Source organism: Pan paniscus, chromosome 19 (assembly GCF_029289425.2).
Source record: "Pan paniscus chromosome 19, NHGRI_mPanPan1-v2.0_pri, whole genome shotgun sequence".
In the NCBI taxonomy this organism is placed as follows: Eukaryota; Metazoa; Chordata; class Mammalia; order Primates; family Hominidae; genus Pan; species Pan paniscus.
The window spans coordinates 4,511,263-4,655,441 of NC_073268.2; positions in this window are offsets into that span (position 1 = coordinate 4,511,263).

Below are 144,179 nucleotides of genomic sequence, written 5' to 3' on the forward strand. Positions count from 1 at the left end.
CTGCCATCTGTAAAAACATGGAAATATCTACACAGTCATCTGAATAAACATGGAAATATCTTCACCACCATCTGTATAAACATGGAAATACCTACAATACCATCTGTATACAGATGGAAATATCTACACAGACATCTGTATAAATATGGAAATATCTACACCGCCATCTGTATAAACATGCAAATATCTACACTGCCATCTGTAGAAAGATGGAAATATCTACACCGCTATCTCTATAAATATGGAAATATCTACACCGCCATCTCTATAAACATGAAAATATCTACACTGCCATCTCCATAAAGATGGAAGTATCTACTCTGCCATGTGTATAAACACGGAAATATCTACACCACTATCTGTGTAAACATGGAAATATCTACACCGCTATCTGTTTAAACATGGAAATATCTACACCGCCATCTGCATGTCCATGGAAATATCTACGCCACCATCTGTATAAACATGGAAATATCTACACGGCCATCTGTGTATAGATGGAAATATCAACACCGCCATCTGTAGAAACATGGAAATATCTACACCGCTATCTCTATAAACATGGAAATATCTGCACTGCCACCTGTAAAACCATGGAAATACCTATACAGTCATCTGTATAAACATGGAAATATCTACAATGCCATCTGTATACACATGGAAATATCTACACAGACATCTGTATAAACATGTAAATATCTACACTGCTATCTCTATAAACATGGAAATATCTACACCGCCATCTCTGTAAACATGAAAGTATCTACACTGCCATCTCCATAAACATGGAACTAACTACTCTGCCATCTGTATAAACATGGAAACATCTACACCGCCATCTGTGTGAATAAGGAAATATCTACAATGCCATCTGTATAAAGATATAAATATCTGCACCGCGATCTGTATAAACATGGAAATATCTACACCGCGATCTTTATAAACATGGAAATATCAACACCGCTATCTGTATAAACATGGAAATATCTACACAGCTATCACTATAAACATGGAAAACCTACACCGCCATCTGTATAAACATGCAAATACCTACAAAGTCATCTGTATAAACATGGAAATATCTACACAGCCATCTGTATAAACATGGAAATATCTACGCAGCCATCTGTATATACATGGAAATATCTACACCGCTATCTGTATAAACATGGAAATAACTACACCGCTATTAGTACAAGCAAGGGAATATCTACACCGTGATCTGTATAAACATGGAAATATCTTCACCGCTATCTCTATAAACATGGAAATATCTACACCCCTATCTGTATAAGCAAGGAAATATCCACACCGCTGTCTCTATAAACATGGAAAAATCAACACCGCTATCTCTATGAACATGTAAATATCTACACCGCCATCTCTATAAACATGGAAATATCTACACCACGATCAGAATAAACATGGAAATATCTACACCGCTATCTGTATAAACATGGAATTATCTCCACTGCTATCTCTATAGACATGGAAATATCTACACCGCCATCTGTATAAACATGGAAATACAAAGTTATCTGTATAAACATGGAAATACCTACACCGCCATCTGTATAAACATGGAAATATCTACACAGCCATGTGTATATACATGGAAATAACTACACCGCTATCTATATAAACATGGAAATAACTACACCGCAATCTGTATAAACATGGAAATATCTACACCGCCATCTACATATCCATGGAAATATCTGCGCCGCCGTCTGTATAAACATGGAAATATCTACACGGTCATCTGTGTATAAATGGAAATATCAACACCGCCATCTGTACAAACATGGAAATATCTGCACTGCTATTTGTATAAACATGGAAATATCTACACCGCGGTCTGTATAAACATGGAAATATCTACACCACTATCTGTATAAACATGGAAATATCTACACCGCTATCTGTATAAACATGGAAATGTCTACACCGCTATCTCTATTAACATGGAAATATCTACAAAGACATCTGTATAAACATGGAAATACCTACACAGTCATGTGTAGGAACATTTACATATCTACACTGTCTTCTGTATAAACATAGAAATATCTACACAGCCCTCTGTGTAAATATGGAAATATCTGCATAGGCATCTGTGTAAACATGGAAATATCTGCACCGCTATCTGCATAAACATGGAAATACCTACACCGCTGTCTCTATAATCATGGAAATATGTACACCGCTATGTGTATAAACATGGAAATATCTCGACTCCTCTCTGTATAAACATGGAAATATCTCCGCCGTTAGCTGTATAAACTTGGAAATATCTACAGCGCCATCTCTATAAACATTGAAATATCCACACTGCCATCTGTAAAAACATGGAAATATCTACACAGTCATCTGAATAAACATGGAAATATCTTCACCACCATCTGTATAAGCATGGAAATACCTACAATACCATCTGTATACAGATGGAAATATCTACACAGACATCTGTATAAATATGGAAATATCTACACCGCCATCTGTATAAACATGGAAATATCTACACTGCCATCTGTAGAAAGATGGAAATATCTACACCGCTATCTCTATAAATATGGAAATATCTACACCGCCATCTCTATAAACATGAAAATATCTACACTGCCATCTCCATAAAGATGGAAGTATCTACTCTGCCATGTGTATAAACACGGAAATATCTACACCACTATCTGTGTAAACATGGAAATATCTACACCGCTATCTGTTTAAACATGGAAATATCTACACCGCCATCTGCATGTCCATGGAAATATCTCCGCCGCCATCTGTATAAACATGGAAATATCTACACGGCCATCTGTGTATAGATGGAAATATCAACACCGCCATCTGTAGAAACATGGAAATATCTACACCGCTATCTCTATAAACATGGAAATATCTGCACTGCCACCTGTAAAACCATGGAAATACCTATACAGTCATCTGTATAAACATGGAAATATCTACAATGCCATCTGTATACACATGGAAATATCTACACAGACATCTGTATAAACATGTAAATATCTACACTGCTATCTCTATAAACAAGGAAATATCTACACCGCCATCTCTGTAAACATGAAAGTATCTACACTGCCATCTCCATAAACATGGAACTAACTACTCTGCCATCTGTATAAACATGGAAACATCTACACCGCCATCTGTGTGAATAAGGAAATATCTACAATGCCATCTGTATAAAGATATAAATATCTGCACCGCGATCTGTATAAACATGGAAATATCTACACCGCGATCTTTATAAACATGGAAATATCAACACCGCTATCTGTATAAACATGGAAATATCTACACAGCTATCACTATAAACATGGAAAACCTACACCGCCATCTGTATAAACATGCAAATACCTACAAAGTCATCTGTATAAACATGGAAATATCTACACAGCCATCTGTATAAACATGGAAATATCTACACAGCCATCTGTATATACATGGAAATATCTACACCGCTATCTGTATAAACATGGAAATAACTACACCGCTATTAGTACAAGCAAGGAAATATCTACACCGTGATCTGTATAAACATGGAAATATCTTCACCGCTATCTCTATAAACATGGAAATATCTACACCCCTATCTGTATAAGCAAGGAAATATCCACACCGCTGTCCCTATAAACATGGAAAAATCAACACCGCTATCTCTATGAACATGTAAATATCTACACCGCCATCTCTATAAACATGGAAATATCTACACCACGATCAGAATAAACTTGGAAATATCTACACCGCTATCTGTATAAACATGGAATTATCTCCACTGCTATCTCTATAGACATGGAAATATCTACACCGCCATCTGTATAAACATGGAAATACAAAGTTATCTGTATAAACATGGAAATACCTACACCGCCATCTGTATAAACATGGAAATATCTACACAGCCATGTGTATATACATGGAAATAACTACACCGCTATCTATATAAACATGGAAATAACTGCACCGCAATCTGTATAAACATGGAAATATCTACACCGCCATCTACATATCCATGGAAATATCTGCGCCGCCGTCTGTATAAACATGGAAATATCTACACGGTCATCTGTGTATAAATGGAAATATCAACACCGCCATCTGTACAAACATGGAAATATCTGCACCGCTATTTGAATAAACATGGAAATATCTACACCGTGGTCTGTGTAAACATGGAAATATCTACACCGCTATCTGTATAAACATGGAAATGTCTACACCGCTATCTCTATTAACATGGAAATATCTACAAAGACATCTGTATAAACAAGGAAATACCTACACAGTCATGTGTAGGAACATTTACATATCTACACTGTCTTCTGTATGAACATAGAAATATCTACACAGCCCTCTGTGTAAATATGGAAATATCTGCATAGGCATCTGTGTAAACATGGAAATATCTGCACCGCTATCTGCATAAACATGGAAATACCTACACCGCTGTCTCTATAATCATGGAAATATGTACACCGCTATGTGTATAAACATGGAAATATCTCGACTCCTCTCTGTATAAACATGGAAATATCTCCACCGTTAGCTGTATAAACTTGGAAATATCTACAGCGCCATCTCTATAAACATTGAAATATCCACACTGCCATCTGTAAAAACATGGAAATATCTACACAGTCATCTGAATAAACATGGAAATATCTTCACCACCATCTGTATAAACATGGAAATACCTACAATACCATCTGTATACAGATGGAAATATCTACACAGACATCTGTATAAATATGGAAATATCTACACCGCCATCTGTATAAACATGGAAATATCTACACTGCCATCTGTAGAAAGATGGAAATATCTACACCGCTATCTCTATAAATATGGAAATATCTACACCGCCATCTCTATAAACATGAAAATATCTACACTGCCATCTCCATAAAGATGGAAGTATCTACTCTGCCATGTGTATAAACACGGAAATATCTACACCACTATCTGTGTAAACATGGAAATATCTACACCGCTATCTGTTTAAACATGGATATATCTACACCGCCATCTGCATGTCCATGGAAATATCTACGCCACCATCTGTATAAACATGGAAATATCTACACGGCCATCTGTGTATAGATGGAAATATCAACACCGCCATCTGTAGAAACATGGAAATATCTACACCGCTATCTCTATAAACATGGAAATATCTGCACTGCCACCTGTAAAACCATGGAAATACCTATACAGTCATCTGTATAAACATGGAAATATCTACAATGCCATCTGTATACACATGGAAATATCTACACAGACATCTGTATAAACATGTAAATATCTACACTGCTATCTCTATAAACATGGAAATATCTACACCGCCATCTCTGTAAACATGAAAGTATCTACACTGCCATCTCCATAAACATGGAACTAACTACTCTGCCATCTGTATAAACATGGAAACATCTACACCGCCATCTGTGTGAATAAGGAAATATCTACAATGCCATCTGTATAAAGATATAAATATCTGCACCGCGATCTGTATAAACATGGAAATATCTACACTGCGATCTTTATAAACATGGAAATATCAACACCGCTATCTGTATAAACATGGAAATATCTACACAGCTATCACTATAAACATGGAAAACCTACACCGCCATCTGTATAAACATGCAAATACCTACAAAGTCATCTGTATAAACATGGAAATATCTACACAGCCATCTGTATAAACATGGAAATATCTACGCAGCCATCTGTATATACATGGAAATATCTACACCGCTATCTGTATAAACATGGAAATAACTACACCGCTATTAGTACAAGCAAGGGAATATCTACACCGTGATCTGTATAAACATGGAAATATCTTCACCGCTATCTCTATAAACATGGAAATATCTACACCCCTATCTGTATAAGCAAGGAAATATCCACACCGCTCTCTCTATAAACATGGAAAAATCAACACCGCTATCTCTATGAACATGTAAATATCTACACCGCCATCTCTATAAACATGGAAATAACTACACCACGATCAGAATAAACATGGAAATATCTACACCGCTATCTGTATAAACATGGAATTATCTCCACTGCTATCTCTATAGACATGGAAATATCTACACCGCCATCTGTATAAACATGGAAATACAAAGTTATCTGTATAAACATGGAAATACCTACACCACCATCTGTATAAACATGGAAATATCTACACAGCCATGTGTATATACATGGAAATAACTACACCGCTATCTATATAAACATGGAAATAACTACACCGCAATCTGTATAAACATGGAAATATCTACACCGCCATCTACATATCCATGGAAATATCTGCGCCGCCGTCTGTATAAACATGGAAATATCTACACGGTCATCTGTGTATAAATGGAAATATCAACACCGCCATCTGTACAAACATGGAAATATCTGCACCGCTATTTGTATAAACATGGAAATATCTACACCGCGGTCTGTATAAACATGGAAATATCTACACCACTATCTGTATAAACATGGAAATATCTACACCGCTATCTGTATAAACATGGAAATGTCTACACCGCTATCTCTATTAACATGGAAATATCTACAAAGACATCTGTATAAACATGGAAATACCTACACAGTCATGTGTAGGAACATTTACATATCTACACTGTCTTCTGTATAAACATAGAAATATCTACACAGCCCTCTGTGTAAATATGGAAATATCTGCATAGGCATCTGTGTAAACATGGAAATATCTGCACCGCTATCTGCATAAACATGGAAATACCTACACCGCTGTCTCTATAATCATGGAAATATGTACACCGCTATGTGTATAAACATGGAAATATCTCGACTCCTCTCTGTATAAACATGGAAATATCTCCGCCGTTAGCTGTATAAACTTGGAAATATCTACAGCGCCATCTCTATAAACATTGAAATATCCACACTGCCATCTGTAAAAACATGGAAATATCTACACAGTCATCTGAATAAACATGGAAATATCTTCACCACCATCTGTATAAACATGGAAATACCTACAATACCATCTGTATACAGATGGAAATATCTACACAGACATCTGTATAAATATGGAAATATCTACACCGCCATCTGTATAAACATGGAAATATCTACACTGCCATCTGTAGAAAGATGGAAATATCTACACCGCTATCTCTATAAATATGGAAATATCTACACCGCCATCTCTATAAACATGAAAATATCTACACTGCCATCTCCATAAAGATGGAAGTATCTACTCTGCCATGTGTATAAACACGGAAATATCTACACCACTATCTGTGTAAACATGGAAATATCTACACCGCTATCTGTTTCAACATGGAAATATCTACACCGCCATCTGCATGTCCATGGAAATATCTACGCCGCCATCTGTATAAACATGGAAATATCTACACGGCCATCTGTGTATAGATGGAAATATCAACACCGCCATCTGTAGAAACATGGAAATATCTACACCGCTATCTCTATAAACATGGAAATATCTGCACTGCCACCTGTAAAACCATGGAAATACCTATACAGTCATCTGTATAAACATGGAAATATCTACAATGCCATCTGTATACACATGGAAATATCTACACAGACATCTGTATAAACATGTAAATATCTACACTGCTATCTCTATAAACATGGAAATATCTACACCGCCATCTCTGTAAACATGAAAGTATCTACACTGCCATCTCCATAAACATGGAACTAACTACTCTGCCATCTGTATAAACATGGAAACATCTACACCGCCATCTGTGTGAATAAGGAAATATCTACAATGCCATCTGTATAAAGATATAAATATCTGCACCGCGATCTGTATAAACACGGAAATATCTACACCGCGATCTTTATAAACATGGAAATATCAACACCGCTATCTGTATAAACATGGAAATATCTACACAGCTATCACTATAAACATGGAAAACCTACACCGCCATCTGTATAAACATGCAAATACCTACAAAGTCATCTGTATAAACATGGAAATATCTACACAGCCATCTGTATAAACATGGAAATATCTACACAGCCATCTGTATATACATGGAAATATCTACACCGCTATCTGTATAAACATGGAAATAACTACACCGCTATTAGTACAAGCAAGGAAATATCTACACCGTGATCTGTATAAACATGGAAATATCTTCACCGCTATCTCTATAAACATGGAAATATCTACACCCCTATCTGTATAAGCAAGGAAATATCCACACCGCTGTCTCTATAAACATGGAAAAATCAACACCGCTATCTCTATGAACATGTAAATATCTACACCGCCATCTCTATAAACATGGAAATATCTACACCACGATCAGAATAAACATGGAAATATCTACACCGCTATCTGTATAAACATGGAATTATCTCCACTGCTATCTCTATAGACATGGAAATATCTACACCGCCATCTGTATAAACATGGAAATACAAAGTTATCTGTATAAACATGGAAATACCTACACCGCCATCTGTATAAACATGGAAATATCTACACAGCCATGTGTATATACATGGAAATAACTACACCGCTATCTATATAAACATGGAAATAACTACACCGCAATCTGTATAAACATGGAAATATCTACACCGCCATCTACATATCCATGGAAATATCTGCGCCGCCGTCTGTATAAACATGGAAATATCTACACGGTCATCTGTGTATAAATGGAAATATCAACACCGCCATCTGTACAAACATGGAAATATCTGCACCGCTATTTGTATAAACATGGAAATATCTACACCGCGGTCTGTATAAACATGGAAATATCTACACCACTATCTGTATAAACATGGAAATATCTACACCGCTATCTGTATAAACATGGAAATGTCTACACCGCTATCTCTATTAACATGGAAATATCTACAAAGACATCTGTATAAACATGGAAATACCTACACAGTCATGTGTAGGAACATTTACATATCTACACTGTCTTCTGTATAAACATAGAAATATCTACACAGCCCTCTGTGTAAATATGGAAATATCTGCATAGGCATCTGTGTAAACATGGAAATATCTGCACCGCTATCTGCATAAACATGGAAATACCTACACCGCTGTCTCTATAATCATGGAAATATGTACACCGCTATGTGTATAAACATGGAAATATCTCGACTCCTCTCTGTATAAACATGGAAATATCTCCGCCGTTAGCTGTATAAACTTGGAAATATCTACAGCGCCATCTCTATAAACATTGAAATATCCACACTGCCATCTGTAAAAACATGGAAATATCTACACAGTCATCTGAATAAACATGGAAATATCTTCACCACCATCTGTATAAACATGGAAATACCTACAATACCATCTGTATACAGATGGAAATATCTACACAGACATCTGTATAAATATGGAAATATCTACACCGCCATCTGTATAAACATGGAAATATCTACACTGCCATCTGTAGAAAGATGGAAATATCTACACCGCTATCTCTATAAATATGGAAATATCTACACCGCCATCTCTATAAACATGAAAATATCTACACTGCCATCTCCATAAAGATGGAAGTATCTACTCTGCCATGTGTATAAACACGGAAATATCTACACCACTATCTGTGTAAACATGGAAATATCTACACCGCTATCTGTTTAAACATGGAAATATCTACACCGCCATCTGCATGTCCATGGAAATATCTACGCCGCCATCTGTATAAACATGGAAATATCTACACGGCCATCTGTGTATAGATGGAAATATCAACACCGCCATCTGTAGAAACATGGAAATATCTACACCGCTATCTCTATAAACATGGAAATATCTGCACTGCCACCTGTAAAAACATGGAAATACCTATACAGTCATCTGTATAAACATGGAAATATCTACAATGCCATCTGTATACACATGGAAATATCTACACAGACATCTGTATAAACATGTAAATATCTACACTGCTATCTCTATAAACAAGGAAATATCTACACCGCCATCTCTGTAAACATGAAAGTATCTACACTGCCATCTCCATAAACATGGAACTAACTACTCTGCCATCTGTATAAACATGGAAACATCTACACCGCCATCTGTGTGAATAAGGAAATATCTACAATGCCATCTGTATAAAGATATAAATATCTGCACCGCGATCTGTATAAACATGGAAATATCTACACCGCGATCTTTATAAACATGGAAATATCAACACCGCTATCTGTATAAACATGGAAATATCTACACAGCTATCACTATAAACATGGAAAACCTACACCGCCATCTGTATAAACATGCAAATACCTACAAAGTCATCTGTATAAACATGGAAATATCTACACAGCCATCTGTATAAACATGGAAATATCTACACAGCCATCTGTATATACATGGAAATATCTACACCGCTATCTGTATAAACATGGAAATAACTACACCGCTATTAGTACAAGCAAGGAAATATCTACACCGTGATCTGTATAAACATGGAAATATCTTCACCGCTATCTCTATAAACATGGAAATATCTACACCCCTATCTGTATAAGCAAGGAAATATCCACACCGCTGTCTCTATAAACATGGAAAAATCAACACCGCTATCTCTATGAACATGTAAATATCTACACCGCCATCTCTATAAACATGGAAATATCTACACCACGATCAGAATAAACTTGGAAATATCTACACCGCTATCTGTATAAACATGGAATTATCTCCACTGCTATCTCTATAGACATGGAAATATCTACACCGCCATCTGTATAAACATGGAAATACAAAGTTATCTGTATAAACATGGAAATACCTACACCGCCATCTGTATAAACATGGAAATATCTACACAGCCATGTGTATATACATGGAAATAACTACACCGCTATCTATATAAACATGGAAATAACTACACCGCAATCTGTATAAACATGGAAATATCTACACCGCCATCTACATATCCATGGAAATATCTGCGCCGCCGTCTGTATAAACATGGAAATATCTACACGGTCATCTGTGTATAAATGGAAATATCAACACCGCCATCTGTACAAACATGGAAATATCTGCACCGCTATTTGAATAAACATGGAAATATCTACACCGCGGTCTGTGTAAACATGGAAATATCTACACCACTATCTGTATAAACATGGAAATATCTACACCGCTATCTGTATAAACATGGAAATGTCTACACCGCTATCTCTATTAACATGGAAATATCTACAAAGACATCTGTATAAACATGGAAATACCTACACAGTCATGTGTAGGAACATTTACATATCTACACTGTCTTCTGTATAAACATAGAAATATCTACACAGCCCTCTGTGTAAATATGGAAATATCTGCATAGGCATCTGTGTAAACATGGAAATATCTGCACCGCTATCTGCATAAACATGGAAATACCTACACCGCTGTCTCTATAATCATGGAAATATGTACACCGCTATGTGTATAAACATGGAAATATCTCGACTCCTCTCTGTATAAACATGGAAATATCTCCACCGTTATCTGTATAAACTTGGAAATATCTACAGCGCCATCTCTATAAACATTGAAATATCCACACTGCCATCTGTAAAAACATGGAAATATCTACACAGTCATCTGAATAAACATGGAAATATCTTCACCACCATCTGTATAAACATGGAAATACCTACAATACCATCTGTATACAGATGGAAATATCTACACAGACATCTGTATAAATATGGAAATATCTACACCGCCATCTGTATAAACATGGAAATATCTACACTGCCATCTGTAGAAAGATGGAAATATCTACACCGCTATCTCTATAAATATGGAAATATCTACACCGCCATCTCTATAAACATGAAAATATCTACACTGCCATCTCCATAAAGATGGAAGTATCTACTCTGCCATGTGTATAAACACGGAAATATCTACACCACTATCTGTGTAAACATGGAAATATCTACACCGCTATCTGTTTAAACATGGAAATATCTACACCGCCATCTGCATGTCCATGGAAATATCTACGCCACCATCTGTATAAACATGGAAATATCTACACGGCCATCTGTGTATAGATGGAAATATCAACACCGCCATCTGTAGAAACATGGAAATATCTACACCGCTATCTCTATAAACATGGAAATATCTGCACTGCCACCTGTAAAACCATGGAAATACCTATACAGTCATCTGTATAAACATGGAAATATCTACAATGCCATCTGTATACACATGGAAATATCTACACAGACATCTGTATAAACATGTAAATATCTACACTGCTATCTCTATAAACATGGAAATATCTACACCGCCATCTCTGTAAACATGAAAGTATCTACACTGCCATCTCCATAAACATGGAACTAACTACTCTGCCATCTGTATAAACATGGAAACATCTACACCGCCATCTGTGTGAATAAGGAAATATCTACAATGCCATCTGTATAAAGATATAAATATCTGCACCGCGATCTGTATAAACATGGAAATATCTACACCGCGATCTTTATAAACATGGAAATATCAACACCGCTATCTGTATAAACATGGAAATATCTACACAGCTATCACTATAAACATGGAAAACCTACACCGCCATCTGTATAAACATGCAAATACCTACAAAGTCATCTGTATAAACATGGAAATATCTACACAGCCATCTGTATAAACATGGAAATATCTACGCAGCCATCTGTATATACATGGAAATATCTACACCGCTATCTGTATAAACATGGAAATAACTACACCGCTATTAGTACAAGCAAGGGAATATCTACACCGTGATCTGTATAAACATGGAAATATCTTCACCGCTATCTCTATAAACATGGAAATATCTACACCCCTATCTGTATAAGCAAGGAAATATCCACACCGCTGTCTCTATAAACATGGAAAAATCAACACCGCTATCTCTATGAACATGTAAATATCTACACCGCCATCTCTATAAACATGGAAATATCTACACCACGATCAGAATAAACATGGAAATATCTACACCGCTATCTGTATAAACATGGAATTATCTCCACTGCTATCTCTATAGACATGGAAATATCTACACCGCCATCTGTATAAACATGGAAATACAAAGTTATCTGTATAAACATGGAAATACCTACACCGCCATCTGTATAAACATGGAAATATCTACACAGCCATGTGTATATACATGGAAATAACTACACCGCTATCTATATAAACATGGAAATAACTACACCGCAATCTGTATAAACATGGAAATATCTACACCGCCATCTACATATCCATGGAAATATCTGCGCCGCCGTCTGTATAAACATGGAAATATCTACACGGTCATCTGTGTATAAATGGAAATATCAACACCGCCATCTGTACAAACATGGAAATATCTGCACCGCTATTTGTATAAACATGGAAATATCTACACCGCGGTCTGTATAAACATGGAAATATCTACACCACTATCTGTATAAACATGGAAATATCTACACCGCTATCTGTATAAACATGGAAATGTCTACACCGCTATCTCTATTAACATGGAAATATCTACAAAGACATCTGTATAAACATGGAAATACCTACACAGTCATGTGTAGGAACATTTACATATCTACACTGTCTTCTGTATAAACATAGAAATATCTACACAGCCCTCTGTGTAAATATGGAAATATCTGCATAGGCATCTGTGTAAACATGGAAATATCTGCACCGCTATCTGCATAAACATGGAAATACCTACACCGCTGTCTCTATAATCATGGAAATATGTACACCGCTATGTGTATAAACATGGAAATATCTCGACTCCTCTCTGTATAAACATGGAAATATCTCCGCCGTTAGCTGTATAAACTTGGAAATATCTACAGCGCCATCTCTATAAACATTGAAATATCCACACTGCCATCTGTAAAAACATGGAAATATCTACACAGTCATCTGAATAAACATGGAAATATCTTCACCACCATCTGTATAAACATGGAAATACCTACAATACCATCTGTATACAGATGGAAATATCTACACAGACATCTGTATAAATATGGAAATATCTACACCGCCATCTGTATAAACATGGAAATATCTACACTGCCATCTGTAGAAAGATGGAAATATCTACACCGCTATCTCTATAAATATGGAAATATCTACACCGCCATCTCTATAAACATGAAAATATCTACACTGCCATCTCCATAAAGATGGAAGTATCTACTCTGCCATGTGTATAAACACGGAAATATCTACACCACTATCTGTGTAAACATGGAAATATCTACACCGCTATCTGTTTCAACATGGAAATATCTACACCGCCATCTGCATGTCCATGGAAATATCTACGCCGCCATCTGTATAAACATGGAAATATCTACACGGCCATCTGTGTATAGATGGAAATATCAACACCGCCATCTGTAGAAACATGGAAATATCTACACCGCTATCTCTATAAACATGGAAATATCTGCACTGCCACCTGTAAAACCATGGAAATACCTATACAGTCATCTGTATAAACATGGAAATATCTACAATGCCATCTGTATACACATGGAAATATCTACACAGACATCTGTATAAACATGTAAATATCTACACTGCTATCTCTATAAACATGGAAATATCTACACCGCCATCTCTGTAAACATGAAAGTATCTACACTGCCATCTCCATAAACATGGAACTAACTACTCTGCCATCTGTATAAACATGGAAACATCTACACCGCCATCTGTGTGAATAAGGAAATATCTACAATGCCATCTGTATAAAGATATAAATATCTGCACCGCGATCTGTATAAACACGGAAATATCTACACCGCGATCTTTATAAACATGGAAATATCAACACCGCTATCTGTATAAACATGGAAATATCTACACAGCTATCACTATAAACATGGAAAACCTACACCGCCATCTGTATAAACATGCAAATACCTACAAAGTCATCTGTATAAACATGGAAATATCTACACAGCCATCTGTATAAACATGGAAATATCTACACAGCCATCTGTATATACATGGAAATATCTACACCGCTATCTGTATAAACATGGAAATAACTACACCGCTATTAGTACAAGCAAGGAAATATCTACACCGTGATCTGTATAAACATGGAAATATCTTCACCGCTATCTCTATAAACATGGAAATATCTACACCCCTATCTGTATAAGCAAGGAAATATCCACACCGCTGTCTCTATAAACATGGAAAAATCAACACCGCTATCTCTATGAACATGTAAATATCTACACCGCCATCTCTATAAACATGGAAATATCTACACCACGATCAGAATAAACATGGAAATATCTACACCGCTATCTGTATAAACATGGAATTATCTCCACTGCTATCTCTATAGACATGGAAATATCTACACCGCCATCTGTATAAACATGGAAATACAAAGTTATCTGTATAAACATGGAAATACCTACACCGCCATCTGTATAAACATGGAAATATCTACACAGCCATGTGTATATACATGGAAATAACTACACCGCTATCTATATAAACATGGAAATAACTACACCGCAATCTGTATAAACATGGAAATATCTACACCGCCATCTACATATCCATGGAAATATCTGCGCCGCCGTCTGTATAAACATGGAAATATCTACACGGTCATCTGTGTATAAATGGAAATATCAACACCGCCATCTGTACAAACATGGAAATATCTGCACCGCTATTTGTATAAACATGGAAATATCTACACCGCGGTCTGTATAAACATGGAAATATCTACACCACTACCTGTATAAACATGGAAATATCTACACCGCTATCTGTATAAACATGGAAATGTCTACACCGCTATCTCTATTAACATGGAAATATCTACAAAGACATCTGTATAAACATGGAAATACCTACACAGTCATGTGTAGGAACATTTACATATCTACACTGTCTTCTGTATAAACATAGAAATATCTACACAGCCCTCTGTGTAAATATGGAAATATCTGCATAGGCATCTGTGTAAACATGGAAATATCTGCACCGCTATCTGCATAAACATGGAAATACCTACACCGCTGTCTCTATAATCATGGAAATATGTACACCGCTATGTGTATAAACATGGAAATATCTCGACTCCTCTCTGTATAAACATGGAAATATCTCCGCCGTTATCTGTATAAACTTGGAAATATCTACAGCGCCATCTCTATAAACATTGAAATATCCACACTGCCATCTGTAAAAACATGGAAATATCTACACAGTCATCTGAATAAACATGGAAATATCTTCACCACCATCTGTATAAACATGGAAATACCTACAATACCATCTGTATACAGATGGAAATATCTACACAGACATCTGTATAAATATGGAAATATCTACACCGCCATCTGTATAAACATGGAAATATCTACACTGCCATCTGTAGAAAGATGGAAATATCTACACCGCTATCTCTATAAATATGGAAATATCTACACCGCCATCTCTATAAACATGAAAATATCTACACTGCCATCTCCATAAAGATGGAAGTATCTACTCTGCCATGTGTATAAACACGGAAATATCTACACCACTATCTGTGTAAACATGGAAATATCTACACCGCTATCTGTTTAAACATGGAAATATCTACACCGCCATCTGCATGTCCATGGAAATATCTACGCCGCCATCTGTATAAACATGGAAATATCTACACGGCCATCTGTGTATAGATGGAAATATCAACACCGCCATCTGTAGAAACATGGAAATATCTACACCGCTATCTCTATAAACATGGAAATATCTGCACTGCCACCTGTAAAAACATGGAAATACCTATACAGTCATCTGTATAAACATGGAAATATCTACAATGCCATCTGTATACACATGGAAATATCTACACAGACATCTGTATAAACATGTAAATATCTACACTGCTATCTCTATAAACAAGGAAATATCTACACCGCCATCTCTGTAAACATGAAAGTATCTACACTGCCATCTCCATAAACATGGAACTAACTACTCTGCCATCTGTATAAACATGGAAACATCTACACCGCCATCTGTGTGAATAAGGAAATATCTACAATGCCATCTGTATAAAGATATAAATATCTGCACCGCGATCTGTATAAACATGGAAATATCTACACCGCGATCTTTATAAACATGGAAATATCAACACCGCTATCTGTATAAACATGGAAATATCTACACAGCTATCACTATAAACATGGAAAACCTACACCGCCATCTGTATAAACATGCAAATACCTACAAAGTCATCTGTATAAACATGGAAATATCTACACAGCCATCTGTATAAACATGGAAATATCTACACAGCCATCTGTATATACATGGAAATATCTACACCGCTATCTGTATAAACATGGAAATAACTACACCGCTATTAGTACAAGCAAGGAAATATCTACACCGTGATCTGTATAAACATGGAAATATCTTCACCGCTATCTCTATAAACATGGAAATATCTACACCACTATCTGTATAAGCAAGGAAATATCCACACCGCTGTCTCTATAAACATGGAAAAATCAACACCGCTATCTCTATGAACATGTAAATATCTACACCGCCATCTCTATAAACATGGAAATATCTACACCACGATCAGAATAAACTTGGAAATATCTACACCGCTATCTGTATAAACATGGAATTATCTCCACTGCTATCTCTATAGACATGGAAATATCTACACCGCCATCTGTATAAACATGGAAATACAAAGTTATCTGTATAAACATGGAAATACCTACACCGCCATCTGTATAAACATGGAAATATCTACACAGCCATGTGTATATACATGGAAATAACTACACCGCTATCTATATAAACATGGAAATAACTACACCGCAATCTGTATAAACATGGAAATATCTACACCGCCATCTACATATCCATGGAAATATCTGCGCCGCCGTCTGTATAAACATGGAAATATCTACACGGTCATCTGTGTATAAATGGAAATATCAACACCGCCATCTGTACAAACATGGAAATATCTGCACCGCTATTTGAATAAACATGGAAATATCTACACCGCGGTCTGTGTAAACATGGAAATATCTACACCACTATCTGTATAAACATGGAAATATCTACACCGCTATCTGTATAAACATGGAAATGTCTACACCGCTATCTCTATTAACATGGAAATATCTACAAAGACATCTGTATAAACATGGAAATACCTACACAGTCATGTGTAGGAACATTTACATATCTACACTGTCTTCTGTATAAACATAGAAATATCTACACAGCCCTCTGTGTAAATATGGAAATATCTGCATAGGCATCTGTGTAAACATGGAAATATCTGCACCGCTATCTGCATAAACATGGAAATACCTACACCGCTGTCTCTATAATCATGGAAATATGTACACCGCTATGTGTATAAACATGGAAATATCTCGACTCCTCTCTGTATAAACATGGAAATATCTCCACCGTTATCTGTATAAACTTGGAAATATCTACAGCGCCATCTCTATAAACATTGAAATATCCACACTGCCATCTGTAAAAACATGGAAATATCTACACAGTCATCTGAATAAACATGGAAATATCTTCACCACCATCTGTATAAACATGGAAATACCTACAATACCATCTGTATACAGATGGAAATATCTACACAGACATCTGTATAAATATGGAAATATCTACACCGCCATCTGTATAAACATGGAAATATCTACACTGCCATCTGTAGAAAGATGGAAATATCTACACCGCTATCTCTATAAATATGGAAATATCTACACCGCCATCTCTATAAACATGAAAATATCTACACTGCCATCTCCATAAAGATGGAAGTATCTACTCTGCCATGTGTATAAACACGGAAATATCTACACCACTATCTGTGTAAACATGGAAATATCTACACCGCTATCTGTTTCAACATGGAAATATCTACACCGCCATCTGCATGTCCATGGAAATATCTACGCCACCATCTGTATAAACATGGAAATATCTACACGGCCATCTGTGTATAGATGGAAATATCAACACCGCCATCTGTAGAAACATGGAAATATCTACACCGCTATCTCTATAAACATGGAAATATCTGCACTGCCACCTGTAAAACCATGGAAATACCTATACAGTCATCTGTATAAACATGGAAATATCTACAATGCCATCTGTATACACATGGAAATATCTACACAGACATCTGTATAAACATGTAAATATCTACACTGCTATCTCTATAAACATGGAAATATCTACACAGCCATCTCTGTAAACATGAAAGTATCTACACTGCCATCTCCATAAACATGGAACTAACTACTCTGCCATCTGTATAAACATGGAAACATCTACACCGCCATCTGTGTGAATAAGGAAATATCTACAATGCCATCTGTATAAAGATATAAATATCTGCACCGCGATCTGTATAAACATGGAAATATCTACACCGCGATCTTTATAAACATGGAAATATCAACACCGCTATCTGTATAAACATGGAAATATCTACACAGCTATCACTATAAACATGGAAAACCTACACCGCCATCTGTATAAACATGCAAATACCTACAAAGTCATCTGTATAAACATGGAAATATCTACACAGCCATCTGTATAAACATGGAAATATCTACGCAGCCATCTGTATATACATGGAAATATCTACACCGCTATCTGTATAAACATGGAAATAACTACACCGCTATTAGTACAAGCAAGGGAATATCTACACCGTGATCTGTATAAACATGGAAATATCTTCACCGCTATCTCTATAAACATGGAAATATCTACACCCCTATCTGTATAAGCAAGGAAATATCCACACCGCTGTCTCTATAAACATGGAAAAATCAACACCGCTATCTCTATGAACATGTAAATATCTACACCGCCATCTCTATAAACATGGAAATATCTACACCACGATCAGAATAAACATGGAAATATCTACACCGCTATCTGTATAAACATGGAATTATCTCCACTGCTATCTCTATAGACATGGAAATATCTACACCGCCATCTGTATAAACATGGAAATACAAAGTTATCTGTATAAACATGGAAATACCTACACCGCCATCTGTATAAACATGGAAATATCTACACAGCCATGTGTATATACATGGAAATAACTACACCGCTATCTATATAAACATGGAAATAACTGCACCGCAATCTGTATAAACATGGAAATATCTACACCGCCATCTACATATCCATGGAAATATCTGCGCCGCCGTCTGTATAAACATGGAAATATCTACACGGTCATCTGTGTATAAATGGAAATATCAACACCGCCATCTGTACAAACATGGAAATATCTGCACCGCTATTTGTATAAACATGGAAATATCTACACCGCGGTCTGTATAAACATGGAAATATCTACACCACTATCTGTATAAACATGGAAATATCTACACCGCTATCTGTATAAACATGGAAATGTCTACACCGCTATCTCTATTAACATGGAAATATCTACAAAGACATCTGTATAAACATGGAAATACCTACACAGTCATGTGTAGGAACATTTACATATCTACACTGTCTTCTGTATAAACATAGAAATATCTACACAGCCCTCTGTGTAAATATGGAAATATCTGCATAGGCATCTGTGTAAACATGGAAATATCTGCACCGCTATCTGCATAAACATGGAAATACCTACACCGCTGTCTCTATAATCATGGAAATATGTACACCGCTATGTGTATAAACATGGAAATATCTCGACTCCTCTCTGTATAAACATGGAAATATCTCCGCCGTTAGCTGTATAAACTTGGAAATATCTACAGCGCCATCTCTATAAACATTGAAATATCCACACTGCCATCTGTAAAAACATGGAAATATCTACACAGTCATCTGAATAAACATGGAAATATCTTCACCACCATCTGTATAAACATGGAAATACCTACAATACCATCTGTATACAGATGGAAATATCTACACAGACATCTGTATAAATATGGAAATATCTACACCGCCATCTGTATAAACATGGAAATATCTACACTGCCATCTGTAGAAAGATGGAAATATCTACACCGCTATCTCTATAAATATGGAAATATCTACACCGCCATCTCTATAAACATGAAAATATCTACACTGCCATCTCCATAAAGATGGAAGTATCTACTCTGCCATGTGTATAAACACGGAAATATCTACACCACTATCTGTGTAAACATGGAAATATCTACACCGCTATCTGTTTCAACATGGAAATATCTACACCGCCATCTGCATGTCCATGGAAATATCTACGCCGCCATCTGTATAAACATGGAAATATCTACACGGCCATCTGTGTATAGATGGAAATATCAACACCGCCATCTGTAGAAACATGGAAATATCTACACCGCTATCTCTATAAACATGGAAATATCTGCACTGCCACCTGTAAAACCATGGAAATACCTATACAGTCATCTGTATAAACATGGAAATATCTACAATGCCATCTGTATACACATGGAAATATCTACACAGACATCTGTATAAACATGTAAATATCTACACTGCTATCTCTATAAACATGGAAATATCTACACCGCCATCTCTGTAAACATGAAAGTATCTACACTGCCATCTCCATAAACATGGAACTAACTACTCTGCCATCTGTATAAACATGGAAACATCTACACCGCCATCTGTGTGAATAAGGAAATATCTACAATGCCATCTGTATAAAGATATAAATATCTGCACCGCGATCTGTATAAACACGGAAATATCTACACCGCGATCTTTATAAACATGGAAATATCAACACCGCTATCTGTATAAACATGGAAATATCTACACAGCTATCACTATAAACATGGAAAACCTACACCGCCATCTGTATAAACATGCAAATACCTACAAAGTCATCTGTATAAACATGGAAATATCTACACAGCCATCTGTATAAACATGGAAATATCTACACAGCCATCTGTATATACATGGAAATATCTACACCGCTATCTGTATAAACATGGAAATAACTACACCGCTATTAGTACAAGCAAGGAAATATCTACACCGTGATCTGTATAAACATGGAAATATCTTCACCGCTATCTCTATAAACATGGAAATATCTACACCCCTATCTGTATAAGCAAGGAAATATCCACACCGCTGTCTCTATAAACATGGAAAAATCAACACCGCTATCTCTATGAACATGTAAATATCTACACCGCCATCTCTATAAACATGGAAATATCTACACCACGATCAGAATAAACATGGAAATATCTACACCGCTATCTGTATAAACATGGAATTATCTCCACTGCTATCTCTATAGACATGGAAATATCTACACCGCCATCTGTATAAACATGGAAATACAAAGTTATCTGTATAAACATGGAAATACCTACACCGCCATCTGTATAAACATGGAAATATCTACACAGCCATGTGTATATACATGGAAATAACTACACCGCTATCTATATAAACATGGAAATAACTACACCGCAATCTGTATAAACATGGAAATATCTACACCGCCATCTACATATCCATGGAAATATCTGCGCCGCCGTCTGTATAAACATGGAAATATCTACACGGTCATCTGTGTATAAATGGAAATATCAACACCGCCATCTGTACAAACATGGAAATATCTGCACCGCTATTTGTATAAACATGGAAATATCTACACCGCGGTCTGTATAAACATGGAAATATCTACACCACTACCTGTATAAACATGGAAATATCTACACCGCTATCTGTATAAACATGGAAATGTCTACACCGCTATCTCTATTAACATGGAAATATCTACAAAGACATCTGTATAAACATGGAAATACCTACACAGTCATGTGTAGGAACATTTACATATCTACACTGTCTTCTGTATAAACATAGAAATATCTACACAGCCCTCTGTGTAAATATGGAAATATCTGCATAGGCATCTGTGTAAACATGGAAATATCTGCACCGCTATCTGCATAAACATGGAAATACCTACGCCGCTGTCTCTATAATCATGGAAATATGTACACCGCTATGTGTATAAACATGGAAATATCTCGACTCCTCTCTGTATAAACATGGAAATATCTCCGCCGTTATCTGTATAAACTTGGAAATATCTACAGCGCCATCTCTATAAACATTGAAATATCCACACTGCCATCTGTAAAAACATGGAAATATCTACACAGTCATCTGAATAAACATGGAAATATCTTCACCACCATCTGTATAAACATGGAAATACCTACAATACCATCTGTATACAGATGGAAATATCTACACAGACATCTGTATAAATATGGAAATATCTACACCGCCATCTGTATAAACATGGAAATATCTACACTGCCATCTGTAGAAAGATGGAAATATCTACACCGCTATCTCTATAAATATGGAAATATCTACACCGCCATCTCTATAAACATGAAAATATCTACACTGCCATCTCCATAAAGATGGAAGTATCTACTCTGCCATGTGTATAAACACGGAAATATCTACACCACTATCTGTGTAAACATGGAAATATCTACACCGCTATCTGTTTAAACATGGAAATATCTACACCGCCATCTGCATGTCCATGGAAATATCTATGCCGCCATCTGTATAAACATGGAAATATCTACACGGCCATCTGTGTATAGATGGAAATATCAACACCGCCATCTGTAGAAACATGGAAATATCTTCACCGCTATCTCTATAAACATGGAAATATCTGCACTGCCACCTGTAAAAACATGGAAATACCTATACAGTCATCTGTATAAACATGGAAATATCTACAATGCCATCTGTATACACATGGAAATATCTACACAGACATCTGTATAAACATGTAAATATCTACACTGCTATCTCTATAAACATGGAAATATCTACACCGCCATCTCTGTAAACATGAAAGTATCTACACTGCCATCTCCATAAACATGGAACTAACTACTCTGCCATCTCTATAAACATGGAAACATCTACACCGCCATCTGTGTGAATAAGGAAATATCTACAATGCCATCTGTATAAAGATATAAATATCTGCACCGCGATCTGTATAAACATGGAAATATCTACACCGCGATCTTTATAAACATGGAAATATCAACACCGCTATCTGTATAAACATGGAAATATCTACACAGCTATCACTATAAACATGGAAAACCTACACCGCCATCTGTATAAACATGCAAATACCTACAAAGTCATCTGTATAAACATGGAAATATCTACACAGCCATCTGTATAAACATGGAAATATCTACACAGCCATCTGTATATACATGGAAATATCTACACCGCTATCTGTATAAACATGGAAATAACTACACCGCTATTAGTACAAGCAAGGAAATATCTACACCGTGATCTGTATAAACATGGAAATATCTTCACCGCTATCTCTATAAACATGGAAATATCTACACCCCTATCTGTATAAGCAAGGAAATATCCACACCGCTGTCTCTATAAACATGGAAAAATCAACACCGCTATCTCTATGAACATGTAAATATCTACACTGCCATCTCTATAAACATGGAAATATCTACACCACGATCAGAATAAACATGGAAATATCTACACCGCTATCTGTATAAACATGGAATTATCTCCACTGCTATCTCTATAGACATGGAAATATCTACACCGCCATCTGTATAAACATGGAAATACAGAGTTATCTGTATAAACATGGAAATACCTACACCGCCATCTGTATAAACATGGAAATATCTACACAGCCATGTGTATATACATGGAAATAACTACACCGCTATCTATATAAACATGGAAATAACTACACCGCAATCTGTATAAACATGGAAATATCTACACCGCCATCTACATATCCATGGAAATATCTGCGCCGCCGTCTGTATAAACATGGAAATATCTACACGGTCATCTGTGTATAAATGGAAATATCAACACCGCCATCTGTACAAACATGGAAATATCTGCACCGCTATTTGTATAAACATGGAAATATCTACACCGCGGTCTGTATAAACATGGAAATATCTACACCACTATCTGTATAAACATGGAAATATCTACACCGCTATCTGTATAAACATGGAAATGTCTACACCGCTATCTCTATTAACATGGAAATATCTACAAAGACATCTGTATAAACATGGAAATACCTACACAGTCATGTGTAGGAACATTTACATATCTACACTGTCTTCTGTATAAACATAGAAATATCTACACAGCCCTCTGTGTAAATATGGAAATATCTGCATAGGCATCTGTGTAAACATGGAAATATCTGCACCGCTATCTGCATAAACATGGAAATACCTACACTGCTGTCTCTATAATCATGGAAATATGTACACCGCTATGTGTATAAACATGGAAATATCTCGACTCCTCTCTGTATAAACATGGAAATATCTCCACCGTTATCTGTATAAACTTGGAAATATCTACAGCGCCATCTCTATAAACATTGAAATATCCACACTGCCATCTGTAAAAACATGGAAATATCTACACAGTCATCTGAATAAACATGGAAATATCTTCACCACCATCTGTATAAACATGGAAATACCTACAATACCATCTGTATACAGATGGAAATATCTACACAGACATCTGTATAAATATGGAAATATCTACACCGCCATCTGTATAAACATGGAAATATCTACACTGCCATCTGTAGAAAGATGGAAATATCTACACCGCTATCTCTATAAATATGGAAATATCTACACCGCCATCTCTATAAACATGAAAATATCTACACTGCCATCTCCATAAAGATGGAAGTATCTACTCTGCCATGTGTATAAACACGGAAATATCTACACCACTATCTGTGTAAACATGGAAATATCTACACCGCTATCTGTTTCAACATGGAAATATCTACACCGCCATCTGCATGTCCATGGAAATATCTACGCCGCCATCTGTATAAACATGGAAATATCTACACGGCCATCTGTGTATAGATGGAAATATCAACACCGCCATCTGTAGAAACATGGAAATATCTACACCGCTATCTCTATAAACATGGAAATATCTGCACTGCCACCTGTAAAACCATGGAAATACCTATACAGTCATCTGTATAAACATGGAAATATCTACAATGCCATCTGTATACACATGGAAATATCTACACAGACATCTGTATAAACATGTAAATATCTACACTGCTATCTCTATAAACATGGAAATATCTACACCGCCATCTCTGTAAACATGAAAGTATCTACACTGCCATCTCCATAAACATGGAACTAACTACTCTGCCATCTGTATAAACATGGAAACATCTACACCGCCATCTGTGTGAATAAGGAAATATCTACAATGCCATCTGTATAAAGATATAAATATCTGCACCGCGATCTGTATAAACATGGAAATATCTACACCGCGATCTTTATAAACATGGAAATATCAACACCGCTATCTGTATAAACATGGAAATATCTACACAGCTATCACTATAAACATGGAAAACCTACACCGCCATCTGTATAAACATGCAAATACCTACAAAGTCATCTGTATAAACATGGAAATATCTACACAGCCATCTGTATAAACATGGAAATATCTACACAGCCATCTGTATATACATGGAAATATCTACACCGCTATCTGTATAAACATGGAAATAACTACACCGCTATTAGTACAAGCAAGGAAATATCTACACCGTGATCTGTATAAACATGGAAATATCTTCACCGCTATCTCTATAAACATGGAAATATCTACACCCCTATCTGTATAAGCAAGGAAATATCCACACCGCTGTCTCTATAAACATGGAAAAATCAACACCGCTATCTCTATGAACATGTAAATATCTACACTGCCATCTCTATAAACATGGAAATATCTACACCACGATCAGAATAAACATGGAAATATCTACACCGCTATCTGTATAAACATGGAATTATCTCCACTGCTATCTCTATAGACATGGAAATATCTACACCGCCATCTGTATAAACATGGAAATACAAAGTTATCTGTATAAACATGGAAATACCTACACCGCCATCTGTATAAACATGGAAATATCTACACAGCCATGTGTATATACATGGAAATAACTACACCGCTATCTATATAAACATGGAAATAACTACACCGCAATCTGTATAAACATGGAAATATCTACACCGCCATCTACATATCCATGGAAATATCTGCGCCGCCGTCTGTATAAACATGGAAATATCTACACGGTCATCTGTGTATAAATGGAAATATCAACACCGCCATCTGTACAAACATGGAAATATCTGCACCGCTATTTGTATAAACATGGAAATATCTACACCGCGGTCTGTATAAACATGGAAATATCTACACCACTATCTGTATAAACATGGAAATATCTACACCGCTATCTGTATAAACATGGAAATGTCTACACCGCTATCTCTATTAACATGGAAATATCTACAAAGACATCTGTATAAACATGGAAATACCTACACAGTCATGTGTAGGAACATTTACATATCTACACTGTCTTCTGTATAAACATAGAAATATCTACACAGCCCTCTGTGTAAATATGGAAATATCTGCATAGGCATCTGTGTAAACATGGAAATATCTGCACCGCTATCTGCATAAACATGGAAATACCTACACTGCTGTCTCTATAATCATGGAAATATGTACACCGCTATGTGTATAAACATGGAAATATCTCGACTCCTCTCTGTATAAACATGGAAATATCTCCACCGTTATCTGTATAAACTTGGAAATATCTACAGCGCCATCTCTATAAACATTGAAATATCCACACTGCCATCTGTAAAAACATGGAAATATCTACACAGTCATCTGAATAAACATGGAAATATCTTCACCACCATCTGTATAAACATGGAAATACCTACAATACCATCTGTATACAGATGGAAATATCTACACAGACATCTGTATAAATATGGAAATATCTACACCGCCATCTGTATAAACATGGAAATATCTACACTGCCATCTGTAGAAAGATGGAAATATCTACACCGCTATCTCTATAAATATGGAAATATCTACACCGCCATCTCTATAAACATGAAAATATCTACACTGCCATCTCCATAAAGATGGAAGTATCTACTCTGCCATGTGTATAAACACGGAAATATCTACACCACTATCTGTGTAAACATGGAAATATCTACACCGCTATCTGTTTCAACATGGAAATATCTACACCGCCATCTGCATGTCCATGGAAATATCTACGCCGCCATCTGTATAAACATGGAAATATCTACACGGCCATCTGTGTATAGATGGAAATATCAACACCGCCATCTGTAGAAACATGGAAATATCTACACCGCTATCTCTATAAACATGGAAATATCTGCACTGCCACCTGTAAAACCATGGAAATACCTATACAGTCATCTGTATAAACATGGAAATATCTACAATGCCATCTGTATACACATGGAAATATCTACACAGACATCTGTATAAACATGTAAATATCTACACTGCTATCTCTATAAACATGGAAATATCTACACCGCCATCTCTGTAAACATGAAAGTATCTACACTGCCATCTCCATAAACATGGAACTAACTACTCTGCCATCTGTATAAACATGGAAACATCTACACCGCCATCTGTGTGAATAAGGAAATATCTACAATGCCATCTGTATAAAGATATAAATATCTGCACCGCGATCTGTATAAACACGGAAATATCTACACCGCGATCTTTATAAACATGGAAATATCAACACCGCTATCTGTATAAACATGGAAATATCTACACAGCTATCACTATAAACATGGAAAACCTACACCGCCATCTGTATAAACATGCAAATACCTACAAAGTCATCTGTATAAACATGGAAATATCTACACAGCCATCTGTATAAACATGGAAATATCTACACAGCCATCTGTATGTACATGGAAATATCTACACCGCTATCTGTATAAACATGGAAATAAATACACCGCTATTAGTACAAGCAAGGAAATATCTACACCGTGATCTGTATAAACATGGAAATATCTTCACCGCTATCTCTATAAACATGGAAATATCTACACCCCTATCTGTATAAGCAAGGAAATATCCACACCGCTGTCTCTATAAACATGGAAAAATCAACACCGCTATCTCTATGAACATGTAAATATCTACACCGCCATCTCTATAAACATGGAAATATCTACAACACGAACAGAATAAACATGGAAATATCTACACCGCTATCTGTATAAACATGGAATTATCTCCACTGCTATCTCTATAGACATGGAAATATCTACACCGCCATCTGTATAAACATGGAAATACAAAGTTATCTGTATAAACATGGAAATATCTACACCGCCATCTGTATAAACATGGAAATATCTACACAGCCATGTGTATATACATGGAAATAACTACACCGCTATCTATATAAACATGGAAATAACTACACCGCAATCTGTATAAACATGGAAATATCTACACCGCCATCTACATATCCATGGAAATATCTGCGCCGCCGTCTGTATAAACATGGAAATATCTACACGGTCATCTGTGTATAAATGGAAATATCAACACCGCCATCTGTACAAACATGGAAATATCTGCACCGCTATTTGTATAAACATGGAAATATCTACACCGCGGTCTGTATAAACATGGAAATATCTACACCACTATCTGTATAAACATGGAAATATCTACACCGCTATCTGTATAAACATGGAAATGTCTACACCGCTATCTCTATTAACATGGAAATATCTACAAAGACATCTGTATAAACATGGAAATACCTACACAGTCATGTGTAGGAACATTTACATATCTACACTGTCTTCTGTATAAACATAGAAATATCTACACAGCCCTCTGTGTAAATATGGAAATATCTGCATAGGCATCTGTGTAAACATGGAAATATCTGCACCGCTATCTGCATAAACATGGAAATACCTACACCGCTGTCTCTATAATCATGGAAATATGTACACCGCTATGTGTATAAACATGGAAATATCTCGACTCCTCTCTGTATAAACATGGAAATATCTCCACCGTTATCTGTATAAACTTGGAAATATCTACAGCGCCATCTCTATAAACATTGAAATATCCACACTGCCATCTGTAAAAACATGGAAATATCTACACAGTCATCTGAATAAACATGGAAATATCTTCACCACCATCTGTATAAACATGGAAATACCTACAATACCATCTGTATACAGATGGAAATATCTACACAGACATCTGTATAAATATGGAAATATCTACACCGCCATCTGTATAAACATGGAAATATCTACACTGCCATCTGTAGAAAGATGGAAATATCTACACCGCTATCTCTATAAATATGGAAATATCTACACCGCCATCTCTATAAACATGAAAATATCTACACTGCCATCTCCATAAAGATGGAAGTATCTACTCTGCCATGTGTATAAACACGGAAATATCTACACCACTATCTGTGTAAACATGGAAATATCTACACCGCTATCTGTTTAAACTTGGAAATATCTACACCGCCATCTGCATGTCCATGGAAATATCTACGCCGCCATCTGTATAAACATGGAAATATCTACACGGCCATCTGTGTATAGATGGAAATATCAACACCGCCATCTGTAGAAACATGGAAATATCTACACCGCTATCTCTATAAACATGGAAATATCTGCACTGCCACCTGTAAAACCATGGAAATACCTATACAGTCATCTGTATAAACATGGAAATATCTACAATGCCATCTGTATACACATGGAAATATCTACACAGACATCTGTATAAACATGTAAATATCTACACTGCTATCTCTATAAACATGGAAATATCTACACCGCCATCTCTGTAAACATGAAAGTATCTACACTGCCATCTCCATAAACATGGAACTAACTACTCTGCCATCTGTATAAACATGGAAACATCTACACCGCCATCTGTGTGAATAAGGAAATATCTACAATGCCATCTGTATAAAGATATAAATATCTGCACCGCGATCTGTATAAACACGGAAATATCTACACCGCGATCTTTATAAACATGGAAATATCAACACCGCTATCTGTATAAACATGGAAATATCTACACAGCTATCACTATAAACATGGAAAACCTACACCGCCATCTGTATAAACATGCAAATACCTACAAAGTCATCTGTATAAACATGGAAATATCTACACAGCCATCTGTATAAACATGGAAATATCTACACAGCCATCTGTATGTACATGGAAATATCTACACCGCTATCTGTATAAACATGGAAATAAATACACCGCTATTAGTACAAGCAAGGAAATATCTACACCGTGATCTGTATAAACATGGAAATATCTTCACCGCTATCTCTATAAACATGGAAATATCTACACCCCTATCTGTATAAGCAAGGAAATATCCACACCGCTGTCTCTATAAACATGGAAAAATCAACACCGCTATCTCTATGAACATGTAAATATCTACACCGCCATCTCTATAAACATGGAAATATCTACAACACGAACAGAATAAACATGGAAATATCTACACCGCTATCTGTATAAACATGGAATTATCTCCACTGCTATCTCTATAGACATGGAAATATCTACACCGCCATCTGTATAAACATGGAAATACAAAGTTATCTGTATAAACATGGAAATATCTACACCGCCATCTGTATAAACATGGAAATATCTACACAGCCATGTGTATATACATGGAAATAACTACACCGCTATCTATATAAACATGGAAATAACTACACCGCAATCTGTATAAACATGGAAATATCTACACCGCCATCTACATATCCATGGAAATATCTGCGCCGCCGTCTGTATAAACATGGAAATATCTACACGGTCATCTGTGTATAAATGGAAATATCAACACCGCCATCTGTACAAACATGGAAATATCTGCACCGCTATTTGTATAAACATGGAAATATCTACACCGCGGTCTGTATAAACATGGAAATATCTACACCACTATCTGTATAAACATGGAAATATCTACACCGCTATCTGTATAAACATGGAAATGTCTACACCGCTATCTCTATTAACATGGAAATATCTACAAAGACATCTGTATAAACATGGAAATACCTACACAGTCATGTGTAGGAACATTTACATATCTACACTGTCTTCTGTATAAACATAGAAATATCTACACAGCCCTCTGTGTAAATATGGAAATATCTGCATAGGCATCTGTGTAAACATGGAAATATCTGCACCGCTATCTGCATAAACATGGAAATACCTACACCGCTGTCTCTATAATCATGGAAATATGTACACCGCTATGTGTATAAACATGGAAATATCTCGACTCCTCTCTGTATAAACATGGAAATATCTCCACCGTTATCTGTATAAACTTGGAAATATCTACAGCGCCATCTCTATAAACATTGAAATATCCACACTGCCATCTGTAAAAACATGGAAATATCTACACAGTCATCTGAATAAACATGGAAATATCTTCACCACCATCTGTATAAACATGGAAATACCTACAATACCATCTGTATACAGATGGAAATATCTACACAGACATCTGTATAAATATGGAAATATCTACACCGCCATCTGTATAAACATGGAAATATCTACACTGCCATCTGTAGAAAGATGGAAATATCTACACCGCTATCTCTATAAATATGGAAATATCTACACCGCCATCTCTATAAACATGAAAATATCTACACTGCCATCTCCATAAAGATGGAAGTATCTACTCTGCCATGTGTATAAACACGGAAATATCTACACCACTATCTGTGTAAACATGGAAATATCTACACCGCTATCTGTTTCAACATGGAAATATCTACACCGCCATCTGCATGTCCATGGAAATATCTACGCCGCCATCTGTATAAACATGGAAATATCTACACGGCCATCTGTGTATAGATGGAAATATCAACACCGCCATCTGTAGAAACATGGAAATATCTACACCGCTATCTCTATAAACATGGAAATATCTGCACTGCCACCTGTAAAACCATGGAAATACCTATACAGTCATCTGTATAAACATGGAAATATCTACAATGCCATCTGTATACACATGGAAATATCTACACAGACATCTGTATAAACATGTAAATATCTACACTGCTATCTCTATAAACATGGAAATATCTACACCGCCATCTCTGTAAACATGAAAGTATCTACACTGCCATCTCCATAAACATGGAACTAACTACTCTGCCATCTGTATAAACATGGAAACATCTACACCGCCATCTGTGTGAATAAGGAAATATCTACAATGCCATCTGTATAAAGATATAAATATCTGCACCGCGATCTGTATAAACACGGAAATATCTACACCGCGATCTTTATAAACATGGAAATATCAACACCGCTATCTGTATAAACATGGAAATATCTACACAGCTATCACTATAAACATGGAAAACCTACACCGCCATCTGTATAAACATGCAAATACCTACAAAGTCATCTGTATAAACATGGAAATATCTACACAGCCATCTGTATAAACATGGAAATATCTACACAGCCTTCTGTATGTACATGGAAATATCTACACCGCTATCTGTATAAACATGGAAATAAATACACCGCTATTAGTACAAGCAAGGAAATATCTACACCGTGATCTGTATAAACATGGAAATATCTTCACCGCTATCTCTATAAACATGGAAATATCTACACCCCTATCTGTATAAGCAAGGAAATATCCACACCGCTGTCTCTATAAACATGGAAAAATCAACACCGCTATCTCTATGAACATGTAAATATCTACACCGCCATCTCTATAAACATGGAAATATCTACAACACGAACAGAATAAACATGGAAATATCTACACCGCTATCTGTATAAACATGGAATTATCTCCACTGCTATCTCTATAGACATGGAAATATCTACACCGCCATCTGTATAAACATGGAAATACAAAGTTATCTGTATAAACATGGAAATATCTACACCGCCATCTGTATAAACATGGAAATATCTACACAGCCATGTGTATATACATGGAAATAACTACACCGCTATCTATATAAACATGGAAATAACTACACCGCAATCTGTATAAACATGGAAATATCTACACCGCCATCTACATATCCATGGAAATATCTGCGCCGCCGTCTGTATAAACATGGAAATATCTACACGGTCATCTGTGTATAAATGGAAATATCAACACCGCCATCTGTACAAACATGGAAATATCTGCACCGCTATTTGTATAAACATGGAAATATCTACACCGCGGTCTGTATAAACATGGAAATATCTACACCACTATCTGTATAAACATGGAAATATCTACACCGCTATCTGTATAAACATGGAAATGTCTACACCGCTATCTCTATTAACATGGAAATATCTACAAAGACATCTGTATAAACATGGAAATACCTACACAGTCATGTGTAGGAACATTTACATATCTACACTGTCTTCTGTATAAACATAGAAATATCTACACAGCCCTCTGTGTAAATATGGAAATATCTGCATAGGCATCTGTGTAAACATGGAAATATCTGCACCGCTATCTGCATAAACATGGAAATACCTACACCGCTGTCTCTATAATCATGGAAATATGTACACCGCTATGTGTATAAACATGGAAATATCTCGACTCCTCTCTGTATAAACATGGAAATATCTCCACCGTTATCTGTATAAACTTGGAAATATCTACAGCGCCATCTCTATAAACATTGAAATATCCACACTGCCATCTGTAAAAACATGGAAATATCTACACAGTCATCTGAATAAACATGGAAATATCTTCACCACCATCTGTATAAACATGGAAATACCTACAATACCATCTGTATACAGATGGAAATATCTACACAGACATCTGTATAAATATGGAAATATCTACACCGCCATCTGTATAAACATGGAAATATCTACACTGCCATCTGTAGAAAGATGGAAATATCTACACCGCTATCTCTATAAATATGGAAATATCTACACCGCCATCTCTATAAACATGAAAATATCTACACTGCCATCTCCATAAAGATGGAAGTATCTACTCTGCCATGTGTATAAACACGGAAATATCTACACCACTATCTGTGTAAACATGGAAATATCTACACCGCTATCTGTTTAAACATGGAAATATCTACACCGCCATCTGCATGTCCATGGAAATATCTACGCCGCCATCTGTATAAACATGGAAATATCTACACGGCCATCTGTGTATAGATGGAAATATCAACACCGCCATCTGTAGAAACATGGAAATATCTACACCGCTATCTCTATAAACATGGAAATATCTGCACTGCCACCTGTAAAAACATGGAAATACCTATACAGTCATCTGTATAAACATGGAAATATCTACAATGCCATCTGTATACACATGGAAATATCTACACAGACATCTGTATAAACATGTAAATATCTACACTGCTATCTCTATAAACATGGAAATATCTACACCGCCATCTCTGTAAACATGAAAGTATCTACACTGCCATCTCCATAAACATGGAACTAACTACTCTGCCATCTGTATAAACATGGAAACATCTACACCGCCATCTGTGTGAATAAGGAAATATCTACAATGCCATCTGTATAAAGATATAAATATCTGCACCGCGATCTGTATAAACACGGAAATATCTACACCGCGATCTTTATAAACATGGAAATATCAACACCGCTATCTGTATAAACATGGAAATATCTACACAGCTATCACTATAAACATGGAAAACCTACACCGCCATCTGTATAAACATGCAAATACCTACAAAGTCATCTGTATAAACATGGAAATATCTACACAGCCATCTGTATAAACATGGAAATATCTACACAGCCATCTGTATATACATGGAAATATCTACACCGCTATCTGTATAAACATGGAAATAACTACACCGCTATTAGTACAAGCAAGGAAATATCTACACCGTGATCTGTATAAACATGGAAATATCTTCACCGCTATCTCTATAAACATGGAAATATCTACACCCCTATCTGTATAAGCAAGGAAATATCCACACCGCTGTCTCTATAAACATGGAAAAATCAACACCGCTATCTCTATGAACATGTAAATATCTACACCGCCATCTCTATAAACATGGAAATATCTACACCACGATCAGAATAAACATGGAAATATCTACACCGCTATCTGTATAAACATGGAATTATCTCCACTGCTATCTCTATAGACATGGAAATATCTACACCGCCATCTGTATAAACATGGAAATACAAAGTTATCTGTATAAACATGGAAATACCTACACCGCCATCTGTATAAACATGGAAATATCTACACAGCCATGTGTATATACATGGAAATAACTACACCGCTATCTATATAAACATGGAAATAACTACACCGCAATCTGTATAAACATGGAAATATCTACACCGCCATCGCTATAAACATGGAAATATCTACACCACGATCAGAATAAACATGGAAATATCTACACCGCTATCTGTATAAACCTGGAATTATCTCCACTGCTATCTCTATAGACATGGAAATATCTACACCGCCATCTGTATAAACATGGAAATACAAAGTTATCTGTATAAACATGGAAATATCTACACCACCATCTGTATAAACATGGAAATATCTACACAACCATGTGTATATACGTGGAAATAACTACACCGCTATCTATATAAACATGGAAATAACTACACCGCAATCTGTATAAACATGGAAATATCTACACCGCCATCTACATATCCATGGAAATATCTGCGCCGCCGTCTGTATATACATGGAAATATCTACACGGTCATCTGTGTATAAATGGAAATATCAACACCGCCATCTGTACAAACATGGAAATATCTGCACCGCTATTTGTATAAACATGGAAATATCTACACCGCGGTCTGTATAAACATGGAAATATCTACACCACTATCTGTATAAACATGGAAATATCTACACCGCTATCTGTATAAACATGGAAATGTCTTCACCGCTATCTCTATTAACATGGAAATATCTACAAAGACATCTGTATAAACATGGAAATACCTACACAGTCATGTGTAGGAACATTTAAATATCTACACTGTCTTCTGTATAAACATAGAAATATCTACACAGCCCTCTGTGTAAATATGGAAATATCTGCATAGGCATCTGTGTAAACATGGAAATATCTGCACCGCTATCTGCATAAACATGGAAATACCTACACCGCTGTCTCTATAATCATGGAAATATGTACACCGCTATGTGTATAAACATGGAAATATCTCGACTCCTCTCTGTATAAACATGGAAATATCTCCACCGTTATCTGTATAAACTTGGAAATATCTACAGCGCCATCTCTATAAACATTGAAATATCCACACTGCCATCTGTAAAAACATGGAAATATCTACACAGTCATCTGAATAAACATGGAAATATCTTCACCACCATCTGTATAAACATGGAAATACCTACAATACCATCTGTATACAGATGGAAATATCTACACAGACATCTGTATAAATATGGAAATATCTACACCGCCATCTGTATAAACATGGAAATATCTACACTGCCATCTGTAGAAAGATGGAAATATCTACACCGCTATCTCTATAAATATGGAAATATCTACACCGCCATCTCTATAAACATGAAAATATCTACACTGCCATCTCCATAAAGATGGAAGTATCTACTCTGCCATGTGTATAAACACGGAAATATCTACACCACTATCTGTGTAAACATGGAAATATCTACACCGCTATCTGTTTCAACATGGAAATATCTACACCGCCATCTGCATGTCCATGGAAATATCTACGCCGCCATCTGTATAAACATGGAAATATCTACACGGCCATCTGTGTATAGATGGAAATATCAACACCGCCATCTGTAGAAACATGGAAATATCTACACCGCTATCTCTATAAACATGGAAATATCTGCACTGCCACCTGTAAAACCATGGAAATACCTATACAGTCATCTGTATAAACATGGAAATATCTACAATGCCATCTGTATACACATGGAAATATCTACACAGACATCTGTATAAACATGTAAATATCTACACTGCTATCTCTATAAACATGGAAATATCTACACCGCCATCTCTGTAAACATGAAAGTATCTACACTGCCATCTCCATAAACATGGAACTAACTACTCTGCCATCTGTATAAACATGGAAACATCTACACCGCCATCTGTGTGAATAAGGAAATAATATCTACAATGCCATCTGTATAAAGATATAAATATCTGCACCGCGATCTGTATAAACATGGAAATATCTACACCGCGATCTTTATAAACATGGAAATATCAACACCGCTATCTGTATAAACATGGAAATATCTACACAGCTATCACTATAAACATGGAAAACCTACACCGCCATCTGTATAAACATGCAAATACCTACAAAGTCATCTGTATAAACATGGAAATATCTACACAGCCATCTGTATAAACATGGAAATATCTACACAGCCATCTGTATATACATGGAAATATCTACACCACTATCTGTATAAACATGGAAATAACTACACCGCTATTAGTACAAGCAAGGAAATATCTACACCGTGATCTGTATAAACATGGAAATATCTTCACCGCTATCTCTATAAACATGGAAATATCTACAGCCCTATCTGTATAAGCAAGGAAATATCCACACCGCTGTCTCTATAAACATGGAAAAATCAACACCGCTATCTCTATGAACATGTAAATATCTACACCGCCATCTCTATAAACATGGAAATATCTACACCACGATCAGAAAAAACATGGAAATATCTACACCGCTATCTGTATAAACATGGAATTATCTCCACTGCTATCTCTATAGACATGGAAATATCTACACCGCCATCTGTATAAACATGGAAATACAAAGTTATCTGTATAAACATGGAAATACCTACACCGCCATCTGTATAAACATGGAAATATCTACACAGCCATGTGTATATACATGGAAATAACTACACCGCTATCTATATAAACATGGAAATAACTACACCGCAATCTGTATAAACATGTAAATATCTACACCGCCATCGCTATAAACATGGAAATATCTACACCACGATCAGAATAAACATGGAAATATCTGCACCGCTATCTGTATAAACCTGGAATTATCTCCACTGCTATCTCTATAGACATGGAAATATCTACACCGCCATCTGTATAAACATGGAAATACAAAGTTATCTGTATAAACATGGAAATATCTACACCACCATCTGTATAAACATGGAAATATCTACACAGCCATGTGTATATACGTGGAAATAACTACACCGCAATCTATATAAACATGGAAATAACTACACCGCAATCTGTATAAACATGGAAATATCTACACCGCCATCTACATATCCATGGAAATATCTGCGCCGCCGTCTGTATAAACATGGAAATATCTACACGGTCATCTGTGTATAAATGGAAATATCAACACCGCCATCTGTACAAACATGGAAATATCTGCACCGCTATTTGTATAAACATGGAAATATCTACACCGCGGTCTGTATAAACATGGAAATATCTACACCACTATCTGTATAAACATGGAAATATCTACACCGCTATCTGTATAAACATGGAAATGTCTACACCGCTATCTCTATTAACATGGAAATATCTACAAAGACATCTGTATAAACATGGAAATACCTACACAGTCATGTGTAGGAACATTTACATATCTACACTGTCTTCTGTATAAACATAGAAATATCTACACAGCCCTCTGTGTAAATATGGAAATATCTGCATAGGCATCTGTGTAAACATGGAAATATCTGCACCGCTATCTGCATAAACATGGAAATACCTACACCGCTGTCTCTATAATCATGGAAATATGTACACCGCTATGTGTATAAACATGGAAATATCTCGACTCCTCTCTGTATAAACATGGAAATATCTCCACCGTTAGCTGTATAAACTTGGAAATATCTACAGCGCCATCTCTATAAACATTGAAATATCCACACTGCCATCTGTAAAAACATGGAAATATCTACACAGTCATCTGAATAAACATGGAAATATCTTCACCACCATCTGTATAAACATGGAAATACCTACAATACCATCTGTATACAGATGGAAATATCTACACAGACATCTGTATAAATATGGAAATATCTACACGGCCATCTGTATAAACATGGAAATATCTACACTGCCATCTGTAGAAAGATGGAAATATCTACAACGCTATCTCTATAAATATGGAAATATCTACACCGCCATCTCTATAAACATGAAAATATCTACACTGCCATCTCCATAAAGATGGAAGTATCTACTCTGCCATGTGTATAAACACGGAAATATCTACACCACTATCTGTGTAAACATGGAAATATCTACACCGCTATCTGTTTAAACATGGAAATATCTACACCGCCATCTGCATGTCCATGGAAATATCTACGCCGCCATCTGTATAAACATGGAAATATCTACACGGCCATCTGTGTATAGATGGAAATATCAACACCGCCATCTGTAGAAACATGGAAATATCTACACCGCTATCTCTATAAACATGGAAATATCTGCACTGCCACCTGTAAAAACATGGAAATACCTATACAGTCATCTGTATAAACATGGAAATATCTACAATGCCATCTGTATACACATGGAAATATCTACACAGACATCTGTATAAACATGTAAATATCTACACTGCTATCTCTATAAACATGGAAATATCTACACCGCCATCTCTGTAAACATGAAAGTATCTACACTGCCATCTCCATAAACATGGAACTAACTACTCTGCCATCTGTATAAACATGGAAACATCTACACCGCCATCTGTGTGAATAAGGAAATATCTACAATGCCATCTGTATAAAGATATAAATATCTGCACCGCGATCTGTATAAACATGGAAATATCTACACCGCGATCTTTATAAACATGGAAATATCAACACCGCTATCTGTATAAACATGGAAATATCTACACAGCTATCACTATAAACATGGAAAACCTACACCGCCATCTGTATAAACATGCAAATACCTACAAAGTCATCTGTATAAACATGGAAATATCTACACAGCCATCTGTATAAACATGGAAATATCTACACAGCCATCTGTATATACATGGAAATATCTACACCGCTATCTGTATAAACATGGAAATAACTACACCGCTATTAGTACAAGCAAGGAAATATCTACACCGTGATCTGTATAAACATGGAAATATCTTCACCGCTATCTCTATAAACATGGAAATATCTACACCCCTATCTGTATAAGCAAGGAAATATCCACACCGCTGTCTCTATAAACATGGAAAAATCAACACCGCTATCTCTATGAACATGTAAATATCTACACCGCCATCTCTATAAACATGGAAATATCTACACCACGATCAGAATAAACATGGAAATATCTACACCGCTATCTGTATAAACATGGAATTATCTCCACTGCTATCTCTATAGACATGGAAATATCTACACCGCCATCTGTATAAACATGGAAATACAAAGTTATCTGTATAAACATGGAAATACCTACACCGCCATCTGTATAAACATGGAAATATCTACACAGCCATGTGTATATACATGGAAATAACTACACCGCTATCTATATAAACATGGAAATAACTACACCGCAATCTGTATAAACATGGAAATATCTACACCGCCATCTACATATCCATGGAAATATCTGCGCCGCCGTCTGTATAAACATGGAAATATCTACACGGTCATCTGTGTATAAATGGAAATATCAACACCGCCATCTGTACAAACATGGAAATATCTGCACCGCTATTTGTATAAACATGGAAATATCTACACCGCGGTCTGTATAAACATGGAAATATCTACACCACTATCTGTATAAACATGGAAATATCTACACCGCTATCTGTATAAACATGGAAATGTCTACACCGCTATCTCTATTAACATGGAAATATCTACAAAGACATCTGTATAAACATGGAAATACCTACACAGTCATGTGTAGGAACATTTACATATCTACACTGTCTTCTGTATAAACATAGAAATATCTACACAGCCCTCTGTGTAAATATGGAAATATCTGCATAGGCATCTGTGTAAACATGGAAATATCTGCACCGCTATCTGCATAAACATGGAAATACCTACACCGCTGTCTCTATAATCATGGAAATATGTACACCGCTATGTGTATAAACATGGAAATATCTCGACTCCTCTCTGTATAAACATGGAAATATCTCCGCCGTTAGCTGTATAAACTTGGAAATATCTACAGCGCCATCTCTATAAACATTGAAATATCCACACTGCCATCTGTAAAAACATGGAAATATCTACACAGTCATCTGAATAAACATGGAAATATCTTCACCACCATCTGTATAAACATGGAAATACCTACAATACCATCTGTATACAGATGGAAATATCTACACAGACATCTGTATAAATATGGAAATATCTACACCGCCATCTGTATAAACATGGAAATATCTACACTGCCATCTGTAGAAAGATGGAAGTATCTACACCGCTATCTCTATAAATATGGAAATATCTACACCGCCATCTCTATAAACATGAAAATATCTACACTGCCATCTCCATAAAGATGGAAGTATCTACTCTGCCATGTGTATAAACACGGAAATATCTACACCACTATCTGTGTAAACATGGAAATATCTACACCGCTATCTGTTTAAACATGGAAATATCTACACCGCCATCTGCATGTCCATGGAAATATCTACGCCGCCATCTGTATAAACATGGAAATATCTACACGGCCATCTGTGTATAGATGGAAATATCAACACCGCCATCTGTAGAAACATGGAAATATCTACACCGCTATCTCTATAAACATGGAAATATCTGCACTGCCACCTGTAAAAACATGGAAATACCTATACAGTCATCTGTATAAACATGGAAATATCTACAATGCCATCTGTATACACATGGAAATATCTACACAGACATCTGTATAAACATGTAAATATCTACACTGCTATCTCTATAAACATGGAAATATCTACACCGCCATCTCTGTAAACATGAAAGTATCTACACTGCCATCTCCATAAACATGGAACTAACTACTCTGCCATCTGTATAAACATGGAAACATCTACACCGCCATCTGTGTGAATAAGGAAATATCTACAATGCCATCTGTATAAAGATATAAATATCTGCACCGCGATCTGTATAAACATGGAAATATCTACACCGCGATCTTTATAAACATGGAAATATCAACACCGCTATCTGTATAAACATGGAAATATCTACACAGCTATCACTATAAACATGGAAAACCTACACTGCCATCTGTATAAACATGCAAATACCTACAAAGTCATCTGTATAAACATGGAAATATCTACACAGCCATCTGTATAAACATGGAAATATCTACACAGCCATCTGTATATACATGGAAATATCTACACCGCTATCTGTATAAACATGGAAATAAATACACCGCTATTAGTACAAGCAAGGAAATATCTACACCGTGATCTGTATAAACATGGAAATATCTTCACCGCTATCTCTATAAACATGGAAATATCTACACCCCTATCTGTATAAGCAAGGAAATATCCACACCGCTGTCTCTATAAACATGGAAAAACCAACACCGCTATCTCTATGAACATGTAAATATCTACACCGCCATCTCTATAAACATGGAAATATCTACACCATGAACAGAATAAACATGGAAATATCTACACCGCTATCTGTATAAACCTGGAATTATCTCCACTGCTATCTCTATAGACATGGAAATATCTACACCGCCATCTGTATAAACATGGAAATACAAAGTTATCTGTATAAACATGGAAATATCTACACCGCCATCTGTATAAACATGGAAATATCTACACAGCCATGTGTATACACATGGAAATAACTACACCGCTATCTATATAAACATGGAAATAACTACACCGCAATCTGTATAAACATGGAAATATCTACACCGCCATCTACATATCCATGGAAATATCTGCGCCGCCGTCTGTATAAACATGGAAATATCTACACGGTCATCTGTGTATAAATGGAAATATCAACACCGCCATCTGTACAAACATGGAAATATCTGCACCGCTATTTGTATAAACATGGAAATATCTACACCGCGGTCTGTATAAACATGGAAATATCTACACCACTATCTGTATAAACATGGAAATATCTACACCGCTATCTGTATAAACATGGAAATGTCTACACCGCTATCTCTATTAACATGGAAATATCTACAAAGACATCTGTATAAACATGGAAATACCTACACAGTCATGTGTAGGAACATTTAAATATCTACACTGTCTTCTGTATAAACATAGAAATATCTACACAGCCCTCTGTGTAAATATGGAAATATCTGCATAGGCATCTGTGTAAACATGGAAATATCTGCACCGCTATCTGCATAAACATGGAAATACCTACACCGCTGTCTCTATAATCATGGAAATATGTACACCGCTATGTGTATAAACATGGAAATATCTCGACTCCTCTCTGTATAAACATGGAAATATCTCCACCGTTATCTGTATAAACTTGGAAATATCTACAGCGCCATCTCTATAAACATTGAAATATCCACACTGCCATCTGTAAAAACATGGAAATATCTACACAGTCATCTGAATAAACATGGAAATATCTTCACCACCATCTGTATAAACATGGAAATACCTACAATACCATCTGTATACAGATGGAAATATCTACACAGACATCTGTATAAATATGGAAATATCTACACCGCCATCTGTATAAACATGGAAATATCTACACTGCCATCTGTAGAAAGATGGAAATATCTACACCGCTATCTCTATAAATATGGAAATATCTACACCGCCATCTCTATAAACATGAAAATATCTACACTGCCATCTCCATAAAGATGGAAGTATCTACTCTGCCATGTGTATAAACACGGAAATATCTACACCACTATCTGTGTAAACATGGAAATATCTACACCGCTATCTGTTTAAACATGGAAATATCTACACCGCCATCTGCATGTCCATGGAAATACCTACGCCGCCATCTGTATAAACATGGAAATATCTACACGGCCATCTGTGTATAGATGGAAATATCAACACCGCCATCTGTAGAAACATGGAAATATCTACACCGCTATCTCTATAAACATGGAAATATCTGCACTGCCACCTGTAAAAACATGGAAATACCTATACAGTCATCTGTATAAACATGGAAATATCTACAATGCCATCTGTATACACATGGAAATATCTACACAGACATCTGTATAAACATGTAAATATCTACACTGCTATCTCTATAAACATGGAAATATCTACACCGCCATCTCTGTAAACATGAAAGTATCTACACTGCCATCTCCATAAACATGGAACTAACTACTCTGCCATCTGTATAAACATGGAAACATCTACACCGCCATCTGTGTGAATAAGGAAATATCTACAATGCCATCTGTATAAAGATATAAATATCTGCACCGCGATCTGTATAAACACGGAAATATCTACACCGCGATCTTTATAAACATGGAAATATCAACACCGCTATCTGTATAAACATGGAAATATCTACACAGCTATCACTATAAACATGGAAAACCTACACTGCCATCTGTATAAACATGCAAATACCTACAAAGTCATCTGTATAAACATGGAAATATCTACACAGCCATCTGTATAAACATGGAAATATCTACACAGCCATCTGTATATACATGGAAATATCTACACCGCTATCTGTATAAACATGGAAATAAATACACCGCTATTAGTACAAGCAAGGAAATATCTACACCGTGATCTGTATAAACATGGAAATATCTTCACCGCTATCTCTATAAACATGGAAATATCTACACCCCTATCTGTATAAGCAAGGAAATATCCACACCGCTGTCTCTATAAACATGGAAAAACCAACACCGCTATCTCTATGAACATGTAAATATCTACACCGCCATCTCTATAAACATGGAAATATCTACACCATGAACAGAATAAACATGGAAATATCTACACCGCTATCTGTATAAACCTGGAATTATCTCCACTGCTATCTCTATAGACATGGAAATATCTACACCGCCATCTGTATAAACATGGAAATACAAAGTTATCTGTATAAACATGGAAATATCTACACCGCCATCTGTATAAACATGGAAATATCTACACAGCCATGTGTATACACATGGAAATAACTACACCGCTATCTATATAAACATGGAAATAACTACACCGCAATCTGTATAAACATGGAAATATCTACACCGCCATCTACATATCCATGGAAATATCTGCGCCGCCGTCTGTATAAACATGGAAATATCTACACGGTCATCTGTGTATAAATGGAAATATCAACACCGCCATCTGTACAAACATGGAAATATCTGCACCGCTATTTGTATAAACATGGAAATATCTACACCGCGGTCTGTATAAACATGGAAATATCTACACCACTATCTGTATAAACATGGAAATATCTACACCGCTATCTGTATAAACATGGAAATGTCTACACCGCTATCTCTATTAACATGGAAATATCTACAAAGACATCTGTATAAACATGGAAATACCTACACAGTCATGTGTAGGAACATTTAAATATCTACACTGTCTTCTGTATAAACATAGAAATATCTACACAGCCCTCTGTGTAAATATGGAAATATCTGCATAGGCATCTGTGTAAACATGGAAATATCTGCACCGCTATCTGCATAAACATGGAAATACCTACACCGCTGTCTCTATAATCATGGAAATATGTACACCGCTATGTGTATAAACATGGAAATATCTCGACTCCTCTCTGTATAAACATGGAAATATCTCCACCGTTATCTGTATAAACTTGGAAATATCTACAGCGCCATCTCTATAAACATTGAAATATCCACACTGCCATCTGTAAAAACATGGAAATATCTACACAGTCATCTGAATAAACATGGAAATATCTTCACCACCATCTGTATAAACATGGAAATACCTACAATACCATCTGTATACAGATGGAAATATCTACACAGACATCTGTATAAATATGGAAATATCTACACCGCCATCTGTATAAACATGGAAATATCTACACTGCCATCTGTAGAAAGATGGAAATATCTACACCGCTATCTCTATAAATATGGAAATATCTACACCGCCATCTCCATAAACATGAAAATATCTACACTGCCATCTCCATAAAGATGGAAGTATCTACTCTGCCATGTGTATAAACACGGAAATATCTACACCACTATCTGTGTAAACATGGAAATATCTACACCGCTATCTGTTTAAACATGGAAATATCTACACCGCCATCTGCATGTCCATGGAAATATCTACGCCGCCATCTGTATAAACATGGAAATATCTACACGGCCATCTGTGTATAGATGGAAATATCAACACCGCCATCTGTAGAAACATGGAAATATCTACACCGCTATCTCTATAAACATGGAAATATCTGCACTGCCACCTGTAAAAACATGGAAATACCTATACAGTCATCTGTATAAACATGGAAATATCTACAATGCCATCTGTATACACATGGAAATATCTACACAGACATCTGTATAAACATGTAAATATCTACACTGCTATCTCTATAAACATGGAAATATCTACACCGCCATCTCTGTAAACATGAAAGTATCTACACTGCCATCTCCATAAACATGGAACTAACTACTCTGCCATCTGTATAAACATGGAAACATCTACACCGCCATCTGTGTGAATAAGGAAATATCTACAATGCCATCTGTATAAAGATATAAATATCTGCACCGCGATCTGTATAAACATGGAAATATCTACACCACGATATTTATAAACATGGAAATATCAACACCGCTATCTGTATAAACATGGAAATATCTACACAGCTATCACTATAAACATGGAAAACCTACACTGCCATCTGTATAAACATGCAAATACCTACAAAGTCATCTGTATAAACATGGAAATATCTACACAGCCATCTGTATAAACATGGAAATATCTACACAGCCATCTGTATATACATGGAAATATCTACACCGCTATCTGTATAAACATGGAAATAAATACACCGCTATTAGTACAAGCAAGGAAATATCTACACCGTGATCTCTATAAACATGGAAATATCTTCACCGCTATCTCTATAAACATGGAAATATCTACACCCCTATCTGTATAAGCAAGGAAATATCCACACCGCTGTCTCTATAAACATGGAAAAACCAACACCGCTATCTCTATGAACATGTAAATATCTACACCGCCATCTCTATAAACATGGAAATATCTACACCATGAACAGAATAAACATGGAAATATCTACACCGCTATCTGTATAAACCTGGAATTATCTCCACTGCTATCTCTATAGACATGGAAATATCTACACCGCCATTTGTATAAACATGGAAATACAAAGTTATCTGTATAAACATGGAAATATCTACACCGCCATCTGTATGAACATGGAAATATCTACACAGCCATGTGTATACACATGGAAATAACTACACCGCTATCTATATAAACATGGAAATAACTACACCGCAATCTGTATAAACATGGAAATATCTACACCACCATCTACATATCCATGGAAATATCTGCGCCGCCGTCTGTATAAACATGGAAATATCTACACGGTCATCTGTGTATAAATGGAAATATCAACACCGCCATCTGTACAAACATGGAAATATCTGCACCGCTATTTGTATAAACATGGAAATATCTACACCGCGGTCTGTATAAACATGGAAATATCTACACCACTATCTGTATAAACATGGAAATATCTACACCGCTATCTGTATAAACATGGAAATGTCTACACCGCTATCTCTATTAACATGGAAATATCTACAAAGACATCTGTATAAACATGGAAATACCTACACAGTCATGTGTAGGAACATTTAAATATCTACACTGTCTTCTGTATAAACATAGAAATATCTACACAGCCCTCTGTGTAAATATGGAAATATCTGCATAGGCATCTGTGTAAACATGGAAATATCTGCACCGCTATCTGCATAAACATGGAAATACCTACACCGCTGTCTCTATAATCATGGAAATATGTACACCGCTATGTGTATAAACATGGAAATATCTCGACTCCTCTCTGTATAAACATGGAAATATCTCCACAGTTATCTATATAAACTTGGAAATATCTACAGCGCCATCTCTATAAACATTGAAATATCCACACTGCCATCTGTAAAAACATGGAAATATCTACACAGTCATCTGAATAAACATGGAAATATCTTCACCACCATCTGTATAAACATGGAAATACCTACAATACCATCTGTATACAGATGGAAATATCTACACAGACATCTGTATAAATATGGAAATATCTACACCGCCATCTGTATAAACATGGAAATATCTACACTGCCATCTGTAGAAAGATGGAAATATCTACACCGCTATCTCTATAAATATGGAAATATCTACACCGCCATCTCTATAAACATGAAAATATCTACACTGCCATCTCCATAAAGATGGAAGTATCTACTCTGCCATGTGTATAAACACGGAAATATCTACACCACTATCTGTGTAAACATGGAAATATCTACACCGCTATCTGTTTAAACATGGAAATATCTACACCGCCATCTGCATGTCCATGGAAATATCTACGCCGCCATCTGTATAAACATGGAAATATCTACACGGCCATCTGTGTATAGATGGAAATATCAACACCGCCATCTGTAGAAACATGGAAATATCTACACCGCTATCTCTATAAACATGGAAATATCTGCACTGCCACCTGTAAAAACATGGAAATACCTATACAGTCATCTGTATAAACATGGAAATATCTACAATGCCATCTGTATACACATGGAAATATCTACACAGACATCTGTATAAACATGTAAATATCTACACTGCTATCTCTATAAACATGGAAATATCTACACCGCCATCTCTGTAAACATGAAAGTATCTACACTGCCATCTCCATAAACATGGAACTAACTACTCTGCCATCTGTATAAACATGGAAACATCTACACCGCCATCTGTGTGAATAAGGAAATATCTACAATGCCATCTGTATAAAGATATAAATATCTGCACCGCGATCTGTATAAACATGGAAATATCTACACCGCGATCTTTATAAACATGGAAATATCAACACCGCTATCTGTATAAACATGGAAATATCTACACAGCTATCACTATAAACATGGAAAACCTACACTGCCATCTGTATAAACATGCAAATACCTACAAAGTCATCTGTATAAACATGGAAATATCTACACAGCCATCTGTATAAACATGGAAATATCTACACAGCCATCTGTATATACATGGAAATATCTACACCGCTATCTGTATAAACATGGAAATAAATACACCGCTATTAGTACAAGCAAGGAAATATCTACACCGTGATCTGTATAAACATGGAAATATCTTCACCGCTATCTCTATAAACATGGAAATATCTACACCCCTATCTGTATAAGCAAGGAAATATCCACACCGCTGTCTCTATAAACATGGAAAAACCAACACCGCTATCTCTATGAACATGTAAATATCTACACCGCCATCTCTATAAACATGGAAATATCTACACCATGAACAGAATAAACATGGAAATATCTACACCGCTATCTGTATAAACCTGGAATTATCTCCACTGCTATCTCTATAGACATGGAAATATCTACACCGCCATCTGTATAAACATGGAAATACAAAGTTATCTGTATAAACATGGAAATATCTACACCGCCATCTGTATGAACATGGAAATATCTACACAGCCATGTGTATACACATGGAAATAACTACACCGCTATCTATATAAACATGGAAATAACTACACCGCAATCTGTATAAACATGGAAATATCTACACCGCCATCTACATATCCATGGAAATATCTGCGCCGCCGTCTGTATAAACATGGAAATATCTACACGGTCATCTGTGTATAAATGGAAATATCAACACCGCCATCTGTACAAACATGGAAATATCTGCACCGCTATTTGTATAAACATGGAAATATCTACACCGCGGTCTGTATAAACATGGAAATATCTACACCACTATCTGTATAAACATGGAAATATCTACACCGCTATCTGTATAAACATGGAAATGTCTACACCGCTATCTCTATTAACATGGAAATATCTACAAAGACATCTGTATAAACATGGAAATACCTACACAGTCATGTGTAGGAACATTTAAATATCTACACTGTCTTCTGTATAAACATAGAAATATCTACACAGCCCTCTGTGTAAATATGGAAATATCTGCATAGGCATCTGTGTAAACATGGAAATATCTGCACCGCTATCTGCATAAACATGGAAATACCTACACCGCTGTCTCTATAATCATGGAAATATGTACACCGCTATGTGTATAAACATGGAAATATCTCGACTCCTCTCTGTATAAACATGGAAATATCTCCACCGTTATCTGTATAAACTTGGAAATATCTACAGCGCCATCTCTATAAACATTGAAATATCCACACTGCCATCTGTAAAAACATGGAAATATCTACACAGTCATCTGAATAAACATGGAAATATCTTCACCACCATCTGTATAAACATGGAAATACCTACAATACCATCTGTATACAGATGGAAATATCTACACAGACATCTGTATAAATATGGAAATATCTACACCGCCATCTGTATAAACATGGAAATATCTACACTGCCATCTGTAGAAAGATGGAAATATCTACACCGCTATCTCTATAAATATGGAAATATCTACACCGCCATCTCTATAAACATGAAAATATCTACACTGCCATCTCCATAAAGATGGAAGTATCTACTCTGCCATGTGTATAAACACGGAAATATCTACACCACTATCTGTGTAAACATGGAAATATCTACACCGCTATCTGTTTAAACATGGAAATATCTACACCGCCATCTGCATGTCCATGGAAATATCTACGCCGCCATCTGTATAAACATGGAAATATCTACACGGCCATCTGTGTATAGATGGAAATATCAACACCGCCATCTGTAGAAACATGGAAATATCTACACCGCTATCTCTATAAACATGGAAATATCTGCACTGCCACCTGTAAAACCATGGAAATACCTATACAGTCATCTGTATAAACATGGAAATATCTACAATGCCATCTGTATACACATGGAAATATCTACACAGACATCTGTATAAACATGTAAATATCTACACTGCTATCTCTATAAACATGGAAATATCTACACCGCCATCTCTGTAAACATGAAAGTATCTACACTGCCATCTCCATAAACATGGAACTAACTACTCTGCCATCTGTATAAACATGGAAACATCTACACCGCCATCTGTGTGAATAAGGAAATATCTACAATGCCATCTGTATAAAGATATAAATATCTGCACCGCGATCTGTATAAACATGGAAATATCTACACCGCGATCTTTATAAACATGGAAATATCAACACCGCTATCTGTATAAACATGGAAATATCTACACAGCTATCACTATAAACATGGAAAACCTACACCGCCATCTGTATAAACATGCAAATACCTACAAAGTCATCTGTATAAACATGGAAATATCTACACAGCCATCTGTATAAACATGGAAATATCTACACAGCCATCTGTATATACATGGAAATATCTACACCGCTATCTGTATAAACATGGAAATAAATACACCGCTATTAGTACAAGCAAGGAAATATCTACACCGTGATCTGTATAAACATGGAAATATCTTCACCGCTATCTCTATAAACATGGAAATATCTACACCCCTATCTGTATAAGCAAGGAAATATCCACACCGCTGTCTCTATAAACATGGAAAAATCAACACCGCTATCTCTATGAACATGTAAATATCTACACCGCCATCTCTATAAACATGGAAATATCTACACCACGATCAGAATAAACATGGAAATATCTACACCGCTATCTGTATAAACATGGAATTATCTCCACTGCTATCTCTATAGACATGGAAATATCTACACTGCCATCTGTATAAACATGGAAATACAAAGTTATCTGTATAAACATGGAAATACCTACACCGCCATCTGTATAAACATGGAAATATCTACACAGCCATGTGTATATACATGGAAATAACTACACCGCTATCTATATAAACATGGAAATAACTACACCGCAATCTGTATAAACATGGAAATATCTACACCGCCATCTACATATCCATGGAAATATCTGCGCCGCCGTCTGTATAAACATGGAAATATCTACACGGTCATCTGTGTATAAATGGAAATATCAACACCGCCATCTGTACAAACATGGAAATATCTGCACCGCTATTTGTATAAACATGGAAATATCTACACCGCGGTCTGTATAAACATGGAAATATCTACACCACTATCTGTATAAACATGGAAATATCTACACCGCTATCTGTATAAACATGGAAATGTCTACACCGCTATCTCTATTAACATGGAAATATCTACAAAGACATCTGTATAAACATGGAAATACCTACACAGTCATGTGTAGGAACATTTACATATCTACACTGTCTTCTGTATAAACATAGAAATATCTACACAGCCCTCTGTGTAAATATGGAAATATCTGCATAGGCATCTGTGTAAACATGGAAATATCTGCACCGCTATCTGCATAAACATGGAAATACCTACACCGCTGTCTCTATAATCATGGAAATATGTACACCGCTATGTGTATAAACATGGAAATATCTCGACTCCTCTCTGTATAAACATGGAAATATCTCCGCCGTTAGCTGTATAAACTTGGAAATATCTACAGCGCCATCTCTATAAACATTGAAATATCCACACTGCCATCTGTAAAAACATGGAAATATCTACACAGTCATCTGAATAAACATGGAAATATCTTCACCACCATCTGTATAAACATGGAAATACCTACAATACCATCTGTATACAGATGGAAATATCTACACAGACATATGTATAAATATGGAAATATCTACACCGCCATCTGTATAAACATGGAAATATCTACACTGCCATCTGTAGAAAGATGGAAATATCTACACCGCTATCTCTATAAATATGGAAATATCTACACCGCCATCTCTATAAACATGAAAATATCTACACTGCCATCTCCATAAAGATGGAAGTATCTACTCTGCCATGTGTATAAACACGGAAATATCTACACCACTATCTGTGTAAACATGGAAATATCTACACCGCTATCTGTTTAAACATGGAAATATCTACACCGCCATCTGCATGTCCATGGAAATATCTACACCGCCATCTGTATAGACATGGAAATATCTACACGGCCATCTGTGTATAGATGGAAATATCAACACCGCCATCTGTAGAAACATGGAAATATCTACACCGCTATCTCTATAAACATGGAAATATCTGCACTGCCACCTGTAAAACCATGGAAATACCTATACAGTCATCTGTATAAACATGGAAATATCTACAATGCCATCTGTATACACATGGAAATATCTACACAGACATCTGTATAAACATGTAAATATCTACACTGCTATCTCTATAAACATGGAAATATCTACACCGCCATCTCTGTAAACATGAAAGTATCTACACTGCCATCTCCATAAACATGGAACTAACTACTCTGCCATCTGTATAAACATGGAAACATCTACACCGCCATCTGTGTGAATAAGGAAATATCTACAATGCCATCTGTATAAAGATATAAATATCTGCACCGCGATCTGTATAAACATGGAAATATCTACACCGCGATCTTTATAAACATGGAAATATCAACACCGCTATCTGTATAAACATGGAAATATCTACACAGCTATCACTATAAACATGGAAAACCTACACCGCCATCTGTATAAACATGCAAATACCTACAAAGTCATCTGTATAAACATGGAAATATCTACACAGCCATCTGTATAAACATGGAAATATCTACACAGCCATCTGTATATACATGGAAATATCTACACCGCTATCTGTATAAACATGGAAATAACTACACCGCTATTAGTACAAGCAAGGAAATATCTACACCGTGATCTGTATAAACATGGAAATATCTTCACCGCTATCTCTATAAACATGGAAATATCTACACCCCTATCTGTATAAGCAAGGAAATATCCACACCGCTGTCTCTATAAACATGGAAAAATCAACACCGCTATCTCTATGAACATGTAAATATCTACACCGCCATCTCTATAAACATGGAAATATCTACACCACGATCAGAATAAACATGGAAATATCTACACCGCTATCTGTATAAACATGGAATTATCTCCACTGCTATCTCTATAGACATGGAAATATCTACACCGCCATCTGTATAAACATGGAAATACAAAGTTATCTGTATAAACATGGAAATACCTACACCGCCATCTGTATAAACATGGAAATATCTACACAGCCATGTGTATATACATGGAAATAACTACACCGCTATCTATATAAACATGGAAATAACTACACCGCAATCTGTATAAACATGGAAATATCTACACCGCCATCTACATATCCATGGAAATATCTGCACCGCCGTCTGTATAAACATGGAAATATCTACACGGTCATCTGTGTATAAATGGAAATATCAACACCGCCATCTGTACAAACATGGAAATATCTGCACCGCTATTTGTATAAACATGGAAATATCTACACCGCGGTCTGTATAAACATGGAAATATCTACACCACTACCTGTATAAACATGGAAATATCTACACCGCTATCTGTATAAACATGGAAATGTCTACACCGCTATCTCTATTAACATGGAAATATCTACAAAGACATCTGTATAAACATGGAAATACCTACACAGTCATGTGTAGGAACATTTAAATATCTACACTGTCTTCTGTATAAACATAGAAATATCTACACAGCCCTCTGTGTAAATATGGAAATATCTGCATAGGCATCTGTGTAAACATGGAAATATCTGCACCGCTATCTGCATAAACATGGAAATACCTACACCGCTGTCTCTATAATCATGGAAATATGTACACCGCTATGTGTATAAACATGGAAATATCTCGACTCCTCTCTGTATAAACATGGAAATATCTCCACCGTTATCTGTATAAACTTGGAAATATCTACAGCGCCATCTCTATAAACATTGAAATATCCACACTGCCATCTGTAAAAACATGGAAATATCTACACAGTCATCTGAATAAACATGGAAATATCTTCACCACCATCTGTATAAACATGGAAATACCTACAATACCATCTGTATACAGATGGAAATATCTACACAGACATCTGTATAAATATGGAAATATCTACACCGCCATCTGTATAAACATGGAAATATCTACACTGCCATCTGTAGAAAGATGGAAATATCTACACCGCTATCTCTATAAATATGGAAATATCTACACCGCCATCTCTATAAACATGAAAATATCTACACTGCCATCTCCATAAAGATGGAAGTATCTACTCTGCCATGTGTATAAACACGGAAATATCTACACCACTATCTGTGTAAACATGGAAATATCTACACCGCTATCTGTTTAAACATGGAAATATCTACACCGCCATCTGCATGTCCATGGAAATATCTACGCCGCCATCTGTATAAACATGGAAATATCTACACGGCCATCTGTGTATAGATGGAAATATCAACTCCGCCATCTGTAGAAACATGGAAATATCTACACCGCTATCTCTATAAACATGGAAATATCTGCACTGCCACCTGTAAAAACATGGAAATACCTATACAGTCATCTGTATAAACATGGAAATATCTACAATGCCATCTGTATACACATGGAAATATCTACACAGACATCTGTATAAACATGTAAATATCTACACTGCTATCTCTATAAACATGGAAATATCTACACCGCCATCTCTGTAAACATGAAAGTATCTACACTGCCATCTCCATAAACATGGAACTAACTACTCTGCCATCTGTATAAACATGGAAACATCTACACCGCCATCTGTGTGAATAAGGAAATATCTACAATGCCATCTGTATAAAGATATAAATATCTGCACCGCGATCTGTATAAACATGGAAATATCTACACCGCGATCTTTATAAACATGGAAATATCAACACCGCTATCTGTACAAACATGGAAATATCTACACAGCTATCACTATAAACATGGAAAACCTACACCGCCATCTGTATAAACATGCAAATACCTACAAAGTCATCTGTATAAACATGGAAATATCTACACAGCCATCTGTATAAACATGGAAATATCTACACAGCCATCTGTATATACATGGAAATATCTACACCGCTATCTGTATAAACATGGAAATAACTACACCGCTATTAGTACAAGCAAGGAAATATCTACACCGTGATCTGTATAAACATGGAAATATCTTCACCGCTATCTCTATAAACATGGAAATATCTACACCCCTATCTGTATAAGCAAGGAAATATCCACACCGCTGTCTCTATAAACATGGAAAAATCAACACCGCTATCTCTATGAACATGTAAATATCTACACCGCCATCGCTATAAACATGGAAATATCTACACCACGATCAGAATAAACATGGAAATATCTACACCGCTATCTGTATAAACCTGGAATTATCTCCACTGCTATCTCTATAGACATGGAAATATCTACACCGCCATCTGTATAAACATGGAAATACAAAGTTATCTGTATAAACATGGAAATATCTACACCGCCATCTGTATAAACATGGAAATATCTACACAGCCATGTGTATATACGTGGAAATAACTACACCGCTATCTATATAAACATGGAAATAACTACACCGCAATCTGTATAAACATGGAAATATCTACACCGCCATCTACATATCCATGGAAATATCTGCGCCGCCATCTGTATAAACATGGAAATATCTACACGGTCATCTGTGTATAAATGGAAATATCAACACCGCCATCTGTACAAACATGGAAATATCTGCACCGCTATTTGTATAAACATGGAAATATCTACACCGCGGTCTGTATAAACATGGAAATATCTACACCACTATCTGTATAAACATGGAAATATCTACACCGCTATCTGTATAAACATGGAAATGTCTACACCGCTATCTCTATTAACATGGAAATATCTACAAAGACATCTGTATAAACATGGAAATACCTACACAGTCATGTGTAGGAACATTTAAATATCTACACTGTCTTCTGTATAAACATAGAAATATCTACACAGCCCTCTGTGTAAATATGGAAATATCTGCATAGGCATCTGTGTAAACATGGAAATATCTGCACCGCTATCTGCATAAACATGGAAATACCTACACCGCTGTCTCTATAATCATGGAAATATGTACACCGCTATGTGTATAAACATGGAAATATCTCGACTCCTCTCTGTATAAACATGGAAATATCTCCACCGTTATCTGTATAAACTTGGAAATATCTACAGCGCCATCTCTATAAACATTGAAATATCCACACTGCCATCTGTAAAAACATGGAAATATCTACACAGTCATCTGAATAAACATGGAAATATCTTCACCACCATCTGTATAAACATGGAAATACCTACAATACCATCTGTATACACATGGAAATATCTACACAGACATCTGTATAAATATGGAAATACCTACACCGCCATCTGTATAAACATGGAAATATCTACACTGCCATCTGTAGAAAGATGGAAATATCTACACCGCTATCTCTATAAATATGGAAATATCTACACCGCCATCTCTATAAACATGAAAATATCTACACTGCCATCTCCATAAAGATGGAAGTATCTACTCTGCCATGTGTATAAACACGGAAATATCTACACCACTATCTGTGTAAACATGGAAATATCTACACCGCTATCTGTTTAAACATGGAAATATCTACACCGCCATCTGCATGTCCATGGAAATATCTACGCCGCCATCTGTATAAACATGGAAATATCTACACGGCCATCTGTGTATAGATGGAAATATCAACACCGCCATCTGTAGAAACATGGAAATATCTACACCGCTATCTCTATAAACATGGAAATATCTGCACTGCCACCTGTAAAAACATGGAAATACCTATACAGTCATCTGTATAAACATGGAAATATCTACAATGCCATCTGTATACACATGGAAATATCTACACAGACATCTGTATAAACATGTAAATATCTACACTGCTATCTCTATAAACATGGAAATATCTACACCGCCATCTCTGTAAACATGAAAGTATCTACACTGCCATCTCCATAAACATGGAACTAACTACTCTGCCATCTGTATAAACATGGAAACATCTACACCGCCATCTGTGTGAATAAGGAAATATCTACAATGCCATCTGTATAAAGATATAAATATCTGCACCGCGATCTGTATAAACATGGAAATATCTACACCGCGATCTTTATAAACATGGAAATATCAACACCGCTATCTGTATAAACATGGAAATATCTACACAGCTATCACTATAAACATGGAAAACCTACACCGCCATCTGTATAAACATGCAAATACCTACAAAGTCATCTGTATAAACATGGAAATATCTACACAGCCATCTGTATAAACATGGAAATATCTACACAGCCATCTGTATATACATGGAAATATCTACACCGCTATCTGTATAAACATGGAAATAACTACACCGCTATTAGTACAAGCAAGGAAATATCTACACCGTGATCTGTATAAACATGGAAATATCTTCACAGCTATCTCTATAAACATGGAAATATCTACACCCCTATCTGTATAAGCAAGGAAATATCCACACCGCTGTCTCTATAAACATGGAAAAATCAACACCGCTATCTCTATGAACATGTAAATATCTACACCGCCATCGCTATAAACATGGAAATATCTACAACACGATCAGAATAAACATGGAAATATCTACACCGCTATCTGTATAAACCTGGAATTATCTCCACTGCTATCTCTATAGACATGGAAATATCTACACCGCCATCTGTATAAACATGGAAATACAAAGTTATCTGTAGAAACATGGAAATATCTACACCGCCATCTGTATAAACATGGAAATATCTACACAGCCATGTGTATATACGTGGAAATAACTACACCGCTATCTATATAAACATGGAAATAACTACACCGCAATCTGTATAAACATGGAAATATCTACACCGCCATCTACATAACCATGGAAATATCTGCGCCGCCGTCTGTATAAACATGGAAATATCTACACGGTCATCTGTGTATAAATGGAAATATCAACACCGCCATCTGTACAAACATGGAAATATCTGCACCGCTATTTGTATAAACATGGAAATATCTACACCGCGGTCTGTATAAACATGGAAATATCTACACCACTATCTGTATAAACATGGAAATATCTACACCGCTATCTGTATAAACATGGAAATGTCTACACCGCTATCTCTATTAACATGGAAATATCTACAAAGACATCTGTATAAACATGGAAATACCTACACAGTCATGTGTAGGAACATTTAAATATCTACACTGTCTTCTGTATAAACATAGAAATATCTACACAGCCCTCTGTGTAAATATGGAAATATCTGCATAGGCATCTGTGTAAACATGGAAATATCTGCACCGCTATCTGCATAAACATGGAAATACCTACACCACTGTCTCTATAATCATGGAAATATGTACACCGCTATGTGTATAAACATGGAAATATCTCGACTCCTCTCTGTATAAACATGGAAATATCTCCACCGTTAGCTGTATAAACTTGGAAATATCTACAGCGCCATCTCTATAAACATTGAAATATCCACACTGCCATCTGTAAAAACATGGAAATATCTACACAGTCATCTGAATAAACATGGAAATATCTTCACCACCATCTGTATAAACATGGAAATACCTACAATACCATCTGTATACAGATGGAAATATCTACACAGACATCTGTATAAATATGGAAATATCTACACCGCCATCTGTATAAACATGGAAATATCTACACTGCCATCTGTAGAAAGATGGAAATATCTACACCGCTATCTCTATAAATATGGAAATATCTACACCGCCATCTCTATAAACATGAAAATATCTACACTGCCATCTCCATAAAGATGGAAGTATCTACTCTGCCATGTGTATAAACACGGAAATATCTACACCACTATCTGTGTAAACATGGAAATATCTACACCGCTATCTGTTTAAACATGGAAATATCTACACCGCCATCTGCATGTCCATGGAAATATCTACGCCGCCATCTGTATAAACATGGAAATATCTACACGGCCATCTGTGTATAGATGGAAATATCAACACCGCCATCTGTAGAAACATGGAAATATCTACACCGCTATCTCTATAAACATGGAAATATCTGCACTGCCACCTGTAAAAACATGGAAATACCTATACAGTCATCTGTATAAACATGGAAATATCTACAATGCCATCTGTATACACATGGAAATATCTACACAGACATCTGTATAAACATGTAAATATCTACACTGCTATCTCTATAAACATGGAAATAACTACACCGCCATCTCTGTAAACATGAAAGTATCTACACTGCCATCTCCATAAACATGGAACTAACTACTCTGCCATCTGTATAAACATGGAAACATCTACACCGCCATCTGTGTGAATAAGGAAATATCTACAATGCCATCTGTATAAAGATATAAACATCTGCACCGCGATCTGTATAAACATGGAAATATCTACACCGCGATCTTTATAAACATGGAAATATCAACACCGCTATCTGTATAAACATGGAAATATCTACACAGCTATCACTATAAACATGGAAAACCTACACCGCCATCTGTATAAACATGCAAATACCTACAAAGTCATCTGTATAAACATGGAAATATCTACACAGCCATCTGTATAAACATGGAAATATCTACACAGCCATCTGTATATACATGGAAATATCTACACCGCTATCTGTATAAACATGGAAATAACTACACCGCTATTAGTACAAGCAAGGAAATATCTACACCGTGATCTGTATAAACATGGAAATATCTTCACCGCTATCTCTATAAACATGGAAATATCTACACCCCTATCTGTATAAGCAAGGAAATATCCACACCGCTGTCTCTATAAACATGGAAAAATCAACACCGCTATCTCTATGAACATGTAAATATCTACACCGCCATCTCTATAAACATGGAAATATCTACACCACGATCAGAATAAACATGGAAATATCTACACCGCTATCTGTATAAACATGGAATTATCTCCACTGCTATCTCTATAGACATGGAAATATCTACACCGCCATCTGTATAAACATGGAAATACAAAGTTATCTGTATAAACATGGAAATACCTACACCGCCATCTGTATAAACATGGAAATATCTACACAGCCATGTGTATATACATGGAAATAACTACACCGCTATCTATATAAACATGGAAATAACTACACCGCAATCTGTATAAACATGGAAATATCTACACCGCCATCTACATATCCATGGAAATATCTGCGCCGCCGTCTGTATAAACATGGAAATATCTACACGGTCATCTGTGTATAAATGGAAATATCAACACCGCCATCTGTACAAACATGGAAATATCTGCACCGCTATTTGTATAAACATGGAAATATCTACACCGCGGTCTGTATAAACATGGAAATATCTACACCACTATCTGTATAAACTTGGAAATATCTACACCGCTATCTGTATAAACATGGAAATGTCTACACCGCTATCTCTATTAACATGGAAATATCTACAAAGACATCTGTATAAACATGGAAATACCTACACAGTCATGTGTAGGAACATTTACATATCTACACTGTCTTCTGTATAAACATAGAAATATCTACCCAGCCCTCTGTGTAAATATGGAAATATCTGCATAGGCATCTGTGTAAACATGGAAATATCTGCACCGCTATCTGCATAAACATGGAAATACCTACACCGCTGTCTCTATAATCATGGAAATATGTACACCGCTATGTGTATAAACATGGAAATATCTCGACTCCTCTCTGTATAAACATGGAAATATCTCCACCGTTAGCTGTATAAACTTGGAAATATCTACAGCGCCATCTCTATAAACATTGAAATATCCACACTGCCATCTGTAAAAACATGGAAATATCTACACAGTCATCTGAATAAACATGGAAATATCTTCACCACCATCTGTATAAACATGGAAATACCTACAATACCATCTGTATACAGATGGAAATATCTACACAGACATCTGTATAAATATGGAAATATCTACACCGCCATCTGTATAAACATGGAAATATCTACACTGCCATCTGTAGAAAGATGGAAATATCTACACCGCTATCTCTATAAATATGGAAATATCTACACCGCCATCTCTATAAACATGAAAATATCTACACTGCCATCTCCATAAAGATGGAAGTATCTACTCTGCCATGTGTATAAACACGGAAATATCTACACCACTATCTGTGTAAACATGGAAGTATCTACACCGCTATCTGTTTAAACATGGAAATATCTACACCGCCATCTGCATGTCCATGGAAATATCTACGCCGCCATCTGTATAAACATGGAAATATCTACACGGCCATCTGTGTATAGATGGAAATATCAACACCGCCATCTGTAGAAACATGGAAATATCTACACCGCTATCTCTATAAACATGGAAATATCTGCACTGCCACCTGTAAAAACATGGAAATACCTATACAGTCATCTGTATAAACATGGAAATATCTACAATGCCATCTGTATACACATGGAAATATCTACACAGACATCTGTATAAACATGTAAATATCTACACTGCTATCTCTATAAACATGGAAATATCTACACCGCCATCTCTGTAAACATGAAAGTATCTACACTGCCATCTCCATAAACATGGAACTAACTACTCTGCCATCTGTATAAACATGGAAACATCTACACCGCCATCTGTGTGAATAAGGAAATATCTACAATGCCATCTGTATAAAGATATAAATATCTGCACCGCGATCTGTATAAACATGGAAATATCTACACCGCGATCTTTATAAACATGGAAATATCAACACCGCTATCTGTATAAACATGGAAATATCTACACAGCTATCACTATAAACATGGAAAACCTACACCGCCATCTGTATAAACATGCAAATACCTACAAAGTCATCTGTATAAACATGGAAATATCTACACAGCCATCTGTATAAACATGGAAATATCTACACAGCCATCTGTATATACATGGAAATATCTACACCGCTATCTGTATAAACATGGAAATAACTACACCGCTATTAGTACAAGCAAGGAAATATCTACACCGTGATCTGTATAAACATGGAAATATCTTCACCGCTATCTCTATAAACATGGAAATATCTACACCCCTATCTGTATAAGCAAGGAAATATCCACACCGCTGTCTCTATAAACATGGAAAAATCAACACCGCTATCTCTATGAACATGTAAATATCTACACCGCCATCTCTATAAACATGGAAATATCTACACCACGATCAGAATAAACATGGAAATATCTACACCGCTATCTGTATAAACATGGAATTATCTCCACTGCTATCTCTATAGACATGGAAATATCTACACCGCCATCTGTATAAACATGGAAATACAAAGTTATCTGTATAAACATGGAAATACCTACACCGCCATCTGTATAAACATGGAAATATCTACACAGCCATGTGTATATACATGGAAATAACTACACCGCTATCTATATAAACATGGAAATAACTACACCGCAATCTGTATAAACATGGAAATATCTACACCGCCATCTACATATCCATGGAAATATCTGCGCCGCCGTCTGTATAAACATGGAAATATCTACACGGTCATCTGTGTATAAATGGAAATATCAACACCGCCATCTGTACAAACATGGAAATATCTGCACTGCTATTTGTATAAACATGGAAATATCTACACCGCGGTCTGTATAAACATGGAAATATCTACACCACTATCTGTATAAACTTGGAAATATCTACACCGCTATCTGTATAAACATGGAAATGTCTACACCGCTATCTCTATTAACATGGAAATATCTACAAAGACATCTGTATAAACATGGAAATACCTACACAGTCATGTGTAGGAACATTTACATATCTACACTGTCTTCTGTATAAACATAGAAATATCTACCCAGCCCTCTGTGTAAATATGGAAATATCTGCATAGGCATCGGTGTAAACATGGAAATATCTGCACCGCTATCTGCATAAACATGGAAATACCTACACCGCTGTCTCTATAATCATGGAAATATGTACACCGCTATGTGTATAAACATGGAAATATCTCGACTCCTCTCTGTATAAACATGGAAATATCTCCGCCGTTAGCTGTATAAACTTGGAAATATCTACAGCGCCATCTCTATAAACATTGAAATATCCACACTGCCATCTGTAAAAACATGGAAATATCTACACAGTCATCTGAATAAACATGGAAATATCTTCACCACCATCTGTATAAACATGGAAATACCTACAATACCATCTGTATACAGATGGAAATATCTACACAGACATCTGTATAAATATGGAAATATCTACACCGCCATCTGTATAAACATGGAAATATCTACACTGCCATCTGTAGAAAGATGGAAATATCTACACCGCTATCTCTATAAATATGGAAATATCTACACCGCCATCTCTATAAACATGAAAATATCTACACTGCCATCTCCATAAAGATGGAAGTATCTACTCTGCCATGTGTATAAACACGGAAATATCTACACCACTATCTGTGTAAACATGGAAATATCTACACCGCTATCTGTTTAAACATGGAAATATCTACACCGCCATCTGCATGTCCATGGAAATATCTACGCCGCCATCTGTATAAACATGGAAATATCTACACGGCCATCTGTGTATAGATGGAAATATCAACACCGCCATCTGTAGAAACATGGAAATATCTACACCGCTATCTCTATAAACATGGAAATATCTGCACTGCCACCTGTAAAACCATGGAAATACCTATACAGTCATCTGTATAAACATGGAAATATCTACAATGCCATCTGTATACACATGGAAATATCTACACAGACATCTGTATAAACATGTAAATATCTACACTGCTATCTCTATAAACATGGAAATATCTACACCGCCATCTCTGTAAACATGAAAGTATCTACACTGCCATCTCCATAAACATGGAACTAACTACTCTGCCATCTGTATAAACATGGAAACATCTACACCGCCATCTGTGTGAATAAGGAAATATCTACAATGCCATCTGTATAAAGATATAAATATCTGCACCGCAATCTGTATAAACATGGAAATATCTACACCGCGATCTTTATAAACATGGAAATATCAACACCGCTATCTGTATAAACATGGAAATATCTACACAGCTATCACTATAAACATGGAAAACCTACACCGCCATCTGTATAAACATGCAAATACCTACAAAGTCATCTGTATAAACATGGAAATATCTACACAGCCATCTGTATAAACATGGAAATATCTACACAGCCATCTGTATATACATGGAAATATCTACACCGCTATCTGTATAAACATGGAAATAACTACACCGCTATTAGTACAAGCAAGGAAATATCTACACCGTGATCTGTATAAACATGGAAATATCTTCACCGCTATCTCTATAAACATGGAAATATCTACACCCCTATCTGTATAAGCAAGGAAATATCCACACCGCTGTCTCTATAAACATGGAAAAATCAACACCGCTATCTCTATGAACATGTAAATATCTACACCGCCATCTCTATAAACATGGAAATATCTACACCACGATCAGAATAAACATGGAAATATCTACACCGCTATCTGTATAAACATGGAATTATCTCCACTGCTATCTCTATAGACATGGAAATATCTACACCGCCATCTGTATAAACATGGAAATACAAAGTTATCTGTATAAACATGGAAATACCTACACCGCCATCTGTATAAACATGGAAATATCTACACAGCCATGTGTATATACATGGAAATAACTACACCGCTATCTATATAAACATGGAAATAACTACACCGCAATCTGTATAAACATGGAAATATCTACACCGCCATCTACATATCCATGGAAATATCTGCGCCGCCGTCTGTATAAACATGGAAATATCTACACGGTCATCTGTGTATAAATGGAAATATCAACACCGCCATCTGTACAAACATGGAAATATCTGCACCGCTATTTGTATAAACATGGAAATATCTACACCGCGGTCTGTATAAACATGGAAATATCTACACCACTACCTGTATAAACATGGAAATTTCTACACCGCTATCTGTATAAACATGGAAATGTCTACACCGCTATCTCTATTAACATGGAAATATCTACAAAGACATCTGTATAAACATGGAAATACCTACACAGTCATGTGTAGGAACATTTACATATCTACACTGTCTTCTGTATAAACATAGAAATATCTACACAGCCCTCTGTGTAAATATGGAAATATCTGCATAGGCATCTGTGTAAACATGGAAATATCTGCACCGCTATCTGCATAAACATGGAAATACCTACACCGCTGTCTCTATAATCATGGAAATATGTACACCGCTATGTGTATAAACATGGAAATATCTCGACTCCTCTCTGTATAAACATGGAAATATCTGCGCCGTTATCTGTATAAACTTGGAAATATCTACAGCGCCATCTCTATAAACATTGAAATATCCACACTGCCATCTGTAAAAACATGGAAATATCTACACAGTCATCTGAATAAACATGGAAATATCTGCACCACCATCTGTATAAACATGGAAATACCTACAATACCATCTGTATACAGATGGAAATATCTACACAGACATCTGTATAAATATGGAAATATCTACACCGCCATCTGTATAAACATGGAAATATCTACACTGCCATCTGTAGAAAGATGGAAATATCTACACCGCTATCTCTATAAATATGGAAATATCTACACCGCCATCTCTATAAACATGAAAATATCTACACTGCCATCTCCATAAAGATGGAAGTATCTACTCTGCCATGTGTATAAACACGGAAATATCTACACCACTATCTGTGTAAACATGGAAATATCTACACCGCTATCTGTTTAAACATGGAAATATCTACACCGCCATCTGCATGTCCATGGAAATATCTACGCCGCCATCTGTATAAACATGGAAATATCTACACGGCCATCTGTGTATAGATGGAAATATCAACACCGCCATCTGTAGAAACATGGAAATATCTACACCGCTATCTCTATAAACATGGAAATATCTGCACTGCCACCTGTAAAACCATGGAAATACCTATACAGTCATCTGTATAAACATGGAAATATCTACAATGCCATCTGTATACACATGGAAATATCTACACAGACATCTGTATAAACATGTAAATATCTACACTGCTATCTCTATAAACATGGAAATATCTACACCGCCATCTCTGTAAACATGAAAGTATCTACACTGCCATCTCCATAAACATGGAACTAACTACTCTGCCATCTGTATAAACATGGAAACATCTACACCGCCATCTGTGTGAATAAGGAAATATCTACAATGCCATCTGTATAAAGATATAAATATCTGCACCGCGATCTGTATAAACATGGAAATATCTACACCGCGATTTTTATAAACATGGAAATATCAACACCGCTATCTGTATAAACATGGAAATATCTACACAGCTATCACTATAAACATGGAAAACCTACACCGCCATCTGTATAAACATGCAAATACCTACAAAGTCATCTGTATAAACATGGAAATATCTACACAGCCATCTGTATAAACATGGAAATATCTACACAGCCATCTGTATATACATGGAAATATCTACACCGCTATCTGTATAAACATGGAAATAAATACACCGCTATTAGTACAAGCAAGGAAATATCTACACCGTGATCTGTATGAACATGGAAATATCTTCACCGCTATCTCTATAAACATGGAAATATCTACACCCCTATCTGTATAAGCAAGGAAATATCCACACCGCTGTCTCTATAAACATGGAAAAATCAACACCGCTATCTCTATGAACATGTAAATATCTACACCGCCATCTCTATAAACATGGAAATATCTACAACACGAACAGAATAAACATGGAAATATCTACACCGCTATCTGTATAAACCTGGAATTATCTCCACTGCTATCTCTATAGACATGGAAATATCTACACCGCCATCTGTATAAACATGGAAATACAAAGTTATCTGTATAAACATGGAAATATCTACACCGCCATCTGTATAAACATGGAAATATCTACACAGCCATGTGTATATACATGGAAATAACTACACCGCTATCTATATAAACATGGAAATAACTACACCGCAATCTGTATAAACATGGAAATATCTACACCGCCATCTACATATCCATGGAAATATCTGCGCCGCCGTCTGTATAAACATGGAAATATCTACACGGTCATCTGTGTATAAATGGAAATATCAACACCGCCATCTGTACAAACATGGAAATATCTGCACCGCTATTTGTATAAACATGGAAATATCTACACCGCGGTCTGTATAAACATGGAAATATCTACACCACTATCTGTATAAACATGGAAATATCTACACCGCTATCTGTATAAACATGGAAATGTCTACACCGCTATCTCTATTAACATGGAAATATCTACAAAGACATCTGTATAAACATGGAAATACCTACACAGTCATGTGTAGGAACATTTACATATCTACACTGTCTTCTGTATAAACATAGAAATATCTACACAGCCCTCTGTGTAAATATGGAAATATCTGCATAGGCATCTGTGTAAACATGGAAATATCTGCACCGCTATCTGCATAAACATGGAAATACCTACACCGCTGTCTCTATAATCATGGAAATATGTACACCGCTATGTGTATAAACATGGAAATATCTCGACTCCTCTCTGTATAAACATGGAAATATCTCCACCGTTATCTGTATAAACTTGGAAATATCTACAGCGCCATCTCTATAAACATTGAAATATCCACACTGCCATCTGTAAAAACATGGAAATATCTACACAGTCATCTGAATAAACATGGAAATATCTTCACCACCATCTGTATAAACATGGAAATACCTACAATACCATCTGTATACAGATGGAAATATCTACACAGACATCTGTATAAATATGGAAATATCTACACCGCCATCTGTATAAACATGGAAATATCTACACTGCCATCTGTAGAAAGATGGAAATATCTACACCGCTATCTCTATAAATATGGAAATATCTACACCACCATCTCTATAAACATGAAAATATCTACACTGCCATCTCCATAAAGATGGAAGTATCTACTCTGCCATGTGTATAAACACGGAAATATCTACACCACTATCTGTGTAAACATGGAAATATCTACACCGCTATCTGTTTAAACTTGGAAATATCTACACCGCCATCTGCATGTCCATGGAAATATCTACGCCGCCATCTGTATAAACATGGAAATATCTACACGGCCATCTGTGTATAGATGGAAATATCAACACCGCCATCTGTAGAAACATGGAAATATCTACACCGCTATCTCTATAAACATGGAAATATCTGCACTGCCACCTGTAAAACCATGGAAATACCTATACAGTCATCTGTATAAACATGGAAATATCTACAATGCCATCTGTATACACATGGAAATATCTACACAGACATCTGTATAAACATGTAAATATCTACACTGCTATCTCTATAAACATGGAAATATCTACACCGCCATCTCTGTAAACATGAAAGTATCTACACTGCCATCTCCATAAACATGGAACTAACTACTCTGCCATCTGTATAAACATGGAAACATCTACACCGCCATCTGTGTGAATAAGGAAATATCTACAATGCCATCTGTATAAAGATATAAATATCTGCACCGCGATCTGTATAAACACGGAAATATCTACACCGCGATCTTTATAAACATGGAAATATCAACACCGCTATCTGTATAAACATGGAAATATCTACACAGCTATCACTATAAACATGGAAAACCTACACCGCCATCTGTATAAACATGCAAATACCTACAAAGTCATCTGTATAAACATGGAAATATCTACACAGCCATCTGTATAAACATGGAAATATCTACACAGCCATCTGTATATACATGGAAATATCTACACCGCTATGTGTATAAACATGGAAATAAATACACCGCTATTAGTACAAGCAAGGAAATATCTACACCGTGATCTGTATAAACATGGAAATATCTTCACCGCTATCTCTATAAACATGGAAATATCTACACCCCTATCTGTATAAGCAAGGAAATATCCACACCGCTGTCTCTATAAACATGGAAAAATCAACACCGCTATCTCTATGAACATGTAAATATCTACACCGCCATCTCTATAAACATGGAAATATCTACAACACGAACAGAATAAACATGGAAATATCTACACCGCTATCTGTATAAACCTGGAATTATCTCCACTGCTATCTCTATAGACATGGAAATATCTACACCGCCATCTGTATAAACATGGAAATAGAAAGTTATCTGTATAAACATGGAAATATCTACACCGCCATCTGTATAAACATGGAAATATCTACACAGCCATGTGTATATACATGGAAATAACTACACCGCAATCTGTATAAACATGGAAATATCTACACCGCCATCTACATATCCATGGAAATATCTGCGCCGCCGTCTGTATATACATGGAAATATCTACACGGTCATCTGTGTATAAATGGAAATATCAACACCGCCATCTGTACAAACATGGAAATATCTGCACCGCTATTTGTATAAACATGGAAATATCTACACCGCGGTCTGTATAAACATGGAAATATCTACACCACTATCTGTATAAACATGGAAATATCTACACCGCTATCTGTATAAACATGGAAATGTCTTCACCGCTATCTCTATTAACATGGAAATATCTACAAAGACATCTGTATAAACATGGAAATACCTACACAGTCATGTGTAGGAACATTTAAATATCTACACTGTCTTCTGTATAAACATAGAAATATCTACACAGCCCTCTGTGTAAATATGGAAATATCTGCATAGGCATCTGTGTAAACATGGAAATATCTGCACCGCTATCTGCATAAACATGGAAATACCTACACCGCTGTCTCTATAATCATGGAAATATGTACACCGCTATGTGTATAAACATGGAAATATCTCGACTCCTCTCTGTATAAACATGGAAATATCTCCACCGTTAGCTGTATAAACTTGGAAATATCTACAGCGCCATCTCTATAAACATTGAAATATCCACACTGCCATCTGTAAAAACATGGAAATATCTACACAGTCATCTGAATAAACATGGAAATATCTTCACCACCATCTGTATAAACATGGAAATACCTACAATACCATCTGTATACAGATGGAAATATCTACACAGACATCTGTATAAATATGGAAATATCTACACGGCCATCTGTATAAACATGGAAATATCTACACTGCCATCTGTAGAAAGATGGAAATATCTACAACACTATCTCTATAAATATGGAAATATCTACACCGCCATCTCTATAAACATGAAAATATCTACACTGCCATCTCCATAAAGATGGAAGTATCTACTCTGCCATGTGTATAAACACGGAAATATCTACACCACTATCTGTGTAAACATGGAAATATCTACACCGCTATCTGTTTAAACATGGAAATATCTACACCGCCATCTGCATGTCCATGGAAATATCTACGCCGCCATCTGTATAAACATGGAAATATCTACACGGCCATCTGTGTATAGATGGAAATATCAACACCGCCATCTGTAGAAACATGGAAATATCTACACCGCTATCTCTATAAACATGGAAATATCTGCACTGCCACCTGTAAAAACATGGAAATACCTATACAGTCATCTGTATAAACATGGAAATATCTACAATGCCATCTGTATACACATGGAAATATCTACACAGACATCTGTATAAACATGTAAATATCTACACTGCTATCTCTATAAACATGGAAATATCTACACCGCCATCTCTGTAAACATGAAAGTATCTACACTGCCATCTCCATAAACATGGAACTAACTACTCTGCCATCTGTATAAACATGGAAACATCTACACCGCCATCTGTGTGAATAAGGAAATATCTACAATGCCATCTGTATAAAGATATAAATATCTGCACCGCGATCTGTATAAACATGGAAATATCTACACCGCGATCTTTATAAACATGGAAATATCAACACCGCTATCTGTATAAACATGGAAATATCTACACAGCTATCACTATAAACATGGAAAACCTACACCGCCATCTGTATAAACATGCAAATACCTACAAAGTCATCTGTATAAACATGGAAATATCTACACAGCCATCTGTATAAACATGGAAATATCTACACAGCCATCTGTATATACATGGAAATATCTACACCGCTATCTGTATAAACATGGAAATAACTACACCGCTATTAGTACAAGCAAGGAAATATCTACACCGTGATCTGTATAAACATGGAAATATCTTCACCGCTATCTCTATAAACATGGAAATATCTACACCCCTATCTGTATAAGCAAGGAAATATCCACACCGCTGTCTCTATAAACATGGAAAAATCAACACCGCTATCTCTATGAACATGTAAATATCTACACCGCCATCTCTATAAACATGGAAATATCTACACCACGATCAGAATAAACATGGAAATATCTACACCGCTATCTGTATAAACATGGAATTATCTCCACTGCTATCTCTATAGACATGGAAATATCTACACCGCCATCTGTATAAACATGGAAATACAAAGTTATCTGTATAAACATGGAAATACCTACACCGCCATCTGTATAAACATGGAAATATCTACACAGCCATGTGTATATACATGGAAATAACTACACCGCTATCTATATAAACATGGAAATAACTACACCGCAATCTGTATAAACATGGAAATATCTACACCGCCATCTACATATCCATGGAAATATCTGCGCCGCCGTCTGTATAAACATGGAAATATCTACACGGTCATCTGTGTATAAATGGAAATATCAACACCGCCATCTGTACAAACATGGAAATATCTGCACCGCTATTTGTATAAACATGGAAATATCTACACCGCGGTCTGTATAAACATGGAAATATCTACACCACTATCTGTATAAACATGGAAATATCTACACCGCTATCTGTATAAACATGGAAATGTCTACACCGCTATCTCTATTAACATGGAAATATCTACAAAGACATCTGTATAAACATGGAAATACCTACACAGTCATGTGTAGGAACATTTACATATCTACACTGTCTTCTGTATAAACATAGAAATATCTACACAGCCCTCTGTGTAAATATGGAAATATCTGCATAGGCATCTGTGTAAACATGGAAATATCTGCACCGCTATCTGCATAAACATGGAAATACCTACACCGCTGTCTCTATAATCATGGAAATATGTACACCGCTATGTGTATAAACATGGAAATATCTCGACTCCTCTCTGTATAAACATGGAAATATCTCCGCCGTTAGCTGTATAAACTTGGAAATATCTATAGCGCCATCTCTATAAACATTGAAATATCCACACTGCCATCTGTAAAAACATGGAAATATCTACACAGTCATCTGAATAAACATGGAAATATCTTCACCACCATCTGTATAAACATGGAAATACCTACGATACCATCTGTATACAGATGGAAATATCTACACAGACATCTGTATAAATATGGAAATATCTACACGGCCATCTGTATAAACATGGAAATATCTACACTGCCATCTGTAGAAAGATGGAAGTATCTACACCGCTATCTCTATAAATATGGAAATATCTACACCGCCATCTCTATAAACATGAAAATATCTACACTGCCATCTCCATAAAGATGGAAGTATCTACTCTGCCATGTGTATAAACACGGAAATATCTACACCACTATCTGTGTAAACATGGAAATATCTACACCGCTATCTGTTTAAACATGGAAATATCTACACCGCCATCTGCATGTCCATGGAAATATCTACGCCGCCATCTGTATAAACATGGAAATATCTACACGGCCATCTGTGTATAGATGGAAATATCAACACCGCCATCTGTAGAAACATGGAAATATCTACACCGCTATCTCTATAAACATGGAAATATCTGCACTGCCACCTGTAAAAACATGGAAATACCTATACAGTCATCTGTATAAACATGGAAATATCTACAATGCCATCTGTATACACATGGAAATATCTACACAGACATCTGTATAAACATGTAAATATCTACAATGCTATCTCTATAAACATGGAAATATCTACACCGCCATCTCTGTAAACATGAAAGTATCTACACTGCCATCTCCATAAACATGGAACTAACTACTCTGCCATCTGTATAAACATGGAAACATCTACACCGCCATCTGTGTGAATAAGGAAATATATACAATGCCATCTGTATAAAGATATAAATATCTGCACCGCGATCTGTATAAACATGGAAATATCTACACCGTGATCTTTATAAACATGGAAATATCAACACCGCTATCTGTATAAACATGGAAATATCTACAAGCTATCACTATAAACATGGAAAACCTACACCGCCATCTGTATAAACATACAAATACCTACAAAGTCATCTGTATAAACATGGAAATATCTACACAGCCATCTGTATAAACATGGAAATATCTACACAGCCATCTGTATATACATGGAAATATCTACACCGCTATCTGTATAAACATGGAAATAACTACACCGCTATTAGTACCAGCAAGGAAATATCTACACCGTGATCTGTATAAACATGGAAATATCTTCACCGCTATCTCTATAAACATGGAAATATCTACACCCCTATCTGTATAAGCAAGGAAATATCCACACCGCTGTCTCTATAAACATGGAAAAATCAACACCGCTATCTCTATGAACATGTAAATATCTACACCGCCATCTCTATAAACATGGAAATATCTACACCACGATCAGAATAAACATGGAAATATCTACACCGCTATCTGTATAAACATGGAATTATCTCCACTGCTATCTCTATAGACATGGAAATATCTACACCGCCATCTGTATAAACATGGAAATACAAAGTTATCTGTATAAACATGGAAATACCTACACCGCCATCTGTATAAACATGGAAATATCTACACAGCCATGTGTATATACATGGAAATAACTTCACCGCTATCTATATAAACATGGAAATAACTACACCGCAATCTGTATAAACATGGAAATATCTACACCGCCATCTACATATCCATGGAAATATCTGCGCCGCCGTCTGTATAAACATGGAAATATCTACACGGTCATCTGTGTATAAATGGAAATATCAACACCGCCATCTGTACAAACATGGAAATATCTGCACCGCTATTTGTATAAACATGGAAATATCTACACCGCGGTCTGTATAAACATGGAAATATCTACACCACTATCTGTATAAACATGGAAATATCTACACCGCTATCTGTATAAACATGGAAATGTCTACACCGCTATCTCTATTAACATGGAAATATCTACAAAACATCTGTATAAACATGGAAATACCTACACAGTCATGTGTAGGAACATTTACATATCTACACTGTCTTCTGTATAAACATAGAAATATCTACACAAGCCCTCTGTTTAAATATGGAAATATCTGCATAGGCATCTGTGTAAACATGGAAATATCTGCACCGCTATCTGCATAAACATGGAAATACCTACACCGCTGTCTCTATAATCATGGAAATATGTACACCGCTATGTGTATAAACATGGAAATATCTCGACTCCTCTCTGTATAAACATGGAAATATCTCCACCGTTATCTGTATAAACTTGGAAATATCTACAGCGCCATCTCTATAAACATTGAAATATCCACACTGCCATCTGTAAAAACATGGAAATATCTACACAGTCATCTGAATAAACATGGAAATATCTTCACCACCATCTGTATAAACATGGAAATACCTACAATACCATCTGTATACAGATGGAAATATCTACACAGACATCTGTATAAATATGGAAATATCTACACCGCCATCTGTATAAACATGGAAATATCTACACTGCCATCTGTAGAAAGATGGAAATATCTACACCGCTATCTCTATAAATATGGAAATATCTACACCGCCATCTCTATAAACATGAAAATATCTACACTGCCATCTCCATAAAGATGGAAGTATCTACTCTGCCATGTGTATAAACACGGAAATATCTACACCACTATCTGTGTAAACATGGAAATATCTACACCGCTATCTGTTTAAACATGGAAATATCTACACCGCCATCTGCATGTCCATGGAAATATCTACGCCGCCATCTGTATAAACATGGAAATATCTACACGGCCATCTGTGTATAGATGGAAATATCAACACCGCCATCTGTAGAAACATGGAAATATCTACACCGCTATCTCTATAAACATGGAAATATCTGCACTGCCACCTGTAAAAACATGGAAATACCTATACAGTCATCTGTATAAACATGGAAATATCTACAATGCCATCTGTATACACATGGAAATATCTACACAGACATCTGTATAAACATGTAAATATCTACACTGCTATCTCTATAAACATGGAAATATCTACACCGCCATCTCTGTAAACATGAAAGTATCTACACTGCCATCTCCATAAACATGGAACTAACTACTCTGCCATCTGTATAAACATGGAAACATCTACACCGCCATCTGTGTGAATAAGGAAATATCTACAATGCCATCTGTATAAAGATATAAATATCTGCACCGCAATCTGTATAAACATGGAAATATCTACACCGCGATCTTTATAAACATGGAAATATCAACACCGCTATCTGTATAAACATGGAAATATCTACAAGCTATCACTATAAACATGGAAAACCTACACCGCCATCTGTATAAACATGCAAATACCTACAAAGTCATCTGTATAAACATGGAAATATCTACACAGCCATCTGTATAAACATGGAAATATCTACACAGCCATCTGTATATACATGGAAATATCTACACCGCTATCTGTATAAACATGGAAATAACTACACCGCTATTAGTACAAGCAAGGAAATATCTACACCGTGATCTGTATAAACATGGAAATATCTTCACCGCTATCTCTATAAACATGGAAATATCTACACCCCTATCTGTATAAGCAAGGAAATATCCACACCGCTGTCTCTATAAACATGGAAAAATCAACACCGCTATCTCTATGAACATGTAAATATCTACACCGCCATCTCTACAAACATGGAAATATCTACACCACGATCAGAATAAACATGGAAATATCTACACCGCTATCTGTATAAACATGGAATTATCTCCACTGCTATCTCTATAGACATGGAAATATCTACACCGCCATCTGTATAAACATGGAAATACAAAGTTATCTGTATAAACATGGAAATACCTACACCGCCATCTGTATAAACATGGAAATATCTACACAGCCATGTGTATATACATGGAAATAACTACACCGCTATCTATATAAACATGGAAATAACTACACCGCAATCTGTATAAACATGGAAATATCTACACCGCCATCTACATATCCATGGAAATATCTGCGCCGCCGTCTGTATAAACATGGAAATATCTACACGGTCATCTGTGTATAAATGGAAATATCAACACCGCCATCTGTACAAACATGGAAATATCTGCACCGCTATTTGTATAAACATGGAAATATCTACACCGCGGTCTGTATAAACATGGAAATATCTACACCACTATCTGTATAAACATGGAAATATCTACACCGCTATCTGTATAAACATGGAAATGTCTACACCGCTATCTCTATTAACATGGAAATATCTACAAAACATCTGTATAAACATGGAAATACCTACACAGTCATGTGTAGGAACATTTACATATCTACACTGTCTTCTGTATAAACATAGAAATATCTACACAGCCCTCTGTTTAAATATGGAAATATCTGCATAGGCATCTGTGTAAACATGGAAATATCTGCACCGCTATCTGCATAAACATGGAAATACCTACACCGCTGTCTCTATAATCATGGAAATATGTACACCGCTATGTGTATAAACATGGAAATATCTCGACTCCTCTCTGTATAAACATGGAAATATCTCCACCGTTATCTGTATAAACTTGGAAATATCTACAGCGCCATCTCTATAAACATTGAAATATCCACACTGCCATCTGTAAAAACATGGAAATATCTACACAGTCATCTGAATAAACATGGAAATATCTTCACCACCATCTGTATAAACATGGAAATACCTACAATACCATCTGTATACAGATGGAAATATCTACACAGACATCTGTATAAATATGGAAATATCTACACCGCCATCTGTATAAACATGGAAATATCTACACTGCCATCTGTAGAAAGATGGAAATATCTACACCGCTATCTCTATAAATATGGAAATATCTACACCGCCATCTCTATAAACATGAAAATATCTACACTGCCATCTCCATAAAGATGGAAGTATCTACTCTGCCATGTGTATAAACACGGAAATATCTACACCACTATCTGTGTAAACATGGAAATATCTACACCGCTATCTGTTTAAACATGGAAATATCTACACCGCCATCTGCAAGTCCATGGAAATATCTACGCCGCCATCTGTATAAACATGGAAATATCTACACGGCCATCTGTGTATAGATGGAAATATCAACACCGCCATCTGTAGAAACATGGAAATATCTACACCGCTATCTCTATAAACATGGAAATATCTGCACTGCCACCTGTAAAAACATGGAAATACCTATACAGTCATCTGTATAAACATGGAAATATCTACAATGCCATCTGTATACACATGGAAATATCTACACAGACATCTGTATAAACATGTAAATATCTACACTGCTATCTCTATAAACATGGAAATATCTACACCGCCATCTCTGTAAACATGAAAGTATCTACACTGCCATCTCCATAAACATGGAACTAACTACTCTGCCATCTGTATAAACATGGAAACATCTACACCGCCATCTGTGTGAATAAGGAAATATCTACAATGCCATCTGTATAAAGATATAAATATCTGCACCGCGATCTGTATAAACATGGAAATATCTACACCGCGATCTTTATAAACATGGAAATATCAACACCGCTATCTGTATAAACATGGAAATATCTACAAGCTATCACTATAAACATGGAAAACCTACACCGCCATCTGTATAAACATGCAAATACCTACAAAGTCATCTGTATAAACATGGAAATATCTACACAGCCATCTGTATAAACATGGAAATATCTACACAGCCATCTGTATATACATGGAAATATCTACACCGCTATCTGTATAAACATGGAAATAACTACACCGCTATTAGTACAAGCAAGGAAATATCTACACCGTGATCTGTATAAACATGGAAATATCTTCACCGCTATCTCTATAAACATGGAAATATCTACACCCCTATCTGTATAAGCAAGGAAATATCCACACCGCTGTCTCTATAAACATGGAAAAATCAACACCGCTATCTCTATGAACATGTAAATATCTACACCGCCATCTCTACAAACATGGAAATATCTACACCACGATCAGAATAAACATGGAAATATCTACACCGCTATCTGTATAAACATGGAATTATCTCCACTGCTATCTCTATAGACATGGAAATATCTACACCGCCATCTGTATAAACATGGAAATACAAAGTTATCTGTATAAACATGGAAATACCTACACCGCCATCTGTATAAACATGGAAATATCTACACAGCCATGTGTATATACATGGAAATAACTACACCGCTATCTATATAAACATGGAAATAACTACACCGCAATCTGTATAAACATGGAAATATCTACACCGCCATCTACATATCCATGGAAATATCTGCGCCGCCGTCTGTATAAACATGGAAATATCTACACGGTCATCTGTGTATAAATGGAAATATCAACACCGCCATCTGTACAAACATGGAAATATCTGCACCGCTATTTGTATAAACATGGAAATATCTACACCGCGGTCTGTATAAACATGGAAATATCTACACCACTATCTGTATAAACATGGAAATATCTACACCGCTATCTGTATAAACATGGAAATGTCTACACCGCTATCTCTATTAACATGGAAATATCTACAAAACATCTGTATAAACATGGAAATACCTACACAGTCATGTGTAGAAACATTTACATATCTACACTGTCTTCTGTATAAACATAGAAATATCTACACAGCCCTCTGTTTAAATATGGAAATATCTGCATAGGCATCTGTGTAAACATGGAAATATCTGCACCGCTATCTGCATAAACATGGAAATACCTACACCGCTGTCTCTATAATCATGGAAATATGTACACCGCTATGTGTATAAACATGGAAATATCTCGACTCCTCTCTGTATAAACATGGAAATATCTCCACCGTTATCTGTATAAACTTGGAAATATCTACAGCGCCATCTCTATAAACATTGAAATATCCACACTGCCATCTGTAAAAACATGGAAATATCTACACAGTCATCTGAATAAACATGGAAATATCTTCACCACCATCTGTATAAACATGGAAATACCTACAATACCATCTGTATACAGATGGAAATATCTACACAGACATATGTATAAATATGGAAATATCTACACCGCCATCTGTATAAACATGGAAATATCTACACTGCCATCTGTAGAAAGATGGAAATATCTACACCGCTATCTCTATAAATATGGAAATATCTACACCGCCATCTCTATAAACATGAAAATATCTACACTGCCATCTCCATAAAGATGGAAGTATCTACTCTGCCATGTGTATAAACACGGAAATATCTACACCACTATCTGTGTAAACATGGAAATATCTACACCGCTATCTGTTTAAACATGGAAATATCTACACCGCCATCTGCATGTCCATGGAAATATCTACGCTGCCATCTGTATAAACATGGAAATATCTACACGGCCATCTGTGTATAGATGGAAATATCAACACTGCCATCTGTAGAAACATGGAAATATCTACACCGCTATCTCTATAAACATGGAAATATCTGCACTGCCACCTGTAAAAACATGGAAATACCTATACAGTCATCTGTATAAACATGGAAATATCTACAATGCCATCTGTATACACATGGAAATATCTACACAGACATCTGTATAAACATGTAAATATCTACACTGCTATCTCTATAAACATGGAAATATCTACACCGCCATCTCTGTAAACATGAAAGTATCTACACTGCCATCTCCATAAACATGGAACTAACTACTCTGCCATCTGTATAAACATGGAAACATCTACACCGCCATCTGTGTGAATAAGGAAATATCTACAATGCCATCTGTATAAAGATATAAATATCTGCACCGCGATCTGTATAAACATGGAAATATCTACACCGCGATCTTTATAAACATGGAAATATCAACACCGCTATCTGTATAAACATGGAAATATCTACACAGCTATCACTATAAACATGGAAAACCTACACTGCCATCTGTATAAACATGCAAATACCTACAAAGTCATCTGTATAAACATGGAAATATCTACACAGCCATCTGTATAAACATGGAAATATCTACACAGCCATCTGTATATACATGGAAATATCTACACCGCTATCTGTATAAACATGGAAATAAATACACCGCTATTAGTACAAGCAAGGAAATATCTACACCGTGATCTGTATAAACATGGAAATATCTTCACCGCTATATCTATAAACATGGAAATATCTACACCCCTATCTGTATAAGCAAGGAAATATCCACACCGCTGTCTCTATAAACATGGAAAAACCAACACCGCTATCTCTATGAACATGTAAATATCTACACCGCCATCTCTATAAACATGGAAATATCTACACCATGAACAGAATAAACATGGAAATATCTACACCGCTATCTGTATAAACCTGGAATTATCTCCACTGCTATCTCTATAGACATGGAAATATCTACACCGCCATCTGTATAAACATGGAAATACAAAGTTATCTGTATAAACATGGAAATATCTACACCGCCATCTGTATAAACATGGAAATATCTACACAGCCATGTGTATATACATGGAAATAACTACACCGCTATCTATATAAACATGGAAATAACTACACCGCAATCTGTATAAACATGGAAATATCTACACCGCCATCTACATATCCATGGAAATATCTGCGCCGCCGTCTGTATAAACATGGAAATATCTACACGGTCATCTGTGTATAAATGGAAATATCAACACCGCCATCTGTACAAACATGGAAATATCTGCACCGCTATTTGTATAAACATGGAAATATCTACACCGCGGTCTGTATAAACATGGAAATATCTACACCACTATCTGTATAAACATGGAAATATCTACACCGCTATCTGTATAAACATGGAAATGTCTACACCGCTATCTCTATTAACATGGAAATATCTACAAAGACATCTGTATAAACATGGAAATACCTACACAGTCATGTGTAGGAACATTTAAATATCTACACTGTCTTCTGTATAAACATAGAAATATCTACACAGCCCTCTGTGTAAATATGGAAATATCTGCATAGGCATCTGTGTAAACATGGAAATATCTGCACCGCTATCTGCATAAACATGGAAATACCTACACCGCTGTCTCTATAATCATGGAAATATGTACACCGCTATGTGTATAAACATGGAAATATCTCGACTCCTCTCTGTATAAACATGGAAATATCTCCACCGTTATCTGTATAAACTTGGAAATATCTACAGTGCCATCTCTATAAACATTGAAATATCCACACTGCCATCTGTAAAAACATGGAAATATCTACACAGTCATCTGAATAAACATGGAAATATCTTCACCACCATCTGTATAAACATGGAAATACCTACAATACCATCTGTATACAGATGGAAATATCTACACAGACATCTGTATAAATATGGAAATATCTACACCGCCATCTGTATAAACATGGAAATATCTACACTGCCATCTGTAGAAAGATGGAAATATCTACACCGCTATCTCTATAAATATGGAAATATCTACACCGCCATCTCTATAAACATGAAAATATCTACACTGCCATCTCCATAAAGATGGAAGTATCTACTCTGCCATGTGTATAAACACGGAAATATCTACACCACTATCTGTGTAAACATGGAAATATCTACACCGCTATCTGTTTAAACATGGAAATATCTACACCGCCATCTGCATGTCCATGGAAATATCTACGCCGCCATCTGTATAAACATGGAAATATCTACACGGCCATCTGTGTATAGATGGAAATATCAACACCGCCATCTGTAGAAACATGGAAATATCTACACCGCTATCTCTATAAACATGGAAATATCTGCACTGCCACCTGTAAAAACATGGAAATACCTATACAGTCATCTGTATAAACATGGAAATATCTACAATGCCATCTGTATACACATGGAAATATCTACACAGACATCTGTATAAACATGTAAATATCTACACTGCTATCTCTATAAACATGGAAATATCTACACCGCCATCTCTGTAAACATGAAAGTATCTACACTGCCATCTCCATAAACATGGAACTAACTACTCTGCCATCTGTATAAACATGGAAACATCTACACCGCCATCTGTGTGAATAAGGAAATATCTACAATGCCATCTGTATAAAGATATAAATATCTGCACCGCGATCTGTATAAACATGGAAATATCTACACCGCGATCTTTATAAACATGGAAATATCAACACCGCTATCTGTATAAACATGGAAATATCTACACAGCTATCACCATAAACATGGAAAACCTACACCGCCATCGGTATAAACATGCAAATACCTACAAAGTCATCTGTATAAACATGGAAATATCTACACAGCCATCTGTATAAACATGGAAATATCTACACAGCCATCTGTATATACATGGAAATATCTACACCGCTATCTGTATATACATGGAAATATCTACACCGCTATCTGTATAAACATGGAAATAACTACACCGCTATTAGTACAAGCAAGGAAATATCTACACCGTGATCTGTATAAACATGGAAATATCTTCACCGCTATCTCTATAAACATGGAAATATCTACACCCCTATCTGTATAAGCAAGGAAATATCCACACCGCTGTCTCTATAAACATGGAAAAATCAACACCGCTATCTCTATGAACATGTAAATATCTACACCGCCATCTCTATAAACATGGAAATATCTACACCACGAACAGAATAAACATGGAAATATCTACACCGCTATCTGTATAAACCTGGAATTATCTCCACTGCTATCTCTATAGACATGGAAATATCTACACCGCCATCTGTATAAACATGGAAATACAAAGTTATCTGTATAAACATGGAAATATCTACACCGCCATCTGTATAAACATGGAAATATCTACACAGCCATGTGTATATACATGGAAATAACTACACCGCTATCTATATAAACATGGAAATAACTACACCGCAATCTGTATAAACATGGAAATATCTACACCGCCATCTACATATCCATGGAAATATCTGCGCCGCCGTCTGTATAAACATGGAAATATCTACACGGTCATCTGTGTATAAATGGAAATATCAACACCGCCATCTGTACAAACATGGAAATATCTGCACCGCTATTTGTATAAACATGGAAATATCTACACCGCGGTCTGTATAAACATGGAAATATCTACACCACTATCTGTATAAACATGGAAATATCTACACCGCTATCTGTATAAACATGGAAATGTCTACACCGCTATCTCTATTAACATGGAAATATCTACAAAGACATCTGTATAAACATGGAAATACCTACACAGTCATGTGTAGGAACATTTAAATATCTACACTGTCTTCTGTATAAACATAGAAATATCTACACAGCCCTCTGTGTAAATATGGAAATATCTGCATAGGCATCTGTGTAAACATGGAAATATCTGCACCGCTATCTGCATAAACATGGAAATACCTACACCGCTGTCTCTATAATCATGGAAATATGTACACCGCTATGTGTATAAACATGGAAATATCTCGACTCCTCTCTGTATAAACATGGAAATATCTCCACCGTTATCTGTATAAACTTGGAAATATCTACAGCGCCATCTCTATAAACATTGAAATATCCACACTGCCATCTGTAAAAACATGGAAATATCTACACAGTCATCTGAATAAACATGGAAATATCTTCACCACCATCTGTATAAACATGGAAATACCTACAATACCATCTGTATACAGATGGAAATATCTACACAGACATCTGTATAAATATGGAAATACCTACACCGCCATCTGTATAAACATGGAAATATCTACACTGCCATCTGTAGAAAGATGGAAATATCTACACCGCTATCTCTATAAATATGGAAATATCTACACCGCCATCTCTATAAACATGAAAATATCTACACTGCCATCTCCATAAAGATGGAAGTATCTACTCTGCCATGTGTATAAACACGGAAATATCTACACCACTATCTGTGTAAACATGGAAATATGTACACCGCTATCTGTTTAAACATGGAAATATCTACACCGCCATCTGCATGTCCATGGAAATATCTACGCCGCCATCTGTATAAACATGGAAATATCTACACGGCCATCTGTGTATAGATGGAAATATCAACACCGCCATCTGTAGAAACATGGAAATATCTACACCGCTATCTCTATAAACATGGAAATATCTGCACTGCCACCTGTAAAAACATGGAAATACCTATACAGTCATCTGTATAAACATGGAAATATCTACAATGCCATCTGTATACACATGGAAATATCTACACAGACATCTGTATAAACATGTAAATATCTACACTGCTATCTCTATAAACATGGAAATATCTACACCGCCATCTCTGTAAACATGAAAGTATCTACACTGCCATCTCCATAAACATGGAACTAACTACTCTGCCATCTGTATAAACATGGAAACATCTACACCGCCATCTGTGTGAATAAGGAAATATCTACAATGCCATCTGTATAAAGATATAAATATCTGCACCGCGATCTGTATAAACATGGAAATATCTACACCGCGATCTTTACAAACATGGAAATATCAACACCGCTATCTGTATAAACATGGAAATATCTACACAGCTATCACTATAAACATGGAAAACCTACACCGCCATCTGTATGAACATGCAAATACCTACAAAGTCATCTGTATAAACATGGAAATATCTACACAGCCATCTGTATAAACATGGAAATATCTACACAGCCATCTGTATATACATGGAAATATCTACACCGCGATCTTTATAAACATGGAAATATCTACACCGCTATCTGTATAAACATGGAAATAACTACACCGCTATTAGTACAAGCAAGGAAATATCTACACCGTGATCTGTATAAACATGGAAATATCTTCACCGCTATCTCTATAAACATGGAAATATCTACACCCCTATCTGTATAAGCAAGGAAATATCCACACCGCTGTCTCTATAAACATGGAAAAATCAACACCGCTATCTCTATGAACATGTAAATATCTACACCGCCATCTCTATAAACATGGAAATATCTACACCACGATCAGAATAAACATGGAAATATCTACACCGCTATCTGTATAAACATGGAATTATCTCCACTGCTATCTCTATAGACATGGAAATATCTACACCGCCATCTGTATAAACATGGAAATACAAAGTTATCTGTATAAACATGGAAATATCTACACCGCCATCTGTATAAACATGGAAATATCTACACAGCCATGTGTATATACGTGGAAATAACTACACCGCTATCTATATAAACATGGAAATAACTACACCGCAATCTGTATAAACATGGAAATATCTACACCGCCATCTACATATCCATGGAAATATCTGTGCCGCCGTCTGTATAAACATGGAAATATCTACACGGTCATCTGTGTATAAATGGAAATATCAACACCGCCATCTGTACAAACATGGAAATATCTGCACCGCTATTTGTATAAACATGGAAATATCTACACCGCGGTCTGTATAAACATGGAAATATCTACACCACTATCTGTATAAACATGGAAATATCTACACCGCTATCTGTATAAACATGGAAATGTCTACACCGCTATCTCTATTAACATGGAAATATCTACAAAGACATCTGTATAAACATGGAAATACCTACACAGTCATGTGTAGGAACATTTAAATATCTACACTGTCTTCTGTATAAACATAGAAATATCTACACAGCCCTCTGTGTAAATATGGAAATATCTGCATAGGCATCTGTGTAAACATGGAAATATCTGCACCGCTATCTGCATAAACATGGAAATACCTACACCGCTGTCTCTATAATCATGGAAATATGTACACCGCTATGTGTATAAACATGGAAATATCTCGACTCCTCTCTGTATAAACATGGAAATATCTCCACCGTTATCTGTATAAACTTGGAAATATCTACAGCGCCATCTCTATAAACATTGAAATATCCACACTGCCATCTGTAAAAACATGGAAATATCTACACAGTCATCTGAATAAACATGGAAATATCTTCACCACCATCTGTATAAACATGGAAATACCTACAATACCATCTGTATACAGATGGAAATATCTACACAGACATCTGTATAAATATGGAAATACCTACACCGCCATCTGTATAAACATGGAAATATCTACACTGCCATCTGTAGAAAGATGGAAATATCTACACCGCTATCTCTATAAATATGGAAATATCTACACCGCCATCTCTATAAACATGAAAATATCTACACTGCCATCTCCATAAAGATGGAAGTATCTACTCTGCCATGTGTATAAACACGGAAATATCTAAACCACTATCTGTGTAAACATGGAAATATCTACACCGCTATCTGTTTAAACATGGAAATATCTACACCGCCATCTGCATGTCCATGGAAATATCTACGCCGCCATCTGTATAAACATGGAAATATCTACACGGCCATCTGTGTATAGATGGAAATATCAACACCGCCATCTGCAGAAACATGGAAATATCTACACCGCTATCTCTATAAACATGGAAATATCTGCACTGCCACCTGTAAAAACATGGAAATACCTATACAGTCATCTGTATAAACATGGAAATATCTACAATGCCATCTGTATACACATGGAAATATCTACACAGACATCTGTATAAACTTGTAAATATCTACACTGCTATCTCTATAAACATGGAAATATCTACACCGCCATCTCTGTAAACATGAAAGTATCTACACTGCCATCTCCATAAACATGGAACTAACTACTCTGCCATCTGTATAAACATGGAAACATCTACACCGCCATCTGTGTGAATAAGGAAATATCTACAATGCCATCTGTATAAAGATATAAATATCTGCACCGCGATCTGTATAAACATGGAAATATCTACACCGCGATCTTTATAAACATGGAAATATCAACACCGCTATCTGTATAAACATGGAAATATCTACACAGCTATCACTATAAACATGGAAAACCTACACCGCCATCTGTATAAACATGCAAATACCTACAAAGTCATCTGTATAAACATGGAAATATCTACACAGCCATCTGTATAAACATGGAAATATCTACACAGCCATCTGTATATACATGGAAATATCTACACCGCTATCTGTATAAACATGGAAATAACTACACCGCTATTAGTACAAGCAAGGAAATATCTACACCGTGATCTGTATAAACATGGAAATATCTTCACCGCTATCTCTATAAACATGGAAATATCTACACCCCTATCTGTATAAGCAAGGAAATATCCACACCGCTGTCTCTATAAACATGGAAAAATCAACACCGCTATCTCTATGAACATGTAAATATCTACACCGCCATCGCTATAAACATGGAAATATCTACACCACGATCAGAATAAACATGGAAATATCTACACCGCTATCTGTATAAACCTGGAATTATCTCCACTGCTATCTCTATAGACATGGAAATATCTACACCGCCATCTGTATAAACATGGAAATACAAAGTTATCTGTATAAACATGGAAATATCTACACCGCCATCTGTATAAACATGGAAATATCTACACAGCCATGTGTATATACGTGGAAATAACTACACCGCTATCTATATAAACATGGAAATAACTACACCGCAATCTGTATAAACATGGAAATATCTACACCGCCATCTACATATCCATGGAAATATCTGCGCCGCCGTCTGTATAAACATGGAAATATCTACACGGTCATCTGTGTATAAATGGAAATATCAACACCGCCATCTGTACAAACATGGAAATATCTGCACCGCTATTTGTATAAACATGGAAATATCTACACCGCGGTCTGTATAAACATGGAAATATCTACACCACTATCTGTATAAACATGGAAATATCTACACCGCTATCTGTATAAACATGGAAATGTCTACACCGCTATCTCTATTAACATGGAAATATCTACAAAGACATCTGTATAAACATGGAAATACCTACACAGTCATGTGTAGGAACATTTAAATATCTACACTGTCTTCTGTATAAACATAGAAATATCTACACAGCCCTCTGTGTAAATATGGAAATATCTGCATAGGCATCTGTGTAAACATGGAAATATCTGCACCGCTATCTGCATAAACATGGAAATACCTACACCGCTGTCTCTATAATCATGGAAATATGTACACCGCTATGTGTATAAACATGGAAATATCTCGACTCCTCTCTGTATAAACATGGAAATATCTCCACCGTTATCTGTATAAACTTGGAAATATCTACAGCGCCATCTCTATAAACATTGAAATATCCGCACTGCCATCTGTAAAAACATGGAAATATCTACACAGTCATCTGAATAAACATGGAAATATCTTCACCACCATCTGTATAAACATGGAAATACCTACAATACCATCTGTATACAGATGGAAATATCTACACAGACATCTGTATAAATATGGAAATACCTACACCGCCATCTGTATAAACATGGAAATATCTACACTGCCATCTGTAGAAAGATGGAAATATCTACACCGCTATCTCTATAAATATGGAAATATCTACACCGCCATCTCTATAAACATGAAATATCTACACTGCCATCTCCATAAAGATGGAAGTATCTACTCTGCCATGTGTATAAACACGGAAATATCTACACCACTATCTGTGTAAACATGGAAATATCTACACCGCTATCTGTTTAAACATGGAAATATCTACACCGCCATCTGCATGTCCATGGAAATATCTACGCCGCCATCTGTATAAACATGGAAATATCTACACGGCCATCTGTGTATAGATGGAAATATCAACACCGCCATCTGTAGAAACATGGAAATATCTACACCACTATCTCTATAAACATGGAAATATCTGCACTGCCACCTGTAAAAACATGGAAATACCTATACAGTCATCTGTATAAACATGGAAATATCTACAATGCCATCTGTATACACATGGAAATATCTACACAGACATCTGAATAAACATGTAAATATCTACACTGCTATCTCTATATACATGGAAATATCTACACCGCCATCTCTGTAAACATGAAAGTATCTACACTGCCATCTCCATAAACATGGAACTAACTACTCTGCCATCTGTATAAACATGGAAACATCTACATTGCCATCTGTGTGAATAAGGAAATATCTACAATGCCATCTGTATAAAGATATAAATATCTGCACCGCGATCTGTATAAACATGGAAATATCTACACCGCGATCTTTATAAACATGGAAATATCAACACCGCTATCTGTATAAACATGGAAATATCTACACAGCTATCACTATAAACATGGAAAACCTACACCGCCATCTGTATAAACATGCAAATACCTACAAAGTCATCTGTATAAACATGGAAATATCTACACAGCCATCTGTATAAACATGGAAATATCTACACAGCCATCTGTATATACATGGAAATATCTACACCGCTATCTGTATAAACATGGAAATAACTACACCGCTATTAGTACAAGCAAGGAAATATCTACACCGTGATCTGTATAAACATGGAAATATCTTCACCGCTATCTCTATAAACATGGAAATATCTACACCCCTATCTGTATAAGCAAGGAAATATCCACACCGCTGTCTCTATAAACATGGAAAAATCAACACCGCTATCTCTATGAACATGTAAATATCTACACCGCCATCGCTATAAATATGGAAATATCTACACCACGATCAGAATAAACATGGAAATATCTACACCGCTATCTGTATAAACCTGGAATTATCTCCACCGCTATCTCTATAGACATGGAAATATCTACACCGCCATCTGTATAAACATGGAAATACAAAGTTATCTGTATAAACATGGAAATATCTACACCGCCATCTGTATAAACATGGAAATATCTACACAGCCATGTGTATATACGTGGAAATAACTACACCGCTATCTATATAAACATGGAAATAACTACACCGCAATCTGTATAAACATGGAAATATCTACACCGCCATCTACATAACCATGGAAATAACTGCGCCGCCGTCTGTATAAAAATGGAAATATCTACACGGTCATCTGTGTATAAATGGAAATATCAACACCGCCATCTGTACAAACATGGAAATATCTGCACCGCTATTTGTATAAACATGGAAATATCTACACCGCGGTCTGTATAAACATGGAAATATCTACACCACTATCTGTATAAACATGGAAATATCTACAATGCCATCTGTATACACATGGAAATATCTACACAGACATCTGTATAAACATGTAAATATCTACACTGCTATCTCTATATACATGGAAATATCTACACCGCCATCTCTGTAAACATGAAATATCTACACTGCCATCTCCATAAACATGGAACTAACTACTCTGCCATCTGTATAAACATGGAAACATCTACACCGCCATCTGTGTGAATAAGGAAATATCTACAATGCCATCTGTATAAAGATATAAATATCTGCACCGCGATCTGTATAAACATGGAAATATCTACACCGCGATCTTTACAAACATGGAAATATCAACACCGCTATCTGTATAAACATGGAAATATCTACACAGCTATCACTATAAACATGGAAAACCTACACCGCCATCTGTATGAACTTGCAAATACCTACAAAGTCATCTGTATAAACATGGAAATATCTACACAGCCATCTGTATAAACATGGAAATATCTACACAGCCATCTGTATATACATGGAAATATCTACACCGCGATCTTTATAAACATGGAAATATCTACACCGCTATCTGTATAAACATGGAAATAACTACACCGCTATTAGTACAAGCAAGGAAATATCTACACCGTGATCTGTATAAACATGGAAATATCTTCACCGCTATCTCTATAAACATGGAAATATCTACACCCCTATCTGTATAAGCAAGGAAATATCCACACCGCTGTCTCTATAAACATGGAAAAATCAACACCGCTATCTCTATGAACATGTAAATATCTACACCGCCATCTCTATAAACATGGAAATATCTACACCACGATCAGAATAAACATGGAAATATCTACACCGCTATCTGTATAAACATGGAATTATCTCCACTGCTATCTCTATAGACATGGAAATATCTACACCGCCATCTGTATAAACATGGAAATACAAAGTTATCTGTATAAACATGGAAATATCTACACCGCCATCTGTATAAACATGGAAATATCTACACAGCCATGTGTATATACGTGGAAATAACTACACCGCTATCTATATAAACATGGAAATAACTACACCGCAATCTGTATAAACATGGAAATATCTACACCGCCATCTACATATCCATGGAAATATCTGTGCCGCCGTCTGTATAAACATGGAAATATCTACACGGTCATCTGTGTATAAATGGAAATATCAACACCGCCATCTGTACAAACATGGAAATATCTGCACCGCTATTTGTATAAACATGGAAATATCTACACCGCGGTCTGTATAAACATGGAAATATCTACACCACTATCTGTATAAACATGGAAATATCTACACCGCTATCTGTATAAACATGGAAATGTCTACACCGCTATCTCTATTAACATGGAAATATCTACAAAGACATCTGTATAAACATGGAAATACCTACACAGTCATGTGTAGGAACATTTAAATATCTACACTGTCTTCTGTATAAACATAGAAATATCTACACAGCCCTCTGTGTAAATATGGAAATATCTGCATAGGCATCTGTGTAAACATGGAAATATCTGCACCGCTATCTGCATAAACATGGAAATACCTACACCGCTGTCTCTATAATCATGGAAATATGTACACCGCTATGTGTATAAACATGGAAATATCTCGACTCCTCTCTGTATAAACATGGAAATATCTCCACCGTTATCTGTATAAACTTGGAAATATCTACAGCGCCATCTCTATAAACATTGAAATATCCACACTGCCATCTGTAAAAACATGGAAATATCTACACAGTCATCTGAATAAACATGGAAATATCTTCACCACCATCTGTATAAACATGGAAATACCTACAATACCATCTGTATACAGATGGAAATATCTACACAGACATCTGTATAAATATGGAAATACCTACACCGCCATCTGTATAAACATGGAAATATCTACACTGCCATCTGTAGAAAGATGGAAATATCTACACCGCTATCTCTATAAATATGGAAATATCTACACCGCCATCTCTATAAACATGAAAATATCTACACTGCCATCTCCATAAAGATGGAAGTATCTACTCTGCCATGTGTATAAACACGGAAATATCTAAACCACTATCTGTGTAAACATGGAAATATCTACACCGCTATCTGTTTAAACATGGAAATATCTACACCGCCATCTGCATGTCCATGGAAATATCTACGCCGCCATCTGTATAAACATGGAAATATCTACACGGCCATCTGTGTATAGATGGAAATATCAACACCGCCATCTGCAGAAACATGGAAATATCTACACCGCTATCTCTATAAACATGGAAATATCTGCACTGCCACCTGTAAAAACATGGAAATACCTATACAGTCATCTGTATAAACATGGAAATATCTACAATGCCATCTGTATACACATGGAAATATCTACACAGACATCTGTATAAACTTGTAAATATCTACACTGCTATCTCTATAAACATGGAAATATCTACACCGCCATCTCTGTAAACATGAAAGTATCTACACTGCCATCTCCATAAACATGGAACTAACTACTCTGCCATCTGTATAAACATGGAAACATCTACACCGCCATCTGTGTGAATAAGGAAATATCTACAATGCCATCTGTATAAAGATATAAATATCTGCACCGCGATCTGTATAAACATGGAAATATCTACACCGCGATCTTTATAAACATGGAAATATCAACACCGCTATCTGTATAAACATGGAAATATCTACACAGCTATCACTATAAACATGGAAAACCTACACCGCCATCTGTATAAACATGCAAATACCTACAAAGTCATCTGTATAAACATGGAAATATCTACACAGCCATCTGTATAAACATGGAAATATCTACACAGCCATCTGTATATACATGGAAATATCTACACCGCTATCTGTATAAACATGGAAATAACTACACCGCTATTAGTACAAGCAAGGAAATATCTACACCGTGATCTGTATAAACATGGAAATATCTTCACCGCTATCTCTATAAACATGGAAATATCTACACCCCTATCTGTATAAGCAAGGAAATATCCACACCGCTGTCTCTATAAACATGGAAAAATCAACACCGCTATCTCTATGAACATGTAAATATCTACACCGCCATCGCTATAAACATGGAAATATCTACACCACGATCAGAATAAACATGGAAATATCTACACCGCTATCTGTATAAACCTGGAATTATCTCCACTGCTATCTCTATAGACATGGAAATATCTACACCGCCATCTGTATAAACATGGAAATACAAAGTTATCTGTATAAACATGGAAATATCTACACCGCCATCTGTATAAACATGGAAATATCTACACAGCCATGTGTATATACGTGGAAATAACTACACCGCTATCTATATAAACATGGAAATAACTACACCGCAATCTGTATAAACATGGAAATATCTACACCGCCATCTACATATCCATGGAAATATCTGCGCCGCCGTCTGTATAAACATGGAAATATCTACACGGTCATCTGTGTATAAATGGAAATATCAACACCGCCATCTGTACAAACATGGAAATATCTGCACCGCTATTTGTATAAACATGGAAATATCTACACCGCGGTCTGTATAAACATGGAAATATCTACACCACTATCTGTATAAACATGGAAATATCTACACCGCTATCTGTATAAACATGGAAATGTCTACACCGCTATCTCTATTAACATGGAAATATCTACAAAGACATCTGTATAAACATGGAAATACCTACACAGTCATGTGTAGGAACATTTAAATATCTACACTGTCTTCTGTATAAACATAGAAATATCTACACAGCCCTCTGTGTAAATATGGAAATATCTGCATAGGCATCTGTGTAAACATGGAAATATCTGCACCGCTATCTGCATAAACATGGAAATACCTACACCGCTGTCTCTATAATCATGGAAATATGTACACCGCTATGTGTATAAACATGGAAATATCTCGACTCCTCTCTGTATAAACATGGAAATATCTCCACCGTTATCTGTATAAACTTGGAAATATCTACAGCGCCATCTCTATAAACATTGAAATATCCGCACTGCCATCTGTAAAAACATGGAAATATCTACACAGTCATCTGAATAAACATGGAAATATCTTCACCACCATCTGTATAAACATGGAAATACCTACAATACCATCTGTATACAGATGGAAATATCTACACAGACATCTGTATAAATATGGAAATACCTACACCGCCATCTGTATAAACATGGAAATATCTACACTGCCATCTGTAGAAAGATGGAAATATCTACACCGCTATCTCTATAAATATGGAAATATCTACACCGCCATCTCTATAAACATGAAATATCTACACTGCCATCTCCATAAAGATGGAAGTATCTACTCTGCCATGTGTATAAACACGGAAATATCTACACCACTATCTGTGTAAACATGGAAATATCTACACCGCTATCTGTTTAAACATGGAAATATCTACACCGCCATCTGCATGTCCATGGAAATATCTACGCCGCCATCTGTATAAACATGGAAATATCTACACGGCCATCTGTGTATAGATGGAAATATCAACACCGCCATCTGTAGAAACATGGAAATATCTACACCACTATCTCTATAAACATGGAAATATCTGCACTGCCACCTGTAAAAACATGGAAATACCTATACAGTCATCTGTATAAACATGGAAATATCTACAATGCCATCTGTATACACATGGAAATATCTACACAGACATCTGAATAAACATGTAAATATCTACACTGCTATCTCTATATACATGGAAATATCTACACCGCCATCTCTGTAAACATGAAAGTATCTACACTGCCATCTCCATAAACATGGAACTAACTACTCTGCCATCTGTATAAACATGGAAACATCTACACTGCCATCTGTGTGAATAAGGAAATATCTACAATGCCATCTGTATAAAGATATAAATATCTGCACCGCGATCTGTATAAACATGGAAATATCTACACCGCGATCTTTATAAACATGGAAATATCAACACCGCTATCTGTATAAACATGGAAATATCTACACAGCTATCACTATAAACATGGAAAACCTACACCGCCATCTGTATAAACATGCAAATACCTACAAAGTCATCTGTATAAACATGGAAATATCTACACAGCCATCTGTATAAACATGGAAATATCTACACAGCCATCTGTATATACATGGAAATATCTACACCGCTATCTGTATAAACATGGAAATAACTACACCGCTATTAGTACAAGCAAGGAAATATCTACACCGTGATCTGTATAAACATGGAAATATCTTCACCGCTATCTCTATAAACATGGAAATATCTACACCCCTATCTGTATAAGCAAGGAAATATCCACACCGCTGTCTCTATAAACATGGAAAAATCAACACCGCTATCTCTATGAACATGTAAATATCTACACCGCCATCGCTATAAACATGGAAATATCTACACCACGATCAGAATAAACATGGAAATATCTACACCGCTATCTGTATAAACCTGGAATTATCTCCACCGCTATCTCTATAGACATGGAAATATCTACACCGCCATCTGTATAAACATGGAAATACAAAGTTATCTGTATAAACATGGAAATATCTACACCGCCATCTGTATAAACATGGAAATATCTACACAGCCATGTGTATATACGTGGAAATAACTACACCGCTATCTATATAAACATGGAAATAACTACACCGCAATCTGTATAAACATGGAAATATCTACACCGCCATCTACATAACCATGGAAATAACTGCGCCGCCGTCTGTATAAAAATGGAAATATCTACACGGTCATCTGTGTATAAATGGAAATATCAACACCGCCATCTGTACAAACATGGAAATATCTGCACCGCTATTTGTATAAACATGGAAATATCTACACCGCGGTCTGTATAAACATGGAAATATCTACACCACTATCTGTATAAACATGGAAATATCTACAATGCCATCTGTATACACATGGAAATATCTACACAGACATCTGTATAAACATGTAAATATCTACACTGCTATCTCTATATACATGGAAATATCTACACCGCCATCTCTGTAAACATGAAATATCTACACTGCCATCTCCATAAACATGGAACTAACTACTCTGCCATCTGTATAAACATGGAAACATCTACACTGCCATCTGTGTGAATAAGGAAATATCTACAATGCCATCTGTATAAAGATATAAATATCTGCACCGCGATCTGTATAAACATGGAAATATCAACACCGCTATCTGTATAAACATGGAAATATCTACACAGCTATCACTATAAACATGGAAAACCTACACCGCCATCTGTATAAACATGCAAATACCTAAAAAGTCATCTGTATAAACATGGAAATATCTACACAGCCATCTGTATAAACATGGAAATATCTACACAGCCATCTGTATATACATGGAAATATCTACACCGCTATCTGTATAAACATGGAAATAACTACACCGCTATTAGTACAAGCAAGGAAATATCTACACCGTGATCTGTATAAACATGGAAATATCTTCACCACTATCTCTATAAACATGAAAATATCTACACCCCTATCTGTATAAGCAAGGAAATATCCACACCGCTGTCTCTATAAACATGGAAAAATCAACACCGCTATCTCTATGAACATGTAAATATCTACACCGCCATCGCTATAAACATGGAAATATCTACACCACGATCAGAATAAACATGGAAATATCTACACCGCTATCTGTATAAACCTGGAATTATCTCCACCGCTATCTCTATAGACATGGAAATATCTACACCGCCATCTGTATAAACATGGAAATACAAAGTTATCTGTATAAACATGGAAATATCTACACCGCCATCTGTATAAACATGGAAATATCTACACAGCCATGTGTATATACGTGGAAATAACTACACCGCTATCTATATAAACATGGAAATAACTACACCGCAATCTGTATAAACATGGAAATATCTACACCGCCATCTACATAACCATGGAAATATCTGCGCCGCCGTCTGTATAAACATGGAAATATCTACACGGTCATCTGTGTATAAATGGAAATATCAACACCGCCATCTGTACAAACATGGAAATATCTGCACCGCTATTTGTATAAACATGGAAATATCTACACCGCGGTCTGTATAAACATGGAAATATCTACACCACTATCTGTATAAACATGGAAATATCTACACCGCTATCTGTATAAACATGGAAATGTCTACACCGCTATCTCTATTAACATGGAAATATCTACAAAGACATCTGTATAAACATGGAAATACCTACACAGTCATGTGTAGGAACATTTAAATATCTACACTGTCTTCTGTATAAACATAGAAATATCTACACAGCCCTCTGTGTAAATATGGAAATATCTGCATAGGCATCTGTGTAAACATGGAAATATCTGCACCGCTATCTGCATAAACATGGAAATACCTACACCGCTGTCTCTATAATCATGGAAATATGTACACCGCTATGTGTATAAACATGGAAATATCTCGACTCCTCTCTGTATAAACATGGAAATATCTCCACCGTTAGCTGTATAAACTTGGAAATATCTACAGCGCCATCTCTATAAACATTGAAATATCCACACTGCCATCTGTAAAAACATGGAAATATCTACACAGTCATCTGAATAAACATGGAAATATCTTCACCACCATCTGTATAAACATGGAAATACCTACAATACCATCTGTATACAGATGGAAATATCTACACAGACATCTGTATAAATATGGAAATATCTACACCGCCATCTGTATAAACATGGAAATATCTACACTGCCATCTGTAGAAAGATGGAAATATCTACACCGCTATCTCTATAAATATGGAAATATCTACACCGCCATCTCTATAAACATGAAAATATCTACACTGCCATCTCCATAAAGATGGAAGTATCTACTCTGCCATGTGTATAAACACGGAAATATCTACACCACTATCTGTGTAAACATGGAAATATCTACACCGCTATCTGTTTAAACATGGAAATATCTACACCGCCATCTGCATGTCCATGGAAATATCTACGCCGCCATCTGTATAAACATGGAAATATCTACACGGCCATCTGTGTATAGATGGAAATATCAACACCGCCATCTGTAGAAACATGGAAATATCTACACCGCTATCTCTATAAACATGGAAATATCTGCACTGCCACCTGTAAAACCATGGAAATACCTATACAGTCATCTGTATAAACATGGAAATATCTACAATGCCATCTGTATACACATGGAAATATCTACACAGACATCTGTATAAACATGTAAATATCCACACTGCTATCTCTATAAACATGGAAATATCTACACCGCCATCTCTGTAAACATGAAAGTATCTACACTGCCATCTCCATAAACATGGAACTAACTACTCTGCCATCTGTATAAACATGGAAACATCTACACCGCCATCTGTGTGAATAAGGAAATATCTACAATGCCATCTGTATAAAGATATAAATATCTGCACCGCGATCTGTATAAACATGGAAATATCTACACCGCGATCTTTATAAACATGTAAATATCAACACCGCTATCTGTATAAACATGGAAATATCTACACAGCTATCACTATAAACATGGAAAACCTACACCGCCATCTGTATAAACATGCAAATACCTACAAAGTCATCTGTATAAACATGGAAATATCTACACAGCCATCTGTATAAACATGGAAATATCTACACAGCCATCTGTATATACATGGAAATATCTACACCGCTATCTGTATAAACATGGAAATAACTACACCGCTATTAGTACAAGCAAGGAAATATCTACACCGTGATCTGTATAAACATGGAAATATCTTCACCGCTATCTCTATAAACATGGAAATATCTACACCCCTATCTGTATAAGCAAGGAAATATCCACACCGCTGTCTCTATAAACATGGAAAAATCAACACCGCTATCTCTATGAACATGTAAATATCTACACCGCCATCGCTATAAACATGGAAATATCTACACCACGATCAGAATAAACATGGAAATATCTACACCGCTATCTGTATAAACCTGGAATTATCTCCACTGCTATCTCTATAGACATGGAAATATCTACACCGCCATCTGTATAAACATGGAAATACAAAGTTATCTGTATAAACATGGAAATACCTACACCGCCATCTGTATAAACATGGAAATATCTACACAGCCATGTGTATATACGTGGAAATAACTACACCGCTATCTATATAAACATGGAAATACCTACACCGCAAACTGTAAAAACATGGAAATATCTACACCGCCATCTACATATCCATGGAAATATCTGCGCCGCCGTCTGTATAAACATGGAAATATCTACACGGTCATCTGTGTATAAATGGAAATATCAACACCGCCATCTGTACAAACATGGAAATATCTGCACCGCTATTTGTATAAACATGGAAATATCTACACCGCGGTCTGTATAAACATGGAAATATCTACACCACTATCTGTATAAACATGGAAATATCTACACCGCTATCTGTATAAACATGGAAATGTCTACACCGCTATCTCTATTAACATGGAAATATCTACAAAGACATCTGTATAAACATGGAAATACCTACACAGTCATGTGTAGGAACATTTAAATATCTACACTGTCTTCTGTATAAACATAGAAATATCTACACAGCCCTCTGTGTAAATATGGAAATATCTGCATAGGCATCTGTGTAAACATGGAAATATCTGCACCGCTATCTGCATAAACATGGAAATACCTACACCGCTGTCTCTATAATCATGGAAATATGTACACCGCTATGTGTATAAACATGGAAATATCTCGACTCCTCTCTGTATAAACATGGAAATATCTCCACCGTTATCTGTATAAACTTGGAAATATCTACAGCGCCATCTCTATAAACATTGAAATATCCACACTGCCATCTGTAAAAACATGGAAATATCTACACAGTCATCTGAATAAACATGGAAATATCTTCACCACCATCTGTATAAACATGGAAATACCTACAATACCATCTGTATACAGATGGAAATATCTACACAGACATCTGTATAAATATGGAAATATCTACACCGCCATCTGTATAAACATGGAAATATCTACCCTGCCATCTGTAGAAAGATGGAAATATCTACACCGCTATCTCTATAAATATGGAAATATCTACACCGCCATCTCTATAAACATGAAAATATCTACACTGCCATCTCCATAAAGATGGAAGTATCTACTCTGCCATGTGTATAAACACGGAAATATCTACACCACTATCTGTGTAAACATGGAAATATCTACACCGCTATCTGTTTAAACATGGAAATATCTACACCGCCATCTGCATGTCCATGGAAATATCTACGCCGCCATCTGTATAAACATGGAAATATCTACACGGCCATCTGTGTATAGATGGAAATATCAACACCGCCATCTGTAGAAACATGGAAATATCTACACCGCTATCTCTATAAACATGGAAATATCTGCACTGCCACCTGTAAAACCATGGAAATACCTATACAGTCATCTGTATAAACATGGAAATATCTACAATGCCATCTGTATACACATGGAAATATCTACACAGACATCTGTATAAACATGTAAATATCTACACTGCTATCTCTATAAACATGGAAATATCTACACCGCCATCTCTGTAAACATGAAAGTATCTACACTGCCATCTCCATAAACATGGAACTAACTACTCTGCCATCTGTATAAACATGGAAACATCTACACCGCCATCTGTGTGAATAAGGAAATATCTACAATGCCATCTGTATAAAGATATAAATATCTGCACCGCGATCTGTATAAACATGGAAATATATACACCGCGATCTTTATAAACATGGAAATATCAACACCGCTATCTGTATAAACATGGAAATATCTACACAGCTATCACTATAAACATGGAAAACCTACACCGCCATCTGTATAAACATGCAAATACCTACAAAGTCATCTGTATAAACATGGAAATATCTACACAGCCATCTGTATAAACATGGAAATATCTACACAGCCATCTGTATATACATGGAAATATCTACACCGCTATCTGTATAAACATGGAAATAACTACACCGCTATTAGTACAAGCAAGGAAATATCTACACCGTGATCTGTATAAACATGGAAATATCTTCACCGCTATCTCTATAAACATGGAAATATCTACACCCCTATCTGTATAAGCAAGGAAATATCCACACCGCTGTCTCTATAAACATGGAAAAATCAACACCGCTATCTCTATGAACATGTAAATATCTACACCGCCATCGCTATAAACATGGAAATATCTACACCACGATCAGAATAAACATGGAAATATCTACACCGCTATCTGTATAAACCTGGAATTATCTCCACTGCTATCTCTATAGACATGGAAATATCTACACTGCCATCTGTATAAACATGGAAATACAAAGTTATCTGTATAAACATGGAAATATCTACACCGCCATCTGTATAAACATGGAAATATCTACACAGCCATGTGTATATACGTGGAAATAACTACACCGCTATCTATATAAACATGGAAATAACTACACCGCAATCTGTATAAACATGGAAATATCTACACCGCCATCTACATAACCATGGAAATATCTGCGCCGCCGTCTGTATAAACATGGAAATATCTACACGGTCATCTGTGTATAAATGGAAATATCAACACTGCCATCTGTACAAACATGGAAATATCTGCACCGCTATTTGTATAAACATGGAAATATCTACACCGCGGTCTGTATAAACATGGAAATATCTACACCACTATCTGTATAAACATGGAAATATCTACACCGCTATCTGTATAAACATGGAAATGTCTACACCGCTATCTCTATTAACATGGAAATATCTACAAAGACATCTGTATAAACATGGAAATACCTACACAGTCATGTGTAGGAACATTTAAATATCTACACTGTCTTCTGTATAAACATAGAAATATCTACACAGCCCTCTGTGTAAATATGGAAATATCTGCATAGGCATCTGTGTAAACATGGAAATATCTGCACCGCTATCTGCATAAACATGGAAATACCTACACCGCTGTCTCTATAATCATGGAAATATGTACACCGCTATGTGTATAAACATGGAAATATCTCGACTCCTCTCTGTATAAACATGGAAATATCTCCACCGTTAGCTGTATAAACTTGGAAATATCTACAGCGCCATCTCTATAAACATTGAAATATCCACACTGCCATCTGTAAAAACATGGAAATATATACACAGTCATCTGAATAAACATGGAAATATCTTCACCACCATCTGTATAAACATGGAAATACCTACAATACCATCTGTATACAGATGGAAATATCTACACAGACATCTGTATAAATATGGAAATATCTACACCGCCATCTGTATAAACATGGAAATATCTACACTGCCATCTGTAGAAAGATGGAAATATCTACACCGCTATCTCTATAAATATGGAAATATCTACACCGCCATCTCTATAAACATGAAAATATCTACACTGCCATCTCCATAAAGATGGAAGTATCTACTCTGCCATGTGTATAAACACGGAAATATCTACACCACTATCTGTGTAAACATGGAAATATCTACACCGCTATCTGTTTAAACATGGAAATATCTACACCGCCATCTGCATGTCCATGGAAATATCTACGCCGCCATCTGTATAAACATGGAAATATCTACACGGCCATCTGTGTATAGATGGAAATATCAACACCGCCATCTGTAGAAACATGGAAATATCTACACCGCTATCTCTATAAACATGGAAATATCTGCACTGCCACCTGTAAAAACATGGAAATACCTATACAGTCATCTGTATAAACATGGAAATATCTACAATGCCATCTGTATACACATGGAAATATCTACACAGACATCTGTATAAACATGTAAATATCTACACTGCTATCTCTATAAACATGGAAATATCTACACCGCCATCTCTGTAAACATGAAAGTATCTACACTGCCATCTCCATAAACATGGAACTAACTACTCTGCCACCTGTATAAACATGGAAACATCTACACCGCCATCTGTGTGAATAAGGAAATATCTACAATGCCATCTGTATAAAGATATAAATATCTGCACCGCGATCTGTATAAACATGGAAATATCTACACCGCGATCTTTATAAACATGGAAATATCAACACCGCTATCTGTATAAACATGGAAATATCTACACAGCTATCACTATAAACATGGAAAACCTACACCGCCATCTGTATAAACATGCAAATACCTACAAAGTCATCTGTATAAACATGGAAATATCTACACAGCCATCTGTATAAACATGGAAATATCTACACAGCCATCTGTATATACATGGAAATATCTACACCGCTATCTGTATAAACATGGAAATAACTACACCGCTATTAGTACAAGCAAGGAAATATCTACACCGTGATCTGTATAAACATGGAAATATCTTCACCGCTATCTCTATAAACATGGAAATATCTACACCCCTATCTGTATAAGCAAGGAAATATCCACACCGCTGTCTCTATAAACATGGAAAAATCAACACCGCTATCTCTATGAACATGTAAATATCTACACCGCCATCGCTATAAACATGGAAATATCTACACCACGATCAGAATAAACATGGAAATATCTACACCGCTATCTGTATAAACCTGGAATTATCTCCACTGCTATCTCTATAGACATGGAAATATCTACACTGCCATCTGTATAAACATGGAAATACAAAGTTATCTGTATAAACATGGAAATATCTACACCGCCATCTGTATAAACATGGAAATATCTACACAGCCATGTGTATATACGTGGAAATAACTACACCGCTATCTATATAAACATGGAAATAACTACACCGCAATCTGTATAAACATGGAAATATCTACACCGCCATCTACATAACCATGGAAATATCTGCGCCGCCGTCTGTATAAACATGGAAATATCTACACGGTCATCTGTGTATAAATGGAAATATCAACACTGCCATCTGTACAAACATGGAAATATCTGCACCGCTATTTGTATAAACATGGAAATATCTACACCGCGGTCTGTATAAACATGGAAATATCTACACCACTATCTGTATAAACATGGAAATATCTACACCGCTATCTGTATAAACATGGAAATGTCTACACCGCTATCTCTATTAACATGGAAATATCTACAAAGACATCTGTATAAACATGGAAATACCTACACAGTCATGTGTAGGAACATTTAAATATCTACACTGTCTTCTGTATAAACATAGAAATATCTACACAGCCCTCTGTGTAAATATGGAAATATCTGCATAGGCATCTGTGTAAACATGGAAATATCTGCACCGCTATCTGCATAAACATGGAAATACCTACACCGCTGTCTCTATAATCATGGAAATATGTACACCGCTATGTGTATAAACATGGAAATATCTCGACTCCTCTCTGTATAAACATGGAAATATCTCCACCGTTAGCTGTATAAACTTGGAAATATCTACAGCGCCATCTCTATAAACATTGAAATATCCACACTGCCATCTGTAAAAACATGGAAATATATACACAGTCATCTGAATAAACATGGAAATATCTTCACCACCATCTGTATAAACATGGAAATACCTACAATACCATCTGTATACAGATGGAAATATCTACACAGACATCTGTATAAATATGGAAATATCTACACCGCCATCTGTATAAACATGGAAATATCTACACTGCCATCTGTAGAAAGATGGAAATATCTACACCGCTATCTCTATAAATATGGAAATATCTACACCGCCATCTCTATAAACATGAAAATATCTACACTGCCATCTCCATAAAGATGGAAGTATCTACTCTGCCATGTGTATAAACACGGAAATATCTACACCACTATCTGTGTAAACATGGAAATATCTACACCGCTATCTGTTTAAACATGGAAATATCTACACCGCCATCTGCATGTCCATGGAAATATCTACGCCGCCATCTGTATAAACATGGAAATATCTACACGGCCATCTGTGTATAGATGGAAATATCAACACCGCCATCTGTAGAAACATGGAAATATCTACACCGCTATCTCTATAAACATGGAAATATCTGCACTGCCACCTGTAAAAACATGGAAATACCTATACAGTCATCTGTATAAACATGGAAATATCTACAATGCCATCTGTATACACATGGAAATATCTACACAGACATCTGTATAAACATGTAAATATCTACACTGCTATCTCTATAAACATGGAAATATCTACACCGCCATCTCTGTAAACATGAAAGTATCTACACTGCCATCTCCATAAACATGGAACTAACTACTCTGCCACCTGTATAAACATGGAAACATCTACACCGCCATCTGTGTGAATAAGGAAATATCTACAATGCCATCTGTATAAAGATATAAATATCTGCACCGCGATCTGTATAAACATGGAAATATCTACACCGCGATCTTTATAAACATGGAAATATCAACACCGCTATCTGTATAAACATGGAAATATCTACACAGCTATCACTATAAACATGGAAAACCTACACCGCCATCTGTATAAACATGCAAATACCTACAAAGTCATCTGTATAAACATGGAAATATCTACACAGCCATCTGTATAAACATGGAAATATCTACACAGCCATCTGTATATACATGGAAATATCTACACCGCTATCTGTATAAACATGGAAATAACTACACCGCTATTAGTACAAGCAAGGAAATATCTACACCGTGATCTGTATAAACATGGAAATATCTTCACCGCTATCTCTATAAACATGGAAATATCTACACCCCTATCTGTATAAGCAAGGAAATATCCACACCGCTGTCTCTATAAACATGGAAAAATCAACACCGCTATCTCTATGAACATGTAAATATCTACACCGCCATCGCTATAAACATGGAAATATCTACACCACGATCAGAATAAACATGGAAATATCTACACCGCTATCTGTATAAACCTGGAATTATCTCCACTGCTATCTCTATAGACATGGAAATATCTACACCGCCATCTGTATAAACATGGAAATACAAAGTTATCTGTATAAACATGGAAATACCTACACCGCCATCTGTATAAACATGGAAATATCTACACAGCCATGTGTATATACGTGGAAATAACTACACCGCTATCTATATAAACATGGAAATAACTACACCGCAATCTGTATAAACATGGAAATATCTACACCGCCATCTACATAACCATGGAAATATCTGCTCCGCCGTCTGTATAAACATGGAAATATCTACACGGTCATCTGTGTATAAATGGAAATATCAACACCGCCATCTGTACAAACATGGAAATATCTGCACCGCTATTTGTATAAACATGGAAATATCTACACCGCGGTCTGTATAAACATGGAAATATCTACACCACTATCTGTATAAACATGGAAATATCTACACCGCTATCTGTATAAACATGGAAATGTCTACACCGCTATCTCTATTAACATGGAAATATCTACAAAGACATCTGTATAAACATGGAAATACCTACACAGTCATGTGTAGGAACATTTAAATATCTACACTGTCTTCTGTATAAACATAGAAATATCTACACAGCCCTCTGTGTAAATATGGAAATATCTGCATAGGCATCTGTGTAAACATGGAAATATCTGCACCGCTATCTGCATAAACATGGAAATACCTACACCGCTGTCTCTATAATCATGGAAATATGTACACCGCTATGTGTATAAACATGGAAATATCTCGACTCCTCTCTGTATAAACATGGAAATATCTCCACCGTTATCTGTATAAACTTGGAAATATCTACAGCGCCATCTCTATAAACATTGAAATATCCACACTGCCATCTGTAAAAGCATGGAAATATCTACACAGTCATCTGAATAAACATGGAAATATCTTCACCACCATCTGTATAAACATGGAAATACCTACAATACCATCTGTATACAGATGGAAATATCTACACAGACAGCTGTATAAATATGGAAATATCTACTCCGCCATCTGTATAAACATGGAAATATCTACACTGCCATCTGTAGAAAGATGGAAATATCTACACCGCTATCTCTATAAATATGGAAATATCTACACCGCCATCTCTATAAACATGAAAATATCTACACTGCCATCTCCATAAAGATGGAAGTATCTACTCTGCCATGTGTATAAACACGGAAATATCTACACCACTATCTGTGTAAACATGGAAATATCTACACCGCTATCTGTTTAAACATGGAAATATCTACACCGCCATCTGCATGTCCATGGAAATATCTACGCCGCCATCTGTATAAACATGGAAATATCTACACGGCCATCTGTGTATAGATGGAAATATCAACACCGCCATCTGTAGAAACATGGAAATATCTACACCGCTATCTCTATAAACATGGAAATATCTGCACTGCCACCTGTAAAAACATGGAAATACCTATACAGTCATCTGTATAAACATGGAAATATCTACAATGCCATCTGTATACACATGGAAATATCTACACAGACATCTGTATAAACATGTAAATATCCACACTGCTATCTCTATAAACATGGAAATATCTACACCGCCATCTCTGTAAACATGAAAGTATCTACACTGCCATCTCCATAAACATGGAACTAACTACTCTGCCATCTGTATAAACATGGAAACATCTACACCGCCATCTGTGTGAATAAGGAAATATCTACAATGCCATCTGTATAAAGATATAAATATCTGCACCGCGATCTGTATAAACATGGAAATATCTACACCGCGATCTTTATAAACATGGAAATATCAACACCGCTATCTGTATAAACATGGAAATATCTACACAGCTATCACTATAAACATGGAAAACCTACACCGCCATCTGTATAAACATGCAAATACCTACAAAGTCATCTGTATAAACATGGAAATATCTACACAGCCATCTGTATAAACATGGAAATATCTACACAGCCATCTGTATATACATGGAAATATCTACACCGCTATCTGTATAAACATGGAAATAACTACACCGCTATTAGTACAAGCAAGGAAATATCTACACCGTGATCTGTATAAACATGGAAATATCTTCACCGCTATCTCTATAAACATGGAAATATCTACACCCCTATCTGTATAAGCAAGGAAATATCCACACCGCTGTCTCTATAAACATGGAAAAATCAACACCGCTATCTCTATGAACATGTAAATATCTACACCGCCATCGCTATAAACATGGAAATATCTACACCACGATCAGAATAAACATGGAAATATCTACACCGCTATCTGTATAAACCTGGAATTATCTCCACTGCTATCTCTATAGACATGGAAATATCTACACCGCCATCTGTATAAACATGGAAATACAAAGTTATCTGTATAAACATGGAAATACCTACACCGCCATCTGTATAAACATGGAAATATCTACACAGCCATGTGTATATACGTGGAAATAACTACACCGCTATCTATATAAACATGGAAATAACTACACCGCAATCTGTATAAACATGGAAATATCTACACCGCCATCTACATAACCATGGAAATATCTGCTCCGCCGTCTGTATAAACATGGAAATATCTACACGGTCATCTGTGTATAAATGGAAATATCAACACCGCCATCTGTACAAACATGGAAATATCTGCACCGCTATTTGTATAAACATGGAAATATCTACACCGCGGTCTGTATAAACATGGAAATATCTACACCACTATCTGTATAAACATGGAAATATCTACACCGCTATCTGTATAAACATGGAAATGTCTACACCGCTATCTCTATTAACATGGAAATATCTACAAAGACATCTGTATAAACATGGAAATACGTACACAGTCATGTGTAGGAACATTTAAATATCTACACTGTCTTCTGTATAAACATAGAAATATCTACACAGCCCTCTGTGTAAATATGGAAATATCTGCATAGGCATCTGTGTAAACATGGAAATATCTGCACCGCTATCTGCATAAACATGGAAATACCTACACCGCTGTCTCTATAATCATGGAAATATGTACACCGCTATGTGTATAAACATGGAAATATCTCGACTCCTCTCTGTATAAACATGGAAATATCTCCACCGTTATCTGTATAAACTTGGAAATATCTACAGCGCCATCTCTATAAACATTGAAATATCCACACTGCCATCTGTAAAAGCATGGAAATATCTACACAGTCATCTGAATAAACATGGAAATATCTTCACCACCATCTGTATAAACATGGAAATACCTACAATACCATCTGTATACAGATGGAAATATCTACACAGACAGCTGTATAAATATGGAAATATCTACACCGCCATCTGTATAAACATGGAAATATCTACACTGCCATCTGTAGAAAGATGGAAATATCTACACCGCTATCTCTATAAATATGGAAATATCTACACCGCCATCTCTATAAACATGAAAATATCTACACTGCCATCTCCATAAAGATGGAAGTATCTACTCTGCCATGTGTATAAACACGGAAATATCTACACCACTATCTGTGTAAACATGGAAATATCTACACCGCTATCTGTTTAAACATGGAAATATCTACACCGCCATCTGCATGTCCATGGAAATATCTACGCCGCCATCTGTATAAACATGGAAATATCTACACGGCCATCTGTGTATAGATGGAAATATCAACACCGCCATCTGTAGAAACATGGAAATATCTACACCGCTATCTCTATAAACATGGAAATATCTGCACTGCCACCTGTAAAAACATGGAAATACCTATACAGTCATCTGTATAAACATGGAAATATCTACAATGCCATCTGTATACACATGGAAATATCTACACAGACATCTGTATAAACATGTAAATATCCACACTGCTATCTCTATAAACATGGAAATATCTACACCGCCATCTCTGTAAACATGAAAGTATCTGCACTGCCATCTCCATAAACATGGAACTAACTACTCTGCCATCTGTATAAACATGGAAACATCTACACCGCCATCTGTGTGAATAAGGAAATATCTACAATGCCATCTGTATAAAGATATAAATATCTGCACCGCGATCTGTATAAACATGGAAATATCTACACCGCGATCTTTATAAACATGGAAATATCAACACCGCTATCTGTATAAACATGGAAATATCTACACAGCTATCACTATAAACATGGAAAACCTACACCGCCATCTGTATAAACATGCAAATACCTACAAAGTCATCTGTATAAACATGGAAATATCTACACAGCCATCTGTATAAACATGGAAATATCTACACAGCCATCTGTATATACATGGAAATATCTACACCGCTATCAGTATAAACATGGAAATAACTACACCGCTATTAGTACAAGCAAGGAAATATCTACACCGTGATCTGTATAAACATGGAAATATCTTCACCGCTATCTCTATAAACATGGAAATATCTACACCCCTATCTGTATAAGCAAGGAAATATCCACACCGCTCTCTCTATAAACATGGAAAAATCAACACCGCTATCTCTATGAACATGTAAATATCTACACCGCCATCTCTATAAACATGGAAATAACTACACCACGATCAGAATAAACATGGAAATATCTACACCGCTATCTGTATAAACATGGAATTATCTCCACTGCTATCTCTATAGACATGGAAATATCTACACCGCCATCTGTATAAACATGGAAATACAAAGTTATCTGTATAAACATGGAAATACCTACACCACCATCTGTATAAACATGGAAATATCTACACAGCCATGTGTATATACATGGAAATAACTACACCGCTATCTATATAAACATGGAAATAACTACACCGCAATCTGTATAAACATGGAAATATCTACACCGCCATCTACATATCCATGGAAATATCTGCGCCGCCGTCTGTATAAACATGGAAATATCTACACGGTCATCTGTGTATAAATGGAAATATCAACACCGCCATCTGTACAAACATGGAAATATCTGCACCGCTATTTGTATAAACATGGAAATATCTACACCGCGGTCTGTATAAACATGGAAATATCTACACCACTATCTGTATAAACATGGAAATATCTACACCGCTATCTGTATAAACATGGAAATGTCTACACCGCTATCTCTATTAACATGGAAATATCTACAAAGACATCTGTATAAACATGGAAATACCTACACAGTCATGTGTAGGAACATTTACATATCTACACTGTCTTCTGTATAAACATAGAAATATCTACACAGCCCTCTGTGTAAATATGGAAATATCTGCATAGGCATCTGTGTAAACATGGAAATATCTGCACCGCTATCTGCATAAACATGGAAATACCTACACCGCTGTCTCTATAATCATGGAAATATGTACACCGCTATGTGTATAAACATGGAAATATCTCGACTCCTCTCTGTATAAACATGGAAATATCTCCGCCGTTAGCTGTATAAACTTGGAAATATCTACAGCGCCATCTCTATAAACATTGAAATATCCACACTGCCATCTGTAAAAACATGGAAATATCTACACAGTCATCTGAATAAACATGGAAATATCTTCACCACCATCTGTATAAACATGGAAATACCTACAATACCATCTGTATACAGATGGAAATATCTACACAGACATCTGTATAAATATGGAAATATCTACACCGCCATCTGTATAAACATGGAAATATCTACACTGCCATCTGTAGAAAGATGGAAATATCTACACCGCTATCTCTATAAATATGGAAATATCTACACCGCCATCTCTATAAACATGAAAATATCTACACTGCCATCTCCATAAAGATGGAAGTATCTACTCTGCCATGTGTATAAACACGGAAATATCTACACCACTATCTGTGTAAACATGGAAATATCTACACCGCTATCTGTTTAAACATGGAAATATCTACACCGCCATCTGCATGTCCATGGAAATATCTACGCCGCCATCTGTATAAACATGGAAATATCTACACGGCCATCTGTGTATAGATGGAAATATCAACACCGCCATCTGTAGAAACATGGAAATATCTACACCGCTATCTCTATAAACATGGAAATATCTGCACTGCCACCTGTAAAACCATGGAAATACCTATACAGTCATCTGTATAAACATGGAAATATCTACAATGCCATCTGTATACACATGGAAATATCTACACAGACATCTGTATAAACATGTAAATATCTACACTGCTATCTCTATAAACAAGGAAATATCTACACCGCCATCTCTGTAAACATGAAAGTATCTACACTGCCATCTCCATAAACATGGAACTAACTACTCTGCCATCTGTATAAACATGGAAACATCTACACCGCCATCTGTGTGAATAAGGAAATATCTACAATGCCATCTGTATAAAGATATAAATATCTGCACCGCGATCTGTATAAACATGGAAATATCTACACCGCGATCTTTATAAACATGGAAATATCAACACCGCTATCTGTATAAACATGGAAATATCTACACAGCTATCACTATAAACATGGAAAACCTACACCGCCATCTGTATAAACATGCAAATACCTACAAAGTCATCTGTATAAACATGGAAATATCTACACAGCCATCTGTATAAACATGGAAATATCTACACAGCCATCTGTATATACATGGAAATATCTACACCGCTATCTGTATAAACATGGAAATAACTACACCGCTATTAGTACAAGCAAGGAAATATCTACACCGTGATCTGTATAAACATGGAAATATCTTCACCGCTATCTCTATAAACATGGAAATATCTACACCCCTATCTGTATAAGCAAGGAAATATCCACACCGCTGTCTCTATAAACATGGAAAAATCAACACCGCTATCTCTATGAACATGTAAATATCTACACCGCCATCTCTATAAACATGGAAATATCTACACCACGATCAGAATAAACTTGGAAATATCTACACCGCTATCTGTATAAACATGGAATTATCTCCACTGCTATCTCTATAGACATGGAAATATCTACACCGCCATCTGTATAAACATGGAAATACAAAGTTATCTGTATAAACATGGAAATACCTACACCGCCATCTGTATAAACATGGAAATATCTACACAGCCATGTGTATATACATGGAAATAACTACACCGCTATCTATATAAACATGGAAATAACTACACCGCAATCTGTATAAACATGGAAATATCTACACCGCCATCTACATATCCATGGAAATATCTGCGCCGCCGTCTGTATAAACATGGAAATATCTACACGGTCATCTGTGTATAAATGGAAATATCAACACCGCCATCTGTACAAACATGGAAATATCTGCACCGCTATTTGAATAAACATGGAAATATCTACACCGCGGTCTGTGTAAACATGGAAATATCTACACCACTATCTGTATAAACATGGAAATATCTACACCGCTATCTGTATAAACATGGAAATGTCTACACCGCTATCTCTATTAACATGGAAATATCTACAAAGACATCTGTATAAACATGGAAATACGTACACAGTCATGTGTAGGAACATTTAAATATCTACACTGTCTTCTGTATAAACATAGAAATATCTACACAGCCCTCTGTGTAAATATGGAAATATCTGCATAGGCATCTGTGTAAACATGGAAATATCTGCACCGCTATCTGCATAAACATGGAAATACCTACACCGCTGTCTCTATAATCATGGAAATATGTACACCGCTATGTGTATAAACATGGAAATATCTCGACTCCTCTCTGTATAAACATGGAAATATCTCCACCGTTATCTGTATAAACTTGGAAATATCTACAGCGCCATCTCTATAAACATTGAAATATCCACACTGCCATCTGTAAAAGCATGGAAATATCTACACAGTCATCTGAATAAACATGGAAATATCTTCACCACCATCTGTATAAACATGGAAATACCTACAATACCATCTGTATACAGATGGAAATATCTACACAGACAGCTGTATAAATATGGAAATATCTACACCGCCATCTGTATAAACATGGAAATATCTACACTGCCATCTGTAGAAAGATGGAAATATCTACACCGCTATCTCTATAAATATGGAAATATCTACACCGCCATCTCTATAAACATGAAAATATCTACACTGCCATCTCCATAAAGATGGAAGTATCTACTCTGCCATGTGTATAAACACGGAAATATCTACACCACTATCTGTGTAAACATGGAAATATCTACACCGCTATCTGTTTAAACATGGAAATATCTACACCGCCATCTGCATGTCCATGGAAATATCTACGCCGCCATCTGTATAAACATGGAAATATCTACACGGCCATCTGTGTATAGATGGAAATATCAACACCGCCATCTGTAGAAACATGGAAATATCTACACCGCTATCTCTATAAACATGGAAATATCTGCACTGCCACCTGTAAAAACATGGAAATACCTATACAGTCATCTGTATAAACATGGAAATATCTACAATGCCATCTGTATACACATGGAAATATCTACACAGACATCTGTATAAACATGTAAATATCTACACTGCTATCTCTATAAACATGGAAATATCTACACCGCCATCTCTGTAAACATGAAAGTATCTACACTGCCATCTCCATAAACATGGAACTAACTACTCTGCCATCTGTATAAACATGGAAACATCTACACCGCCATCTGTGTGAATAAGGAAATATCTACAATGCCATCTGTATAAAGATATAAATATCTGCACCGCGATCTGTATAAACACGGAAATATCTACACCGCGATCTTTATAAACATGGAAATATCAACACCGCTATCTGTATAAACATGGAAATATCTACACAGCTATCACTATAAACATGGAAAACCTACACCGCCATCTGTATAAACATGCAAATACCTACAAAGTCATCTGTATAAACATGGAAATATCTACACAGCCATCTGTATAAACATGGAAATATCTACACAGCCATCTGTATATACATGGAAATATCTACACCGCTATCTGTATAAACATGGAAATAACTACACCGCTATTAGTACAAGCAAGGAAATATCTACACCGTGATCTGTATAAACATGGAAATATCTTCACCGCTATCTCTATAAACATGGAAATATCTACACCCCTATCTGTATAAGCAAGGAAATATCCACACCGCTGTCTCTATAAACATGGAAAAATCAACACCGCTATCTCTATGAACATGTAAATATCTACACCGCCATCTCTATAAACATGGAAATATCTACACCACGATCAGAATAAACATGGAAATATCTACACCGCTATCTGTATAAACATGGAATTATCTCCACTGCTATCTCTATAGACATGGAAATATCTACACCGCCATCTGTATAAACATGGAAATACAAAGTTATCTGTATAAACATGGAAATACCTACACCGCCATCTGTATAAACATGGAAATATCTACACAGCCATGTGTATATACATGGAAATAACTACACCGCTATCTATATAAACATGGAAATAACTACACCGCAATCTGTATAAACATGGAAATATCTACACCGCCATCTACATATCCATGGAAATATCTGCGCCGCCGTCTGTATAAACATGGAAATATCTACACGGTCATCTGTGTATAAATGGAAATATCAACACCGCCATCTGTACAAACATGGAAATATCTGCACCGCTATTTGTATAAACATGGAAATATCTACACCGCGGTCTGTATAAACATGGAAATATCTACACCGCTATCTGTATAAACATGGAAATGTCTACACAGCTATCTGTATAAACATGGAAATGTCTACACCGCTATCTCTATTAACATGGAAATATCTACAAAGACATCTGTATAAACATGGAAATACCTACACAGTCATGTGTAGGAACATTTAAATATCTACACTGTCTTCTGTATAAACATAGAAATATCTACACAGCCCTCTGTGTAAATATGGAAATATCTGCATAGGCATCTGTGTAAACATGGAAATATCTGCACCGCTATCTGCATAAACATGGAAATACCTACACCGCTGTCTCTATAATCATGGAAATATGTACACCGCTATGTGTATAAACATGGAAATATCTCGACTCCTCTCTGTATAAACATGGAAATATCTCCACCGTTATCTGTATAAACTTGGAAATATCTACAGCGCCATCTCTATAAACATTGAAATATCCACACTGCCATCTGTAAAAACATGGAAATATCTACACAGTCATCTGAATAAACATGGAAATATCTTCACCACCATCTGTATAAACATGGAAATACCTACAATACCATCTGTATACAGATGGAAATATCTACACAGACATCTGTATAAATATGGAAATATCTACACCGCCATCTGTATAAACATGGAAATATCTACACTGCCATCTGTAGAAAGATGGAAATATCTACACCGCTATCTCTATAAATATGGAAATATCTACACCACCATCTCTATAAACATGAAAATATCTACACTGCCATCTCCATAAAGATGGAAGTATCTACTCTGCCATGTGTATAAACACGGAAATATCTACACCACTATCTGTGTAAACATGGAAATATCTACACCGCTATCTGTTTAAACATGGAAATATCTACACCGCCATCTGCATGTCCATGGAAATATCTACGCCGCCATCTGTATAAACATGGAAATATCTACACGGCCATCTGTGTATAGATGGAAATATCAACACCGCCATCTGTAGAAACATGGAAATATCTACACCGCTATCTCTATAAACATGGAAATATCTGCACTGCCACCTGTAAAAACATGGAAATACCTATACAGTCATCTGTATAAACATGGAAATATCTACAATGCCATCCGTATACACATGGAAATATCTACACAGACATCTGTATAAACATGTAAATATCTACACTGCTATCTCTATAAACATGGAAATATCTACACCGCCATCTCTGTAAACATGAAAGTATCTACACTGCCATCTCCATAAACATGGAACTAACTACTCTGCCATCTGTATAAACATGGAAACATCTACACCGCCATCTGTGTGAATAAGGAAATACCTACAATGCCATCTGTATAAAGATATAAATATCTGCACCGCGATCTGTATAAACATGGAAATATCTACACCGCGATCTTTATAAACATGGAAATATCAACACCGCTATCTGTATAAACATGGAAATATCTACACAGCTATCACTATAAACATGGAAAACCTACACCGCCATCTGTATAAACATGCAAATACCTACAAAGTCATCTGTATAAACATGGAAATATCTACACAGCCATCTGTATAAACATGGAAATATCTACACAGCCATCTGTATATACATGGAAATATCTACACCGCTATCTGTATAAACATGGAAATAACTACACCGCTATTAGTACAAGCAAGGAAATATCTACACCGTGATCTGTATAAACATGGAAATATCTTCACCGCTATCTCTATAAACATGGAAATATCTACACCCCTATCTGTATAAGCAAGGAAATATCCACACCGCTGTCTCTATAAACATGGAAAAATCAACACCGCTATCTCTATGAACATGTAAATATCTACACCGCCATCTCTATAAACATGGAAATATCTACACCACGATCAGAATAAACATGGAAATATCTACACCGCTATCTGTATAAACATGGAATTATCTCCACTGCTATCTCTATAGACATGGAAATATCTACACCGCCATCTGTATAAACATGGAAATACAAAGTTATCTGTATAAACATGGAAATACCTACACCGCCATCTGTATAAACATGGAAATATCTACACAGCCATGTGTATATACATGGAAATAACTACACCGCTATCTATATAAACATGGAAATATCTACACCGCAATCTGTAAAAACATGGAAATATCTACACCGCCATCTACATATCCATGGAAATATCTGCGCCGCCGTCTGTATAAACATGGAAATATCTACACGGTCATCTGTGTATAAATGGAAATATCAACACCGCCATCTGTACAAACATGGAAATATCTGCACCGCTATTTGTATAAACATGGAAATATCTACACCGCCGTCTGTATAAACATGGAAATATCTACACCACTATCTGTATAAACATGGAAATATCTACACCGCTATCTGTATAAACATGGAAATGTCTACACCGCTATCTCTATTAACATGGAAATATCTACAAAGACATCTGTATAAACATGGAAATACCTACACAGTCATGTGTAGGAACATTTAAATATCTACACTGTCTTCTGTATAAACATAGAAATATCTACACAGCCCTCTGTGTAAATATGGAAATATCTGCATAGGCATCTGTGTAAACATGGAAATATCTGCACCGCTATCTGCATAAACATGGAAATACCTACACCGCTGTCTCTATAATCATGGAAATATGTACACCGCTATGTGTATAAACATGGAAATATCTCGACTCCTCTCTGTATAAACATGGAAATATCTCCACCGTTATCTGTATAAACTTGGAAATATCTACAGCGCCATCTCTATAAACATTGAAATATCCACACTGCCATCTGTAAAAACATGGAAATATCTACACAGTCATCTGAATAAACATGGAAATATCTTCACCACCATCTGTATAAACATGGAAATACCTACAATACCATCTGTATACAGATGGAAATATCTACACAGACATCTGTATAAATATGGAAATATCTACACCGCCATCTGTATAAACATGGAAATATGTACACTGCCATCTGTAGAAAGATGGAAATATCTACACCGCTATCTCTATAAATATGGAAATATCTACACCGCCATCTCTATAAACATGAAAATATCTACACTGCCATCTCCATAAAGATGGAAGTATCTACTCTGCCATGTGTATAAACACGGAAATATCTACACCACTATCTGTGTAAACATGGAAATATCTACGCCGCCATCTCTATAAACATGGAAATATCTACACGGCCATCTGTGTATAGATGGAAATATCAACACCGCCATCTGTAGAAACATGGAAATATCTACACCGCTATCTCTATAAACATGGAAATATCTGCACTGCCACCTGTAAAAACATGGAAATACCTATACAGTCATCTGTATAAACATGGAAATATCTACAATGCCATCTGTATACACATGGAAATATCTACACAGACATCTGTATAAACATGTAAATATCTACACTGCTATCTCTATAAACATGGAAATATCTACACCGCCATCTCTGTAAACATGAAAGTATCTACACTGCCATCTCCATAAACATGGAACTAACTACTCTGCCATCTGTATAAACATGGAAACATCTACACCGCCATCTGTGTGAATAAGGAAATATCTACAATGCCATCTGTATAAAGATATAAACATCTGCACCGCGATCTGTATAAACATGGAAATATCTACACCGCGATCTTTATAAACATGGAAATATCAACACCGCTATCTGTATAAACATGGAAATATCTACACAGCTATCACTATAAACATGTAAAACCTACACCGCCATCTGTATAAACATGCAAATACCTACAAAGTCATCTGTATAAACATGGAAATATCTACACAGCCATCTGTATAAACATGGAAATATCTACACAGCCATCTGTATATACATGGAAATATCTACACCGCTATCTGTATAAACATGGAAATAACTACACCGCTATTAGTACAAGCAAGGAAATATCTACACCGTGATCTGTATAAACATGGAAATATCTTCACCGCTATCTCTATAAACATGGAAATATCTACACCCCTATCTTTATAAGCAAGGAAATATCCACACCGCTGTCTCTATAAACATGGAAAAATCCACACCGCTATCTCTATGAACATGTAAATATCTACACCGCCATCTCTATAAACATGGAAATATCTACACCACGATCAGAATAAACATGGAAATATCTACACCGCTATCTGTATAAACATGGAATTATCTCCACTGCTATCTCTATAGACATGGAAATATCTACACCGCCATCTGTATAAACATGGAAATACAAAGTTATCTGTATAAACATGGAAATACCTACACCGCCATCTGTATAAACATGGAAATATCTACACAGCCATGTGTATATACGTGGAAATAACTACACCGCTATCTATATAAACATGGAAATACCTACACCGCAAACTGTAAAAACATGGAAATATCTACACCGCCATCTACATATCCATGGAAATATCTGCGCCGCCGTCTGTATAAACATGGAAATATCTACACGGTCATCTGTGTATAAATGGAAATATCAACACCGCCATCTGTACAAACATGGAAATATCTGCACCGCTATTTGTATAAACATGGAAATATCTACACCGCGGTCTGTATAAACATGGAAATATCTACACCACTATCTGTATAAACATGGAAATATCTACACCGCTATCTGTATAAACATGGAAATGTCTACACCGCTATCTCTATTAACATGGAAATATCTACAAAGACATCTGTATAAACATGGAAATACCTACACAGTCATGTGTAGGAACATTTAAATATCTACACTGTCTTCTGTATAAACATAGAAATATCTACACAGCCCTCTGTGTAAATATGGAAATATCTGCATAGGCATCTGTGTAAACATGGAAATATCTGCACCGCTATCTGCATAAACATGGAAATACCTACACCGCTGTCTCTATAATCATGGAAATATGTACACCGCTATGTGTATAAACATGGAAATATCTCGACTCCTCTCTGTATAAACATGGAAATATCTCCACCGTTATCTGTATAAACTTGGAAATATCTACAGCGCCATCTCTATAAACATTGAAATATCCACACTGCCATCTGTAAAAACATGGAAATATCTACAAAGTCATGTGAATAAACATGGAAATATCTTCACCACCATCTGTATAAACATGGAAATACCTACAATACCATCTGTATACAGATGGAAATATCTACACAGACATCTGTATAAATATGGAAATATCTACACCGCCATCTGTATAAACATGGAAATATCTACACTGCCATCTGTAGAAAGATGGAAATATCTACACCGCTATCTCTATAAATATGGAAATATCTACACCGCCATCTCTATAAACATGAAAATATCTACACTGCCATCTCCATAAAGATGGAAGTATCTACTCTGGCATGTGTATAAACACGGAAATATCTACACCACTATCTGTGTAAACATGGAAATATCTACACCGCTATCTGTTTAAACATGGAAATATCTACACCGCCATCTGCATGTCCATGGAAATATCTACGCCGCCATCTGTATAAACATGGAATTATCTACACGGCCATCTGTGTATAGATGGAAATATCAACACCGCCATCTGTAGAAACATGGAAATATCTACACCGCTATCTCTATAAACATGGAAATATCTGCACTGCCACCTGTAAAAACATGGAAATACCTATACAGTCATCTGTATAAACATGGAAATATCTACAATGCCATCTGTATACACATGGAAATATCTACACAGACATCTGTATAAACATGTAAATATCCACACTGCTATCTCTATAAACATGGAAATCTCTACACCGCCATCTCTGTAAACATGAAAGTATCTACACTGCCATCTCCATAAACATGGAACTAACTACTCTGCCATCTGTATAAACATGGAAACATCTACACCGCCATCTGTGTGAATAAGGAAATATCTACAATGCCATCTGTATAAAGTTATAAATATCTGCACCGCGATCTGTATAAACATGGAAATATCTACACCGTGATCTTTATAAACATGGAAATATCAACACCGCTATCTGTATAAACATGGAAATATCTACACAGCTATCACTATAAACATGGAAAACCTACACCGTCATCTGTATAAACATGCAAATACCTACAAAGTCATCTGTATAAACATGGAAATATCTACACAGCCATCTGTATAAACATGGAAATATCTACACAGCCATCTGTATATACATGGAAATATCTACACCGCTATCTGTATAAACATGGAAATAACTACACCGCTATTAGTACAAGCAAGGAAATATCTACACCGTGATCTGTATAAACATGGAAATATCTTCACCGCTATCTCTATAAACATGGAAATATCTACACCCCTATCTGTATAAGCAAGGAAATATCCACACCGCTGTCTCTATAAACATGGAAAAATCAACACCGCTATCTCTATGAACATGTAAATATCTACACCGCCATCTCTATAAACATGGAAATATCTACACCACGATCAGAATAAATATGGAAATATCTACACCGCTATCTGTATAAACATGGAATTATCTCCACTGCTATCTCTATAGACATGGAAATATCTACACCGCCATCTGTATAAACATGGAAATACAAAGTTATCTGTATAAACATGGAAATACCTACACCGCCATCTGTATAAACATGGAAATATCTACACAGCCATGTGTATATACATGGAAATAACTACACCGCTATCTATAGAAACATGGAAATACCTACACCGCAATCTGTAAAAACATGGAAATATCTACACCGCCATCTACATATCCATGGAAATATCTGCGCCGCCGTCTGTATAAACATGGAAATATCTACACGGTCATCTGTGTATAAATGGAAATATCAACACCGCCATCTGTACAAACATGGAAATATCTGCACCGCTATTTGTATAAACATGGAAATATCTACACCGCGGTCTGTATAAACATGGAAATATCTACACCACTATCTGTATAAACATGGAAATATCTACACCGCTATCTGTATAAACATGGAAATGTCTACACCGCTATCTCTATTAACATGGAAATATCTACAAAGACATCTGTATAAACATGGAAATACCTACACAGTCATGTGTAGGAACATTTAAATATCTACACTGTCTTCTGTATAAACATAGAAATATCTACACAGCCCTCTGTGTAAATATGGAAATATCTGCATAGGCATCTGTGTAAACATGGAAATATCTGCACCGCTATCTGCATAAACATGGAAATACCTACACCGCTGTCTCTATAATCATGGAAATATGTACACCGCTATGTGTATAAACATGGAAATATCTCGACTCCTCTCTGTATAAACATGGAAATATCTCCACCGTTATCTGTATAAACTTGGAAATATCTACAGCGCCATCTCTATAAACATTGAAATATCCACACTGCCATCTGTAAAAACATGGAAATATCTACACAGTCATCTGAATAAACATGGAAATATCTTCACCACCATCTGTATAAACATGGAAATACCTACAATACCATCTGTATACAGATGGAAATATCTACACAGACATCTGTATAAATATGGAAATATCTACACCGCCATCTGTATAAACATGGAAATATGTACACTGCCATCTGTAGAAAGATGGAAATATCTACACCGCTATCTCTATAAATATGGAAATATCTACACCGCCATCTCTATAAACATGAAAATATCTACACTGCCATCTCCATAAAGATGGAAGTATCTACTCTGCCATGTGTATAAACACGGAAATATCTACACCACTATCTGTGTAAACATGGAAATATCTACACCGCTATCTGTTTAAACATGGAAATATCTACACCGCCATCTGCATGTCCATGGAAATATCTACGCCGCCATCTCTATAAACATGGAAATATCTACACGGCCATCTGTGTATAGATGGAAATATCAACACCGCCATCTGTAGAAACATGGAAATATCTACACCGCTATCTCTATAAACATGGAAATATCTGCACTGCCACCTGTAAAAACATGGAAATACCTATACAGTCATCTGTATAAACATGGAAATATCTACAATGCCATCTGTATACACATGGAAATATCTACACAGACATCTGTATAAACATGTAAATATCTACACTGCTATCTCTATAAACATGGAAATATCTACACCGCCATCTCTGTAAACATGAAAGTATCTACACTGCCATCTCCATAAACATGGAACTAACTACTCTGCCATCTGTATAAACATGGAAACATCTACACCGCCATCTGTGTGAATAAGGAAATATCTACAATGCCATCTGTATAAAGATATAAACATCTGCACCGCGATCTGTATAAACATGGAAATATCTACACCGCGATCTTTATAAACATGGAAATATCAACACCGCTATCTGTATAAACATGGAAATATCTACACAGCTATCACTATAAACATGTAAAACCTACACCGCCATCTGTATAAACATGCAAATACCTACAAAGTCATCTGTATAAACATGGAAATATCTACACAGCCATCTGTATAAACATGGAAATATCTACACAGCCATCTGTATATACATGGAAATATCTACACCGCTATCTGTATAAACATGGAAATAACTACACCGCTATTAGTACAAGCAAGGAAATATCTACACCGTGATCTGTATAAACATGGAAATATCTTCACCGCTATCTCTATAAACATGGAAATATCTACACCCCTATCTTTATAAGCAAGGAAATATCCACACCGCTGTCTCTATAAACATGGAAAAATCCACACCGCTATCTCTATGAACATGTAAATATCTACACCGCCATCTCTATAAACATGGAAATATCTACACCACGATCAGAATAAACATGGAAATATCTACACCGCTATCTGTATAAACATGGAATTATCTCCACTGCTATCTCTATAGACATGGAAATATCTACACCGCCATCTGTATAAACATGGAAATACAAAGTTATCTGTATAAACATGGAAATACCTACACCGCCATCTGTATAAACATGGAAATATCTACACAGCCATGTGTATATACGTGGAAATAACTACACCGCTATCTATATAAACATGGAAATACCTACACCGCAAACTGTAAAAACATGGAAATATCTACACCGCCATCTACATATCCATGGAAATATCTGCGCCGCCGTCTGTATAAACATGGAAATATCTACACGGTCATCTGTGTATAAATGGAAATATCAACACCGCCATCTGTACAAACATGGAAATATCTGCACCGCTATTTGTATAAACATGGAAATATCTACACCGCGGTCTGTATAAACATGGAAATATCTACACCACTATCTGTATAAACATGGAAATATCTACACCGCTATCTGTATAAACATGGAAATGTCTACACCGCTATCTCTATTAACATGGAAATATCTACAAAGACATCTGTATAAACATGGAAATACCTACACAGTCATGTGTAGGAACATTTAAATATCTACACTGTCTTCTGTATAAACATAGAAATATCTACACAGCCCTCTGTGTAAATATGGAAATATCTGCATAGGCATCTGTGTAAACATGGAAATATCTGCACCGCTATCTGCATAAACATGGAAATACCTACACCGCTGTCTCTATAATCATGGAAATATGTACACCGCTATGTGTATAAACATGGAAATATCTCGACTCCTCTCTGTATAAACATGGAAATATCTCCACCGTTATCTGTATAAACTTGGAAATATCTACAGCGCCATCTCTATAAACATTGAAATATCCACACTGCCATCTGTAAAAACATGGAAATATCTACAAAGTCATGTGAATAAACATGGAAATATCTTCACCACCATCTGTATAAACATGGAAATACCTACAATACCATCTGTATACAGATGGAAATATCTACACAGACATCTGTATAAATATGGAAATATCTACACCGCCATCTGTATAAACATGGAAATATCTACACTGCCATCTGTAGAAAGATGGAAATATCTACACCGCTATCTCTATAAATATGGAAATATCTACACCGCCATCTCTATAAACATGAAAATATCTACACTGCCATCTCCATAAAGATGGAAGTATCTACTCTGGCATGTGTATAAACACGGAAATATCTACACCACTATCTGTGTAAACATGGAAATATCTACACCGCTATCTGTTTAAACATGGAAATATCTACACCGCCATCTGCATGTCCATGGAAATATCTACGCCGCCATCTGTATAAACATGGAATTATCTACACGGCCATCTGTGTATAGATGGAAATATCAACACCGCCATCTGTAGAAACATGGAAATATCTACACCGCTATCTCTATAAACATGGAAATATCTGCACTGCCACCTGTAAAAACATGGAAATACCTATACAGTCATCTGTATAAACATGGAAATATCTACAATGCCATCTGTATACACATGGAAATATCTACACAGACATCTGTATAAACATGTAAATATCCACACTGCTATCTCTATAAACATGGAAATCTCTACACCGCCATCTCTGTAAACATGAAAGTATCTACACTGCCATCTCCATAAACATGGAACTAACTACTCTGCCATCTGTATAAACATGGAAACATCTACACCGCCATCTGTGTGAATAAGGAAATATCTACAATGCCATCTGTATAAAGTTATAAATATCTGCACCGCGATCTGTATAAACATGGAAATATCTACACCGTGATCTTTATAAACATGGAAATATCAACACCGCTATCTGTATAAACATGGAAATATCTACACAGCTATCACTATAAACATGGAAAACCTACACCGTCATCTGTATAAACATGCAAATACCTACAAAGTCATCTGTATAAACATGGAAATATCTACACAGCCATCTGTATAAACATGGAAATATCTACACAGCCATCTGTATATACATGGAAATATCTACACCGCTATCTGTATAAACATGGAAATAACTACACCGCTATTAGTACAAGCAAGGAAATATCTACACCGTGATCTGTATAAACATGGAAATATCTTCACCGCTATCTCTATAAACATGGAAATATCTACACCCCTATCTGTATAAGCAAGGAAATATCCACACCGCTGTCTCTATAAACATGGAAAAATCAACACCGCTATCTCTATGAACATGTAAATATCTACACCGCCATCTCTATAAACATGGAAATATCTACACCACGATCAGAATAAATATGGAAATATCTACACCGCTATCTGTATAAACATGGAATTATCTCCACTGCTATCTCTATAGACATGGAAATATCTACACCGCCATCTGTATAAACATGGAAATACAAAGTTATCTGTATAAACATGGAAATACCTACACCGCCATCTGTATAAACATGGAAATATCTACACAGCCATGTGTATATACATGGAAATAACTACACCGCTATCTATAGAAACATGGAAATACCTACACCGCAATCTGTAAAAACATGGAAATATCTACACCGCCATCTACATATCCATGGAAATATCTGCGCCGCCGTCTGTATAAACATGGAAATATCTACACGGTCATCTGTGTATAAATGGAAATATCAACACCGCCATCTGTACAAACATGGAAATATCTGCACCGCTATTTGTATAAACATGGAAATATCTACACCGCGGTCTGTATAAACATGGAAATATCTACACCACTATCTGTATAAACATGGAAATATCTACACCGCTATCTGTATAAACATGGAAATGTCTACACCGCTATCTCTATTAACATGGAAATATCTACAAAGACATCTGTATAAACATGGAAATACCTACACAGTCATGTGTAGGAACATTTAAATATCTACACTGTCTTCTGTATAAACATAGAAATATCTACACAGCCCTCTGTGTAAATATGGAAATATCTGCATAGGCATCTGTGTAAACATGGAAATATCTGCACCGCTATCTGCATAAACATGGAAATACCTACACCGCTGTCTCTATAATCATGGAAATATGTACACCGCTATGTGTATAAACATGGAAATATCTCGACTCCTCTCTGTATAAACATGGAAATATCTCCACCGTTATCTGTATAAACTTGGAAATATCTACAGCGCCATCTCTATAAACATTGAAATATCCACACTGCCATCTGTAAAAACATGGAAATATCTACACAGTCATCTGAATAAACATGGAAATATCTTCACCACCATCTGTATAAACATGGAAATACCTACAATACCATCTGTATACAGATGGAAATATCTACACAGACATCTGTATAAATATGGAAATATCTACACCGCCATCTGTATAAACATGGAAATATGTACACTGCCATCTGTAGAAAGATGGAAATATCTACACCGCTATCTCTATAAATATGGAAATATCTACACCGCCATCTCTATAAACATGAAAATATCTACACTGCCATCTCCATAAAGATGGAAGTATCTACTCTGCCATGTGTATAAACACGGAAATATCTACACCACTATCTGTGTAAACATGGAAATATCTACACCGCTATCTGTTTAAACATGGAAATATCTACACCGCCATCTGCATGTCCATGGAAATATCTACGCCGCCATCTGTATAAACATGGAAATATCTACACGGCCATCTGTGTATAGATGGAAATATCAACACCGCCATCTGTAGAAACATGGAAATATCTACACCGCTATCTCTATAAACATGGAAATATCTGCACTGCCACCTGTAAAAACATGGAAATACCTATACAGTCATCTGTATAAACATGGAAATATCTACAATGCCATCTGTATACACATGGAAATATCTACACAGACATCTGTATAAACATGTAAATATCTACACTGCTATCTCTATAAACATGGAAATATCTACACCGCCATCTCTGTAAACATGAAAGTATCTACACTGCCATCTCCATAAACATGGAACTAACTACTCTGCCATCTGTATAAACATGGAAACATCTACACCGCCATCTGTGTGAATAAGGAAATATCTACAATGCCATCTGTATAAAGATATAAATATCTGCACCGCGATCTGTATAAACATGGAAATATCTACACCGCGATCTTTATAAACATGGAAATATCAACACCGCTATCTGTATAAACATGGAAATATCTACACAGCTATCACTATAAACATGGAAAACCTACACCGCCATCTGTATAAACATGCAAATACCTACAAAGTCATCTGTATAAACATGGAAATATCTACACAGCCATCTGTATAAACATGGAAATATCTACACAGCCATCTGTATATACATGGAAATATCTACACCGCTATCTGTATAAACATGGAAATAACTACACCGCTATTAGTACAAGCAAGGAAATATCTACACCGTGATCTGTGTAAACATGGAAATATCTTCACCGCTATCTCTATAAACATGGAAATATCTACACCCCTATCTGTATAAGCAAGGAAATATCCACACCGCTGTCTCTATAAACATGGAAATATCAACACCGCTATCTCTATGAACATGTAAATATCTACACCGCCATCTCTATAAACATGGAAATATCTACACCACGATCAGAATAAACATGGAAATATCTACACCGCTATCTGTATAAACATGGAAATATCTACACAGCCATGTGTATATACGTGGAAATAACTACACCGCTATCTATATAAACATGGAAATAACTACACCGCAATCTGTATAAACATGGAAATATCTACACCGCCATCTACATAACCATGGAAATATCTGCTCCGCCGTCTGTATAAACATGGAAATATCTACACGGTCATCTGTGTATAAATGGAAATATCAACACCGCCATCTGTACAAACATGGAAATATCTGCACCGCTATTTGTATAAACATGGAAATATCTACACCGCGGTCTGTATAAACATGGAAATATCTACACCACTATCTGTATAAACATGGAAATATCTACACCGCTATCTGTATAAACATGGAAATGTCTACACCGCTATCTCTATTAACATGGAAATATCTACAAAGACATCTGTATAAACATGGAAATACCTACACAGTCATGTGTAGGAACATTTAAATATCTACACTGTCTTCTGTATAAACATAGAAATATCTACACAGCCCTCTGTGTAAATATGGAAATATCTGCATAGGCATCTGTGTAAACATGGAAATATCTGCACCGCTATCTGCATAAACATGGAAATACCTACACCGCTGTCTCTATAATCATGGAAATATGTACACCGCTATGTGTATAAACATGGAAATATCTCGACTCCTCTCTGTATAAACATGGAAATATCTCCACCGTTATCTGTATAAACTTGGAAATATCTACAGCGCCATCTCTATAAACATTGAAATATCCACACTGCCATCTGTAAAAACATGGAAATATCTACACAGTCATCTGAATAAACATGGAAATATCTTCACCACCATCTGTATAAACATGGAAATACCTACAATACCATCTGTATACAGATGGAAATATCTACACAGACATCTGTATAAATATGGAAATATCTACACCGCCATCTGTATAAACATGGAAATATCTACACTGCCATCTGTAGAAAGATGGAAATATCTACACCGCTATCTCTATAAATATGGAAATATCTACACCGCCATCTCTATAAACATGAAAATATCTACACTGCCATCTCCATAAAGATGGAAGTATCTACTCTGCCATGTGTATAAACACGGAAATATCTACACCACTATCTGTGTAAACATGGAAATATCTACACCGCTATCTGTTTAAACATGGAAATATCTACACCGCCATCTGCATGTCCATGGAAATATCTATGCCGCCATCTGTATAAACATGGAAATATCTACACGGCCATCTGTGTATAGATGGAAATATCAACACCGCCATCTGTAGAAACATGGAAATATCTACACCGCTATCTCTATAAACATGGAAATATCTGCACTGCCACCTGTAAAAACATGGAAATACCTATACAGTCATCTGTATAAACATGGAAATATCTACAATGCCATCTGTATACACATGGAAATATCTACACAGACATCTGTATAAACATGTAAATATCTACACTGCTATCTCTATAAACATGGAAATATCTACACCGCCATCTCTGTAAACATGAAAGTATCTACACTGCCATCTCCATAAACATGGAGCTAACTACTCTGCCATCTGTATAAACATGGAAACATCTACACCGCCATCTGTGTGAATAAGGAAATATCTACAATGCCATCTGTATAAAGATATAAATATCTGCACCGCGATCTGTATAAACATGGAAATATCTACACCGCGATCTTTATAAACATGGAAATATCAACACCGCTATCTGTATAAACATGGAAATATCTACACAGCTATCACTATAAACATGGAAAACCTACACCGCCATCTGTATAAACATGCAAATACCTACAAAGTCATCTGTATAAACATGGAAATATCTACACAGCCATCTGTATAAACATGGAAATATCTACACAGCCATCTGTATATACATGGAAATATCTACACCGCTATCTGTATAAACATGGAAATAACTACACCGCTATTAGTACAAGCAAGGAAATATCTACACCGCGATCTGTATAAACATGGAAATATCTTCACCGCTATCTCTATAAACATGGAAATATCTACACCCCTATCTGTATAAGCAAGGAAATATCCACACCGCTGTCTCTATAAACATGGAAAAATCAACACCGCTATCTCTATGAACATGTAAATATCTACACCGCCATCGCTATAAACATGGAAATATCTACACCACGATCAGAATAAACATGGAAATATCTACACCGCTATCTGTATAAACCTGGAATTATCTCCACTGCTATCTCTATAGACATGGAAATATCTACACTGCCATCTGTATAAACATGGAAATACAAAGTTATCTGTATAAACATGGAAATATCTACACCGCCATCTGTATAAACATGGAAATATCTACACAGCCATGTGTATATACGTGGAAATAACTACACCGCTATCTATATAAACATGGAAATAACTACACCGCAATCTGTATAAACATGGAAATATCTACACCGCCATCTACATAACCATGGAAATATCTGCGCCGCCGTCTGTATAAACATGGAAATATCTACACGGTCATCTGTGTATAAATGGAAATATCAACACCGCCATCTGTACAAACATGGAAATATCTGCACCGCTATTTGTATAAACATGGAAATATCTACACCGCGGTCTGTATAAACATGGAAATATCTACACCACTATCTGTATAAACATGGAAATATCTACACCGCTATCTGTATAAACATGGAAATGTCTACACCGCTATCTCTATTAACATGGAAATATCTACAAAGACATCTGTATAAACATGGAAATACCTACACAGTCATGTGTAGGAACATTTACATATCTACACTGTCTTCTGTATAAACATAGAAATATCTACACAGCCCTCTGTGTAAATATGGAAATATCTGCATAGGCATCTGTGTAAACATGGAAATATCTGCACCGCTATCTGCATAAACATGGAAATACCTACACCGCTGTCTCTATAATCATGGAAATATGTACACCGCTATGTGTATAAACATGGAAATATCTACACCGCTATCTGTATAAACATGGAAATGTCTACACCGCTATCTCTATTAACATGGAAATATCTACAAAGACATCTGTATAAACATGGAAATATCTACACAGCCATCTGTATATACATGGAAATATCTACACCGCTATCTGTATAAACATGGAAATAACTACACCGCTATTAGTACAAGCAAGGAAATATCTACACCGTGATCTGTATAAACATGGAAATATCTTCACCGCTATCTCTATAAACATGGAAATATCTACACCCCTATCTGTATAAGCAAGGAAATATCCACACCGCTGTCTCTATAAACATGGAAAAATCAACACCGCTATCTCTATGAACATGTAAATATCTACACCGCCATCGCTATAAACATGGAAATATCTACACCACGATCAGAATAAACATGGAAATATCTACACCGCTATCTGTATAAACCTGGAATTATCTCCACTGCTATCTCTATAGACATGGAAATATCTACACTGCCATCTGTATAAACATGGAAATACAAAGTTATCTGTATAAACATGGAAATATCTACACCGCCATCTGTATAAACATGGAAATATCTACACAGCCATGTGTATATACGTGGAAATAACTACACCGCTATCTATATAAACATGGAAATAACTACACCGCAATCTGTATAAACATGGAAATATCTACACCGCCATCTACATAACCATGGAAATATCTGCGCCGCCGTCTGTATAAACATGGAAATATCTACACGGTCATCTGTGTATAAATGGAAATATCAACACCGCCATCTGTACAAACATGGAAATATCTGCACCGCTATTTGTATAAACATGGAAATATCTACACCGCGGTCTGTATAAACATGGAAATATCTACACCACTATCTGTATAAACATGGAAATATCTACACCGCTATCTGTATAAACATGGAAATGTCTACACCGCTATCTCTATTAACATGGAAATATCTACAAAGACATCTGTATAAACATGGAAATACCTACACAGTCATGTGTAGGAACATTTACATATCTACACTGTCTTCTGTATAAACATAGAAATATCTACACAGCCCTCTGTGTAAATATGGAAATATCTGCATAGGCATCTGTGTAAACATGGAAATATCTGCACCGCTATCTGCATAAACATGGAAATACCTACACCGCTGTCTCTATAATCATGGAAATATGTACACCGCTATGTGTATAAACATGGAAATATCTACACCGCTATCTGTATAAACATGGAAATGTCTACACCGCTATCTCTATTAACATGGAAATATCTACAAAGACATCTGTATAAACATGGAAATATCTACACAGCCATCTGTATATACATGGAAATATCTACACCGCTATCTGTATAAACATGGAAATAACTACACCGCTATTAGTACAAGCAAGGAAGTATCTACACCGTGATCTGTATAAACATGGAAATATCTTCACCGCTATCTCTATAAACATGGAAATATCTACACCCCTATCTGTATAAGCAAGGAAATATCCACACCGCTGTCTCTATAAACATGGAAAAATCCACACCGCTATCTCTATGAACATGTAAATATCTACACCGCCATCTCTATAAACATGGAAATATCTACACCACGATCAGAATAAACATGGAAATATCTACACCGCTATCTGTATAAACATGGAATTATCTCCACTGCTATCTCTATAGACATGGAAATATCTACACCGCCATCTGTATAAACATGGAAATACAAAGTTATCTGTATAAACATGGAAATACCTACACCGCCATCTGTATAAACATGGAAATATCTACACAGCCATGTGTATATACGTGGAAATAACTACACCGCTATCTATATAAACATGGAAATACCTACACCGCAAACTGTAAAAACATGGAAATATCTACACCGCCATCTACATATCCATGGAAATATCTGCGCCGCCGTCTGTATAAACATGGAAATATCTACACGGTCATCTGTGTATAAATGGAAATATCAACACCGCCATCTGTACAAACATGGAAATATCTGCACCGCTATTTGTATAAACATGGAAATATCTACACCGCGGTCTGTATAAACATGGAAATATCTACACCACTATCTGTATAAACATGGAAATATCTACACCGCTATCTGTATAAACATGGAAATGTCTACACCGCTATCTCTATTAACATGGAAATATCTACAAAGACATCTGTATAAACATGGAAATACCTACACAGTCATGTGTAGGAACATTTAAATATCTACACTGTCTTCTGTATAAACATAGAAATATCTACACAGCCCTCTGTGTAAATATGGAAATATCTGCATAGGCATCTGTGTAAACATGGAAATATCTGCACCGCTATCTGCATAAACATGGAAATACCTACACCGCTGTCTCTATAATCATGGAAATATGTACACCGCTATGTGTATAAACATGGAAATATCTCGACTCCTCTCTGTATAAACATGGAAATATCTCCACCGTTATCTGTATAAACTTGGAAATATCTACAGCGCCATCTCTATAAACATTGAAATATCCACACTGCCATCTGTAAAAACATGGAAATATCTACACAGTCATCTGAATAAACATGGAAATATCTTCACCACCATCTGTATAAACATGGAAATACCTACAATACCATCTGTATACAGATGGAAATATCTACACAGACATCTGTATAAATATGGAAATATCTACACCGCCATCTGTATAAACATGGAAATATCTACACTGCCATCTGTAGAAAGATGGAAATATCTACACCGCTATCTCTATAAATATGGAAATATCTACACCGCCATCTCTATAAACATGAAAATATCTACACTGCCATCTCCATAAAGATGGAAGTATCTACTCTGCCATGTGTATAAACACGGAAATATCTACACCACTATCTGTGTAAACATGGAAATATCTACACCGCTATCTGTTTAAACATGGAAATATCTACACCGCCATCTGCATGTCCATGGAAATATCTACGCCGCCATCTGTATAAACATGGAAATATCTACACGGCCATCTGTGTATAGATGGAAATATCAACACCGCCATCTGTAGAAACATGGAAATATCTACACCGCTATCTCTATAAACATGGAAATATCTGCACTGCCACCTGTAAAAACATGGAAATACCTATACAGTCATCTGTATAAACATGGAAATATCTACAATGCCATCTGTATACACATGGAAATATCTACACAGACATCTGTATAAACATGTAAATATCCACACTGCTATCTCTATAAACATGGAAATATCTACACCGCCATCTCTGTAAACATGAAAGTATCTACACTGCCATCTCCATAAACATGGAACTAACTACTCTGCCATCTGTATAAACATGGAAACATCTACACCGCCATCTGTGTGAATAAGGAAATATCTACAATGCCATCTGTATAAAGTTATAAATATCTGCACCGCGATCTGTATAAACATGGAAATATCTACACCGTGATCTTTATAAACATGGAAATATCAACACCGCTATCTGTATAAACATGGAAATATCTACACAGCTATCACTATAAACATGGAAAACCTACACCGTCATCTGTATAAACATGCAAATACCTACAAAGTCATCTGTATAAACATGGAAATATCTACACAGCCATCTGTATAAACATGGAAATATCTACACAGCCATCTGTATATACATGGAAATATCTACACCGCTATCTGTATAAACATGGAAATAACTACACCGCTATTAGTACAAGCAAGGAAATATCTACACCGTGATCTGTATAAACATGGAAATATCTTCACCGCTATCTCTATAAACATGGAAATATCTTCACCGCTATCTCTATAAACATGGAAATATCTACACCCCTATCTGTATAAGCAAGGAAATATCCACACCGCTGTCTGTATAAACATGGAAAAATCAACACCGCTATCTCTATGAACATGTAAATATCTACACCGCCATCTCTATAAACATGGAAATATCTACACCACGATCAGAATAAATATGGAAATATCTACACCGCTATCTGTATAAACATGGAATTATCTCCACTGCTATCTCTATAGACATGGAAATATCTACACCGCCATCTGTATAAACATGGAAATACAAAGTTATCTGTATAAACATGGAAATACCTACACCGCCATCTGTATAAACATGGAAATATCTACACAGCCATGTGTATATACATGGAAATAACTACACCGCTATCTATATAAACATGGAAATACCTACACCGCAATCTGTAAAAACATGGAAATATCTACACCGCCATCTACATATCCATGGAAATATCTGCGCCGCCGTCTGTATAAACATGGAAATATCTACACGGTCATCTGTGTATAAATGGAAATATCAACACCGCCATCTGTACAAACATGGAAATATCTGCACCGCTATTTGTATAAACATGGAAATATCTACACCGCGGTCTGTATAAACATGGAAGTATCTACACCACTATCTGTATAAACATGGAAATATCTACACCGCTATCTGTATAAACATGGAAATGTCTACACCGCTATCTCTATTAACATGGAAATATCTACAAAGACATCTGTATAAACATGGAAATACCTACACAGTCATGTGTAGGAACATTTAAATATCTACACTGTCTTCTGTATAAACATAGAAATATCTACACAGCCCTCTGTGTAAATATGGAAATATCTGCATAGGCATCTGTGTAAACATGGAAATATCTGCACCGCTATCTGCATAAACATGGAAATACCTACACCGCTGTCTCTATAATCATGGAAATATGTACACCGCTATGTGTATAAACATGGAAATATCTCGACTCCTCTCTGTATAAACATGGAAATATCTCCACCGTTATCTGTATAAACTTGGAAATATCTACAGCGCCATCTCTATAAACATTGAAATATCCACACTGCCATCTGTAAAAACATGGAAATATCTACACAGTCATCTGAATAAACATGGAAATATCTTCACCACCATCTGTATAAACATGGAAATACCTACAATACCATCTGTATACAGATGGAAATATCTACACAGACATCTGTATAAATATGGAAATATCTACACCGCCATCTGTATAAACATGGAAATATCTACACTGCCATCTGTAGAAAGATGGAAATATCTACACCGCTATCTCTATAAATATGGAAATATCTACACCGCCATCTCTATAAACATGAAAATATCTACACTGCCATCTCCATAAAGATGGAAGTATCTACTCTGCCATGTGTATAAACACGGAAATATCTACACCACTATCTGTGTAAACATGGAAATATCTACACCGCTATCTGTTTAAACATGGAAATATCTACACCGCCATCTGCATGTCCATGGAAATATCTACGCCGCCATCTGTATAAACATGGAAATATCTACACGGCCATCTGTGTATAGATGGAAATATCAACACCGCCATCTGTAGAAACATGGAAATATCTACACCGCTATCTCTATAAACATGGAAATATCTGCACTGCCACCTGTAAAAACATGGAAATACCTATACAGTCATCTGTATAAACATGGAAATATCTACAATGCCATCTGTATACACATGGAAATATCTACACAGACATCTGTATAAACATGTAAATATCTACACTGCTATCTCTATAAACATGGAAATATCTACACCGCCATCTCTGTAAACATGAAAGTATCTACACTGCCATCTCCATAAACATGGAACTAACTACTCTGCCATCTGTATAAACATGGAAACATCTACACCGCCATCTGTGTGAATAAGGAAATATCTACAATGCCATCTGTATAAAGATATAAATATCTGCACCGCGATCTGTATAAACATGGAAATATATACACCACGATCTTTATAAACATGGAAATATCAACACCGCTATCTGTATAAACATGGAAATATCTACACAGCTATCACTATAAACATGGAAAACCTACACCGCCATCTGTATAAACATGCAAATACCTACAAAGTCATCTGTATAAACATGGAAATATCTACACAGCCATCTGTATAAACATGGAAATATCTACACAGCCATCTGTATATACATGGAAATATCTACACCGCTATCTGTATAAACATGGAAATAACTACACCGCTATTAGTACAAGCAAGGAAATATCTACACCGTGATCTGTATAAACATGGAAATATCTTCACCGCTATCTCTATAAACATGGAAATATCTACACCCCTATCTGTATAAGCAAGGAAATATCCACACCGCTGTCTCTATAAACATGGAAAAATCAACACCGCTATCTCTATGAACATGTAAATATCTACACCGCCATCGCTATAAACATGGAAATATCTACACCACGATCAGAATAAACATGGAAATATCTACACCGCTATCTGTATAAACCTGGAATTATCTCCACTGCTATCTCTATAGACATGGAAATATCTACACTGCCATCTGTATAAACATGGAAATACAAAGTTATCTGTATAAACATGGAAATATCTACACCGCCATCTGTATAAACATGGAAATATCTACACAGCCATGTGTATATACGTGGAAATAACTACACCGCTATCTATATAAACATGGAAATAACTACACCGCAATCTGTATAAACATGGAAATATCTACACCGCCATCTACATAACCATGGAAATATCTGCGCCGCCGTCTGTATAAACATGGAAATATCTACACGGTCATCTGTGTATAAATGGAAATATCAACACCGCCATCTGTACAAACATGGAAATATCTGCACCGCTATTTGTATAAACATGGAAATATCTACACCGCGGTCTGTATAAACATGGAAATATCTACACCACTATCTGTATAAACATGGAAATATCTACACCGCTATCTGTATAAACATGGAAATGTCTACACCGCTATCTCTATTAACATGGATATATCTACAAAGACATCTGTATAAACATGGAAATACCTACACAGTCATGTGTAGGAACATTTAAATATCTACACTGTCTTCTGTATAAACATAGAAATATCTACACAGCCCTCTGTGTAAATATGGAAATATCTGCATAGGCATCTGTGTAAACATGGAAATATCTGCACCGCTATCTGCATAAACATGGAAATACCTACACCGCTGTCTCTATAATCATGGAAATATGTACACCGCTATGTGTATAAACATGGAAATATCTCGACTCCTCTCTGTATAAACATGGAAATATCTCCACCGTTAGCTGTATAAACTTGGAAATATCTACAGCGCCATCTCTATAAACATTGAAATATCCACACTGCCATCTGTAAAAACATGGAAATATATACACAGTCATCTGAATAAACATGGAAATATCTTCACCACCATCTGTATAAACATGGAAATACCTACAATACCATCTGTATACAGATGGAAATATCTACACAGACATCTGTATAAATATGGAAATATCTACACCGCCATCTGTATAAACATGGAAATATCTACACTGCCATCTGTAGAAAGATGGAAATATCTACACCGCTATCTCTATAAATATGGAAATATCTACACTGCCATCTCTATAAACATGAAAATATCTACACTGCCATCTCCATAAAGATGGAAGTATCTACTCTGCCATGTGTATAAACACGGAAATATCTACACCACTATCTGTGTAAACATGGAAATATCTACACCGCTATCTGTTTAAACATGGAAATATCTACACCGCCATCTGCATGTCCATGGAAATATCTACGCCGCCATCTGTATAAACATGGAAATATCTACACGGCCATCTGTGTATAGATGGAAATATCAACACCGCCATCTGTAGAAACATGGAAATATCTACACCGCTATCTCTATAAACATGGAAATATCTGCACTGCCACCTGTAAAAACATGGAAATACCTATACAGTCATCTGTATAAACATGGAAATATCTACAATGCCATCTGTATACACATGGAAATATCTACACAGACATCTGTATAAACATGTAAATATCTACACTGCTATCTCTATAAACATGGAAATATCTACACCGCCATCTCTGTAAACATGAAAGTATCTACATTGCCATCTCCATAAACATGGAACTAACTACTCTGCCATCTGTATAAACATGGAAACATCTACACCGCCATCTGTGTGAATAAGGAAATATCTACAATGCCATCTGTATAAAGATATAAATATCTGCACCGCGATCTGTATAAACATGGAAATATCTACACCGCGATCTTTATAAACATGGAAATATCAACACCGCTATCTGTATAAACATGGAAATATCTACACAGCTATCACTATAAACATGGAAAACCTACACCGCCATCTGTATAAACATGCAAATACCTACAAAGTCATCTGTATAAACATGGAAATATCTACACAGCCATCTGTATAAACATGGAAATATCTACACAGCCATCTGTATATACATGGAAATATCTACACCGCTATCTGTATAAACATGGAAATAACTACACCGCTATTAGTACAAGCAAGGAA